This window comes from Orcinus orca, chromosome 6 (genome assembly GCF_937001465.1).
Source record: "Orcinus orca chromosome 6, mOrcOrc1.1, whole genome shotgun sequence".
Classification (NCBI taxonomy): Eukaryota; Metazoa; Chordata; class Mammalia; order Artiodactyla; family Delphinidae; genus Orcinus; species Orcinus orca.
Genome location: NC_064564.1, coordinates 26,287,143 through 26,431,321, shown reverse-complemented (window position 1 = coordinate 26,431,321; position 144,179 = coordinate 26,287,143). Strand labels below are relative to the sequence as shown.

Here is a 144,179-nt window from a genome sequence, read left to right as displayed (position 1 = left end):
GTCTCCCCACTCTGAAGAGCATGGTTTGAAACCCACAAAGGTCAGTGGCGTGTCTGACTAGCTGGAGTGGCAGCTTTCTCACCTTCCTGGTCACTCTGCCTGGTCCTGCCTTCTCCCCTTGAGTCTCGTTCCCTGTGCTGCACGATGGCAGAGGCTGAGGCCGCTAGCTGGTCCTTTACTGTCAGAGGTGGAGCTGGTGCTACTTGCCTCCCGGCTCCTGTGAGAACAAAGTGAGACAATGGGCAGTGACCACTGCAGCCTGTGTGCACAGCAGGCCTTCAACTGGAAATAGTGATGGCGATCATGCCGCACATGCATTCCCCAGGTGCAGGGGGTGCATATTCAGTGGACAGCCTTCTGAAAAGCCTACAAATGCACATAGGCAAGACAGCAGGGGCCACACCCAAGCCTGCTGTGTTCTATTTTTCTTCTTCCTCTTCCTAATGACATAGGATTCCTTAGTCACCTCCTCGAGGAACTCTCCCCTGCCCCTGCCTTTATCCAGTCACACCCTTGGATGTGCTGCCCTATAGCCTGAAGTCCATTATTCTATTTTTGTTTTAAAAGGTAGACCAGTTCTGGGAGGTACATATGACAGTATAGATGGCATTTTACAAATAGAAAATCAGGCCCTGAAAGCTAAAATATTGCATTTGTGTCCTAAGACAGAGCAGGTTGCAGAGGTGGGTGATAGGTCCCCAAGACATGGTACACATGGTCTTATTTCCTGCAAAAACCAACAGGACACTAAGAGAAGTGATACTTTCTGCCTCTGGTAGAAAGCTGAGATGCAATGTACGTGAAAGACCTCCACACTGTGGGTAGTATATGGTTGGACACCACAAAGAAGTGACACGAAGAAATTACTCTCAATTGCAGCAGAATTATTAGACTTTGGTTCCAGGGGGAAAAAAACCCAACCCAGGACATAGGCATTCAAGAGTTTTTGAGAGCTTGCCGAGGGTTTGTTGGGAGAGGTTGTCAGGATGTTCTTTCTAGAACCTCACAGACAAGAGGGCTGCTTGTTAGATAGGGCAGGGGCCAGCAAGAGGAGATGGTGCAAGTGGCCTCTTGTTGCTCTAGTTCCAACCTTGTGTCTGATGCCCTCCTTCATGGCTCTCCCGTTACGTGTAAGAGAAAGCTTCATGTACACCCGCACTCACCTCGACCTGTGCTAAGACGTTGGTTTTATTATGGGTTCTGCTGTTCAGATCTTCTTTCCGAAGCTTTCCTGGTGCTATGCAGCAGCAAACAGAGGTTACGGAGTGGTACTAATAGATTCAAAAGCTTCAGCACACAAAAACCAAGGAGCTGCTTTTCTCTCTTGCTCTCTGAGCTCTGAATTTTATCTGACACTGTTTCAATCATTTGAGCAAAAAAGACAGGGTGAAGAGCATTGCATCCTGAGGGCTATCTAGTGTGAAATTTCCTGACCTGAATCACTTGGCTGCCATGTTTTCAAGGCAAAACAGCAAAGAGCAACTAGGTAGGCAAGAACAGAATTATTTGTGTTCTGTGCCGTCTTTTCTCTGTGTACGTCACAAAGCATTTCTATGATCATTCAAAACCCTTTTTCAAAGAGAGTTTAATTCGAAGCATGTTTCTTTTTGTAAGAGACAGGAAGAATGCTGTTTGACAGTAGTTCTTGAATCCAAGGATCGTGGAGGAACTGGGGGGGCACGCATAATACAGTTCTAACTGTACACAAAAAGTCTGCCATGAAGGCCATGATGGTGATGCATACATTAATCCGTGCTCCAGGGTCTGACAAATTCTGACTCATTTTGTTCAAGTACTTTTTCCATTCATTACTGGATATAAAGTTAACAAAAAAGTAAACGTTAAACCTCACAGAAAGTGTTCTTGAAGAAATGTCACCTTTAATAAAAATGCCATCATTTGAAAGAACGGGTGAGGAGACAGAGGCCCATCAACCTCTGTAATACCCACTGGCATCTAGATTGGAGGCAGCTTTCCCAACTTCCTCAGTTGAAACGTTTCTTTAGGTAAGGGAAATGTCTGAGGCTGGGGCTTCCTTGTACTGTTTACAGAAAAGGTATGGCATGGGACTTCCCTGGCAGTCCAGTGGTTAGGACTCTGCACTTTCACTGCCACGGCCCCCGGTTCAATCCCTGGTCGGGAACTAAGATCCTGCAAGCCACATGGCACGGCCAAAAAAAGAAAGAAAGAAAAGGCATGGCAGTTGTGGATATTTTAACCTAGATCATTGCTTTTCACTTGCAGTTGTAAATGTTTTCGATCAGGGCATTCTGACTTTACTATGCACTTCAACCCTCTGGGTATCTTATCAAAATGCAGAGTATTATTCCCCAGGTCTGGGAAGCAGCCTGAGATTCTGAATTTCTAAGAAGCTCCCAGGACCCGTGGACCATGCTTAACCCATATAATCCTCATAACAGAACTAGGGATTAAATACTATTACTCTCTTCTATTTGTCAGATAAGGAAACCGAGACACAAGGACTTTAAAGAACTTGCCCATGGTTATCTAGGAGCAGGTCCTGAGCTGGATTCAATAGCTAGTCTCCCAGAGGGAGCTGACCCTCTCCTCCCACTTAGCATAGGTGATGAGCCAGAACAAGGTGGTGAGAGGAGGGACTGGTTGGCATTCTGGCCCCTCCCCCAGTGTTAGCAGCATCCCATGGGGAACTGAGCTGTACTCTCACCTGCTCCCCATTTTCTCAGGGAAATTGTCAGCAGGGCAAGGAAGGAGCTGAATTTCCTCCCTCCCCATGCAGAGGGAGAAGGTCCAGAGGGAAGCTGGACTTACACAGCCCCAGTCCTTACGCCATACTTCAACAGAGGACTCCCTGCTAACAGAAGATAAAAGGAGATCCAGAATCTCATAAGACCAAATGTCCAGGGTCAGGACAGTTTTTTTTGTTGTTGTTCAAGTTAATGGAAACAGGTGTTTATTAAGTAACTTTTAATATCAGAAAAATAAAACTCTTAGGGTAATTCTCTTTACAATGAATATATCAGTACTTTGACCATCTTAACTTAAATCCCCTTTATCATAAGATATATGGTTTTAAATTTTACTCCAATTGAATTTATCATCCTTATGACTTCCCTACACATACATAACAAAAGACTGTAGTAAAATTAGCAAATACTAAACTATATTGTAGTTTATAATTCTCATTTTGTGCTTTTTACAAACAGTACATGCACTTAATATATGTTGATTTCATAGCTTATTAGTTGCAGTGTACAATGCAACACAACACAAAGTATATGCTTGGCGAACATTTGTTTCTATCTACAAGATGGAAGCTAAAGATTAGGTTTCAATATTGACATTTAACTGTCCTACAAACAATTAACATTATATCTCATATGCCATCAGGGCAACATTTTTATACCGAAAAAATCAAAATCAAAACTGTTATTTATTAACTTTCAAATGAAATATAACTCTTCAAGTGGAAATAAAAAATCAAATTTGCGTATTTACTATTCAATACATCTAGGATTAGGATTTTTCTTATAATGAGAAAAAAATCTCAACAGCTTTTTTGTGCTGAAAAAACACAATTGAAAATCCCTTGTCACACCAAGAACAAGGAAAACCACAGCTTGAATGAGAGAAGACAGTCAACAGACAGCAGAACTGAGATGAAGCGGATGTTGGGATCATCTGATAAGGATTTTAAAGCAGCCATCATCAAAGTGTTTCAGCAAGTAACTGTGAATTCTCTTGAAAAAAAAAATATTTTGTCAACAAAGAAACAGATGATATAACAAAATCGTATGGAAATTATAGAACTATATTACAAGTGTGAAAATAAACAAAAACCAAAAACCAACCAAGCAACAAACAGCAAACTTACAGGATAGGTTCAGTACAAGAAAGGAGATGACAAAGAAAATGAACTTGACAGAGTCCAGGACTTTACCCAAGCAGAGAGAAAATAGACTGGGGGAGAAAAAAAATAAGACAGAAACTATCTCAGGGACCCATGAAGCATGAAGACAAGACCTAAACACTGGCATTGTCAGAGTCCCAAGAGGGGAGAGAGAGTGAGACTAAAAAAAGTGTTTGAAGAAGTAATGGCTGAAAGTTTCCCAAATTTGGCAAATAGAATAAATCCAAAGATGTTCATGCCAGGATAGTTCATAATTAAACATACATGATGTCATATCCTGGAGTGTGGTGGTTTGGGCTCTGCCATGGAGCATCCAGGAGGGCCATGTGACAAAGAGGAGAATGGCACCCCACATGATCACAGCCTCCCCAGGGATCCTAGTGAGGCCTTCCTGCTTTTTGGATTAGGTCCTGGGCTGCAAAAATGGATGGAGATGGTCCTTGCCCAGGAAGGTCACAGGTTAGCTGGGAAAGTGGACTCATGGACAATCTACCATGGTGAGTATATGATGATTGTTCTGTCCCCAGCTGCTCCCGTGAAACCTGCCTGAATTTTGAGAAAGCCCTCCTATCTTACATATCTATAAAATGGGTATACAAGCTCCTGTGCTCTCAGAGTGTGGGACAGAATTAATATATAGAAGATAGTTGTATAACACAATTTTTTTTTCATGAATTAGAGCCAAGCACTCCCTACTTCTGTGAAGTTCTGCCATTCTGACTGCTGACTTCTAGCTATGATCTGCTTAGTTGGATCCCCTCTCTCCTGGCATTGGGACTCCATGCTGTGAATGCAAGAAATTGTTCAAAAAATGATTCTCCATTTCTCAGCTTGACAGGTGCAGGAAGATGAGATCCCTCACATGTGTTCTGGGTTTCTCAGCATGTCTTTGCAAGTATTCGGTGATTTTGTGAAATTACTTTCTGAAGGTGACTTTCTTTTCCATAAAAGGACTCTAAAATAATGCCTCAACAAACTCAGAACTTTATAGACTATATAAATCATTTCCACCCCTGAATACTTTCCTATACACCAGCTGGCAACTGAAATTCTTTCCAGTGAATTTGAAGCCAATAGAAACTTAGACTTTAGTGTTTTGCTCTTCCTGTGTAAGAGTCACACACTCATCTGTTTATACTCATCCATCCTCCCATTTTACTTGTGAGACAAAGGAAGCAGTGGGACCAGGACGGTAAGTCTGTGGGATCCAGCGAGCCCCAGTGAGAGCTCTCATAGTACACCTGAGAGTTGTCCCCATGACGGGGCAGGAGACCTGGCGGGGTGGGGACTGGAGTGGGGAGAGACCCAATCCCTCAGGCACCTCCAGCTTGCGGGAACAGGCAGAGTGGATCAGGCGGCAGAGACTTAGATGTGTGCTGGGGGCCACACCAGCAGCCTGGATGTGCCACATGGTAAAGGAAGGAAGGGGGGCACTGAACCTATTACAGAAACTCTGTGTGTCAGCTTGGGGAGTTATCCGATCAAGCGAGGTTTCCTGGTTTCTTATTTGATTACTTTGTACCTTTATTCCCCTCAAACCATCTTCCCATCCTCACCTCCTGCCCTCTTAGTCCATGACTTTCCCTTTCCCTCAACTCCTCATCACCAGACCCTCAGTGCTGAATTCTGCACACACCTTCTCTTTTTCCTTTTCTGGGGCAATTAACTTTCCCTCTCTCTTACCAAAGTGCAGGTCCTCAGTGTGCTTCCTGTGTCATGTCTTTTTTTACCTTCTCTCTCATTTCAGATCTTCTTTCTCTATGGGATCATTCCCAATTCCTTAAAAGCACTTTAGTATCTCCCACTGCTAAAAATAACAATATTCCCCAACCGATGGCTTCTCCAGCTGCTCTCCCACAGTCCAAGAGCCCCTTGCATGGGACACTTTCCTTTCCTACAGCACTCACAATTTACCCTATACCGGTGCCACCATGTGGATTTTGGAATCATAAATCAATCATGTTTAAAACCTTTCTATTGTTTCTCCTTGACATTCAGATAAAACTTCTGAGCTCCTAAGACTGACCTTCAAGGCTTGGCATGACCTATTCTGTCTGCTCCCACCCCACATCATTGTCCCCTTCCCTGCATCTGCTACATTCCCGCCCCGACCCTCCTTGATAGCTTGAAGATCCCAGGTCCTTTCTTTCTTAGGAACTTGCATGGATTTGCTATGCAGAAATGTCCTTCCTCGTGTGGTTTATATGGATATTATAGCTATGACATTTTTATAAAAGGGAAGGCCACCCAAACCCATTTATATATATCCCTGCACAGTGTTTACCTAAAACCATGTCAACAGAAAGACATTTGGTCTTTTGCCAGAGACTGAATGGGCGATGGATGAAGTACTTGGAAGTACCATCTTTCCTTGGCTTTGGCTGGGATCCAACTGCTTCCTTGTTACTTACCACTGATGTGCTTCCCAGTTCTTTAACATTCTGGCTGCTGTTAAGATTATGTGTAAATATACTTTGCTTAAGAAAAATAAAATTAGCCAACATTGATCTGACATTGATATTGCTTGTCTGTAATGAGCTCTTCTCAGTTGGTGGCTAATTGTTGTAACAGACAACCCCAAACTGCAGGAGCTTAATGCAATACAAATGTATTTCTCACTCATAGCTCAATCCTGTGTGAGCTGGAGGGGATTCTCTGCTCCATAGGATCATGCAGGACTCCCAGATCCTTCTATATTGGTTCCTGGAGTGTTCTCCGTTCACCTGGTAGGTGGGAGAACAGCTGCGATTACATGTAGATCTTATAGACAGGTCTGGGAAGGGGTGAATGTCACTTCTGCTTACACTCTACTGTACAGAACTTAGTCATGTGGTCTCCTGCGACTCCGAGGGAAGCTGATAAATACTGTACAGGTAAGTGCCAGGAAGAAAGGAGAGCACAGGTACTGGTGAAAATTAGCCATTTTTGCCACATCAGCCTAGTCTCCCAAATCTAGAAAGCATCTATAGTTCAGATGTGTCAGTAAACAGACAAGGAAACAAAGGCAAATATAAACACAAACAAACAGTCCCAAACCAAAACCATATGGAAGAAGAAAACATGGTTTCAAAAGTGATTTTTCAAGCTCATCTATGTTAGCCAGGATGGGTCCTGACCACATAGCCCAGCTATGGACCTGCAGCTGCTTCACTCTGCCATTGGGGCGTGGTGCCCACAGCAATGCACTTAGTCACAAATTGCAGTTGCTGGCCTGCCTTGAGTAATGTCCATCTGCCCCTTGATGGACATGACCGCCACATAATCAGGCCCCCCATGGGGGGACAGGTGCCAAGCCAAAGGGAGCTGATTGGGAAGTCCCAGATTGGACATCTGCTCTTTTGAGAAGTCCTTTTGGTCGGGCCCATGGCCCCGGCAGGCCTCTCCTCCTTGCTTTTCCCAACAATAGAAGAAAGGATGCTTCCAGACACTTCTTCTTTTTTTAATTAAAAAAAAAAATTTAACATCTTTATTGGAGTATAACTGCTTTACAATGGTTTTAGTTTCTGCTTTATAACAAAGTGAATCAGCTATACATATACATATGTCCCCATATCTCCTCCCTCTTGTGTCTCCCTCCCACCCTCCCTATCCCACCCCTCTAGGTGGTCACAAAGCAGGGAGCTGATCTCCCTGTGCTATGCGGCTGCTTCCCACTAGCTATCTATTTTGCATTTGGTAGTGTATATAAGTCCATGCCACTGTCTCACTTCGTCCCAGCTTACCCTTCCCCCTTCCCGCTTCCAGACACTTCTGGCTGCCACAGCCAGGCTGTCTCTCTTTGAGAGCCACAGACACCCCTGAGGCTGAGTTGGGAGCTGAATGCATGCCCTCTGAAAGCTCTGCCGGGACTCTCTGGGTGGAAGCCATGGTTTCCAAGGGGACAAAGTGACCTGTAAAAGATGTGTCCAGATGATGCCCAGATAAGCCTGGGCCATGCTCAGGGGAGGATAGCTCGGAGAGAGTGACAGCTTTGCGTATGAGGCAGGAGGCTGTAAAGGAAAACATGAGGCTGGCTGGCTTCACTCCAGATGAATGGCAGACAGCAGTGGTTAAATGCTGAAATGGGGCTGGCTAGACTGGAATTTCCCACTCCACCTTGATAAGCTGTGTGATGCTGGAAAAGTGGCTGATCTCACTTTGCCTCAGTTTCTTCCCCCATCGAATGGAGATAATTACCCAGATTGTTAGGAGGACTAAGTGAACCATGTGAAATGCTTGGACCGACCTTACCCATGTGGGTGTTAATGGATGTTCATCAGCTGTTTTTACTTACTGGGCAAGACCTCAGGCACAACCTGCCGTGCCCGCACACCTCACTGCTCCCTCTGTGTGGGCTGCTCTCACATGCTCACCTAGACCTACACTGTCCAACATTGCAGTCTCTATCCACATGTGGCCACTTTTATTAAATTTAAATTTGTTAAAGTGAAATTAGCCTGAAAATTGAGTTCCTCCATGCTCAATAGTCACATGCGGCTAGTGGCTACTATGCTGGCCATCACCGATACAGAACATTTCCATCTTTGCAGAAAGCTCTGTTGGAGAGCTCTGATCTAGACAGAAGCAAATGGACAGGGAGGTGTTGCTTACCTGCCTGCCCACCTGAATCAGGTAGGAGCATTTCTAGAACTCATCAGATGCCCTGTGGGGGTGTCTACCACAGGGTCACAGATGGTGAGGAGCCTCCAAACTCCAACAAATCAGAGACAGATGCTTGACTGCCAGGACGGATGCTTGATGTGCCCTTGCCAATGTTTGAGCCAATTTCAGGGAGCACAGTGGGGAACAAGCCAACATGCAATAGTACTGGCCATGGGAAGAAGGGACCAGGCCTGAGATGTGAGGTGGATCCTCAGACCCAGAGCAAGTCTGTCTCAGGGGCTGGTTTGTGTTGCTGGAACTTAGCTTACAAGTGTGGGTTAAAATGTAAAGTCACCACCAAAAAGCAAACAGTTCCCACTCCTCACTTCCCAACGACAAATGAAAAACAGGGCTTAAATTGATCAGAAAGGCAATTTACAGTTCATTTAGTATTGCGGATTTTGCACAATGACTCAAATTCCCAATATCTGAAAATGTTAGCTCCTATTGAAATAGAGAGAAAGGGGAGCATAGCATTTTCTTGAGGAGGAATAGAGGCGTGAGGCCGGCAGGGAGAAAGGACAGCAGTAGTAACAATAATAATATAGCAAAAGCAGATCATAATCACGAAGTGTGTTAAATATTTCAGGCCCGTTTCCAAATAATAGGTGTGTATTTATGCATTCTAAGCTGATGGCAACTCCCTGGGGTAGGTGTGGCTATTATCCTTGTTTTACAGATGGGGAAACTGAAATAGGCAAGTCAGGTGATTTGCTCAAGGTCACACAACCACTGAGAAACAGAACTGGATTCAAATGTAGGTGTGGACTCCAAAGTTTGAAGACTTGTCCACCTGCTCTGTTGCCTGAATTTTAATATTCTGCCCCTCAGAATGTCTGGGAGGTGATCCCAGAGACCTGGGATCACCTACCTCTCACCTTCTCTGAGAGGTATGTTGATAGACGGGTGCTCCCCTGGTTGGTGAGCAGTATTTATAATACTAGTATGTTTTATGTGCTTTCATGTGTCTATCAGAAGTCATAAACTGGTGGCCTGTTGTCTTCTTTTTCTTTTTTTGGCCTAAAGAATTTTTTGGGGAAAAATAGTATTTTCTCACTTCCAGGTTTTCTTGGAAGATGGGAGTCTCTGGCAACCCTATGCACACTTTTTTACGTGGTGGAATTGAGAATCGAGGCTGCATTTAAACAGTGTGCCCTCTTCCTCCCTACCCTCAGCCACTCACACATTTCTCCTGCTCTTTATTTACAGCTTTTTAGAGATAATTGACATACAAATAATCACACATTTTTAAGGATACAGTTTGGTGGGTTTTGATATATGCATACATCTGTAAAACTAATCAAGATAATGAACATATCCATCATCCCCAAACTTTCCTGCACACTTTTGCATCCTTCCCTCCCACCCCGAGGCAACTACTCATCTACTTTCTGTCATTGTAGTTTATTTCACCTTTTCTAGAATTTTACGTAAATAAAACCACATAGTATATACCCTCTTATCTGGCTTCTTTCACTCAGCATCACTATTTTAGGATTTACCCATTTTGTTCCCTTCTATTCCTTTTGGTTGCTAAGCTGTATTCCATTGTATGGACATACCACAGTCTGTTTATCCATTTCTCTGTGGCTGGACATCTGGGTGGCTTCCAGTTTGGGGCTATTTCAAATCAAGCTTCTGTGAACATCTGTGCACAATTCTTTGTGTGGGCACAAGCTTCCAGTTCTCCTGGGTAAATATACAGGAGAGGAATGGCTGAATCATATGGTAGGTATATGTTAATTTTTAAAAAACTGCCAAATTCTTTTCCAAAGTAGATGGATTGCATGTACATGGCAGGCACCTGCTGACATTTGCATTTGCCACCTGTGATTTATCTAATAGTTGGTGTGACAAAGCTGTGAGCACAGACAAGAAGGGTGAATGCCTGGAGAGCCGAAGGGGATTTTTGTTGCTTTTACACAGAATACTATCATTAATATGATAGTATGTGGAGCAGTGTGATGTTCAAAGAACTTTCACATAGATTACTTAATGTGATCTGAAATCATGATTGGATCTAGGTAGAGTTTTGATGTCACATGTAGTGAGCTCCTTCCTTACAACAAGATGGAAGCTGGACATGTAGCAACAACTTTCTGTGAACCCATCAGAGAACTGAGGTCACAGGACAAATGCCATTGTAGAGACAGACAGGTGTCTGCAGGGAGACACAGCAGCTAGACATTGCTTGTCTCAGGTAGAAACCACCAAAGAAGCCGGTAGAAACATTAAAGTAGACGTGTGGATTAATTGTTTAGACTAGCATAAAAGTGTGGGACTCCTGGGGGCTGCAAGCACTGAAGGACTCCTACCATTTGCTCAGCAGAATCTGAAATGACAAGAAATAATGGCAGGACTGCAGCTTCCCAGGCCAAATGAGGGCTTCTAATGTGAGGTTGCTTGCAGTTAGAAGGGTCAGTTGGGTCCTAGCAAACAGCAGCTCCTGAAGCCTGTTCCTTGGAGGAGAAGGTGGCATTTTGTAGAAATTGGGTAATGGTGTCAGCTCTCACTCAGTACAGACCACCGATGTATTTGAAATACATCTGACAGATGGACACACATTCCAGGAGTTGAAGAGTGGGGCAGTCCTTACATTTAACACATATACACTGAATGTGCTCTGCTGAGGGCTCGGGTACAATGGTGATAGATACCTAAATAGGTCATTATCGACTATGGGGAAACCACTCAGGATGGACCTGACTTTTGGATCACATAGGCTTCACAGAGGAAACGATATCTGACTTTGGCCATTTCCAAGAAGAATCAATGAGGGCCAGGTGGAGAAGGGCTCAGAGAGAAAGGGGGGAGGGACCAGGCAAAGTCCCTGGATCAAAGGCAGAGGATCAGAAGGAGATGTGGGTATTATCAAATTCAGGATGCTGAAGCAGTGCATGCCTATAGGGTGTTCTGAGTTTATTCCAATTCCCAATTAAATCACAGCATTCAGGAAGCATGCTGTTGTGATTGCTGGATCCCATGGGTAGGCCCGGGGTAAAGGCTGTGCAAAGACATATAGGATGAGCCCCTGGGGTCAGGTGGGGTCCCTTATTTCCATGGATCTGGAAACTCAGAGCTGTTCCTCCACCCAGATTCCACCCGTAAATGCCACTGTCTCTTGAAAAGATTATCGTGAAAATGTAGAGAGAATATCATCTGCACTCGTGTGCCCACCACCCAGTTTTGCATGAATTCATATTTTGCCAGTTTTGCTTTCAGATGTTTTCCTTTTGAGAAATGAAGTGTGGCCAGCAGAATTGATGCTCCCTTGGTAAACCCCCGATACATGACTCCATCTCTCCTCCATGGGTACGATGTGTCTCTTCCCATGCTTTTATGCCCCACATGTAAGAGAACTGTAGCATGTGGTTTAAACGTTACACAAATGGCACTTAAGTGTATGTATCATTCTTCAACTTGCTCTTTTCACTAAGCACAATGCTTTAGAGATTTTTCCATATTAGCATGTGATTTTTTATTTTGACTGATGCAAATATTCTATTATACAACAATACAAACTTTATCCATCATTTCCTTTATTGAGAGATATTTACGAGGTTTCCAAATTCCCACTATTTTCAATAATGCCTGAGTGACTCTCTTTGAAGTGGGGGGATGGTAAGTAACCCCTCAGAACGCTGGCTCTCACACTTGGCTTCCACTTGAGTCAGATAGAGAGCTTAACAACACCTATGCTCTGCCCCTACCCCAGAGTGCCTGAAGCATTCTGTACGGGGCTTGGTAGAAGGTCATGCAGGACACAGTGGACCCTTGACCTGAGGTCAGGGAACGTGGAGGACTCAGGCAAGACGGCAAAGCACATCTGTGATGCTCCAACATAGCTCCCAGCCCATCTGTGCCTGGATGTGGAGGGCGTCAACATAAAATGAGCACTCCCAAGCTTTGACCAGGCTGTGTGTGTGCATCAGACTCCTGCCTGCTTTAGTTCTCCAATGTCTCTCAACGCTGGCTGCCTACGGCTTTAGAAAGGACCAAGGAAATTTTTCTGTGTTTTCTGCAACCCCAAGGCAAAGGCACATTTGTGCCACTGCAAGCAGTGGGAGTCTTGGACCCTGGTTGACTTTGGATTGAGACTGGTCCCCACGGAGGGCAGAGGGGAGGGAGGGAGAAGGAGAGGGAGTGAAGGTCATCTTTAAATCAAGAATTCCCGATTTGTTTGGCACATGTGGGTGTAAATGCCGTCTCCAACAGAACATTCTTTACTGTCTAAAGTAGGATATGAAGTGAGTATGTATACATTTGCATTAAGTTTTGGATTCTCGAAGGGCCAGGGCTACCAAAGGTTAAGAAAGGCTGCTGTTTTATACATAGTCGTATATGTATGTCAATCCCAATCTCCAGTTCATCCCAGCCCCCTTCCCCCCTTGGTATCCATACGTTTATTCTCTATGTCTGTGTCTCTATTTCTGCTTTGCAAATAAGTTCATCTGTATGATTTTTCTAGATTCCACATATAATCGATATTATGCGATATTTGGTTTTCTCTTTCTGACTTACTTCACTCTTTATGAGAGTCTCTAGGTCTATTGAGAACCTACTGTATAGCACAGGGAACTCTATCAATGCTCTGTGGTGACCTAAATGGGAAGGAAATCAAAAAAAGAGGGGATATATGTATACGTATAACTGATTCACTTTGTTCTACAGCAGAAACTAACACAACATGGTAAAGCAACTATACGCAAATAAAAATTAATTAAAATACAAAAGGCTGCTGTTGAGGTGTCAAAGTATAAAAGTGTGCTCTGAGCTCTGAGCCCCCAGGCCTCTGTGTCTAGACCAGGACTGGATGTAGGCATTGACCAGGACCTCACATATCCAGGATCTGACCTGCCTCACATCTGTTTGAATACTTTGTGGTCATATTTCATTTAAAGTTAATTGACTAAACCACAAATTTAGCTGAAGGTATTCCTTGGATAACATTCTAGATCTGATTTTTTTTTTCTAAAACAGGCAACTCGATTGGAAATTATTAGGCGAAAAATTCTTAAAGAACAAATGTTCAGTGCCAAGCAGCTGAGCTGAAATACAATTTCACTTTCATGACTAATTGTGTTTCCACCACTATCCAGCTGCTGGGAGTTTACAAAAATAGGGTGATGTAATGGCTCTGTCTCCATGGATATCTGAAGGTAAGAGAAATTTGTCATCTCACATTTTCCACTAATTTCTTGCTGAAAATATGAGCAGCCTAAAAATGGGACATTTCTCACTAGTATTTGGATTGGCTGGTTTCACAGTGAGGGGCCTATAGGGTATAAAGGGGCACCAGCTGCACCGTATCAAAGTCCATGGCCGTGCCCACTCCACTGGGTGACAGGTTAAGCCATGTTGTGGGGACAATGACACCAATTCATGATATACAGCAGACCTGACTGGAAGGAGTGTTGGAGAAAATCCAGATCAACTCTTCAGTTTGAAGATGAAGAGAAGGGCTGAGACACCCAGGTTAATCTGAAATCATCAATTCCACCTGGTGGGGCTCCTGGAAACCTGTGCTCCTGAGCTCTTGGGGCTGCTGGAACTCAGAGACATTGGCTTGTTGAGTTCTACCATGGTCCCCGTCCTCTTCCTATAGCTCCCCTGGCTGAGTCAGCTTCACTCCTTCCTGTCCCTGGGCTCAGACCCACAGAGCTGCAGTGATGGAGCAGCTCAGGTCCATGCACCCCTGGCTTTATCCCTGGGATGGGTATGAGCAGCTTACTTAATCTGCAGGAAGTCTCCTTTCCTCTGTGCTAACTACATGCATTCTACAATGTTAATTGCTTCTAGATGTATCTGTCTCCCCATCACAGTTGAACTGTCTCCAAAAAAGGGCTTGTGGGAGTTCTGACCCCCAGCACCTCAGAATGTGACCTTATTTGGAGACAGTTTCTTTACAGAGGTAATTTAGTTAAAATGAGGTCATTGGGGTGGACCCTAGTCCAATATGAAGTCCTTATATAAAGAGGAAATTAGGACACAGAGACACTCACACAGAGGCAACACCATGTGAAAACAGGGAGAATATGACCATCTACAGGCCAAGGATAGAGGACTCAGGAGGAATCAGCTCTGCCCATACTTTGATCTTCCAGCCTCCAGAACTGTGAGAGAATATACCTCTGTTGTTTCACTCCCCAGACTGTGGTACTTTGTTACAGCAACCACAGCAAACTCATACACTCCCTTACTGCAGGGGAATCAGTTTCTGCACCATGTGGACTCTGGGTGAGGTGACTACCAGAGTGAGAAATACTGGGATCTCCTGGAGTAGTGGGCTCAGGGATTCTGTAGCTTCTATCAGGGCTCTCATTGGGCCCTGGGGCCAAGTTGTTGCCAAACAAACACAGGTGGCCCAGGACATCCTCCGTCGTCCCTTCCCCACCCATCCACTGACTGTAGAATGGTCACTGTGTTCCTTAGAAAGTTCCAGGTGTTGTCTGTGTGTGTGTCTGTCCTTAGTGTTTAAAGGGACTTTAGAAACCACCTAGTCTGACTTCTCCTTTAATAAAAGGATTGGAAAACCAATATGGGGCTTTTACCATGAGTATGCCCCAGGTAAGATGTCCTCTACAAAGGCCCCCATTCTTGTGCTCCACTTCTTTGTTTTGGAAGAAGAAAGATCTGGTAGATAACTTACTCATCTTTTATAGCCGGCCATGCATCATCTCACAACACTCCTGTTACATTGCCTTCCTGTGCATCTAGCATCCCCACCAGACGTCCAATGATGACACAGAGATCAATTTTAGTGGTAAGCACAGTGGCAGCTGTGCCAGGGTCCCCAGGCCAACCTGGACAGTAGGGGCATGTTCCCAGACACCCTCCTCCCTCCCTGGATACTCTCTTTCTGCTGGGAGCCCTTGTCCCTGGATTGTTAGTGATCCTAGTAATCCTACCTGGGTCCCTCAAGCCCCTCCCCAGTGGGTCTGACTTGATCCCTGGTCATCCCCAGCTATAAACACAGCGACACATGTGCGCACACGCAAACACACACACACACACACACACACATACACACACACTCACACACACATGTGACTTCTTTCTGACCACAGATCAAACACAACCAGAAAACAATAAAGGGGTGTGTGTGTGTGTGTGTGTGTGTGTGTGTGTGTGTGTGTATGCAGGCATGTATGTGTCTTTTAATAATTGAAATAATTCATACTAAAAGGACTTAATTATTTTAGGACATTTTGCATATAAAGAAGTGAGCTAATTAACCCAAAGGTATATTTATTTGGCAAAAAGTTTAAAAAGTACTCATTTTAAGCTAGATTTCTGACTTTTCAAAACAAAGTTTTGTTTCGTAAAAGTATCATAAGTGAATACGGTGAAACTCCAGAGTGTATGGAAGGAAATGAAACAAAGTGTGCATGTTTCCCTCACACACTTCCCTCCACCCTCAGTTTTAAGCCCTCCACTTGGAGGGGGCCCCTATTAGGCAATCTCCTATGAAAACTTCCAGAAGAATGCTATGACCATGGCTGTGTGTAGATGCCTTTAAAATCTGTACACATGGAATCATTTTATACCATTATTCACACACCCTAGGCCCTTGCTTTTTTTCACTAAATATATCATTCATCTCCATCTATTGCATTCCCACATACAGATTGACCAAAGTGTTCAATAAATATGTTGATAAATGGCTTAATTTTTATCATATAAAAATGTGGAATGTTTTCTGGAATGGATAGCATAACTGTTAACGATTTCTGATTGATGGCTATTTAGGTGTTTCTCTGCTTTGCTTTATTTTTGCTCTTACAGACAGTAATGAAAAGACTATCCTTCTACATCTATCTAGGCATAATTTTTGTGACCATACTTGTAGGAAAAATTCCTAACAGGGAAATTGCTGAGTCAGAGGAGATTTTCTTTTAAAGCTTTAATGGATATTGCCAAATCACCTTCCAAAGAATCACACTAATTTATATTCCCATATTCAGGTTATAAGTCTGTTTAATTCCTTACAGCCTCACCCACATATTGGGTGTTATTCAACTTTTTAATCAAGGCCCATCTGATAGTTAAAACAAGGTACTTTGTGGTTAAGATGTGCTTGTATTAAATCATGTATGAGGTTTACAATCTCTCATTTGTTTATTACCCAGTTTTACACCTTCTTTGCAAAATGCTTCTGCTCAATTTTCTGTATGATGGTTCATCTTTGTCATAGGGATCCATGTAAACCCCTTGGAAAAGAATTAGTCACTTGTCAAATACGACAGATATTTCTTTCCAGATCATCATTTTTTAAAACTTTGTTTCTCTACACAAAATTTAATTTTTTCACATAGTCTAAGTTTTAAAAAATCTTTTCTATATCGGCTTTTGCTTAGGGCTGCTGATTTTAATGATGGGAGAACTTGCCTTTAGGCTCATTGTTTGTCTAATTAATCCTCTTCCAATGCCAGAAAAACTATCTTTCAGTTAATACTTCAATACCCTACTCTTTAATGATTACTGACTACTGATCTAAAGTAAAAAGCTTAAAAAACAAAAAAAAAATATAACTGAGACAAACAATGGCTTCAAATTCTACATTAGAGAAAATGTTCTGATTTCAAAATGCACAGAATGTGTTTAAAAATAATTGTTAGAAATTAAAGAAGACCTAAACAGATGTAAAGACATTCCATGCCAATGGATAGGAAGACTCAATATTGTTAAGATGTCAATACTATCTACAGACTCAATGCAATCCTTCTCAAATTTCCAATGGCCCTTTTTGCAGAAGTGGAAAAGCTGATCCTAAAATTAATATGGAATGGCAAGTGGTCCCTGGATAACCAAAACAATCTTAAAAAGAAAAAACAAAGTTGGAGGACTCACATTTCATGATTTCAAAATTTAGTGCAAAGGTATACAGTAATAAAAATATTGTGGTACTGGTATGAAGAGAGACGTAGAGACCAATGGAATAGAATTGTGAGTTCAGAAATAAACAGACACAACTGTGGTCAATTAATCTTCAAAAAGGGTACCAAGTCCATTCAAGGGGAAAACAGTATTCTCTTCAGAAGATGGTGGGAGGCAGCCACATAGCACAGGGAGATCAGCTCGGTGCTTTGTGACCACCTAGAGGGGTGGGAGGGAGACGCAAGAGGGAGGAGATATGGGGATATATGTATATGTATAGCCGATTCACTTTGTTATAAAGCAGAAACTAACACACCATTGTAAAGCAATTATACTTCAATAAAGATGTTAAAAAAAAAAAAGGATGGTGCTGAGACAACTGCATATACACATGTAAAAGAATGGAGTTGGCTCCCTACCTCACACCATGTACAAAAATTAACTAACAATGGATCAGTGTCCTAAATATGAACAAAAATCATAAAATTCTTAGAAGAAAACATAGGGGTAAATCCTCATGACCTTGGATTTAGCAATAGTTTCTTAGATAGGATGCCAAAAGCATAAGCAGCAAAAGAAAAAATAATAAACTGGACTTCATCAAAATTAAAAACTTTTGTGCATCAAAGAACATTATCAAGAAAGTAAAAAGATAACCCATAGGATAGGAAAATATTTGGAAATCATATACCTAATAAGGGATTACCATCTAGAATTTATAAAGAACTTCTAAAACTCAACAGCAAAAAGACAAACAACCCAATTAAAAAATAATAAAGGATACAAATAGGCATTTTTCCAAAGAAGATATGTGAATAGCAAATAAGTATGTGAAAAAACACTCAACATCATTATACATAGAGGAAATTCAAATCAAATCACAGTGAGAAACTATATCACACCTACTATGCATATTGCTATGAAGGTTCACTGCTGGCGGGATTGTAAAATAATGTAGCTGCTATGAAAACAATTTGGCAGCTCCTCAAAAAGTTAAACATAGAATTACCATATCATGCATAAATGCTACTTTTAAGAGTATACAAAAAGGAATTAAAAGCAGGGACTTAAACAGATACTTGTATACCAATGACCATTGCAACGCTATTTATAATAGCCCCAAATGGAGGAGACAACCCAAGTATCTGTGGTTGGATGAGGGATAAACAAAATGTGCTCTATACATACAATGGAATATGATTCTGTCATAAAAAGAATGAAGTTCTGATATATTTGACAACATGGATGAATCTTGAAGACATAATATTAAGTGAAGTAAGCCAGACAGAAAAGAAAAAATAATATATTATTCTACTTATATGGAATATCCAGAATAAGTAAACTCATAGTGACAGAAGATAGATTATAGGTTACTAGGACTTGGGAAGAGGAGAGAATGGGGAATTATTGCTTAATGGTTACAGACTTACTGTTTGGGGTGATGAAAAAGTTTGGAAATAGATAGTGGTGATGTTTGCACAACATTATGAATGTAATTAATCCTGCTGAATTGTACACTTAAAGTGGTCAAAATGGCAAATTTTATGTTCTCACAATGTGAAAAATAACAATAATTTAATGCAACCCAAACCACTGAATTTTACACTTTAAATGGATATATTGTATGGTATGTAAATTTTATTTCAATAAAGTTGTTTAAAAGATTATTGTTGATCTGGCCTAGCTACCCTCAATCATTTCAGATTTCATAATTTCTCAGAGCTACTTAGTGTAAAATGATCATTCCCCTGGAAATGGTGGAAAAAAGAGATAGCCTTACACTCATGTTCAGAGTTAAAAAGGAATGCATGGTAACCTCTCTAGCATTTTAGAGCTGGCCTTTGCCACCACTCTTTGGGATACAGAGCTAAGTGAAAAGCGTGTCCAGTACCTCAGGTCAACTCTCAGGGCCTCAGTTTCTTCTTCAGAAAAGTTAGAGGCTGGAAAGAAGGTCTGCAGCCCATGATTGTTTGTTGCAGGAGTTAGCAGAGAACCTGGTTGACCCTGGCAATCCATTTCCCTCTATCCATTCATCTTTCATTCCGTCACCCCGAAGGGTGACAGGTACTTGATACCTGAGCCATCAGCAGTGAGTGGGCCCCAGCTCATCTCCCTGCCCCCAGTGTAAATCTCCCAGATTAGGTAGCTCGGGCGTTTTCAGGCCATTTCATCTGTACCAGTTTCCACCAGGGCACCAAGAGGAAGCCGCATGTTTCAAGGGCACACATAGGCACACACTCTCACACTTCACTGTGCAGGGAAATCAAGGCAGGGCCCCTGTTAGAGCAAGACAGTTACCAATTGCTGAGAGGAGTTCAGTTACACATAGATTTGTTTTCTTTAACTTGGCCTTGGTAAGAGTCAATTTTTCTTTCCTGCAGGATAAATTGGATTTACCTTCATAGTTAGCCAGCAAGGCAAGAAAACACTGGAAAAAAGCAGGGGGTAAAGAAAGCAAATTCTGTTTACCTGTGTGAGAGAGGGAAGAGGAATAAAAGATGTCCCACCCAGACCAGTTTATCCACAGAAGGGTAACAGCACTCAGAACTTAGTGTACTTAATGGCAAAGTTCTTTGTTTGTTTGTTTTACATCTTTATTGGAGTATAATTGCTTTACAATGATGTGTTAGTTTCTGCTTTATAACAAAGAGAATCAGTTATACATATATATATGTTCCCATATCTCTTCCCTCTTGCATCTCCCTCCCTCCCACCCTCCCTATCCCACCCCTCTAGATGGTCACAAACCACCTAGCTGATCTGCCTGTGCTATGCGACTGCTTCCCACTAGCTATCTATTTTACGTTTGGTAGTGTATATATGTCCATGCCACTCTCTCACTTTGTCACAGCTTACCCTTCCCCCTCCCCATATCCTAAAGTCCATTCTCTAGTAGGTCTGTGTCTTTATTCCCGTCTTACCCCTGGGTTCTTCATGACGGGTTTTTTTTTTTTCTTAGATTCCATATATATGTGTTAGCATACGGTATTTGTCTTTCCCTTTCTGACTTACTTCACTCTGTATGACAGACTCTAGGTCCATCCACCTCACTACAAATAACTCAATTTCGTTTCTTTTTATGGCTGAGTAGTATTCCATTGTATATATGTGCCACATCTTCCTTATCCATTCATGTGAAGATGGGCACTTAGGTTGTTTCCATCTCCGGACTATTGTAAATAGAGCTGCAATGAACATTTTGGTACATGACCCTTTTTGAATTATGGTTTTCTCAGGATATATGCCCAGTAGTGGGATTGCTGGGTCATATGGTAGTTCTATTTGTACTTTTTTAAGTAATCTCCATACAGTTCTCCATAGTGGCTGTACCAATTCACATTCCCACCAGCAGTGCAAGAGTGTTCCCTTTTCTCCACACCCTCTCCAGCATTTATTGTTTCTAGATTTTTTGATGATGGCCATTCTGACTGGTGTGAGATGATATCTCATTAGTTTTGATTTGCATTTCTCTAGTGATTAATGATGTTGAGCATTCTTTCATGTGTTTGTTGGCAGTCTGTATATCTTCTTTGGAGAAATGTCTATTTAGGTCTTCTGCCCATTTTTGGATTGGGTTGTTTATTTTTTTTGTTATTGAGCTGCATGAGCTGCTTGTAAGCTTTGGAGATTAATCCTTTGTCAGTTGCTTCATTGGCAAATCTTTTCTCCCATTCCAAGGGTTGTCTTATGGTCTTGTTTATGGTTTCCTTTGCTGTGTAAAAGCTTTTAAATTTCATTAGGTCTCATTTGTTTATTTTTGTTTTTATTTCCATTTCTCTAGCAGGTGGGTCAAAAAGGATCTTGCTGTGATTTATGTCATAGAGTGTTCTACCTATGTTTTCCACTAAGAGTTTGATAGTTTCTGGCCTTACATCTAGGTCTTTAATCCATTTTGAGCTTATTTTTGTGTATGGTGTTAGGGAGTGCTCTAAACTCATACTTTCACATGTACCTGGCCAGTTTTCCCAGCACCACTTATTGAAGAGGCTGTCCTTTCTCCACTGTACATTCCTGCCTCCTTTATCAAAGATAACGTGACCATATGTGCATGGGTTTATCTCTGGGCTTTCTATCCTATTCGATTGATCTATTTTTCTGTTTTTGTGCCAGTACCATACTGTCTTGATTACTGTAGCTTTGTAGTATAGGCTGAAGTCAGGGAGCCTGATTCCTCCAGCTCCGTTTTTTGTTCTCAAGATTGCTTTGGGTATTCGGGGTCTTTTTTGTCTCCATACAAATTATGAAATTTTTTGTTCTAGTTCTGTGAAAAATGCCAGTGGTAGTTTGATAGGGATTGCATTGAATCTATAGATTGTTTTGAGTAGTATAGTCATTTTCACAATGTTGATTCTTCCAATCCAAGAACATGGTATATCTCTCCATCTATTTGTATCATCTTTAATTTCTTTCATCAGTATCTTAAAATTTTCTGCATACAGGTCTCCTTAGGTAGGTTTATTCCTAGATATTTTATTCTTTTTGTTGCAACGGTAAATGGGAGAGTTTTCTTAATTTCACTTTCAGATTTTTCATCATTAGTGTATAGGAATGTCAGAGATTTCTTGCATTAATTTTGTATTCTGCTACTTTACCAAATTCATTGATTAGCTCTAGTAGTTTTCTGGTAGCATCTTTAGGATTCTCTATGTATAGTACCATGTCACCTGCAAACAGGGACAGTTTTACTTCTTTTCCGAATTGGATTCACTTTATTTCCTTTTTTTTCTCTGATTGCTGTGTCTAAAACTTCCAAAACTATGTTGAATAAGAGTGGTGAGAGTGGGCAACCTTGTCTTCTTCCTGATCTTAGTGGAAATGATTTCAGTTTTTCACCATTGAGGACAATGTTGGCTGTGAGTTTGTCATACATGGCCTTTATTAGGTTGAGAAAAGTTCCCTCTATGCCTACTTTCTGCAGGGTTTTTATCATAAATGGGTGTTGAATTTTGTTGAAGGCTTTCTCTGCATCTATTGAGATGATCATATGGTTTTTCTCCTTCAATTTGTTAATATGGTGTATCACATTGATTGATTTGCGTATATTGAAGAATCCTTGCATTCCTGAAATAAACCCCACTTGATCATGGTGTATGATCCTTTTAATGTGCTGTTGGATTCTGTTTGCTAGTATTTTGTTGAGGATTTTTGCATCTATGTTCATCAGTGATATTGGCCTGTAGTTTTCTTTCTTTGTGACATCCTTGTCTGGTTTTGGTATCAGTGTGATGGTGGCCTCGTAGAAGGAATTTGGGGGTGTTCCTCCCTCTGTTATATTTTGGAAGAGTTTGAGAAGGAAAGGTGTTAGCTCTTCTCTAAATGTTTAATAGAATTCGCCTGTGAAGCCATCTGGTCCTGTGCTTTCGTTTGTTGGAAGATTTTTAATCGCAGTTTCAATTTCAGTGCTTGTGATTGGTCTGGTCATATTTTCTATTTCTTCCTGATTCAGTCTTGGCAGGTTGTGCATTTCTCAGAATTTGTCCATTTCTTCCAGGTTTTCTACTTTATTGGCATAGAGTTGCTTGTAGTAATCTCTCATGATCTTTCGTATTTCTGCAGTGTCAGTTGTTACTTCTCCTTTTTCATTTCTAATTCTATTGATTTGAGTCTTCTCCTTTTTTTTTCTTGATGAGTCTGGCTAATGGTTTATCAATTTTGTTTATCTTCTCAAAGAACCAGCATTTAGGGCTTCCCTGGTGGCACAGTGGTTGAGAGTCCTCCTGCCGATGCAGGGGATGTGGGTTCGTGCCCCGGTCCGGGAAGTTCCCACATGCCGTGGAGTAGCTGGGCCCATGAGCCATGGCCGCTGAGCCTGAGCATCCGGAACCTGTGCTCCTCAACGGGAGAGGCCACAAGAGTGAGAGGCCCACGTATGGCAAAAAAAAAAAAAAAAAAAAAAAAAGAACCAGCTTTTAGTTTTATTGATCTTTTCTATCGTTTCCTTCATTTCTTTTTCATTTATTTCTGATCTGATCTTTATGATTTCTTTCCTTCTGCTAACTTTGGGGTTTTTTAGTTCTTCTTTCTCTAATTGCTTTAGGTGCAAGGTTAGGTTGTTTATTCGAGATGTTTCCTGTTTCTTAAGGTAGGATTGTATTGCTATAAACTTCCCTCTTAGAACTGCTTTTACTGCTTTGGGTCGTCGTGTCTCCATTGTCATTTGTTTCTAGGTATTTTTTGATTTCCTCTTTGATTTCTTCAGTGATCACTTCGTTATGAAGTAGTGTATTCTTTAGCCTCCTTGTGTTTGTATATTTTATAGATATTTTCCTGTAATTGATATCTAGTCTCATAGCGTTGTGGTCGGAAAAGTTACTTGATACAATTTCAATTTTCTTATATTTACCAAGGCTTGATTTGGGACCCAAGATATGATCTATCCTGGAGAATGTTCCATGAGCACTTGAGAAAAATGTGTATTCTGTTGTTTTTGGATGGTATGTCCTATATATATCAATTAAGTCCTTCTTAAGGACTTAATGTATCATTTAAAGCTTGTGTTTCCTTATTTATTTTTGTTTTGGATGATCTGTCTATTGGTGAAAGTGGGGTATTAAAATCCCCTACTATGAATGTGTTACTGTCAATTTTCCCTTTTATAGCTGTTAGTATTTCCCTTCCATATTGAGGTGCTCCTATGTTGTGTGCATAAATATTTACAATTGTTATATCTTCTTCTTGGATCGATCCCTTGATCATTATGTAGTGTCCTTCTTTGTCCCTTGTAATAGTCTTTATTTTAAAGTTTATTTTGTCTGATATGAGAATTGCTACTCCAGCTTTCTTTTGGTTTCTATTTGCATGGAATATCTTTTTCCATCCACTCACTTTCAGTCTGTATGTGTCCCTAGGTCTGAAGTGGGTCTCTTGAAGACAGCATATATGTGGGTCTTGTTGTTGTATCCATTCAGCCAATCTGTGTCTTTTGGTGTGAGCATTTAGTCCATTTACATTTAAGGTAATTATCGATATGTATGTTCCTATTCCCATTTTCTTAATTGTTTTGGGTTTGTTATTGTAGGTCTTTTCCTTCTCTTGTGTTTCTTGCCTAGAGAAGTTCCTTTAGCATTTGTGTAAAGCTGGTTTGGTGGTCCTGAACTCTCTCAGCTTTTGCTTGTCTGTAAAGGTCTTAATTTCTCCATCAAGTCTGAATGAGATCCTTGCTGGGTAGAGTAATCTTGGTTGTAGGTTTTTCTCCTTCATCACTTTAAATATGTCCTGCCACTCCCTTCTGTCTTGCAGAGTTTCTGCTGAAAGATCAGCTGTTAACCTTATGGGGATTCCCTTTTGTGTTATTTTTCCCTTGCTGCTTTTAATATGTTTTCTTTGCATTTAATTTTTGACAGTTTGTTTAATATGTGTCTTGGCTTGTTTCTCCTTGGATTTATCCTGTATGGGACTCTCTGTGCTTCCTGGACTTGATTAACTATTTCTTTTCCCATATTAGAGAAGTTTTCAACTATAATCTCTTCAAATATTTTCCCATTCCCTTTCTTTTTCTCTTCTTCTTCTGGGAGCCCTATAATTCGAATGTTGGTGCATTTAATGTTGTCCCAGAAGTCTCTGAGACTGTCCTAAGTTCTTTTCATTCTTTTTTCTTTATTCTGCTCTGCAGTAGTTATTTCCACTATTTTATCTTCCAGGTCAGTTATCCGTTCTTCTGCCTCAGTTATTCTGCTATTGATCTCTTCTAGAGTATTTTTAATTTCATTTCTTTTGCTGTTCATTGTTGCTTGTTTCCTCTTTAGTTCTTCTAGGTCCTTGTTAAATGTTTCTTGCATTCTCTTTATTCTATTTCCAAGATTTTGGATCATATTTACTATCATTATTCTGAATTCTTTTTCAGGTAGACTGCCTATTTCCTCTTCATTTGTTAGATCTGGTGGGTTTTTATCTTGCTCCTTCATCTGCTGTGTGTTTTTCTGTCTTCTCGTTTTGCTTACCTTACCGTGTTTGGGGTCTCCTTTTTGCAGGCTGCAGGTTCGTAGTTCCCGTCGTTTTTGGTGTCTGTCCCCAGTGGCTAAAGTTGGTTCAGTGGGTTGTGTAGGCTTCCTGGTGGAGGGGACTAATGCCTGTGCTCCGGCTGATGAGGCTGGATTTTGTCTTTCTGCTGGGCAAGTCCATGTCTGGTGGTGTGTTTTGGGGTGTCTGTGGCCTTATTATGATTTTAGGCAGCCTCTCTGCTAATGGGTGGGGTTGTGTTCCTGTCTTGCTAGTTGTTTGGCATAGGTGTCCAGCACTCTGGCTTGCTGGTTATTGAGTGAAGCTGGGTGTTGGTGTTGAGATGGAGATCTCTGTGAGATTTTTGCCATTTGGTATTACGTGGAGCTGCGAGGTCTCTTGTGGACCATTGTCCTGAAGTTGGCTCTCCCACCTCAGAGGCACAGCATTGACTCCTGGCTGCAGTACCAAGAGCCTTTCATCCACATGGCTCAGAATAAAAGGGAGAAAAAGTAGAAAGAAAGAAAAAGAAAGAAAGAAAGAAAGAAAGAAAGAAAGAAAGAAAGAAAGAAAGAAAGAAAGAGGATAATGTAAAGTAAGGTAAAATAAAATAAAGTTATTAAAATAGAAAAGTAATTATTAAGAAAAAAATTTTTTAATGTAAAAAACTAAAACGAACTTACAGAACCCTAGGACAAATGGTGAAAGCAAAGCTATGCAGACAAAATCTCACACAGAAGCATACACACACAGACTCACAAAAAGAGGAAAAGGGGAAAAAATAATAAATATTGCTCCCAAAGTCCACCTCTTCAATTTGGGATGATTTGTTGCCTATTCATGTATTCCACAGATGCAGGGTACATCAAGTTGATAGTGGAGCTTTAATCCGCTGCTTCTAAGGCTGCTGGGAGAGATTTCCCTTTCTCTTCTTTGTTCACAGAGCTCCCGGGGCTCAGCTTTGGATTTGGCCCTGCCTCTGCGCGTAGGTCGCCTGAGGGCATCCGTTCTTCACTCAGACAGGACGGGGTTAAAGGAGCCGCTGATGTGGGGGCTCTGGCTCACTCAGGCCGAGGGGAGGGAGGGGCATGGAGTTCAGGGCGAGCCTGCGGCGGCAGAGGCCAGTGGGACGTTGCAGAAGCCTCAGGCGCGCCGTCCGTTCTCCCGGGGAAGTTGTCCGTGGATCCCGGGACCCTGGCAGTGGCGGGCAGCAGAAGGTCCCGGGAGGGGAGGTGTGGATAGTGACCTGTGCTCGCACACAGGCTTCTTGGTGGCAGCAGCAGCAGCCTTAACGTCTCATGCCCGTCTCTGGTGTCCGCGCTGTTAGTCATGCCTCACGCCAGTCTCTGGAGCTCCTTTAAGCAGGGCTCTTAATCCCCTCTCCTCGCGCACCAGGAAACAAAGAGGGAAGAAAAAGTCTCTTGCCTCTTCGGCAGGTCCAGACTTTTTCCCGGGCTCCCTCCCGGCTAGCCGTGGCACACTCACCCCCTGCAGGCTGTGGTCATGCCGCCAACCCCAGTCCTCTCCCGGCATCCGACCGAAGCCCGAGCCTTAGCTCTCAGCGCCCCCCCCACCAAAGTTCTTTGTTTATAACTGTGGTTTTGAGATATAATTCACACATCATAAATTCACCTATTTAAAGTGTGCAATTCAATGACTTTTAGTATACTCACAGCTGGGCATCCATCACTGCAATTAATTTTAGGACATTTGCATTAACTCAAAATGAAACCCTGTTCCCCTCAGTCCTCACCTCTCATTTACAACCCCTGCCCGGTCATAGGCAATTATTAATCTACTTCCTGTCTCTATAAATTTGCCAATTTTGGAGATTTCACATAAGTGGAATCACACAATATGTGGTCCTTCGTGTGTGGCTTCTTTCACTTAGCATAATGTTTTCAAGATTTGTCCTTATTCATCAGTACTTCATTTCTTTTTATGCCAAATAATCTGTTGTGTGGATATAACACATTTTATTTATCTATTCATCAGCTAATGGGTATTTGAGTTATTTGCACTTTTCAGCTGTTATGAATAATGCTGCTATAAAAATTAATGTACAAGTTTTTGTGTGGACATATTTTTCATTTCTTTTGTGTATAGACAGAAGAGTGGAATTGCTGGGTCTTGTAGTAACTTTGTGTTTAATCATTTGAGAAATTACCAGACTGTTTTCTAAAGCAGCTGCATCCTTTTATAATTCCCACCAGCAGTGTATGAGTCTACCAGTGTGGCAGACCCTTCAAATTTTAAACAGTTACTATATGACCCAGTAATTCCACTTCTAAATGTATATGCAACAGAAATGAAAACATACATTCACACAAGAGGCTGTGAATGAATATTAATAGAAAATTATTTATTATAGCCAGAAAGCCAGTCCCAAAAGTCACTTATTGTATGATTCCATTTACATGGTTGTCAAGACTAGGCAAATTTATAGAGACAGAAAGTGGATTAGTGGTTGTCAGAGGCTGAGAGGTGGGCACAAGTAGGGAATTAGAGGGAGGGACTCCTAATGGGTACAAGGTTTATTTTGGGGATGATGAAAATGTTCTAAAATTAGAGTGTGGCGATTGTTGTACAACTTTGTAAATATACTAAAACTCTTTGAACCGTATATTTTAAATGGGTAAACTTTATGGTATGTCAATTATGTATCATTAAAACTGTTTAAAAAAGAGAGAGGGATACAGAATTAAGCCTCGTTACTCTATGTCTCCAGTGTTCCTTCTCCCTAGACACGTATTGGGATTTAGTGTCTCTCTCTCTCTGTCTCTCATACACACAAACACACACACACATACATTATGATTGTTTCTTTTCTCTTCATCTATCAAAAGCATCAATAATTTGGAAATTCTGTTCCCAGTAAGGAGATATTATCAAACTCATTGAAATCTCAAGCAGACAGGCAGAGGAAGTTGATCATTAGGACTTTGGTTTCCAGGAGAATAGGGCATGTGGAACTCACATGGGCTTTCTTTCTTCCCATTGTAAATGTATCAAGAGGTGGGTAAAATGTAAGGCTTTAAAAAAAACATGTTTAAGATCCTAGTTCTAGAAGTAGAAAGGAAACTCAGAGCTAGAGTGGAAAACTAGAGCAGATGCTCTAGGACATAGGGTTGGGTATGGGTCCATCTAAGCAAAGACTTCAAGGAGGGAGAGAGCCACATTGTCTAGTAAGGGGAGACACATCCCCCTAAACACAGGGCAATGGAGGGCTGCCATCTCAGTGATGGGAAGTGAAAACCTCTGCCCAGTGGGCCAGGGATATCACTAAAATGCTTGGTTCTGATGAGGCATCTGAGTGGGAAAATAGCACAATGCCAAAGGAAAAGGCTAGGACTAAGTAAGAGTGATAGGCTGAACTCTTAAAGAATATGTCTTCCTTCCAGCACACAGGAAACAAGCGGAAGTCTCCACAGATACCAAAATTTGACATCATTAAGTCTACATTCTCAGATATAGAGTTTATTACAATAAAACTAGAAATGCAATGCAGTAACCAAAGAGAGAAAAATATTTAGAACTGAATAACACTGAAAATGCTACTATGTCAGAGCATATGGGGTGCAACTAAAGTTGTATTTATAAGAGATGCATAGCAAAAATAGAAAGGTGGAAAATTACCAGGCCAAGATTTAACTGAGAAAATCAGAAAAAGAACAACTGAGCAAATCTAGGAAAAGTGGGAGGAAGGAAATATGAAAGATTATTGCTGAAAACCTCACTGAGCCAAACTCTAGCAAGATGGGACTTACAAAGGGGAAAGTCACAAACAAACAATAGTAGAAAGGAAAAGCAAATATAACTACTGACAGAGGTTTTTAAAATACAATCAGTTTTCCAGTCCAAGATGATGTTGGCCTAAAACAATAGAACAGCTAGTTTATTTTATCAGCAAAATGGGTTTATTTGGGAACAGTAAAGAATTGCAATTTAGAATATGCAATCAATGACAAATCCTAGGCAAGTTTAGAGAATGAAGGAGAGGAACGTTCATTTATAGAGGAGAATGGAGAGTTGTGAGTGCTGTTGTAATGAGAGAGTCCATTGGACGAAACTGAGAGTTTGAAGTATAGTGGCTTTTCCTTGTCTGAGTTGTGACAGTGTCTCATTGGCTGGGCTGTTTCCAGGCAAGGAGAAAACCTACCTTCCTTCCTTCTGCTGGGTAGTACAGCAGTAACTTCCTTTCTGTTGGAGATATGAGGTTCATCTCTTAATATTGGGTCTGCAGTTGATATGAAGTAGTAGGGCATGAGAGCTCCTCCTTCTCACCTCCCAACTCCATTTTAAATGAGGTTTCTGATTATTAATTTTCACAATGGCAACATAGGAAACTCCTGAACCCACCTCCTCTGGTATCAAATCTACAGTTACACATGAAACAATTTCCTCTGAAAGAAATCCAGAAACTAGCTGACCAACTCTTACACAATGGGAAAATGAGGGGAAAGAAAACAAAACAAAATTCATTGAAATGGAGCACACTCTCAACTACTGGGAGCCAATGAGAAAAAGAGATTGCTACTTGGACAATCACAAAAGTTTGCCAACCAAGAGGAGGATTGGGATGAATGATAAGATTAATGTTCTACACAAGGTAACTCCATCTAGACTAACCGATGTAGCTATTTTAGCTAATGCACAGAAGCCAATACAGAGAATAGAGAAAAAAGAAGAAACAGAGAAATATGTTTCAAATTAAAAAAACAAGAAAAACTCCAGAAATAAACCTTAATGAAATAGAGATAAATGATTTATCTGATAAAAATTCCAAAATAATGGTCTTAAAGATGCTTACTGAGGTCAGAAGACCAATGCATGAACAAAATAAGAATTTCAACAAAAAAATAGAAAATATAAGAAAGTATCAAACACAAATCACAGAACTGAATAATACAGTAACTGAACTGAAAAATTCAATTAGAGATGTTCAATGGCAGACTAAATCATGCAGAAGAAACAATCAGCAAACTCAAAGACAAGGCGATGGAATTCATCCAATCATGAGAGCAAAAAGAAAAAAAATAATTCAAGAATGAAGATAGCTTAAGGGACTTAAGGGACATCATTTTCTATACCAATGTATTCATTATAGGAATCTCAGAAGAAGAGAGAAAGAGAGAGGCAGAAAGTTTATTTAAAGAAATAGAGGCTGAAAACTTCCTTAACTTTGGGAAAGAAACAGACATCCAGATCTAGGAAGCACATAGTCAATAGTTAAAGACAAGGAGAGACTCTTAAAAGCAGCAAAGAAAAACAACTTATTACATTCAAGGGAACCCCATAAGACAATCAGAAGATTTTTCAGCAGAACTTTACAGGCCAGAAGGGAGTGGCATGACATATTCAAAGTGCTGAAAGAGGAAAAAAAATACTGCTGACCAAGAATACTCTATCCAGAAAAGTTGTTCTTCAGAATTGGAGGAGAGATAAGAATTTTCCAGACAAACAAAAGCAGAAAAAGTTAATCACCACAGGACTGACCTTACAAAGAATGTTAAAGGGATTTAATCTAGCTGTAATAAAAGCATGCTAATTAGTAACAGGAAAACGCAAGAAAGTATAAACCTTACTGATAAAGGTAAATATATAGTTAAATTCAGAATGGTGGTGGGTATAGTAGGACAGTTAAAAGGTGAAATTAATAAAAATAAATATAACTACAATAATTTATTACTGGATATACAAATTAAAAAGATGTAAATAGTAACATCAAAAATGTAAAACATGTTGGGAGAGAATAAAAATTGATGCCTTTAGTATGTGTTTGAACTTAAATTGTTGTCAGCTTAAAATAGACTATTATTAACTATAAGATGTTTTATATAAGCCCTTTGGTAACCACAGGAAAAAACACATAGTAGCTACGCAAAAGATAAAGTTATCTAACATAACCACTACAGAAAATCATTAAATCACAAAGGAAGAGACAAACAGAAGAAAGGAACAAAGGAATTACAAAGCAGCCATAAAACAATGAACAAATGTCAATAATAAGTCCATACTTATCAATAATTACTTTACATGTAATGGACTATATTCTCTAATCAAAAGACCTAGGGTGGTTGAATGAACAAAAAAACCAAGACCCAACTATATGCTGCCTACAAGAGACTCATTTAAGCTTTAAGACTACCCAGGCAGAAATTGAAGGGATGGAAAAGATATTCCATGAAAATGGAAACCTGAGGAAGGCAGGCATAGCTTGCCTGCCTTCTATGTATACTTATATCAGACAAAATAGACTTTAAACCAAGGACTTTAATAAGAGACAGAAAAGGTAATTGCATGATGATAAAGGGGTCAGGTCAATAAAATGATATAACATTTGTAAATATATAGGCATCTACCATAAGAGCACCTCAATATATAAAGCAAATATTAACAGACCTGAAAGGAGAAACAGATAGCAATACAATAATATTAGGAGACTTCAATACACCATTTTCAAGATTAGATAGATCATCCAGACATAAAATCAATAGACATTGGAGTTAAACTACACGTTAGACCAGATGAACTTAACTTTTACAGAACATTCCATCCAATATCAGCAGAATACACATTATTAGCAAGTGCATATTCAACATTCTCCAGAATAGAGTATATGTTAGGCCACAAAACAAGTCTTTATAAATTTAAGAAAATTGAAATCGTATCAGGCGTCCTTTCTGACCACAATGCTATAAAACTAAAATTCAATTCAAGAAGACCATAAAATTTACAAATATGTAGAGATTAAACAACAAGTTATTGAATAACCAATGGATCAAAGAAGAAACCAGAAGATAAATTAAGAAAAAAACAAAACCAAAACTTCATGTGAATAAAAATAGAGATACAACATACCATAACTTAAGTGATGCAGCAAAAGCAGTTATATGAAGGAATTGCATAGGAATAAACACCTACATTAAGAAAAATGAAAGCTCAAATAAACCAGACATACCTCAAGGTATAGAAAAAGAACAAACTAAGCCCAATGTTAGAAGAATGTAGGAAATACCAAAGATTGGAGCAGATACTCATGGTCATGGGTTGGAAGACTTAATATTGATAAGGTGTCCATACCAAACAAAGCAATCTACAGATTGAATACAATCTCTATCAAAATTCTAGTGACATTTTTCACAAAAACATGAAAAATAGTCTTAAAATTTGTAGGAAACACAGAAGATTCAGAATTGCAAAAGCAATCTTGAGAAAGAAGAACAAAGCTGGAGACACCACATTTCCTGATTTCAAGTTATATTACAAAGCTATAGTAATCAAAACAGTATGACAGTGACATAAAAACAGACACATAGATCAATGGAACAAAATAGAGCCCAGAAAATATATCCTTGCTTATATGGTCAATTAATTTTTGACACAGGAGCCAAAGATATATAATGGGAAAAGGACAGTCTCTTTAATAACTCATGCTTGCAAAACTGGACAGCCACAAGCAGAAGAATAAAACTAGACCCCTTATCTTATACCTTACACAAAAATAAACTTGAAATCATAAAACTGAAACCATAAAACTCCGAGGAGAAAACATAGTGGGGTTAGCTTCTTGACATCCAATCTTGGCAATTAGTTTTTTGGACTTGGCACCAAAAACAACAAAAGCAAAATGAATAAGTGAGATACATCAAACTAAAAAGCATCTGACAGGAAAAAAAAATCAACAAAATGAAAAGGCAACCTTTGAAATTGGAGAAAATATTTCCAAACCATCTATTTGATAAGGGGTTAATATGCAAAATGTATAAAAAACTCATAAAACTCAATACCAAAATAAAAATAATCCAATTTAAAAGTGGTCAGAAGTACTGAATAGACATTTTTCCAAAGAAAACTTACAAATGGCCAACTGGTAAAGGAAAAGGTGCTCAACATCACTGATCATCAGAGAAACGTAAATCAAAACCACATTGAGATATTACCTCACATTTGTTAGAAATCATCAAAAAGACAAGAGATAACAAGTGTTGGCAAGGAGGTGGAAAAATGGGATTCCTTTTTCACTGTTGGTTGGGAAGTAAACTGGGGTAGCCACTGTGGAAAACAGTATGCCGGGGGTGGGGTCCTCAAAAAATTAAAGATATAACTACCATAAGATCCAGCAATTCTACTTCTGGATATTTATACAAAGGAAACAAAATCACTATCTCAAAGAGATATCAGCACCTCCATGTTAACTGTAGCATTATTCACAAAAGCCAAGACATGGAAACAACCTAAGTGTCCATCCATGGAAGAATGGATAAAGAAAATGTGGTATGTGTATACAATAGAACATTATTTAGCTATGAGAAAGAAGGAAATCCTGCCATGTGTGAACCTGGAGGGCATTGTGTTTAATAAAATAAACCAGACAGAGAAAGACAAATACTGAAAATTGTATGATCTCACTTATATGTGGAATCTAAAAAGAATGGACTCTTAGAAACAGAGAACAGATTGGTGGTTGCCAGACGCAGGGTGGGGAGGATGGGGGAAATGGGTGAAGGTAGTCAAAAGATACAAACTTCCATCATTATTTATGAAAAGATAAATAAGTTCTGGGGACATAACATACAGTACAATGACTATGGTTAACGATATTGTATTGTATATTTGAAAATTGCTAAGACAGTAGATCTTAAAATTTCTCATCACAAGAAAGAAATTTAAGTATGTGAGATGCTATATGTAAACTAAACTTATTGTGGTAATCACTTTGCAATGTATACATATATCAAATTGTTAGTTTGTACACCTTAAACTAACATAATACTTTATGTCAATTATATCTCAATAAAACTGGAAAAAATTGTACTCATTATTATTAGTATATTTTAAATTTCATAAATAAAAACTTTGTAGAAAAAATAAATAAAATACAATCTATCTTGAAAATGGACAAAATCAAACACATTTCTTGAAAAAAATCAAATTCTCAATATTGATTTACAAATGAACAGATGCCTGAGGACCTAAAAATCTGTGAATAAAAAAATTACTTAAAATTTCTAATTTTACCTAATTATATAAAACAATTGCTGATTCAAAGTTCAGACTCCAAATTGCTTTTATTTGCCTAACTTTTACAAATTGTTCTTTTGTCATTTTCAAAACAAATTGTTTCCACCAAATCTGTACTTCATGAGTACTGCATGGATCTAATCCTCTCATTTAATTTATTTTCTCTTTTACCACATTTCTTATGATAGACAGTAATTATTTTATACTACTAGATTTCATAGAAGATCTTAATAATTATCCATACAGAAGCACACCCTTTCCCTAGCATCCTTACTTGGTACATGTGGTTTGGTAGCACAAGCTACTTACTTCAGCTTATGTTACTTTAGCTTTCTCTCTCATTCTCTCTCTCTCTCTGTCTCTCTCTCTTTCATGTAGAAAATGATGCAACCACATACATTAAAATGACCATATAGGCCACTTTGCCTTGGAGTGTCCCAGTTTATACCTCTTGTCCCTGGTTAATTCAGAGCCCCACTGCCACCCCACACACTATCAAAAGTGACACCCTCTGGTAAACGAGATGGATGCCTGCCAGTTTGGGAATCTTTCTCCCTAATCACGAGGTGAGTGCTGCCTCAGGCAGACCCACAGCTGTCATCTCTGCGTTGGAGCTACGTGCAGGCAGGCGACAGCCTGTACACAGATTGCATCTAGTGGTTTAACAGGAGAATCCACCCATCCTGAAACTGCCTTTGAAACGGTAGTGTGGGATGTGCATTTGCCAACTGCTGGTCAAGGAAATACACTTATAAACTCATCTGGCAGGCTGAAAAATCCCACTGTCCATTTGTTCTAGAGCCTCAGCATTTGAGGTAACATTGCTCTCTGGAGGAATGAGATTCATTCATTTGGTGGAGTGGCATCTGTGCATCTTTCATGGGTGTTGGGTTCTAATCAGGAAGTGGGGCAAAAATAGTCTGCAGCCAAAATTCTTGCTCAGGGTGACTTTTCAGAATGGGGACTGACACCCAATGGTCTTGTGCAGGTGCTTCTCCCTACAGGGATGAGTGGTCCCTCTTCTTTACTAGAGGGTCTCTTGTAATATATGGTCAAAATAGGCATTTTTCGGCCAAGGAATCTCATTCAGAGTTGTGAGATGCTCCCGTTATGAAAAATTAGTTTTGAGGAGTTCTGTTGGTGAGGGGGTTAAAGGAACATGTTTAAACTCCTACATTTTCACTCCCTCTGTGGCTCTCCCACTTACTCATGGGATCTGTGGCTTCAGTGAGGACTTTGTGGGGGGATACAAACATAATACTTAAAAAAAAATTGAAGTATAGTTGATTTACAACATCATGTCACATTCAGGTGTACAGCATTCATTTATACGTATATACCTATATCTATTCTTTTTCAGATTTTTTCCATTATACAATAGGTTATTACAAAATGTTGAGTATAGTTCACTGTGCTATACAGTAGGTCCTTGTTGGTTATCTATTTTATATATAGTAGTGTGTATATGTTAATCCCAAACTCCTAATTTATCCCTCCTCTCCTTCCCCGCCCCCCACATTGAGGACTTTTTTAAAACAACAAGAACCCTATGTATGTGATCCTATAACAGTGTCAGGAAGAGGTACCCAGCGCTTCATGTAAGCCCTGTCAGATTTCCCTGAAGATTTGTCTGCTCTCCTCATTCACAGAGAGCTTTAAGGAAGGATTTAGGTCAAATCGCTGCTTCTTTTTAAAACTCTTTCTGAAAATTTTCCTTACTACAAAAGTAATGTAAAAAAATTGTAATCAGTCCGACAATACAGACAGCTATAAAAAAAAGTGGAATATTTCCCCTACTCTTCTCCAGGAAATGAGATCAATGTCTTTATCTTTATTTGTACAAACATATCATATATAGAATGTATCTTCCTATCCCATTCAGTACTTTATAAATTTTTATTTTTAATTATAGTAAAATACATATAACATAAAAATTTTAAATGTAGAGTTCAGTAGTGTTAAGTACATTCACACTGTTTTACGACCATAACCACCATCCATCTCCAGAACCTTTTCATCTTGTAAAACTGAAACTCTGTCTCCATTAAATACTAACTCACCATTACCGCCCCACAGTCCCTAGAAACCACCATTCTACTTTCTGTCCCTAGGAATTTGACTACTTTAGGGACCTCATATTAGTGGAATCATATAGTATTTGTCTTTTTCTTACTGGCTTATTTCCTTTAGTATAATTTCCTCAAGGTTCATCTATGTTGTAACATTTCTTTTTAAGGCTGAATAGTATTCCATTGCATGCATACACCACATTTTGTTCATCCACCCATCCATTGATGGACACTTGGGTTGTTTCCACCTTGAACAGTATTTCTGGAAGAAAACTTCTACCCAGTCCGTTTAACTCAGGAAATGAAGAACATATTCTCTGTATATTCATGAATTTATTTATCCATATATGCATTCCTTTACTAAGTTCTTAGAGTCTGCCAGGCAATCCCATCAGGTGCTGGTTACACAGGCCGAAATAAATTGGAAATGAGATTGCTTTCATGGAGCACAGGATTGAATGGCTCAGACAGAAAACAAAGGAAATGAATAAAATTGTTAAACAGGTTATGAAAAAAACAAGCCAAGTCAATGATAGAGACCAAGGGAGGGGCCGACTATAAAGGTCAGGATGGCATGTATGAGAAATTGATGGTTAAGCTGAGACCGCTGGGATTCAGAGCCAGACCTGCAAATGAGTGAACTGGGGTAAAAGGAGGCTTATCATTAGAAAGTGCCCCGTAGCAGAAAAGAGTTTGGTGTGAGATGGCACAGTGAGGAGGCAGCTAGGGCAGGTATACGGTGAGCTGGAGGGAAGGTGGCAGGAGATGAGAATGGAGAGAACTGGATGAGCCCAGGTGTGATTTTGGAATTTATGTTCAAACGGAAACCTTTGAAGGTTTTAAGCCAGGATGTGGCATGACCACAATTACATAAAAAATATTGTAAAGTGGCCACTTGCGGGAGAAGAATAGTTTAAAGGGGAACAGGACGGGAAGTAGGAAGGCCATGAAGGTGGCTGCTGCAGTAGTTCAAGCATGAGATAAAGGAAGCTAGACCTGGGGTGGCAGTTGTGGGATTAGGGAAACATGATGACTTTGACATATATTTTGGAGTTAAATCAATGGGGATCACAGGTGGATTAGATGTAGGAGATGAGAGAGAAAAGAATGAAGATAATGCTTTTCTTTTCAGTTTCTTTGATCCTGAAAGCTTGGTCAGTATCCCTGAGTCTAGTGTGCTTGGTAGACCCAGCCTACTCAGTGCATTTGACAATGTGTTTTTTTTTTATGGAACGGAGCCCTCCTCTTGCTGCCGCTTTCAACAGCTGCAGAATGCAGGCCTGCTTCAGCACCTTTAATTTCCCCTAACCTGCTCTCTTGTTTAAGCAGCTGTCACTGGGCTGGTGGGCTCAGTGGCAGCTCTTCTTGACCAGAAAAAATCTGCTTTGATAAGAGCATGTGGACAACAGCCAAGAAGTGTGGGGACCTTGCACTTGTATTTCTTCCCTTTTCTCTAAGCTATATCACAAACTATCTATTATCCACATGAAATATTTTTTCAAATGTTTTAAGTCATAAGATATGAAGAGAGAGAAACAAAGTAAAAACTAGAGAAGTAAAAGAAACGTTCTAGTCCTTGCTACAGCTATATTTCTTTTGGGGGCCCTAATTCCTTATCTTGAAAATAGAAGATTTTATTCAATTTTCCAAGTCCCTTTTAGCCCCACCAATCTTGGACTTCTTACAGTAATTATCTACTTTTGGGGGCAATAAAGTAACATCAGTTTTTCAAAACACGAATAACACCCCTTTACCAGCAAAAATCTGAAACTGAAATTAAATATCTTTGCATGTATGGAACTTAATAATGAGTATAGAAATATCACAGTAGTTATAAGGCATTTCTTTTCTTTTCAAAATTGAAACATAGAAGTTCAACTCCTGGATACAATGGGATAGTTTGGAGTACACCAGTGTTCTTGCTAAGAACCACTGAAAAACCAGATAAAATGTAAGTCTGTTGAATGCATGGGAGAGTCAGGAAGGCACCTCAAGTGAACCATATTCTAGGGCAAAAATCCTGGCCAGAAGACAAATGCAGTTAAGTAAGGCAATTTTCCACTGCTTGTTACCCTGGAGCATCTTCCAACTCTTGGTATGGCATGGGAGAAACCAGCAGAGAGTTTAGAAATCTCACAGACTTGAGACATAAGCATTGGACGTCAGGACTGTGAAGGCAGTCGAGGTTTGAGGAGGCAGCAGTGTGGGAAGGCACAGTGTATGGTGAAGTACAGCGTTTCCTAAACTGTTAAACTGCACGGGAAGAAGACTAAGATAAATAGCAGGAAGCTGCTGAGAAGTAAAACAGAGGGCACATAGCAGGGTTCGTCGATACAACCCAACTCCATCCGATGGTCTTGAGTCAGATACCTATGTGACATCTCCCAGGCAGCATGCTTCATAAATGTAAATTGTTTACACAGGCAGGCAATTGTAATCCACGGACATCTTGCTCAAAGTGGTCCATCCACAGGGATTTTCCTCCATACAAATATTATCTTCCTCCACTTATGATGGGGTTACGTCCTGATAGACCCATTGTAAGTTGAAAATATCATAAGTGGAAGATGCATTTAATACTCCTAACCTACCGAGCAACCAAGCTTAGCCTCATCTACCTTCAATGTGCTCAGAACACATTAGCCTACTATTGGGCAAAATCATCCACCACAAAGCCTATTTAATAACAAAGTGTTGAATAGCTCATGTGATTTATTGAACACTGTACTGAAAGTGAAAAACAGTGGAAGTCTGGGTACAGAATGGTTGCGAGTGGATTCATTGTTTCCGCTTGTGATCGCGTGGCTGACTGGGAGCTGTGCTGGCTGTCACCGCTCAGCATCACTGGAGAGTATTTTCCTGCATATCGCTAGTCCTGGAAAAGATAAAAATTCATAATTCAAAATAAGCTTTCTAATGAATGCATATCACTTGTAAAGCTGAAAAATTGTAGTTGGAGACATTATAAGTCAGGGACTGTCTGGAGAGTGTTTACCTGAAAGTCCAGAGTTTTGCTTTATTATCTTTCCTCTAGGAACACACTTCCACCCACAGTAACTGAAAGAAAAATGCATCACATGTCAACTGTTTTGACTCCTTTCTTGCTGGTGTTTAAGTGAGAAAACTCAAAACCAGACCGCTTGGGTTCTAAACTAGAATTTGGGCTGAATCTATCTGTACTACTTTTGAAAAAAATTGAAGTAATAATAGTATTTTTAAAATAAACTTTTAATTTTAGAATAGTTTTAGATTTACAGAACAATTTTGAGGATAGTACAGAGGGTTCCAGTATGCCCTATACTCAAGTGTCTGCTTTTATTAACATCTCACATTATTATGGTACATTTGTCACAATACTCAAACCAATATTGATATATTATTATTTACCCAAGTCCGTACATTTTTCCAATTCTATTTGTTTATACCAAATGTTCTTTTTCTGTTCCAGGATCCCATCCAAGTTACCACCTTACATTTGGTCAGCATATTTTCTTAGGCTCCTATAGGCTGTGGTAGTTTCTCAGGCTTTCAACTTGTTTTTTTATGACTTAACAGTTTTGAAGAGTAGTGATCAGGTATTTGGGGGAATATCCCTCAATTTCGACTTGTCTGATCATTTTTTCATAATTAGACTTGAATTATGGTTTTGGGGATAGAAAACCACAGAGGAAAAGAGATAGTCTCATCACATCACACCAAGGATACATACTATCAACATGACATGTCATCTCTTTGATGTTAATCTTTTACATTAAAAAAAATTGAAGTATAGTTGATTTACAATGTTGTGCTAGATTCTGGTGTACAGCACAGTGATTCAGTTACACACACACACACATATATATATATATATATATATATATTCTTTTTCATTATAGGTTACTACAAGACATTGAGTATAGTTCCCTGTGTTATACAGTTGTTTATTTTATATATAACAGTTTGTATCTGCTAATCCCAAACTCCTAAATTATCCCTCTACTAGTATATTTTACTATTAGTAAAATAATAATATTTTAATGACTGAATTGTTAAGAGAGTTAAATGAGTTTTGCTATGCTTGGCACACAGTAAGCTCTCAACTGATATTATCCTTATGATTGGCTTATCTGAATTAATAAAGATAACAAATAGAACTGGCATAAACAGGCTTGGCAAAAACACAGCTGACTCATGGTAAGGGCTAAAATGAGGGCTTGTGGGGTGTTGATGTGGAAACGTGGCCAGACTGTGAACGCTCTTAGAATAGTCCTTTATAGATATAAGTTGTATGTGTTCATACATGATCTCCGGTGACATATGTGTTCTCTATTCCCCAGCCAGATGTTTGAAAGGCAGCTGGCATATCCTGGAAATATCATCCTAGGACCATCAGGGCTTTTAGTGTGACTTTGCCTTTACTGCCAACTCATCTGGTGTCATCAGCTGGCAGGAGGTTCTCTCTGTGACTATGGCTCTCCCTGGCACCCATTATACCTCTGCACTGATATTCTTCACACTAAGCAAACCATTTAGCTGCTTAAATCCATGTGTGTGTGTGAGCCCAACAATTTGGATGCATGTCAACATCCCAGATGGTTAGAACACAAGTGTGTGGTCATTTTGGAGCATCAGTGTAGTTTATCTCCAAGACTGGTTTACTGGAAGGCAATCGAGAGCATGTCTATTGTAGCTGTTTCATTTTCTTTCTTTGCATTATACATGTAAAACATGAGTGTTGTAAAGTAAAATCAAATAATAAAGAAGGGCATAAAGAAGAAAGTTAAAATTACCTTTAATTCTACCAGCGGATATGCTTTTTGAAAATGATCCATTTTGGCTTTTAAATTGTATTTGGAACTATAGTGTTTTATTTTTGTTTTTCCAAATCATGGCAGATGATCAATGAAATATTAGCCCCAAATCCAATAGAGATTTTAATAGTTAAATTTATGTATCCTATTTGCAACACACTTCATCTGAGGCCAATCAAATATTGCAAGGTGCTTTTGGTAACATTAAATGGCAGGTTATAAGAAATTTGTTCCAAGGTATGCTTGCTCATATTTTCTGAGAGGAATTCTAGCACCTGTAGCAATGTTGATACAACAGAATTTTATTTTTTGTCCCAGTCAGAGTTGAAAGGTAGATAAGCTGTGTGACTACAACTCACATTGTCTAACGGGTTTGGCACAGCAGTGGTTATAAGACAGTAGTAAGCATCTATTTTCTTTTTCTGTAGTCTCATCAGGTTATCTATTCCTTTTCTGTATGTTCCAAATACTAACCAGAGGATAGTCTTCAAGGGAAAACTTGGAACCATGACCACTTTTAAAAAAAATAGAAGAGAAGAAGGTATAATTCTGGGCATTCCTTTAGTGTTTCATCTTTTAACATGAACCTTGCTGCCTTTTACAAGGGATATTTGCTCTTTGACCAAACTGTGGCTTTTTGCAAATCTTAAGCTGAATTACAGAAACACTGGTTAAGAGGTCAGTTGATGCTGCACTGTTTCTTTCCCCAGATACTCGGTCCCCTTACAAAGCATAAATTCTGAATAAATTGTAATGCTGGAAGCTCACAGACCTGAGATTGGGAGTAAAATCGAGAGAGGTCATTTAAGTCACTTACTTTACCTCCTGGAACGTTTAAGTTCTGGGCTTTTATAGCAGTCTAAAATAAACCAGAAAACTTTTGGATTCCATTTCCTGCCTTGCATCCACCATTTCATGGCTGGCTGTCCTTCCCTTCGCTGTGGGAGATATTTCTCTTCCTATTCCAAACAGGTTCCAGCAGTTGAGTGCTGTATCCCATCTCTTTTTGCAGACGTTGCTGTGTCAGTACCTCCTCTGCTTCATAGAAAGAGGACCCACCATAGTGACAAACAGACACGAGGGAAGAAATCCCCCTGTGAGTACAAGCCTCTCCATGGAGAACAACTGAGCTCCCTTTTTCCCTTTATAAACCTTCTTCAAAAGAAGCCAACCTCCTTCACTTTCTTCTTTCATTTTTATCATTTATTTCGAGCTCTGATACAAGGCTTCCCTCCCCACCATTTCACTAAAACTAGAAGTTTAGATTCAAGAAGCTGTCCAAAGGCCTATTTTATTTTCTGCTTAATCTACACACACACACGGACACACACACAATCTTACACATTTGCATTACTTGACTTCCTAAGTTAATTGCTGATGCTGATGATTCTAGAATAAGAAACTCCAAACTATATTTTTATTTTGAGCCCTAGCACAATATCCACTTTGTTGGTGGATCTGAGCATCTTCATTTAAATGAGTCTAAAATTTAAGTTATCTCCTCTCTTCCAAGCCCACTAGATCTGTTCCTTCTGGAACCCATGTTGGCGAGTGGTGTCACATTTCACCTGATATCTAAGGATCATCCTGGATGCTACCTGCTCCTAGTTTCCCCCTTCCATCAATCATCCAACCCTCAAGTTCTACCTCGTAAATCACTACCTTAGTTCATGCCTCCACCCATGTTTAGAAACCATTTACAATAACTGTGAAATACAACACACAAGAAAATAGCATAAAACTCAAATATACAGTATATTTTTAAAAAGCCATGTAACTGGTATTTAGGTCAAGGAAAAGAACATTCTAGAATTCCAGAAGCCCCTGAATTGTCTCTTTGGGATAACATCCACGTCCTCCTTCCTACTTCCTTGTGGGGTAACCACTAAGCTCACGTTAGGGGAAACACTCTTTGCTTTTCTCCCCAGTTTTATCACCAATACCTACATCTCTAAGCTGTGGAGTGTGACTTGCCTGTGGGTGAGCTGTGTGTACCCTTCTATTCTGTGATTTTTATTTTATTTTACTTTTTCATTTACCAATATGAGTTTGAGGTTCATCCATGTTGTTGGTCATGTTCAGTGCTGTGCGGTGTTCCATGACATACATATGGAGCACTTTTCCCCGTTGTTCACTTGGTGGACACTTGGAGGGTCCTAGTTTTGAGCTGATCATAGTGACCTCCCTGCAGACACACTCAGTGCCCCTCCCTTGGTGTGCATGCCCAAGGGTCCCAGGGTATCTTCCTTGGGGTGGGGTGGATACTGGTCCCAATTAAGCAGCTCATCATTACCTGGAGTGGAAGTATGACATGAATTTGGAAGTGATTTTGCAAGAGCTGATCAATTTCTCTCTTTTTCCAAATGACTTCCTTCCTTTTGCCTTTCATACCAAGGAATTTTCAAGAAGCATATCTGCTGCTGCCCCTCTTCTACTTAGCATTTTTCCATGGCTCCTCTTGGTCTTAGAAAACTTCTAAATTCTCTAACGATGACATTGTGGTCAGACCTCTGCCCACCTCTCCAGACTCAAGTTCTGCCACTTGCACACCTCGACTCTATCGATCATCCACACAGAAGTGCTTGCAGCTACTGAAACACAGCAGTTCTCATCAAGATCTGGCACTTTACATGTAGCTTTTCATGTAAGTCAAATCCTTTAGGAGATCATTTCCTCATCCCCAGCCTAAGTTCAGTTCACGTCCCCAGCATTCTGAAATCACTCTGGTTGTACATTTATCATGACAGCTATCAGGCTATGTTAGAATTGTCTATTTACATTTTATTTATTCATATCCTGCCTTCTTATGCAAAGGGGTTGTATAGATAAAATACAATAGAAATAGAGCTGTAAGTAGATAAAAATCAGAATAAAGAAAAGTGTAGCTAGATTATATGATAAAGAGGGGAACCCTGGAAATTAGATATGCAGGCTATGGGATTTCATGTGGTCATTAAAATTGGGCCCCAGGTAGACACTGAGAATCAGAGACCACAAAGAAGTTGGGTTTATTCTCCAGCAAACAGTAAGGGTAGGGGCTGTATATTTCACCTCTGCATCCCCAGGGCCTGGGACCTCCTTGGTACAGGTGAATGTTGGAGTAGATACTCAAGATATTAGTCACCTTTAGGAATTGCCACCTCACTCATGCACTTTAGAATGAAAATGGTACATATGTTAGACTCACTGAATCATTTGGAGGGATCAGTGTTATCTGCAAGCTGTAGTCACTGACTCAGCTGTCTACAGGGACAATCTGTCAACAGAAATTAGTAAGACTGATCAGGGATAGGAGGTATGAGGCACTGGCAGGCCTCTGGTGACAAGGAGAGTCCATGCCTTCTGTGAATGGGAAGCACAGAGTTGTCAAATTATACAGCTTTCCAAGAGAAAAAAGATGTTGGGATATTTTAAATATGAGATTCTTCTGGCTCTTAAAAGTTGGCAACTAATTTTGTAACTCATGTATGTTAAAAATACTATAGAGGGCTTCCCTGGTGGCGCAGTGGTTGAGAGTCCGCCTGCTGATGCAGGGGACACGGGTTTGTGCTCCGGTCTGGGAAGACCCCGCATGCCGCTGAGCAGCTGGGCCCGTCAGCCATGGCCGCTGAGCCTGCTCGTCCAGAGCCTGTGTTCCACACGGGAGAGGCCACAACAGTGAGAGGCCCACGTACTGCAAAAAAAAAAAAAAATAATAATAATAATAAATACTATAGAGAGTCTTACTGAATGGGCTAAACCAATCTCAACAATTTGCATCCTGGAGTTGACTGGAAGTGAAAACAATAATGGAGGGTCTTTCAAATGAAATAAACATAAAGAAAAATAAAAGTTGGACAAAATAACTTAAAAATTTTTTTTCTATTTTTATTTATTTATTTACTTTTTGGCCACACTGTGTGGCTTGTGGTATCTTAGTTCCTCAACTAGGGATTGAACCCGTGGCCCCTGCAGTGGAAGTGCAGAGTCCTAACCACTAGACTGCCAGGGAATTCCCAAAGTAACTTTTTAAATTTAACTCTTCACATTTTCCAGTTTCTCTGAATTTTTTAAAACATACTTAGCAGAAGAACACTCAGGGTTTAGGAAATTGTGGCATAATAAGAAATACATATTTGGTTGTTACCGCTGCTTCCTGGCACATGGTTCCTAAAACCCTTGGACTCTCCAGAGTGATGAGTGTCTTATTTGTTAATGAGGAGACTGGTGGCTGGGGGCCTCAAGATAGCTTTAAAAATGAGGGCTCTTCTCCAGAAAGATCAAGCCTTGATTAGTGGGTTGGAACTTTCAGTCCCAATCCCTGACCTCCCTCCAGAGAAAGTAAAGAAGGTGGAGATTGAGTTAATCATCAATGGCCAATGACTTAACAAATCATGCCTATGTAATGAAACCTCCATTAAACCCCCTATATGATGGGGTTTGGGGAGCTCCTGTGTTGGTGAAAGTGTGGAAGTGCTGGGAGGGTGGTACACCCAGAGAGGGTATAGGAGCTCTGCCTCCCTTCCCCCATACCTTGTCACACACATCTCTTCACCCAGCTGTTCCTGAGTTGTACGCTTTCTAATAGACTATTTTCCTGAGTTCTGTGAGCCACTCTAGCCAATCACCAAACCTGAAGGGAGAGCAGTTTTGGGAATGCCTGACATTGCAGTCAAGTTGGACAGAAGTATGCGTACATGGGGGTATCCAATACTTGTGACAGGCATCTGAAGTGAGGACAGTCCTGTAGGACTGAGTGGGCTCTTACACCTGTGGGATCTAGGCTAAGTCTGGGTAGTTAGTATCAGAATTCAATTGAATTTTACCACACCCAGTGGGGGACTGGAGACTAAAAACTGATTGTTGGTGTGAAAAAAACCTCACACATTTGGTGTCAGATGTGGTGTGAGCAAAAACAGTCTGATGAAGTATTGGAAGCTATCTATTAATAACTCTTCTCAGTGACCCAGAAGGATCAGCAGCTAGAAGATAATTCATTTTGAGACCAACATGGGGTCATAATAAGTTCACTTGTGACCACTGCACGAGAGGCTGCCATCCACATAGGCTGAACATCAGTGATAAGGATTTTACATTCACTTCCTGGAAACTGAACCCCCTTCTTTCAAACCACCCACTACGTCCTGTTCACGTTATATGGACCAGCAGAACTTAGCTTCCTGTATATTGGCCCTTTAAACTTGACTTGGGAATTTTTACCTTTAACCAGTAAGAGAATTTCTGATTTCTCTTGGGAAAACTCACTAAGATGGAGAACATCAATATTCCTTTTTATTATGCAGGCCAAGATGCTAAATTCTTTTTAATCAACACTTTCCCATTTCCTAATTTCTCCATAGTGGTCTTATGCCTGAGAGTAATGTAAAGGTTTCGCAGAACGCTTATTGATTATTGAGTAAACCAGACAATTGTCATCCGGTAGGCTTATTTAAATTTTGTATTTTGGTTCAATTGTTATAACATGATTCTTAAATGTCCAAATTCTAGGAAAATGAAGCTTGAGGAAAAGGAGAATATGTTTTACACAACAGCTCATTTAAATGTAGAGCAAAATAAGTTCAGAGGGTAAAATGGGAAGTGAAACATTTCTTTAGAATGTAAAGGGAAATGCCAGGTCAAGAGACAGCACTAACAAGGCAAGGATTATTTTTGCACACACCATCTGAAGTCTTCACACCACCACTGGGTCTTGCGGTGGGAACTTCACCTCCCCACCCCTGCCCTGCCCTTACCCCTCCCTCCTCAGTGTGATGAGTTGTAATGAGAGACCTTATGATCGAGCTCAGCTTTCAAATGGATTGATCCTCTCTTTTGCCCATCATGCTTTATCCCTGTTTGCTTTTATCACTGATAGCTGTCCAAAGATTCAATGTCTAAGGATCCTTTACCTCCCCATCCCTAACACCCTTGCAAGAGCCAATGTGACCCTATGGTACATCCTCCTCTCCCATCACACCGTGTGCTGGACCCTGTGCCCTCAAGCTCTCCTTTGACCTTTGCTCTCATCTTTGGACATCTGCTCGTCTTCCAGGTACACCATCCTCACTACAGACATCTCAAGATGATGCTGGTTTTTTCCTCATGTACTGCCTCCCTTAAGACCAGGAAGTAGAGTTGATTCCTCTTCCTTCTTATTGCTTCTCCCAAACTTTCCTTTCCCTCCTTCCTAACCAAAACTCCTTGATTCTTAAGGATGTACTCCATCTGTCTCTGCCATCCTCTAATATTGCTTACTGCCACTATCTCCCTAGTCATTGAAGACATGAGACCCAGCCACAGCTTTGTACCTTACTGTATTCCAGTGACCATTCACAGTGGGGTCACCAACCTTATGGGTGACTAAGGTGGTCATATATCTCAGTTTCTCTGGAACAGCCTCAATTTAGATCTACTGTTCTTGAATAATTAATATTGACACCTCTCAAGAGTTTCCTCAAAAGTGTTTTGTTTGGACAATAGATAGATCATCTTCTGGATGGCCCATACATCACCATATATCACCCTTCTGTTACTTTTTCACCTTCATCTACTTTCTCCTCTCCCTCACTTCAGCCAGTCAATCCTCCATCATATCCTGAAAGGTATGCTAACCATTATATAAAATCTTAACTCTGAGCATCCCAAAACATGAACAATGACTCCTATTTTTTTAGTTGCAAAACAGTTGACCTCCACCAAGACCATCCATTCAATGATCTCTTCACCTCCCTCCATGAGTTCTTATTACAATCAACTCTCTTGATATCCTGTCCCTCATTACAGTTACCTGCCAAAACCCTAATCTGCTTCAACTTAAATATCATTCTTCTTCCCATCTGTGTCCAAGCAGACCTTGATGTAAAAACTGTTATTCAACTGGACTTACTGGTTTCATTTTAAATCATGGCTACAGACCCCAAATAGACATTAATCCTATGAATCAATCTTATTTAGTTTCTTTCATCAGCAGTTTACCAGTGTGCAGGCAACTGGCTTGAAAACAGATCAATAGAATTTACCCCATCTGAACAACAGAAAAAAAAAATAGATTGAGAAAAAAAGAACAGAGCCTCAATGACCTGTAGGACTACATAACAAAGATCCAACATTCATATTATTGGAGTCTAAGAAGGAGAGGAGAGCATGAAAGTGAAAGGATACTCTAAGAAATAGTGGCTTAAAACACCCAACATTTGGCAAAAGACACAAACCTATAGATTCATGAAGCTGAACAAATCCCAAATAGGATAAGCACAAAGAAGCCCATGCCAAGACACATCATAATTAAACTTCTAAAATCTAAACACACACACACACACAGAAAAATGACACATTCCCTATAGGGTAACAGTGATTCAAATGACAGTGGGTTTCTCATCAGAAACCATGGAGGCCAGAAGGATGAGCCACAATATTTTTCAAGGGTTGAGAGAAAAGAACTGTCAACTGTGAAGTCTAAATCCAACAAAACTATCCTTTAGGAATGAAGAGAAAAATAAAGACCTTTTCCTAATCATAAAAGAGACCTGAAAGAATTTGTCTCTAGAGGACACACCCTGAAAATTTCTTCAAACAGAAAGGAGACGCTGAAAGAAAGAATCTTGGAGCATCAGGATGGTGGAAGGAAAAGTGGAAAGAGCAGAAATATGGGCACACAAACTAGACTGTACTTTTGATCATGAGTTTTTCCCCTTCTTTTCTATATAATTCAACATTCATTTGTGATGAATCTTGCCAAACTAAGAGTAGAAGGGAACTTCCTTAACTTGATAAAGTGTGTCTATCAGAAATCTCTAGGAAATATACTTAAGGGTGAAATACCAACAACAGTCCCTTTAAAATCATAAATAAGACAAGAATGTCCATTATCATTGCTTTTATTTGTTATGGTCCTGGAGGTTCTATTCAGTTCATTAAGACAGGAAGAATAGATCAGAATATAGGATTGGAAAGAAAAAAATATAAAACTCTCATTTTTCATGGATGATGTGATTACAAATGAACTGAAGAGAGTCTATCTGGAGACATATTTTTATAACTTTTATAAGAGGGTTCAGCAAGGATGCTAGATACAAATGAATACCCAGAAATCATCTACCTTTAATATTCAGCTACAAATGATTATAAAATATACTTAAAAATGTCATTTAGTGTGGCAATGAAAAATAAATCTAGCAAAAATATGCAAGAACTTTATGGAGACAACCAGAAAATTCTATTAAACAACGTTAAATAAATGGAGACAGGTCTCATGTTCATGATCTCATGAGTTTTTAAAATTGTATTTGATGAGTGAAGCAAACATTATAACACCATATGATACTCATGACAAAGATAAAAACAGAGAACGTAAAAGGATCTAAATGGAGTGAGGCTTCCACATTTCACTTGAAGTGGTAAAATAGAAGGTCTAATGTTACCCATTCAAAAAAACTCCTTTCTCAATACCACATTCCTTTCATTGTTTCTCCAATTCTCCTTGTCATTTCATAGCCCCACTTCATAAGAGACTTTCTCTCATCAACTCACTGCAATTTTCTTTCCCCTCACACAGCTCCACCAAAATTGGTCTTTTCAAGGTCACTTGCAATTCTGGCAAGAGTTGACAACAACTGATACTTTCCCAAAGTGTCTCCTGTAATCAAAGACATTTTCCTGTCAGCTGTCTCTGATGTCAGGATTATTCAGAATATTTATTTTCTGAGTCATCCTCCCTCATTGCTTTTGGTGCCTTGACGATAGAGCTATAATAGTTTTACACATTAAAGCACAAACGCTACTAGTATCTCATAGCCCAGCTGGCATTTTTATCATCTGTAACTATTTGTTAAAACAGTTGAAATCCTTGCAATTAAAGCTGCTCACGTCTACGGAAGCCTTAGCTTTGATACATCACTGGAACACCACAGTGATGTACGGAATGAGAACATTGCCCTTTAAATTCCAAAGGCAAAGAACAAATCTCCAAATTCTCACTGTTTGTGGAGTGAATTCTTACAAGAGTTAAGCTTTTTCCTACTTTCCCTCTTAAATATTTTGATGTTATGCAAAATAATGGCAGTCGTAGACATGGGGCAAAAATTAGTCTTTTTATTTATTCTTATGTTGACAGCACTTTGAACTGAGTTCTGAGTATTTTGCGTTCAGTTTCAATTTGTAAAGATGAACATCTGAGTGCAGAACGACCTCCAGTTGAACGAGGGCTATCTTTAGCTCAGGAATCCTGTTTGTACCAAGCACTCATTTTTTAAAAGCTGAAAAATAAAAGGAGGTAGAGGTGAAGAGATATGTGTATGAAGTGTGTGTGTGTGTGTGTGTGTGTGTGTGTGTGTGTGTGTGTGATGGTGGGGGAGAGGGAGAGATTGAGACAGGGAAAGGGAGAATGCTAAACAGGCAAATGAGAGTGAAAAGACATAATCTTTGGAATCCATTAGCTTGAGTTCCAATCTTCACTCTGTAAGCTTGGGCAAGTCATGCAGCTTCCCTGAGGCTTATCTGTGAAATGGGAGGATAACACTGAGTTGTAGGATTATGGGGATGTGATAGTTACTAACGCTGACCAACAAGCCTCGCTGTCCTCAACTCCATATCCAAGAATAGAACAGCCCTTTCTTCTGGCTTCATTAGGTCTAGGTGGGCCATGAGTTAGAAGCTGAGTGAAACACATCACCTCCATGCTGAATATTTGATTTTCAATTCAAGGCCTCACAGAGCTCTTTGACCTTCCATGTGGTACTGGACAGCTTTTAAGTTGGTAGCTGCCCCAGGGGCCTGGCCTCTGAGCATCAGAGATGAGCAGAGAGCCTTGCTGCTCTGAGCTATCTATGTCAATAGGCTGAAACTAAACCTTGAATGTTCCAAGCACTGAGATTTTCAGTTGTGCATTGTCATGGCATAGCCTAATCTCTGCTGTGTCAGATGCATAAGACAGTCAAAGAGGTCAGGGGGCTTTTAGGGGAGGAGGCCACAAATGTTAATGTTGCTTTTGCTGTGAAATTGATCTCCTATCTTTTAGAGAACACTGCAAACTCTCTCCTTACACTACCATCTGCCCTCAGGTACCCTCCTCTCTTGAAGTCTCTGGTAGGTCCAAGCTTGTGTGAGGACAGAGAACAAAATTGACTTTCCCATAGGAGCCTAGAGTCAACACAAGTAATTTGGTTATTGGATGGAGACAAGTTAAATTAAGCCCTTGTGGTAAGCCTGTGACCATGCAAATTCAGGTAAAATATGATTGTGGATGGGCCCCTCCTCTTCCCTATGTCTGTTCTCATTTCACTAACCTTGCAATAAAGTAGCCCCAGATTCTGTGCCATTAAAGTCATGGGAACCCCCACTGAAGTTATGGGACCCTCTTCAGTGGCTGGCTTAATGGGTGGGTTTGGACCACTCCTTATCACCAAATCCACGGAGAAGATGATGTATAGGCTGAGCAGATGGATGGCTGTCTTGCCTGGGTGAGGTGAGCCCTTCTCATCTTGCTATACAAATCATCAATGCCAGCTCTGCCAGTCCTAGGGAGCTTACAGTCGTGATAGAGAACAACAAGCAGACGGGAACCATGCTGTCCACGGCTGGCATGCACATTCATCAGCCTGCAAGGACTGAAGAACCTGCCCACAGCTGGCTGCTAAGAGAGCAGCCGAACGCCATTGCGAACACCAGTCATGCTCCTTCTATCACCTGCCACGTTTCACACCTGCTACATTAATCTTCCGATAACATTGCTTTGATCATGTTACGTCTTGGCTCCAAAATATTCCATGGCTCTCCACCCTCTGCAGAACATAGGCAAACTCCCTCTCTGAGTTTGCTCAGGCTCTGTAACCACAGACTGTGTGGCTTAAATAACAGAGGTTTACTGTTATGGAAGCTGGAAGTCCAAGATCAAGTTGTCAGCAGCTTTGGTTTTTCTGAGGCTGTGAGGGAAAATCCTTTCCAGGCCTCTCTCCCAGCTCCTGGTGGTTTGCTGGTGAATTTTGTTGTTCTTTGGTTTTAGCAGCATCACCCCGATCTCTGCTTTCAGTATCTCATAGACTTCTCTTTCTGTGTGTGTCTGTCTCTGTGCCTAAATTTACCTTTTGTATAAGGACATCAGTAATGTTGAATTAGGGCCCATCCTAATGGCCTCATCTTAAATTGATTACATTGGCAAAGACCCTAATTTCAAGTAAGGTCATGTTCTGACGTATTGGGGATTAGGACTTCAATGTATATTTTGGCGGGGGGGCAGGGTTCAGCTCATAACACTCTCCTAGTCGAGCAATCAAGGCACCTTTTCCATCCTTTCTTTACCATCTTGTACTCCAAACTTTGAGTTCCTTTCTGACCTTGCCTATTCTGAACAGACTGCTCAAATACTATCTTGCCTGGGAGACTCTGTCTTCCTTCTCATGTCTACCCATCCTTTAAGACGTAACTAAATTGCTTTTATGGAGGTTTTCCTGGATTCCCCCAACCCTTGGTAATATATGTGAGCTTACTGAACTTGCTTTTTGCATGTACTACAGTTCAGGGAACTATCCACAGACTTTCTTGCAATTCTTCTATCTGGCAGGGCTCTACCACACCTTACCTGGGCAAGAAAAACCTTTGCTCTGGGTCCTCCCCATGGGATGACAGGTCCACTGAGCCAAGAGTACAAGACTGCCCAGAGGCTGCATCACCTTCTAGAGTATTCTTCGTGCCCACAACAGACCTCAGCCTGCTCCCAGGTCCTACCCTACATCATCCTCCTGAGAGTGAACCTCACCACCAGGGTCTCTAGCCCAGACCTAAAGGTGGTCAAGGGATGCTGGAGAGGGTGGACAGAGTATGGGTGTGAGTCTGTGTAGATGTGTATGGGAGGCCCTAAGGGTGGGGGAGAGAGCCAGCCAAGGGGAAAGGAGGGCCATAATCGTGCTCTAGGGCTAGAAGCTGGGTCTTCTCACGTCAATGTCTCCAAGGAAAAAGAGAAGTCTAGATTCCAGTCTGGCCTTCCAAGTCATTATGGAGGTATATTTGTCAAGGTGGAAGAATAGAGCATATTCTATTCAACAGTTTGTAAGCTTAATTGATAACTTTAAAATATTTAAACTATTATACATGGGCCTCCATTTGTACTTTTGTTCAGGGGGTCCAGCAAAATTTAGGGATGGGGGTGCTCCAGGTAACCCTTTCCACCCTGTGTCTGACTGTGAATTTCAACCTGTTCTTTTTACAATGAGGGCAAACTGAAGTTTGTCCTTCCTGACCCTTCAGCATTTTTTTTAGATGTTCCTGTTTAGTCTTGGTATAATCATGCTTCTGCTTTCCTGTTTTGTGCTGATGATAATAAAGTGTTTCCATCAGAGTAGAGAGTTATCCCAACAAAAAGACTTAGAAGGAGACAGTGGGACAAGGATCATAGATCCCAAAACACACTTTCATAGTCAAAATATCTCCTGACAAGGGAAGAGGAAGTGTGGGTTCAGGCGAAGGGCTTAGTGGGATGAGAGCTGATGGTGTCTCTCCATGGCGAGGCTTCAGTCTCCCCACATACGCCTGCTTGTGTTTGGCATGGGAATAGATGCCCATGCTTTCTCACAGATGGCTTTCACTGAAAGATCTGATGGTGATGGGGCATGCGTAGGAAGTGCCTCTCATGGCCCCAATGACAAGGAAGCTATTGTCACTCTTCTGTGAGTAGAGAGAGGATTGCCCAATGGGCAGGAATATCACTACCCTCAATCTATTTGGAAATTTTCAAAAGTAGATGAGATGCCTGAAAATTAATGCAAAAGGTGTATATTAACAAAAGTCATTTGGTCAGATATAAACACATCTTGGTTCTTCCTTTCTGCACTTGGGAGGAGATTGTGACTTTTCCTTTCTCCTGCCCTAATGCTGCCCTCTCACCTGGGAGGGCAGCCAAGTCTTCCTGCTGGTTCACACCACCTTCTGGTTTCCATAGGCATCCTGCCTGAAGGTCCTCCCACGTCCTCCCTTCCCCCTCAGGGGCATAATAAATTAGTTCCTATTTCCCCTTGTACTACATCTGTGACAGCTAAATTAACTTCACTTCCAAAAATTCATTTGGGCAAAAGCATCCTCTGTCACCCTTTTCTTCTCTCTTGTTTTCGCTTCAAAATCTCATCCAAGGGGCTTCCCTGGTGGCGCAGTGGTTGAGAATCCGCCTGCCGATGCAGGGGACACGGGTTCGTGCCCCAGTCCGGGAGGATCCCACATGCCACGGAGCGGCTGGTCCTGTGAGCCATGGCCGCTGGGCCTGTGCGTCTGGAGCCTGTGCTCCGCAACAGGAGAGGCCACAACAGTGAGAGGCCTGCGTGCCGCAAAAAAAAAAAAAAAAAAAAAAAAAAAAAAAACTCATCCAAATGCTTCATCAAAACCTTTCTTCTTTTTCTCTTTCTATTCTATTCTATTTGTGGATCAAAATTTTACTCCTATTATGGTTTAAGTAGAAGAGCAGCACACCCTTTTGAAGAATGTTAGGAATGAAAAATAGCTTCTTTTATGTATTTGGTACAAAATATGTCTTGATCTTGTCCTCTGTGGCTGGCTCTGTGCTAGTTAAATGCAACTTATTTTACTGAGAAGCACATAGAGTCCTGGGGATATTTTAGAAGAGTTGTTTGTCAGTTCCACCAGTCAACTGCTAAGTAAATATTATGATTATTTTTTATAATACCACCGTAATGAAGGGGTTTTGAAATAACAATACAAGAAAGGTAATGAAGAACTATCAGTCTCTAAGTCAGGAGTTTTGAATCTGAGGAAAATAGACTTTCAGGTATCTAAGAAATTGTAAGCAAAAATTTGAGGGTAGGTATACATATTAATCATTAATTTTACTTTATGTGGCAGATTACAATTTACCCAGTCAATACTCACCTCTCTTTTCTTCCTTAGCCACAGAACCCTTTTTTTCCTGGGAATAACAATAAGTCCAGCTATAAAATACAAATTGCTCAGCCTCCACTGTAAGTTGGTGTGGCTGTGCCTGAATTCTAGACACTGAGATTTAAGCAGGAGATGATGGGTGGGGCTTCCAGGAAAGCACCTTAAAGGAAGGAAGAGTGACTGGCATACTCCTTCTGGCCCTTTCACCTTTATCCTTCTTCCTGCTTGGAATGCAGACATGATGGCTACACTCCAGCCGTCATATTGGACCAGGAGGTAGCCTTGAAGTTGGAAGCCACTTACCAAGGATGGTGAATTGGAACTTTAGAAGGAGCCTGGGACTGCTTCTTTAAACTTGCTTCTGCAGGATAAAAATAATCCCTATCTTCTTTAAGCTGCTGACATATGACTTCTGTTTTATGGAGTTCAATCTAATACTAGCTGTTATGCTCCACTGTACTCAAGTGCAGGAAATATCACATTATTTTTCTAAATCAATGAGAAATGAATTTCAAGTGCCACTAAGCTGATTGGTAAGAAATTCAGCAGGGAAATATCATGCATATCTCTGGGCTTCCTGTTATGCCCAGGAAATGTGGTGAAAGCTTCTGATATTTGGCTCATCAGGATGGTTGCTACCATGCCCAGAGAATGGAAGGTAAAGTGGAAAAACAAAAAGGTTTAAAATGGAAGAGTTTTGATCTTGATGTGGGAGAAAGAAGGAAATCAGAACCTGCCAGATGGATGTATAGACAATGCCTTAATATATTTGACAGCAATAGCATGACTTATGAGAAAAATGGTCTCAATGAAAAGACAACTTATGCTACTGATTGTTTGTCTTTTAAGTAAGTAAAGTTTATTATAGATCTCACTATATCACAGTTATATAAAAAAAGGTAGACATAGCTCGTAAACAGATATCTGACCTCTTGCAATCTGAAGTCAGGGATGAAAAGGAGTTTGACGGGAGTAATACATGTATGACAGTCCTTATACAAATCAAGCACTGGCTTCTCACATGAAATTGAGTAACAAGTTTTACTCCCCACATATTTTGAACTACCGCTGAGTCTAGGCATGGGGTGTACCAGTCCCAATTTCTAATCATTCTAACACAATCAACGATCGATGCTCAGATTACTCTCCCTCGGTTTTCCTATCTGTAAAATGGCCATGGAGACATTCACCTCCACCCCTATAGAGGCCTGATCAGCAACAGTGATTTAATGCACGTTGGGTGTGGTAGAGCAAGAGAACCACAGAGACAGGCTCTGTTGTCGCCGCTGTTACAGTCATGAGGATTGTCTGGGGCCCGGGTATGTGTGACTCACAGAGGTCACATTCTGACAGGCTAGCTCCCTGGCACTTTTTGCCTGGCACTTGCACCTGCCCAGGGAACAGGTTATGGAGTTCAGGCTTGTTTGGGTTTGCAGCACATAATGATAGTTTCACGGCAGCTTGTGTTTTTGAATTGGGAGTTGGGTTTTAGGCATTCACATGTGATTAATTTGTCATTGTGACTCATTCCCCTGCCTGGAGAGCTGAGAACTCAAGTCTGAAATACAAATACAAAGATGTCCAACGGCTTTATTTTCTCTAAGTGCTACCTACGGTCACACTGAAAGAAAGCCCAAGTGGGGTCATTCTGAGTCAACCACTTCATCCTTTTATTTCTTTTCAGGGTACTGTATTTCTTCACAAAAAAGGAAATTAGTCAACTGAATAGGCTCGCTAACACAGTACACTGGAAGATTGCAAGGGAAGTCATGGATGAGTCAGGAAATTATCTGAAACTCATGCTTTTGGATGAGGGAGAAATACATTCAAAGAGCACACACTCGATCTCTACTAACTGAGTCTGAGTTGTCAGACTTAGTCGACGGCTGGGTCCCCAGGTCCTGAGATGATGTGAGAAGAGGCAGGATGGGCTGCAAAGGGCCAGGAGCTGCCAGGAATGTCCCCCCCTCCTCTTCCCACACAGTCTTTCCTCGTGGTGTCTGCTGTCTGCTGACTACAGGAGTGTGTTCAAAGGCAGAGTCCCTGGAGCATGCTGAGCTGTAGAGCATTATAGCATGAAAGGATGGAAAGTAGTAGAAAGAACTGGCTTTTCTGCGCTCAGGTCTACTGTGATCTATAAACCACTCGGTTGATCCAGAGCCTGATTCTTCCCATCCCACCTACACAATGTGATGTCTTCCTTTCCTGGGACCACAGGGCACACATTTCCCTCCATGAAAAGGGCTGTGCTGGAATCAGCCGGGCCGGGAGGCAGCCAGGCCAGCCGACCAGGCTGTTGCAAGGTATGAGTTAAGAGGTGAGTGGACCTGGGTGACTTATGAGTAGGCACATCGTACATGTTTACGATGTCAGGTAGAAGGAGGAATGCAGAAAGGATAAAAAGGAGCATTGAGAGAGAGCGGAAGCTGTCGGTGCCCTGCTCACAGCCCCTATCTCAGGCTTGACTTTCTCTGGATGCTGGGGAGCTGAGCCCCTGCAAGAAGAGGGCTGGAAGTGCCCTGGAATTAGCAATGGCCCCCCCATATCCTGGGAACTGGCTTTAACCAATGAGTGACAGGATCCGGTGGACAATTGCTTGGGTTGGAATGACTCAGAGGCAGGTGTTTTAGAGGGTTCTCCAGAGGGTTCCCCAGGTAACCTACTCAATAATGAACAGTCCAACCAGGCATGTACTGATAAAGCCTTAATACCTGGCTTTCCAGAAAAGCACAAGTATCTGCATTCGTAACCTTTGCTGGTTTCCACGATGCAAATGCTCCCACCCTGGCTGAATTGGAGGCGGCAGCTGTGTCTGCGTCACCCTAGGGGATTGGCAGCCTCGGGAGCTGGCTGATAGGAAAACGTGCTAAAATAGGGAGCCAGGCGTGTTAGCAGTGCCTTTGTTTTGATACAGTTTATGTAATTGCATGTTGATATCACAATTTTTAATAATAGCTGACCTTAACAACTGGCTTGCAAAACCCTGAAAATTTAACAAGCCTGCTCCCTGTTTTCTTCCCATCCCCTAGTCTGTCTTCAATCCCCTGCCCCTCCAGGGGCCGCTTCCTCAATTAATGATTCACATTCACGCCCTGCCCCATGGGGAAGAAAAAATCCCCCTGCAGAAAAGGAGCCCTTGTGGCTGCTTCATCCACACTTAGACCAAGCTGACCTCAGAGTTGGGCCTCGACCCCCAACTCCTGCTGTCTTCCAACTGGGATTTTCAATAGTCCCTTGTGTGCCTCTTCTTATCTCCTGAGACAAAGCAGGTGGGACCCATCCCTCCTCTCTGGTTCTGGTTCTGTTTCTTAGAAATATGGGGAACCTCCATCATCCTGATGGGCTGGGTACCACTCTGTGGCCCTCCTTCCCCCACTTCTAGTCACAAGTGCTACCACGAGGACCTGCATCTGGGAGATATCAGAGGGTGAGTGTGTATGAGTGTGTAAGTGTGTGAGCATGTGTGAGCATAAGAGTGTGTGCACAAGTGTATATGTGTCAGTGTGTATGTGTGTGTGTGTATCTGTGAGGGTAGGTTGTGTGTGATCGTATAGGAGTCTGTATGTGTGTATACATGTATTTGTGCAACCATCTGTGTAAACGTGTGTGAGGGCATATGTATGTATGAGGGTGTGTGTATGTAAACATGTGTGCTTGTGTGACTATCGGTGTATATGTGTGTGAGTTCATGTGTATAACTGTGTATTGTGTGCGTGTATCAGAGTGAGTGTGACTGCAGGTGTATGTGTGTGTGTGAATGTGTGTGAGTGAGTGCTTACGTGTGTGTGTGGTATCAGCACCTCTAGCAACAGCATCCTGTTGCTGTTTTTCTTGGGGGTGCCACCCTCACACCATACGCGGTTCCTGCAGAGCTGCCAGTCAAGGTGGCCTGACCCCACATGGGCAGAGAAGGGAGCTGGGGTTGGGCCCTGGGGCTGGGAAGGCTGCCCAGTGCCTCTGTCCATGACCACAGTGGCTGACTTGGGGAAACAGGAGGCATGAACAGGGCTCCTACCCTGACTGATATGGAGTCTCAGATGGAGGGCTGTAAGACACAGAATATCCTTGTGGAATTTTCTGCTCAGGAGAGAGAAGATTGCAGCTATAGTTAGGAGCTGCTTAGCAGTGGTTCATCTGGTAAAGAGAACAGTGACACTGTGCTAGGCAGAGTGGGGGGAGCAGTAGTTCTGCAGAAAGGCGGAGGGGCATTAGGATGTGTCAGCTGCTTCCCAAGGCCTTCAGGGCTTTCCCAGCTACTTGCCCAACCTGGGCTCATACAGCTACTTGCCCTGTGAGAGATGGTTGTGATCAGCATCTGAGAGGGCTCAGGGGCAGCGACTTGTGCCCCTGGATGGGTGCTAACCTCTCTCCCTGGGAGGGGACACAGCAGGGATGAGATGGGACTGAGGAGACACCAGATATTGAGTGCCTCCCCAATGCTCCCGTGCCATTCTGCCTTGGGACGTTGGATGCATTCCACACTCTGTCCATGCTCAGAATTCCCAGGGACCTCAGGACCCCTGACTCCAAGGGAGCTGGAAGCTAGTTTCATGGCTGCCTGCAATGAGGGGCAGGCTCCCCCCGATACGCCTGGTCCATCGACCAGGCTTTGGAAGACCAGGTGCCATGAGCAAGGATCCTCTGTACCTGCCCTCTGGTAGGCTGCAGGGAGGCATGCAGCTTTGAAGGGAAGTAGTGGCAGAGGCCAGAGGGGAGCCTTCCATCCCATACCTGAGCCGCCTGTGCCACCTGTACAGTCATGGCTCAGAGCTAGCCCATGTGGTCCTCAGGCCCTTCCTGAGATGCATGCTTCCTAATGTCATTTTACAAATGCCTTTCCTGTTTGACTCAGTGAGGGTGAAAAGGGTCGTTTGCAAATACAGGCTCAATTAAATAACTGTATTGAAGAGGGGCCCCTGTTGTCCCATTCTAGAACACACCCCTGGCTGTGGCCTGCAGGCAAAGGGCAGGTTAGGTCTCGGTCACTCAGCTGTGACTGGAGGAGGAGCAAAAGCCTGGGCTGTTGCTAAGAGACAGAACCTGCAAGGACACTGATTCAACAAGATTCCTTCGCCGAGTCTGTGTATTGGACCGATCCAAGAACCAGGGTGACAATGGAGAAGGATGGATACTTAGAACAAAGAATTCCATGGAATCTGAGACGCACATGATGCCTTATCATATTATCAAAAGCAATGTATTCTGAGCACTTTCTGTGTGCCAGACACATGATACTACATCGCTGAACTATTACAGCCCCTTAAAAGTTAATAAAAAAGCCATTAGTATTCCCGGGGTCTAGATGAGGCCCCTAACTTAGGTAACCTCAGGCACACAAAGGTGAAAAAGTAACAAGCTAGTCAGTGGGAGAGGTAAGAATTAATTGAGTGTGGTCCCAATCCAGAGTCACCTCTGGGGGAGGGGCATTGGAATCTGCATTTTAACCACCACCCCAGAGGGTTGGTTGTGTACCTCAGTTGGAGAACCACATCTTTATTTAGAGAGCGACATCACTATATTGTGAAACCTACCTTCATTGTTACATATGTTGTCTGCATCTGATTTCTAAGGGATGCACACTTTGGGATCCTGCCCAGTGCCGCCTGACTCAGCAGTGGCATCCCCGAGCCCCCCACCTGTAGCACCTTTGGGGTGCTCTCTGGCCCTCTTCAGCCTTCCCTGGGGTCTGTTTTCTGAATGTTTGTCTCACACATGCTGCTTGGTTGTGAGAAAACCTTGATGAAATCAGCATGCCCTTGAACATGTTTCCAGTTGTCCAGATCAATTATAGAGAACCTGGGGTGAGTTGTGAGAGCCACTCTGTTTGTACCCAGCACACAGAATGCTCTGCAGAAAACTGTCAACTATTGATCACACCATTTGTTTTGTTCCCAGAGTGAAAGGAACGGAACATACAGGAGGACAGACCTGTAGGGCCAGCTATGTCATTTCAGACAAAAACAAGCTGTTTCTGACATTTTCAGATACTAGATGATTGTGAGTTCCGGGGACTATTTTGCCCTCTTTCTGTTTGTCAAAACAAAAACTTTCATTCTCTTGAACTGAAAGAGATTGAAAAGATTGAAAACATGTCTTCAAGCCTGCCTTCCCTGTGTAAGGGACTAGCTGATGGGGGAGAAAACACTTTTTTTTTTTTTTTTTTTGTGGTACGCAGGCCTCTCACTGTTGTGGCCTCTCCAGCTACGGAACACAGGCTCCGGACACGCAGACTCAGCGGCCATGGCTCACGGGCCCAACCGCTCCGCGGCATGTGGGATCTTCCCGGACCGGGGCACGAACCCGCGTCCCCTGCATCGGCAGGCAGATTCTCAACCACTGCGCCACCAGGCAAGCCTGAAAACACATTTTAAATGTGTATTTTATCCCCGCTCTACAGATGGTCAGGCGTCTGACACCAGGTCTCAGTATCACTGGGCTGTATCCCCTTCTCTTTGGCTGAAGTCTCATCACTTTAGTGAACACAAGATGCCTCTGTAATCTCACGTTTTTCTTCTCTATTTGTGTTGTTTTCAATTTTTTGTTCTGTTTCATTTCCAGTTTCCTCTCCCAGCTCCCTCTGGCCACTGCTTCAGACTGGCATCTTTGGCTACCCCTGGGGTCACCATGAGGAGGGCAGGGCCAGCTGGAGTCCTGTGGGTCTGGGGTGGCCCTGGGTATTGGGTGGCCTCAGCCTTCCCCTGCTGATCTTGCCTTTCCTGTCATCGTGTGTTATCACATTTACAAGGGTCTCTCTTGGGGTCTCCTCACTTTATCCTCAAAATAAGGATTTTATGTTGCCTCTATTCTAAGGAGAATCTGTGAAATCAAGTAAGTGACTTGCTTATGTTCACACAGTTAGTTAGTAGCCAAGTTTAGCCTCTACCCTAGATCATGCTGGCTCGAATCTTGCTTTTATGTTGTTACAATTCTCCTTCCCCTCAAACCCTTTGATTTACTCTGTCTCTTCCCCCTTCCCACGCAAACTGAGGTCCCTGCCAAGGGCTGGGAATGGGAGTTACACACTGATAACTAGAAGCACTTTGGATGTGACCTTGGGCTCTTCAAAGGAACACTGAGTGATTTTGCTCAGGGAGAGGGGAGGGGGTAAGCCATCTCTCCATTCTCTTTCATTGGAGCTGGCTGGAATCTGCTCCTGTTTACTTCCCTGTAGATGCAACCTCCTTGGCAGATCAACTTCAGGCTTGGGGTTTCATTTCTGCTCCAGGCCTGTCCCCTTGCTGCCCATGCTTGTGGTCAGGATGAATTTGCAGTAAATTGCCCCAGCACAGAAATGGAAGGGAGGGCTGCCAGGGAGACGCAGCAGGAGGTGTGCGAAGGCTGGGGCACAGGGCACCATCAGAAGAGGCTCTGGACCTGGGGACTTGGAGATGTGGGTGGAGCACATGTGAGAAGCTGGAAGAGGTGGGATATAGCTTTCTGGACATGGCTGAGCCCTGTAATGATGGGGTAGGCAAGACCGCCTTCCAAAGTCAAGCAGTAGGTACTGTGCACTCCCTTGGAAACAGGCTTAGAGAATGACAAGGAACACTGGCATTCTCAGAGAGGACACAGCACTTTCTCTGCCTTTGTGCTTGTTTGGTGTTGTTCCAAACAACAGTTCTCAATTCTCCGACACCAACTGTGTGTCCAATGATTCAATTCAATTCTGACACTAATTAGAGTTAACACAGGCTCTACAGTCTGAGGGCTCAGAGCCATAAGACTGTGCTCACTTCAGATGCTGGACATAAGTCCCAGGAATCACTCACACTTCTAATCTGCCAGCTATAAATTTGGAGGCTCCCAAAACACTACTCAGGTTCAATAATTCACAGGGACTACTCTCAAAATTCAGGAAAGTGCTTTTCTTACTATTACTTGTTCATTGTAAGGAAAAACTTAGGAACAGCCCCATGGAAGAGATGCATAGGGCAGGTGTGGGTGGGTGGTGGCGTGGATCCTCCATGCCCTGTCCAGGCACACCCCCCTCCCAGCACATCAATGTGTTCTCTAACCCTGAGCTTGCTGAACCCTTTAGTTTAGGGGCTTTTATGGAGGTTTTATCACATGGACAAGATTGATTAAATCATCAGGCATTGTCACATAACTCAATATCGAGCCCCTCTCTTAATTTTATTTCTTATTATACCACAGCACTATATCCAGAAGAGATCAGAAGCCTGATAAGCAGGAGACAGTTTCCTGATTTTAACCCCAGCACAAGGTAGAACCCCTTTGTTACCAGTGTGACTGAGGGGGCTGCATGGCTGGTGGCTGGGCAGGCCCACCCTTATTTCCGGGGGAGACTGATGTTGCAAAGGGCAGGGAGTGCCCGAGAGGACTTTGAGGCCCTGCTGCCTGCCTGAGAGACCCTGAGGATGAGCAGCTGGCTCTCTCAGAGGGGTCCTCAGCCCCCCACCAGCCCTTGCTTAGGTCTGGTCACATCTTGGCCTCCACTAGTCCTGCCTCAGGCTCTAGGCCTGCCTGTACCTTCTCCTCTCTGGAGTGGTGGGTGAGGCACTAACATGGGAAGCCACTCAAGGTCTCACATCGGGAAGGCTACCTTGGAAGATGCTTGGTGTCCAGTTCTTAATATTTGGGGGCTTGGGAAGACAAACTGGGACTCTGTGTGTGTGTGTGTGTGTGTGAGAGAGAGAGAGAGAGAGAGAGAGAGAGAGATGGGTTCTTAGTTTGTAGCATTTACCAGTTCCCTCCACCATGCCAGAGTTCCAGCTACCAGCATAATGTCACCAAACACAGAGTTGGAACAAAGTATGAAAGAGTCACCATTATAAAGTCTTTCCACCAGACAGATGCCACAGACACACATGACCTGAAGATCACAGATGATACAGCATGGTGAAATAGAGGGGATGAGCTACCAGTAATTATTACCTTGGATTTTAATATCATTTATTTAATGATCAGTGTATACATTTAAATTTTTAATAATAGCCATGCCTAGCAGCTGGTCCCCAAATTCATGAACATTTGGCAATCAGCTCCAACAAATGGACACAAGCCAGCCCAAGCTGCCACAGGGTCTCCCTGGCCGGCCATGCTGTGTAGTATGGTGAGCTCCCCTCCACCCTGACACTGGCCTCTGTCCTAAGGAAAATGAGAGGCTTTTTGGAGATGAAGACTATTTCACTGGGGTCCCCTTAGGTGAAATTTGCAAAAGAGTGTTGGGGGGCATACATGAGGATCCTAGTGGCTTTGGGTATGGCTTAGTATTTACTGGAGGAATTGGTCTCTGGGGCTTATACTTGAGGTCTCACGTGCAGTTTCATTTTTTAAAACTGTGGTATTAACATCTAATACTTGTTTATTGTTTGTCCCATTAATGGCATTAAAAGGTGCAGTGCACTGACATGATGGTGAGAGGGGAAACCTTAATTATTTTCTAAACATGTTCAGACATCTGTGTGTGTACTCGCACACAGACACATACATGTATATGAATACCTATATCTCATGTGGAAGCTGGCAACCAAATTTCATGGTGTAGAAATGTACCTGGGTAATAATACTAAAAAGAAAAATAGAGAAGTGATGACCATAAAACTCAGCCTCATGAGTCCTGTAGAAGGGAAGGGGATGTGATTTGGGGGGTGGGCCCATGGATTATCTGGGAAGGGTCTATCACAAGTCATAGGTGGTGGTTATAGCGTGTTTGTCTTACTATACTTCATTAGGGAGATTGGTTCAAGACGTCAGGGTAGAAGGACATGTGCTCACTCCCTCTTGCGAGAGCAACGGAATCACAACTAACTGCTGAACAATCATCAACAGGAAGACATTGGAACTCACCAAAAAAGATACCCCACATCCAAAGACAAAGGAGAAGCCACTGTCTTTGGGTGGGAGACTCACAAACTGGAGAACACATACCATAGAAGTCCACCAACTGGAGTGAAGGTTATGAGCCCCATGTCAGGCTTCCCAACCTGGGGGTCTAGCAATGGGAAGAGGAATTCCTGGAGAATCAGACTCTGGAGGCTAGTGGGATTTGATTGCAGGACTCCGACAGGACTGTGGGAAACAGAGATTCCCATCTTGGAGGGTGCGCGTAAAGTAGTGTGTGCATCAGGACCCAGGGGAAGAAGCAGTGACCCCATAGGAGACTGAAACAGACCTACATGCTAATGTTGGAGGGTCTCCTGCAGAGGCGGGGTGTGGCTGTGGCTCAACATGAGGACAAGGACACTGGCAGCAGAAGTTCTGGGAAGTACCCCTTGGCATGAGTCCTCCCAGAGTCTGCCATTAGTCCCACCAAAGAGCTGGGTAGGCTCCAGTGTTGGGTCACCTCAGGCCAAACAACCAACAGGGAGGGAACCCAGCCCCACCCATCAGCAGACAAGCAGACTAAAGTTTTACTGAGCTCTGCCCAACAGAACAACACCCAGCTCTACCCACCACCAGTCACTCCCATCAGGAAACTTGCACAAGCCTCTTAGATAGCCTCATCCACCAGAGGGCAGAGAACAGAAGCAAGAAGAACTACAATCTTGCAGCCTGTGGAACAAAAACCACATTCACAGAAAGACAGACAAGATGAAAAGGCAGACAACTATGTACCAGATGAAGGAACAAGATAAAACCCCAGAAAAACAAGTAAATGAAGTAGAGATAGGAAACCTTCCAGAAAAAGAATTCAGAATAATGATAGGGAAGGTGATCCAGGACCTCGGAAAAAGAATGGAGGCAAAAATCAAGAAGATGCAAGAAGTGTTTAACAAAGACCTAAAAGAATTATAGAACAAACACCTAGAAGAATTAAAGAACAAACAAACAGAGGTGAACAATACAAAAACTGAAATGAAAATTACACTAGAAGGAATCAATAGCAGAATAACTGAGGCAGAAGAACAGAAAAGTGACCTGGAAGACAGAATGGTGGAATTCACTGCCACAGAACAGAATAAAGAAAAAAGAATGAAAAGAAACAAAGACCTAAGAGACCTCTGGGACAACATTAAACACAACAACATTCTCATTACAGAGGTCTCAGAAGGAGAAGAGAGAGAGAAAGGCCCTGAGAAAATATTTGAAGAGATTATGGTTGCAAACTTTCCTAACAAGGGAAAGGAAATAACCACCCAAGTCCAGGAAGTGCAGAGAGTCCCAGGCAGGATAAACCCAAGGAGAAACACACCAAGACACATAGTAATCAAACTGACAAAAATTAAAGACAAAGAAAAATTATTGAAAGCAACAAGGGAAAAACAATAAATAACATACAAGGGAACTCGCATAAGGTTAACAGCTGATTTCTCAGCAGAAACTCTACAACCCAAAAGGGAGTGGCATGATGTATTTAAAATGATGAAAGGCAAGAAACTACAACCAAGATTACTCTACTGGGCAAGGATTTCATTCTGATTTGACAGAGAAATCAAAACTTTACAGACAAGCAAAAGCTAAGAGAATTCAGCACCACCAAACCAGCTCTACAAAAAATGCTAAAGGAACTTCTCTAAGTGGGAAACACAGAGAAGAAAAGGACCTACAAAAACAAACGCATAACAATTAAGAAAATCGCTTGGTAATAAGAACATACATATAGATAATTACCTTAAATGTGAATGGATTAAATGCTCCAACCAAAAGACACAGGCTTGCTGAATGGATACAAAAACAAGACCCATATATACACAGTCTACAAGATACCCACTTCAGACTTAGGGACACATACAGACTGAAAGTGAAGGAATGGAAAAAGATATTCCATGCAAATGGAAATCAAAAGAAATCTGGAGCAGCAATCCTCATATCCAATAAAATAAACTTTAAAATAAAGAATGTTACAAGACACAAGGAAAGACACTACATAATGATCAAGGGACCAATCCAATAAGAATATATAACAATAATAAATATATATGCACCCAACATAGAAGCACCTCAATAAATAAGGCAACTGCTAACAGCTATAAAAGAGGAAATCAACAGTAACACAACAATAGTGGGAGACTTTAACAACTCACTTACACCAATGGACAGATTATCCAAAATGAAAATAAATAAGGAAACACAAGCTTTAAATGACACAATAGACTAGATAGATTTAATTTTATATATATATATATAACATTCCATCCAAAAACAGCAGATTACACTTTCTTCTCAAGTATACATGGAGCTTTCTTCAGGATAGATCACATCTTGGGTCACAAATCAACCCTCAGTAAATTTAAGAAAATTGAAATCATATCAAGCATCTTTTCTGACCACAATGCTATGAGATTAGAAATCAATTACAGGGAAAAAAACATAAAAAACACAAACACATGGAGGCTAAACAATACGTTACTAAATAACCAAGAGATCACTGAAGAAATCAATGAGGAAATCAACAAATACCTAGAGACAAATTACAACAAAAACACGATGGTCCAAAACCTATGGGATGCAGCAAAAGAAGTTCTAAGAGGGAATTTTATATCAATAAAAGCCTACATCAAGAAACAAGAAAAATCTCAACCAAACATTCTAACCTTACACCTAAAGGAACCAGAGAAATAAGAACAAACAAAACCCAAAGTTAGGAGAAGGAAAGAAATCATAAAGATCAGAGGAGAAATAAATGGAATAGAAACAAAGAAAACAATAGCAAAGATCAATAAAACTAAAAGCTGGTGCTTTGAGAAGATCAAAATTGATAAACTGTTAGCCAGACTCATCAAGAAAAAGAGGGACAGGACTCAAATCAATAAAATTATAAACGAAAAAGGAGAAATTACAACAGACACCATAGAAATACAAAGCATCCTAAGAGACTATTACAAACAACTCTATGCCAGTAAAATGGACAACCTGGAAGAAATGGACAAATTCTTAGAAAGATATAACCTTCCAAGACTGAACCAGGAAGAAATGGAGAATATGAACAGTCTAATCACAAGTAATGCAATTGAAACTGTGATTAAAAATCTTCCAACAGATCAGCTAGGTGGTTTGTGACCACCTAGAGGGGTGGGATAGGGAGGGTGGGAGGGAGGGAGATGCAAGAGGGAAGAGATATGAGAACATATGTGTATGTATAACTGATTCACTTTGTTATAAAGCAGAAACTAACACACCACTGTAAAGCAATTATACCCCAATAAAGATGTTTAGAGAATCCTAAAGATGCCACCAGAAAACTACTAGAGCTAATCAATGAATTTGGTAAAGTTGCAGGATACAAAATTAATGCACAGAAATCTCTTGCATTCGTATATGCAAGAGATTAGTATATATACTAATGATGAAAAATCTGAAAGAGAAATTAAGGAAACACTCCCATTTACCATTGCAAGAAAAGGAATAAAATACCTAGGAATAAACCTACCTAGGGAGACAAAAGACCTGTATGCAGAAAACTATAAGACATTGTTAAAAGAAATTAAAGATCATAACACAGATGGAGAGATATACTATGTTCTTGGATTAGAAGAATCAATATTGCGAAAATGACTATATTACCCAAAGCAATCTACAGATTCAATGCAATACTTATCAAATTACCAATGGCATTTTTTACAGAAGTAGAACATTTTTTTTTTAATTTGTATGGAGACAGAAAAGACCCTGAATAGCCAAAGCAGTCTTGAGAGAGAAAAACGGAACTGGAGGAATCAGACTCCCTGACTTCAGACTATACTACAAAGCTACAGTAATCAACACAATATGGTACTGGCACAAAGACAGAAATATAGATCAATGGAACAGGATAGGAAGCACAGAGATAAACCCATGCACCTGTGATCAACTAATCCATGACAAAGCAGGCAAGGATATACAATGGAGAAAAGAGAGTCTCTTCAATAAGTGGTGTTGGGAAGACTGGACAGCAACATGTAAAAGAATGAAATTAGAACACTCCCTAACACCATACACACAAAAAAAACTCAAAATGCATTAGAGACCTAAATGTAAGACTGGACACTATAAAACTCTTAGAGGAAAACATAGGAAGAACAATCTTTGACATAAGTCACAACAAGATCTTTTCTGATCCACCTCCTAGAGTAATAGAAATAAAAACAATAATAAACAAATGGGACTTAATGAAACTTAAAAGCTTTTGCACAACAAAGGAAACTACAAACAAGACAAAAAGACAACCCCAGAATGAGAGAAAATATTTACAAATGAATCAACAGACAAAGGATTAATCTGCAAAATATATAAACAGCTCATGCAGCTCAATATTAAAAAAACAAAGAATCCAATCCAAAAATGGGCAGAAGACCTAAATAGACATTTCTCCAAAGAAGACATACAGATGGCCAAGAAGCACATGAAAAGCTGCTCAACATCACTAATTATTAGAGAAATGCAATTCAAAACTGCAATGAGGTATCACCTCACATCAGTTAGAATGGACTTCATCAGAAAATCTACAAACAACAAATGCTGGAGAAGATGTGGAGAAAAGGGAACCGTCTTGCACTGTTGGTGGGAATGCAAATTGATACAGCCACTATGGAGAACAGTATGGAGGTTCCTTAAAATACTAAAAATAGAATTACCATATGACCCAGCAATCCCACTACTGGGCATATACCCAGAGAAAACCATAATTCAAAAAGACACATGCACCCCAATGTTCATTGCAGCACTACTTACAATAGCCAGGTCATGGAAGCAACCTAAATGCCCATCGACTGACGAATGGATAAAGAAGATGTGGTACATATATATACAATGGAATATTACTCAGCCATAAAAAGGAATGAAATTGGGCCTTTTGTAGAGATGTGGATGGATCTAGAGACTGCCATGCAGAGTGAAGTAAGTCAGAAAGAGAAAAATAAATATTGTATATTAACGCATATTTGTGGAACCTAGAAAAATGGTACAGATGAATCGGTTTGCAGGGGAGAAATTGAGACACAGATGTAGAGAACAAATGTATGGACACCAAGGGGGAAAAGCGGCTGGGTGAGAGGGATGAATTGGGAGATTGGGATTGACGTATATACACTAATATGTATAAAATAGATAAGTAATAAGAACCTGCTGTATAAAAAAAAATAAAATTCTAAAATTCAAAACAAAAAAACCCAGGTGATTAAAAAAATAAAAATACTTTATTAGCCTTCATGTTTGCTTTATACAGCTTTCTGTACTTGTGGTATAGATAACAATAGTTAAATTGCTAATTGTACATACATTCATACATATAAATATATGGTTATATTTATGTGTCTATTATGTATACTTATATATGTGTATATAGGTATGTATGTATATATGTATGTATGTATGTATGTATATACACAGACATACACGCACACTCATTATATAAGTACACTGTCTCTATTTAATCTGAGTTGGCAGAAGGTTTTGCTGCAGGGACCTGCTGTGGTAACCAGTTTGTCCAGGGGCTTTGGAGCCTTGCCAGGCTGTGCCTAGGTGGCTTCTTTGAATGAGGGGCCCTGGGATGCCTGATGGGGTGCTACCTAATAGAACTGGTCCCAGTGCTCCCCTTTCAAAAGGCACCCTGCCGCTGCTGGGGCAGAGCCAGAGCGGGCATCTCAGAAGCAGAATCAGCTTAGAGTTGCCCTGTGCCTCCCTCCCTGCAGAATTACCAAGCATGGGTCTGGCTGGGTTTCTGACCTAGCAAATCTGAGAATAGACTGCCCTGCCTGAAAGCAGACCTTCTTCTAGAATGTGCACGGGAGCAGGCTGGGGGTGGGAGCAGCAGCTCCCCGTGGGCTGCCTGTGTTTCTGGTCCTACCCAGGGGAAGGGCCCGAGGAAGAGTGCACCGGAGACACACTGGCGTCTGTAGCTGCTTTCCAGTAAAGGGCTCTGGGCTCAAGGAAACCTCCGGCTCCTTCCTGTAAGGCAAGCAGTAGTTCTCAGGAGCAAGCTTTCGCTTTCTAGGCCTGGCTGGGACAGCTGTGTTTGGGGGCTGGGAAAACATTCCTGCTGTCCTGCCCAGAAACCAAAAATGATTGAGAAGGGGCTATGAGCCACTGGAAAATCAAATAAGAATCAGATCAAGGAATTCTGTTAGATCTCCAAGGGAAGAACATTGGCAACACCAACTTGGGTGGGCAATGTGCCCTCAGGAGGTCCTGCCTGGTGCATGGTCCATCGGTGACATCCCAGTACTGGTCACTCAGCAGAAAGGTGGTGGCAGAGGTGTGCCGGCCGACTGGACAGCGTCAGGGATTATGGATCTATTTTAAGCCACGTGTAAACTTAAATAAGGCAGTTTCCCTTTTCCTGACTGTTCCTGTAAAAGGGATTGTATCTGTATTGCCAGCTTTTCAGGGTTCCTGTAAAGAGTAAGATAGTGTTGTTTCGACATTTTTTGAAGGTGAGGTGAATAACATGTTGGTGTTCTAATAGGCCACAATATTTACAAGTAACTTTCTTTGAATTATTTTTTTGGCTGGTTTATTTCATCTGCAATTCTACAGGTGAGTAATTTTCTGTTTCACCATCGATTTGGCCAGATCTTTTGTTTAGCTTGGTTTGGTTTTTAAAAGCAAGAGAAGGGAACTGTTTTTTATGGAGTTCCTCCTATAGATACATGGTGACCCAGAGGTTATGCCTACATTAATTTTCTTTAATCACTCAACATGAGAACTTCTGTAAAAATAATGAAGGGTAAATGGTGGTTCTTAATTTATCTCTTTGCAGAAAAAAGTAATTTCTTACTTGATTTGTGGTTAAAGGATGTATTAGAAGAATTAAACTGTGTTAGAATTTATAAGTCATCTCTAAGCATTTTATCTGGCTTTTGGAACTTTAAGTATTTGGCACGGAAGAAAAATCCAGATGGCAAATTCTTACGTGTGGATTCAAAGGATTGTCACAGAGTATGAACTGCATTCGCCTCAACTTTGTGTCCTCATAATTACTATTTTTGTCTTTCAACCCCAGTGGGTTGAAATTCATTTTCCCACATTACACCTTTAGTCAATATTTGAAGGCTTATTTATGTAAATATCAGGGACTGTTAGGACTCCCTGCAACCAAAAGCCTGACCCCCAAATGCATCATGATAAACAGTCACTGGCCAAAATAACAAACCGGCTTCTTGGAACATGCTTGCTCAGAACCGGCAAGAAAAACGCCAGAAATATTAGCTTGACCTCTGCCTCCTCATACGCACAGCCTGACCTTCGAAGATCAAACATTGCAACAAATACACCCTTCATCTCATAATCCTCCTGCTTGTCACAGTTCCCTGTTATCACCAGAGGCCCTGGGCCAACCACGGGTTATGTCAGAAGAGGGTTGGGTGCAATCCCCAGGTTATTCTACCCCTGCGATGCTGGTGCAGAACACCTTTTCCCCTGGACATTCTGACAGTGTGATCTTCTGAGTTTTGCTTGAGTTTGACTTTACCAAAGTAAACTCAAATAGAGGCTTAAAAACATGATAAAATATCTTATTTTCCTATATGGAACTAAAGATACACAGGGAAGAAGGAACAATTTAATTATTATAAAAAGTCAGAACCCTTTTAGTGTTAATATTAATGAAATAATAGTAACAATAATGATGATAGGCCCGTGTAAGAACGACGAGGCTGCCCTGTCACTTGCTCCAGGTGACACGTTTCTGACAATGTAGAAGCCAAAGGAATGGGCCCTGTCTGGAGGGTCCCAGGCAGCAGAGTGAAGCCCTGCCATGTGGATATCAGGGTGTCATTAGGTGTTTTGCATTAGCTGTGAACCTGGGGGGCCGCAGTCAGGATCGTTTTCTGCAGGGTCATGCCTAGTGGTTCCTTCTGACCCCAGGGCCACTTTGCAGGGTTTTCTGTGTCTGCATTCAAGTAACAGATGAGACACTGATAATACACGCTTGTATCCTTCACAGAGATTCATGGTCTGTCTTTGCAAAACTGCCCTGTGTTTGTTTGGAACATGCACAGAAGTGGTTCCAAGATTCTGTTATAAAAGAAATTCTTTAGTAAAACTTTTTATTAGGAAATTAATCTAACCAAAATTCCAACAAAGGTGGAAAGGATAAAAATAATTACTCTGTATCCCAAGACAAGCTGAACATCTGGTTTATTACCATTGGTTTGGATCCAATACCAACCTCCTCGCCTCCCCTACCCTGTCCCCCAGAACCCCTCGCTTTGCATGCTTCTCTCTGGGAGGGAATACAAAGGCCAAGTGCCTAAATACTTAGCTATTTCATTCCAGGGCACATTCCTTTCCTTGTGATCACTGATGCCAAAGGAAAGTGGGAAGGGTGGACTCTCAGCCTCTGATGGGGATGTGGTCCAGAGATTGAATTAGTTACCATTCTGCACTTACAATGAACATCGTTACCATAGAAACCCAGCAGAAAGACAACCAAGAGTCTGGCTGACCCAGGCAAATGAATGTTTTTCCTTACTGCTTGCAGTGACCCTGTTAAATTTTTCCCGTTTCTCTCTGTTGGGGTGGCAGGAGCTGTAACAAAATTCATTTATCACCCTATCTTCACATGTCAGACTGACAAGACCCCCTGTGTTTGTTGATACAAGCCGGCTACATAACAGCATCTCACAGCTGCCATCCCATAACACCTGCTTACTTTCAACAGGTGCTCTGTTTTAAGACCCAAACCCCAGAACCTGGATTTACAGGGGGGCCAGCTGCTTAATTTTTGTTTGGCTGTTTTTCATCTATGGAACGGTGGCCCTCTGGGGAGATTGGTACATTTGAAATCTTATCCTCACCTAAAGAACACTACCAGAATTTTCCTTTTGCTGTGGGCCTCAAGTGCCACAGAAAAGGATAAGAAAAGGATTTGGGCCACTTGCCTCAGCTTTGAGACCAAAATGCTAAGCCAACCAGGCCAGCGTGTGAGCTGCTGGCATTTCAGGAATGTACACACTAAGAATACAAGTGTTGAATGCATTTGACTAGTGAATGTATGTTTACCCCAGTTGGCAGAGTTTGGGTAACAATGAAAGTGGCATGTATAACTGATTCACTTTGTTATAAAGCAGAAACTAACACACCATTGTAAAGCAATTATACTCCAATAAAGATGTTAAAAAAAAAAAGTGGCAAACAGAACCTTGCTTTTTCTACTCAACTTTGCATAACAGAGTGTGTTAGCTTAAAAATGTCAATGGTGAACATTGCCACACACATCTATTCCCAAGAAAAATACTGTGGGCAGTTTCTATTCTGGAGAAACTTCTGTTGAAGAAAAATTTCATTTGGGTGCTACTCATCCTGCTATTTAAGTCAAGAAGGAAGTTTTAATAGCAAAAAAGCAGCATTTTGTAATATTTCTACCTACTCAAAGCTCAGATTCTCCCACAAAGCCTCGTATGTTGTTTGTGACCCAGGCTTTCTTGTTCCTGGGGCTTTTGACAAGGGGCTATTTATGCCAGTTGGATGATGCAGAAATATATGTTTTCTTTTTTCAAATGTAAAAATGCCACAAATTCATGGGAAAACAGGAAAGTAACTAAGAATATGCATAATTGATATATGTATTATCCCAACCTAAAATTATGATTCTACAGATTTCGGTGTGTTAACTCCTCTCAGGGGAGAGACTTAGGGATCATGACAAACCTCCTGGCTGAGTTGTGGTGACAGCCAGGGTCAGAAAAAGAGAGATAATCAACAAGAACCTACTGTACAGCACAGGGAACTCTATTCAGTACTCTGTAATAACCTATATGGGAAAAGAATCTGAAAAAGAATAGATAAATACATGTATATGCATAACTGAATCACTTTGCTGTACATGTGAAACTAACACAACATTGTAAATCAACTATATTCCAGTATAAAATAAAAATTTTAAAAATGTATAATAGAGTGGATATCATAACAAAAAACAAAATGAGAAAAGAGAAGACGGCTTGGCTGGGTGTTTCACAAGCAGCAGGGGTGAGGCCCTTGGTGAGGTCTCTTGGTGAAACCAAGTGCTTGAAGAATCTGTTTTTATCAGAGTAAACTAGAAACAAATCAAACCTTCATGCTTGCCTGGGAAGAGTATCTGTTTCTCAGGGAACTGAGGAGAAAACCCATGTCTCTGGACTGGGGTCACAGAAGGGTCCCTTCCCCCTGGAGGCCACCCTTCCCCTTGGAGCTCAAAAGCTTCCAGGATTCCACAAGAAAAAAGTGGTTGCCCTCAGCATCCTCCCATATTTTGTGAGATGGAGACGGGAAAGGCAGCAGGATCCATGAGATGGACAGTGACAACTCTATCCACCCCATGGGCAGCTGGAAGGCTTGGCTGGAGCACCCTGTGGATGCAAGGCCACTGATGACCAGTGGCCTGGTGGGGGTCATAGACTGGGAGGGGCCTTGGGGCCCGGTTTTCAGAGAGCAAGCTCCGCTGAACTTCTTGTTGGCCCTCCTTACAGGGGGTGGGTGTGGAACCTGAACTCCCATGGTGAGTTCACCAGCTTCATGGCTTAGACTCCTGCTCTACAGTTGCAGCCTGGCTCCACTTCAGGCCTGCAGATGACTCTGGTCATCTCCTTTTGGTGCCTATCTACATGGCCAAGGCTGAACACTGGGTCTCGTTGCCAGACCAACACGCACCTCCTCTGTCTTCTGCCATCTGCTTCTTGTTGATGGCAGCTGCATCCTTCTGGAGGCTTTCCCTCTCACCACCCCCATCCCCAGCCAATAAACGATAACTCCTTTCATCTCTACCTCCAGAATATAACAAGGGCCCTGCCTTTCCTAGATTCCTGCCTCCTGTCTTTACTCAAATATTGCCTCTCAATGGGACCTACTCTACCTTATTTAAAACCACCTCTCCATCTTGATTCCTCTGACTATGCTTTCTTTTCACTTTTCTCCATAGCACCACCAACTTATCCCATAGGTGTCATCTGTCCTATCCAGAGGCATCCCGTTTCTCTACCTCTTGAATCTGGTTTAGGTCTGTGAGTTCTTTGACCAATAAAGTATGGGAGAAGTGATGCTATGCAACGTTCAGGCTAAGCCTTGAAGAGAACTGGCAGCTTTGGCTTCCTTCCTCATGGAAAACTTGCTGAGAGATGATCCCCACTGGAACTCAGCCTCCTTTCCCTGGGAAGCTCCAGTCTCATGCAAAGGCCCCCTATATGCCTCTACTCGACAGCCCCAGCTGAGCTCCTGACTTCCAGCTTACATCCACCTGCAGCCATGAGAGTGGGCCACCTTGGACATCCGGTTCCAGGAGTTCCCAGACACTCATGGTACCAGTGTTGGTGTGTGGAGCAGAAGAAGTGCCCAACTGAGCCTAGCTGACCCAATAAATCATGAGTGGTTGCTTTTTTAAGCCACCCAGTTTGAGGGTGTTTTTTGCATAGCAATAGATAACTAATATGGATACTATGTAATTTATGTACATATTATGCTTATTATTTATCATCTGTTCCCCTTGACTCTCCTTATAGTTGGAATGCAATCTCCACAGGGCTGAGATCTTTGTTTTTCTCACTGATGTATCATAAGCACCCACAACAATATCTGGAGCTTAATATGTTTATGGAACAAATGGATAAACTGTGGGTTTGAGCTAATTTTTGTTGTTATTGTTATTTTAAGGGAGGATTCCTAGAGTCATAATTTACTCATTTTTTTAAAAATGTAGGATTGAGTATTAAATTTTTTTCAGAATTTATCATATCAATATATCATTTTACTTATTGATGTGGGGCATTATATTAATACATTTCTTAATCTTGTGTTTCTGTTATATATATATATATATATATATATATATATATATATATATATATATATATATATATATATATATATATATCTGACTTAATCTCCAGGGATTAGTCTTATAATGAGCTACATAATTTGATCTTCTTTTTCTTTTGGTAGGAATCTTATATGTATGCTTTTTATTTAAAGGGGTCTGTCTATATTTATCCTCCCATTTTAAAAAGATAGTTTGTTTTTTGGGTTTTATATGCTTCATAAAATGAAGTGATATGATTTCCCTTATAGCATTGGTATAATAATAATAATATAAACAATACAAAAGGGAACAGCAAACCTGAGCAGCTTACCCAGAGTCATGCTGCCAGCGTTTGGCAGAGCTGCAACTTTGATATTTCTTTGAATGAGTTGTTCTGGAAATAAGCCTTTCCTTATAGATGATTTTTAAGAAATGTTAAAAATATGCCAGCTGCTATAAAATCAATAAAGCCATTTTATTCAAAGAACTGTGCAGATACAACACAAATCAGAATAGAGGAGAAAAATTTTCTTTGACAGTGGTTCACCTTGCCTTTTTGACTTCAGACTGAAGAGCAGTGGAGCTTCCTCTGAGATCCTGGAGTGTTTCTGCATCTGGAAACTCTCTCCTGCAATGAGGCTGAGATGGATGTTTGATCGTTACACCTACTGTCAGTACTTTAGAGCCAGACTGCCTGGGAATTAATTTTGTAGTTGACCAGTTGCATTACCTTGGGGAAATTCATCTCCAAGGATTTGCTTTCTCATCTATAAAATGTCAGTGGTTATAATGCCTGCCTCTAGGACTAATGAGATCGTTCACTGGGCAGGCTTAGCCTAGACACTGGCCCTTTGTAAGTATTTAGTAGCTATTGTTAATTTCAAATCTGATATCATCTGATCATGGTTCCATTTTCCTACAGCTTTGCAGAAAGGTGAACAGTGGTGTTAAATGTTAGCAGGTTTTGTGTCCTGGGGTTTTTGATAATCAGATGATCATTTAAATTCTCTAACTAGAAAATAAAAGTGAATGTAAACACAAACTTCCAAATCATTTCAGAAGATTCAAAGTCTACACTAAGATCATATAGCTGAGTAAATTCCTGGTTTCTTTACCAGTGGAGTGGTTCTCGGGTTTTAGAATGATGGGTCTGGGCACTGGAATTCCATTTCCCACGGAACCTGAGTTTGTAATAGGTGTCCTGGTGCTTCTGAAGTTTTAAATACTGCCTTCATTCCTCCTCTACCCCCACATCCTGCCCTTGTTTTGCTTCAGCTGTGTTTATGTTGTTTATTTGTATCTTATTCACACTGGAAATGCTGTGTTTGTAAGCCATCTGCAGTCCCTCACTGGGGGCAGGGAAGGCCCATACAGGCTGCTCACATGTCCTGAGCACCCACTGGCGGCCAGGGGTTTGCAGTTGTTCTGACTAGTGTGAGGCTTTGATGTTTGACGGGGGGCTTTGGTGGATCCAGTAGCTGTTTCTCTACCTCCTGCTGCTAATGACATCACCCTGGAGCTAACAGAGCAGCCTCCCCTTTGTCTCTCCTGTTCCATGGGGATTTATGCTCTGACCCTTCAGAGACCGGGCCCTGCTGACCCTCCCACACTGGTTTCTGGGTTTCTGGTCCTACCATTTTTCCCTGGACAAGCACTCCCAGGCCAGGTAACATGATTCCTGTGGTCGGCAATCACCACCTCGGTCAGGATGGAGAACTCCCCGGATCACGATGCTTTCTGGCTGTGGAGAACCCCTAGGAGCCAATCTTCCCTCCATAAAGATCCTTTCCTTTCAGATTCCAGAAGCATCCTTTGGATACTTACAGTGAGGACCCATTTTCCTGCACCCTAAAACCACATTTTGCTCTACAGTGTCTGCTTTATCCTCTCACTGTTCCACTATCCATTCATCAATCTGTCTTATTTGTTGTTAAATTTCAGAGTAAGTTGCAGGCATAAGTTAGTTTGTTTTCAATCATGGTATTTGATTAACTTTAAAAGTTTCAAAAATAATTTTTGAAAGACCAGAGGGGAAACGAGGGGAGGGATAAATTGGGAGATGGGGATTGACTTATACACACTACTATATATAAAATAGATAACTAATAAGGACTTACTGTATAGCACAGGGAATTCTACTCAACACTCTGTAATGGCCTATATGGGAGAAAAATCTAAAAAAGAGTGAATATATGTATATGTATAACTGATTCACTTTGTTGTACAGCTGAAACTAACACAACATTGTAAATCAACTATACTCCAATAAAAGTTTAAAAAATAAAGACGTGAAATTTTATAATTATTAAAGGGGGGACAAATTAAACTGAAGAATACAAACTAAAAAACATGCTTTCTGCTCTGAAGGCTGAGGTAGGCAGTCCTTCCAGAAGGAAGATGATTAAAGAAACACCCTTGGTGACCACTATTAATAACCTACGTCTACAGGTTCCCAGGAGGATGGAGAGTTGTGAGCTGCAGGCTGGGAGTCTGGGGTGGAGTCGGCAGAGTGGGATAGGGGGATAAAGATCAGGTGGATGAAGGGCAATCCAGGAAGTGGCTCCAAGGACAAAAATGCATATTGGAAGCCAGGCCGGTGGTCCCGTTGAGGCTTCACTCTAGAGGGGGTGGGAAAAATGCAAGCCTGGAATGAGGAAACATGAGGGAGAAAGCCTGATAAAATACAGCAAGAGGGCCCAAAGCTTAAGGAAGGATTGGACAAATCCCAGATCCTCTGGAGTAGCCATCTGGCCATCTGGGCTCCCAGCACTGTCACAGACAAGCTCCTACTGAGATATAAAGGCCCAGCATGTGGCGACTTTCAATCTTCAGCCTTTTCCCTCCTGTGAGGTGGCTGGTGGCTGCAGGGGCACAGAGGTAGGGGCCAGTAAGCTGAAATGTAAGATCCTAAGACAATTCTAGAGAAAGTGCCCCATTCACTGAAAGTTTTCAAGTCTGCTCTTCTGGCTAATGTGCCTCTGATTGTGTTCCATATCCAGGATTTGGCTGCTTGGCTGGTGGCATTTCATTGGCTGGTGCAGGAAAACAAGAAGGTCATCTGCCATGAGCTGTCTTCATCATAAGCTCCCTCTGTTTGGCTGCACCCACTTCTCTCCTAGGCCCCATTCATAAGTCTTCACCTTCATAAAGTGGCTCTGAGTTGTTTTTACTCACACTTCTGACACCACAATGTGTAGGTTTTTTTCCTCACTCACACCAAGCAAATCCAATTCTCTATGGACACAACTAGGTGTCCAACAATTCAATTCAATTATGACACTAACTACCTGGAATTAGTGCAGTTCCCACAGGTTAACCGCTCAGCCCAATAAGGCTGCTCCCCATCAGATGCCAATTGCAAGTCCCAAGTTATCACCTGTACTGACCAACGGCTATAAATTGAGGGTTCCTATGACCCCCTTCTCCAGTTTAATAATTTGCTAGAACAGCTCCCGGAACTCAGGAAAGTGTTTTACTTACTATTATTAATTTATTATAAAGAATACAATTCAGGAACGGCCAGATGGAAGAGATTGTAGGGCAGGGCATGGGGAAGGAGCACAGGGCACCCATGCCTTCTCAGCACCTCAATGTGTTAACTAACTTGGAAGCTCCCTGAATCCAATTGTTTAGGGGGTTTTATGGAAATTTCATTATTTAGGCAGCACTGATTAAATCTTCAACCGTTGGTGATTGATCTCAATCTACCCTCCCTGGAGCAGAGTCAGGGGTTGGAGTTAAAAGTTCTAACCCTCTGATTATGCCTTGGTCTTTCTGGAAAATAGCCCCCATCCTGAAGCTATCCAGGGGCCCCAGTTATGTCATCACTCTTATCACCCTGGAGATTCCAAGTGTTTTAGGAGCTGTGTTCCAGGAACCAGGATAACAACCACCTGTATATATATTTTTTATTGTATCACAGTGGCCTTCTATGAAAATACTGAGTTTCTTAAGGTCTGACATACAAATTCCCATTGTTAAGTTGGCAGGACAGTAGAGATGAGCCCCTATTTCTGCTACTATGACTTTCTAAGTGACCTTTGTAGCTACATGAGAGTCTTTCAGGGTCTACTGATGTGGTGGCCATTGGTTTGCAGTAGGCTAAAGGATAACTGAGCCTTGCTGATTTATAGATACCCATGAGCTTACTAAGCAACTGACCTGGACATTTTAGGGTAATTGCATTTCATTGTTGTCTCTGTCTGGAATGTTCTTTCCCTTCTTCACTCCTTGGGATAGATTGGATTATTGCACACAGATATCCAGACCTCCTTCCACCTTTGGTGTGGAGTTCACATTCTTATCTCAGGGACTTTAGGATTTGCCATGCATGTGCTGGGACCGGTGAAATGTGGGCAGCAGTGACACTCTGCCAGCTCTGATGCCTGAAGAGGCACTGCAGGTTTCTGTATGCTCTTTTGGGTACTGTACTCTTTTTTCACAGTGAGAGGTGCTTCACTGAGCATGAGAAACAGAACAGACCTGGACTGAAGCCATAGCCTTGAACCAAAGCCAGCAAACCATTGTCTACTTACCTGTGAGTGAGAAAAATAAATGCCTATTGTCATAGGTCACTGAGTTTGGGATGATTATCTGCAATGAAATTTTGGAAATAGCTGAATGAAGTCTCCTCTTCCTTAACAAACCTTTAAATTCTGAGGGGAAGGTCTCTCTCTCTGCTGTGGGCCACCTATTAAAGCACCTGTCACATTGAATTGATTTACAGTTAATGTTTACATCTATCTAAAGGTGTGAGTCCAGAGAGGAGAGATCCTACCATTTACGTTTTCATTCATTCATTCACTCACCACAGAGAATTTGTCACAGGATAGATCTTTTTTTCTTTTTTTTTTTTAACATCTTTATTGGGGTATAATTGCTTTACAATGGTGTGTTAGTTTCTGCTTTATAACAAAGTGAATCAGTTATACATATACATATGTTCCCATATCTCTTCCCTCTTGCGTCTCCCTCCCTCCCACCCTCCCTATCCCACCCCTCCAGGCGGTCACAAAGCACCGAGCCAATATCCCTGTGCCATGCGGCTGCTTCCCACTAGCTATCTACCTTACGTTTGTTAGTGTATATATGTCCATGCCTCTCTCTCGCCCTGTCACAGCTCACCCTTCCCCCTCCCCATATCCTCAAGTCCGTTCTCCAGTAGGTCTGTATCTTTATTCCTGTCTTACCCCTAGGTTCTTCATGACATTTTTTTCTTAAATTCCATATATATGTGTTAGCATACGGTATTTGTCTTTATCTTTCTGACTTACTTCACTCTGTATGACAGACTCTAGGTCTATCCACCTCATTACAAATAGCTCAATTTTGTTTCTTTTTATGGCTGAGTAATATTCCATTGTATATATGTGCCACATCTTCTTTACAGGATAGATCTTTGATAAATGACTGTGTACGGCATGATTGCAGTATTAATTAATGACCTTCCATACTTTTACTTTTCTTTTTACTTTGTTTTGGGGTTTTAAGATTGAATATCTTTTTGGAATCTTTACCAGAGGTGAACAGGAAAAGCAAGAGGAAGTGAGCTTGAATGATTAAGTCAGAAGACAACGATGGGGAGAAGATTGAATATAGTCATGAGATTTTTGTGTCTTCTAATTTCGTGTTACTACAGAACATTCCAAATTGGCCTACATAATTCCTTGCGCCTAATTTTATCTAAATCAACCTTTGTTTCCTAAATGAATGATGCTTCCACAATACAAAAAAATGCTTTAAGTATGGCCATTATGAAAATACTGTGAAAATTTATTCTCGTTGTCTTGGGTGTGTAAAGCCAATATAGCTTCTTTTTTTAATAGCAGATCTAATGGTCCTCATAGGCTCGCATCTCAATAGGTAAAGGGGAGATAGGTTTCAATCATCTTAGCCTAGGTTCCCAAAAGGAAAACTCAGAAAAAGAATGTGAGTGCAAGTAGTTTATATGAGAGGGGGAATCCCAAGAAGCTGAGAAGGGCAGGCAGCTGGTGAGATGTGTATTATAAGCATTTTGACCATCACGGGGACTGGAGCTTAGCCCCACTGGGGAGATTAGCGTGCCTGTATAAGATGTGTGCTAAGAACTACCCCAATCTGAAGGAGGAGCTGGAGTATTAACATGCTGATTCCTGACAGTCCCTGATGAGGGCTGCTCCTGTAGGTTTTCTGGCACTTCCCACTTGATCCTATGTGTTCATGGTGGGCTCCTGCTGGAGAGGATGTCCGTAGGGTGTGGATACAGCCTGAGGGGATATGAGCAGGGTGCTGCCCAAGTCTCCTGCACTCAGACAGTACAATGCAAGTTTAAAACATCACTGCCACTTGAGATTTAAATTGCATCATTTTGATGATAGTAGAGTCTCTTTTAAAAACTGTTTCACCTTCCAGATTTCCTCTTTTTTGTTCCTCTCTCCAGTCTGACAGTGGGGAATAGGTTTTTGAGGCCTCCTAGTGATAGGAGAGACAGAGCATTAGATCTGATGTCCTTGAAAACCATCTGGTTTCTCTTTTATGTGACTTGTCAGTGAACTCTGGTTTCATCTGTCTTCCTGGGGTGTTGTGTCCACATCTCCCATTGGAGTCCTTGGCTCCAGCCTTTTTTGTTGGTCCCCAGGACTTGGCATCACTGAACATGTCTGGCTGATCTCTAGGGTCTATGGCTCATAACCTCCTGAGGCCAGCTGTATCTCTTCTCCAGAGCACATGGGAATATCTGGGTCCCTTAGGGGACACATATGTGGAGGCGGGGATACTACTTTGGGCTCATTCATCTCACTACATTTAGGTTATTTCATTTCTGCACCAGTGCACAGATGAGTGAGCAGGGCCTGGTCTTCCAACTGGGGAATGTGTCTTTGATTTGACTTTCCCTTTCATCCACCTACCGTGCCCCCCTCAGATCCCTGAGCACCTCGGGAGAAATGATGGGACGCATCTGTCTCTCTGCCCACTTCCCTTTTCTCTCTCTCTCTCTTTCTGTCTCATTTCTCTCCATGAAGACCTGAAAAAATAGATTTTACTTTATATCAATTCCTTCTTTCTCCAGCCCTGGCTAATGCTAAACTTGAATGTCACATTGCCCAGGTCTGGCTCTTAATGGAAACTTAAAAAAAAAAAAAAAAAAAAAAGAAAATCCTTGGCTTTCAGAATGAATGTCTTGCTGTGGATTTGAAAATTCTTTTCTGGTTGTTAGAGTCCAATATTGAATCATTCTCCCTTTTCATATTAATTCCCTGAAGCAAATAAATGTCTATGGCAGAGTAAAGAGAGATCAGTACAAAGAGACGCAAAAAAGAAAAGAACATTAATATATTTCAACAATATTGTTCCCTATTTCATTATAGTCTTTTTTTTTTTCAAAGTGCAAGACCATAGTCAAAAAAAAAATTCAATCAATCCTGCCTATTCTCTCTTCCATTTCCTCCATCTATCACTTGAACTTTCTGTAAATTCAATTTTGAAACCGGGTATAGCAGTCACAATGCTAGCCTCTTTAAGGAGAAAACCAATTCAAACTGATTTAAACAAGAGGGTTTCCAGCTCCAGCAATGTTGCTGGGGCAGCTCAACAGAATTGCAGGGCTCAGGTTTTCTCTGTCTCTGACATCCTTAGCTTTGCCCTCAGCAGCTTTCTTCATGGGGACGATGCAGGTCATGTCATTCTAGGCACAATACCCAGACACAGCAATTTCCAGAGGAAGATAGGGACCATTTCTTGCTGTACCATCCTCTAAAGAGTGAGGAATCTGGAGTGGACACTGGGGTATGCCATCCAAACACTTCCTTTTGGGATGAAGACTTTACTCTCCAGTCTCCAGGAGTACTGGCTGATGGTGTCTCACTGCTGAGTCCCTCCCCAGGAATTGCACTTGTCTGAAGGAGGCTTCCTTGCACAAGGGCATATCCCTTTCCTGGGATATGAACCCTAAAACATCTCATAACCAGTGCCTAGTCCTCCTATCCTCCCAGCCACCAGACAAATAATGAAGGGTCAAGTCACAATGTCATGTGGCTTGGGAAGTACTGGGCTGCAAAGGACGAGAGAGATCGTGAGCTGCAGGACCTGGGGGAATCTCATCAACATGTAACGTCAGGACACAAAGAGTATATAGTGGGTAGATCCTGAGGGTGTTGGCTCAGGAAGGGGGAACACAATGTTGGGTAAGAAGAGTTTATTGTTATATAAATAATCTTCCTGATCCAGGATCTAACTCCCTGTCAGAGGGCTCTGGGATATGATGCTAAACTTCTGTCAGAGTTCTCTTGGAAGATTGAAAAAGTGCCCACACTAAGAGATGTGAAAATGCCAGCCCTGCCTTGGCAGGAAGTAGAAGAAGAGACCAAGAGGCTGAGAGAAGTCATATACTGGAGTGGATATAAGTAAGGCTGGGAATGCCACCTGCCGAATGTGATCCATGGAAGAGTCTGGAAAGAACTTCCTTTTCAAAAGCAGTAAGAAATGCCCTGTGAAAAGGGCATCATTGAAGAGCTCAGAGATGACATTTTAAAGACTGCTGTTTTTTGGGGGTTTTTGTCAGCTGGGGCTCAGGAGAGCAGATGCTGTTACAGAACCGAGCTCTCTGATAGTAATGGAAATGACAGGATTCAGAAATAACAGAAGCCAGGTGGAGGTGCTGAATTGCCAAAGTCAAGGTGGGTGCAATTATCATAATGAACAATGAGGTTGGAATGGCAGCCAGGGGGCTGGGCCAGCAGAGAGCTATGGGGTTGGGAAAATATTGCTTGTGGACCAAATCCAGCTCACTGACTGTTTTTGTAAATAACAGTAGAACACAGCCACTCCCCATCATTTACATATTGCCTATGTCTGTTTTGTGCTATGACAGCAGAGGTGAATAGTTGCAACAGAGATCACATGTCCTGAAAAGCCAAAAATATGTACACTCTAGACATTTACAGAAAAAGTTTGCTGACCCCTGTGCTAGTCCTTCCCCAAAGTGATTTGTGATAATTTATTCAGTTAACTCTCCTCTGGGGAAAAGAGAAGACCTTGCCATTTTAAAGACTTTTGGACCCAGTACCTGAGTTGAATAACCAAAATCTGAAGCATCTTCATGACCTTCCTATCAGAGTAGGAATATCTGATAAATAAATGAACTCCTGCCCCAAGTCAGTCTCACAGTGGGTCCACTGGGTTGGCAAATCCATTTGGTAGGCATTTCACAAACCCCTGAATGTATAATTTTGAAATGGATGGTCGGCAGAATTATCATATTAGGTCCTTGGCCTGTGGTATAAGACCTATCATGTTGGGGAAGGCCAAGTAGAATCACCCCTTATTTTGATAAAGATAGTAATTTAAATAATATTGCATCCTGGGGAGAATGACAGATGCCACCCTGAAGGATCTAGAGGGTGCAAAAGTGGTGATCACCATCACATCCTCATTAATTCACCAATCTGTGCCCTGCAAACATCGGATGACTCCTAGAGGATGCCAGGGGAACATCCCCAGCTCTACCAAATAATAGCCTTAGTTGAAACTCCTGTGCCAGATTTAGTATCTTTTCTAGAGCAGATTAAAATAGACTCAGGTACAGAGTACGCAGCCATTGTTCTGATGAATGCATTCTTTTCCGTTCCTATTACGAAGTAAGATCAGAAGCGATTTTCATTCAAGTGGGGTGAACAATAGGACACATAAACAATGTTGCCCTGTGGCTGCGTTAGCTTTCCCTCCCTCAGTCATAATACAGTCTAGAGCAGCAGTCCCCAACCTTTTTGGCACCAGGGACCGGTTTTGTGGAAGACAATTTTCCCACAGATGAGGTGGGGGTATGGTTCAGGTGGTAATGTGAGCAATGGGGAGCAGCAGATGAAATTTTGCTTGCTCATCCATTGCTCACCTCCTGCTGTGCGGCCCGGGGTTGGGGGGGTTGGGGACCCCTGGGCTAGAGGGACTAAGATCAACAAAACATTCTGTGACCTTGCACTGATCTACTATATTAGTACCATCCTGTTAACTAGCCTGAATGAGCAAGAAGTGACAAATATGCTGGAAACCTTGGCGAGACACATGTGCCGCAGAAGAGGAAATAAACCTGGTGAGGATTCAGAGGCTCACCACAGAGTGAGATATTTAGGATTCTGAAAGACTGGGATATGCCAAGAGATCTCTTTAAAGTAGGCAAATCATTGATTCTTGAACTTTACAGCACTAAGAAGGAAGCACAATGTCTGGTAGTCCTCAAGGGATTCTGGTGGAAGCGTATGCCATATATGGGAATGATTTCTAACCCACACACTGAGTGACACAAAAGGCTGCCAGTTTTGAGTGAGTTCCAAAGCAGGAAAGAGCTCTGCAGCAGGTCCAAGATGAGGCACAAATGGCCTGGAGCTTGTGCCACACAACTCTCCATGTAGGTGTATTTGTGGTGGGAAAAGACATCTTGTGGCGAGAAAGGAATAAACCTCCTAGGGTCCTGGAGCAAGATCATGCCATTTACTGCAGAGAATGATATGCCATTGAAAAACCAGCTCCTAAGATGCTGCATGGCTCTGGTAGATGTCGAGTGTCTTATCATGTGGTCAGCACTGCCTACCAAGTACTTGGTTCTGTCCGATTCACCACATCAGTGGTTGGGTGGGCCAAACAGCATTCCACCATGAGATGAAGGTGGAGTTTCTGGAAATGGACACAGCCTTGAATGGAGAGCTAAGTAAGCAGCATGAAGATGCATTGCAGGTCCCCATGATACTCCCAACTGCTGTACTCACACCTCTCCCTCAGCTCCTGCCTACCACAAGTGGGAGATTCAGCTGATGGAGGAAGAAGATTTGATTCATGAATAGAAACCAATAGATTGGTTTGTGGATTCAAGCCCAGAATGGACTGCTACTACTCTACAACCTCATCAGAGGTAGCCCAGGGATATAGTAGTGATTGGCAATTCTCCCAGGGGTCAGAATTTTGAGTAGTTTCCTTGGAAGTTTACCTTGTGAAGAGAAAGAAGTAGCTTATAAGAATATATATGGAATCATGAGCCATTTTGTATGACTTGGCTTTTGATGAGGAGCATCAAAAGAATGCTTCAAAGACTGGGCACGAGGAGGTCTGGAGGGTAGACAAGTGTACAGATCTGTGGGTGTGGTCATAAAGTGTGGAAAAACTCAGTCGTGCGCTGACACCCAGCAAAGAGCACTTGTCACATAAAGGGCATAAATGACAAGTTAGACAGAGGATTGGCCAGTTGGCATCAGCCAGTCTCTGATATGGACCACCCTGGTATTGGCATACTGGGTGCATAGGGAGAGTAGCAGTGGTGGTGGGAATGAGCTCCTGCATGAGCCTCATGGAATTGTCTTCCACTAACCAAGGCTGACCTAGCTTCTGTCACTGCCAAAACACCAACCTGATACTTGAAAACACTGCAGCCCTCAATAGGCTAAACAGGAATTTAGTGGTGAGTTGATTACATTGGATCCCTTCCACCCAAAAAGGGAAGGAATTTTTCTTGACTAAAATTGATTTAAATTCTAGTTAAGGGTTTGACCTTTCTGTTTGTAAAGCCTCAGCCTCTGATGACTTACAGATAATATTGCCCTACATCTTTTAAGACAAAGGGATCCACTTTGCAGTAAAAGGGGTATGGTGGCAGTGGGCATATGGACATGGGATCCTCTGATCTTAATGCTTACCATATCAACCAGAAGCCTATGGCCTGATGGGATCATTAAAAAAAATTTGAGAAGGCCCAGCAGTAGTGCTAACTTGGAAACATACTCTGTAGGGATAGGTACCATCTTCTAGGATGCATGATCATTTTATGGTATTGGGTCCCCAATATGGTGCTTGGGAATACAAGTCTGGGAACCAGTGGGTGGAAATAGGTATGTACCTGCTTACCATCACTCCCACTTGGGGAATAGTTTGTGTTTCTCTGCTCAGCACTTATAGGTTCTGTGAATCTAGGGATCTTATTCCCAGAGGGGATGCTTTCACTAGAGATCATAGCAAGGATCCTAGTAAACTTAAGCTTTGCTTATTGTCCAGTCACTTTGACTTCTTCGTGCCAAGAGACTAGGAGGCAAGATGAAGAGTTGGCATCCTGGCAGGGTCATTGACCCTGATTGTCTGAGAGGCAGGGATGCTTCACATGGTGAGAACAAGATGTGTACACCCAGGTGGTCCAGTTGGTAATTGCCTGACTTCGATGGTAAATAGACAGACACTGTTGCAACCATAGTCTGAGAAGGGATTGGTTATCAGAAGCTTGGACCCTCAAGGAGGAGGGTCTGGGTCAGCACATGAGGTGTGACCCCTGGACCAGCAGAGGTGATGGCCCAGAGTAAGCAGAAGCTAGGATGGATAGTGGGGGACGGAGATGATACATACTGATTATGGCCTGGAGACAAGCTGCAGTGGCTGGGGCTGTGGTCCCTTCCACCAATTTTCTTTGGTGTTTCCCTGTGAATAAGACAAAGCAAAATACTGGAGGAGCTGCTCCTCATGGAGTGAACTCACGACACAAAGCTGGCGACTCTGAGTTGTGCAGGGATACACTGTAATAGACGGCAGTGTGGTGCCCAGACAACCCCTTCAGGACTCAGGTGCTCCTTCCCCTGGCTGCTGGCGGTCCCGTTGCTGATGGCTAAAAGCTGCATTCTTCTAGGAAATGTGTCTCATAGCAGGTGGTGACCGTGTGGGACCAGATGCAGGAGGAGAATGCCTCAGTCCTTGACTTCCTTTTGGGATGATTTCTGAGGGGTCATCTCAGTCCCACAATGACCACTGAGTTGGCAGAGGTCTTCATGCAGACCATTCCCTGAGTGAACTTTTCTTTCATCCCAGTCCTGCATCCTTCACTTTCTTATAGTTGTTGCTCCCAAGAATATTCCTCAATAAATCACATGCATGCAAAACTCCATCTCTGGGTTCTTTTCCAGGGAACTCCACAGAAGCCATAAATCCTACCCACAAATATCCCTAAGGGAACATCTCTCCAATCCGACCAGATAGAATTGGGTCATACGTCCATTCCTCAACCAGTAACCAACAAGAAGACTGGGTATCCATGATTAAACCAGTCATTTGGGGCTGGAATGGGTGTAGAGGGTCAACAAAATGACAACTCTCCATGGGATATTGGGGAGTCAGTGACTAGTACAGGAACCTCCCCAGAATTGCCTCCAGAGCTGTGTCATCAGAGAGCTGGGGTAGATGGCTGCCCTTCTGGATTGTTTGTGGCTCTGTGCAGGGGAATGTGCTGCATGCCATCTTGGCACCTGCCTCCCAGAGGGTCAGACCAGCTGCTGGAATGGTTAGTGTCTAATACAAGGCTTGCTCTGGACAGGACCTGTTTCATCCACATCAAAATATATGTGGGGGAATATGCACATTTCTAAGTGCTACTGTCACCCTCTAACAAAGTAAACCTCAAGTGTTAAGTTCTTTCCTTTTTAAAGGAGTTAAATTACATTTTTTTTTAACGGTATGTGGGCCTGTCACTGTTGTGGCCTCTCCCATTGCAGAGCACAGGCTCCAGACGTGCAGGCTCAGCGGCCATGGCTCACGGGCCCAGCTGCTCCGCGGCATGTGGGATCTTCCCAGAGCGGGGCACGAACCCGTGTCCCCTGCATCGGCAGGCGAACTCTCAACCACCGCACCACCAGGGAAGCCCAAATTACATTTTTAAAGAATCACAGATGAACTCAGAACTCAGGGTTCCTTCTCAGTGAGAACTTGACTCTTGTATTAGGATTCCAAGGGTACAAAGCTAGAATTCCCACGTATGTACTCTGGGACTGTAGTTTAGAAGACGTCATAGGAGTTTTAGAAAATAAAAGGAGAGAATCTGTGGCCAAATACATTTGCTAATGCTGGGTAATGAAGATAATTTGGTTTCATTTCCAAGGGGTTTCTTATGGCGCTTTCCCCAAGTCTCGCAATCAGTCCTGGGAGACACTGCTGCTGCTGACCCTAGGGCACCTCTCACAGTGACAGCTGTGTTCTTTCTTATTTTGCAAGTGCTGCTGCATCAGCAACTTTGCACCCCGCCTGGTGTGGGCTGTTCAGGTTATTCTCACTGCAGTGCACAGCATGGCTGTTTTTCACGTCCCATGTGACTCAGAGAATCCCAATGTTACATAAACATGCCCGAGTGCATCCTGCCTCACAAGTTGGCAGCTCTAGCAATTTGTTTCTCTTTCCTTGCCAAAATCAGAATTAAAAGATTTTTTGTTAAATTATATGCCTACTGGAGCTCTCTGCACAGGAAAGGAGAAATGTGACTGCGTCACACCAGGCGGCAGGACCGGCTGTCTCTTTGGTGTTAGTCACCTCTGAGAAGTGAGCTCTCCCCTCTCACCAGTACACGCTGCCCCAGACCTTTGCCAGAGCCTCTATTTTAGGCATGTTTCTTGTTTGTTCCTTGGCAACATATTCAGTCAGGTTATTCACAGTTATCTGGTGAGTGCTTAAGAAAATCAACAGCAGGCTTCTCTTAAAAATTCTCAAAGAATTGCAATAATGTGTCTATTCAAGGCATAGACCTAAATCAGCAGAAATTAACTGTGGACATTAGTCAACTAAATGTAATAAAAACTGAGCTGTATGATGTACAATTGTCTGGAGGTGTTGATTCTTTTCATTACCTCCTGATATTTTCTGTTTCATTTTGCATTTTTGTGAATTTTTGCAGGTTTCAGCAGCTTAGGTGGGCATCAGATGTGCTACCCAGCAGTGGGATTTTAGGACGACCATGGGGAAGGACAACAAAGCAGGCTGTCATGGTGGGCGTGTGGGATCAAAACAAGGCCCAGAGTAATCTGGAGACAAAAATACTTTGGAAGAAGAAAAAAGTTGCTCCTTGAGGGCCTAATCAGGTTGTGGAAATAGCCTCTAAGAACATACAAAGCTACCTGATCGGAATAAACATCTCATGACCTGAGAACACACTGTGTGGTAGAATATACTGTGAGTCCTTCCTGGATCTCCTCCAAGGACATTATTTCCAGAAACGTCTAAGTGGTCCTGTTACTCTTCTGTCAAGGATTCTGACTTGAAGGTGAAGCACTTGGTATCACGTGCTCCCAGCTGTGCTTCCTGCTGGCACTAGAGCCAATCTAAACCTGCCTGCAGGGCCCACGTCAGGAGGGAAATTGAGTGAGTTGCTCCCTTCCTCATGCTTAGGGAACTCACGGTGGCTGACATGCAGGGAGTTCCACATTTGAGGTTTCTGTGTGCTAAGGCTGAGGAGAGCTATACTTACAAAACAAACAATCACAACAAAACACAAAGTACAGAATGTTTCTGGGCATTCACTCCCAGAAAAACACAATCTTGCTGGAAATAAACAAGAAGCAAGAGTGAAATGTTTTCAAGAAGACAGACATAAGAACCTGAAGATACATTTATAGAAAGAGCCAGTGCAGATCTCATTCAGCTCTGTCTTGTCTGGGAGATTTCTAGTTACACTGAATGAGTGGGGGACATGAGGCTTGGATGACAAGGTACTGAGTGTCACAAGGGCTCAGTGCTGGGATGTGTGGGCAGACAGTCCTCCAGATGCCCCCTCTCCCAAGGGCACCTACAGGTAGAACGAGACCTGAGTGTCATATCCACAAACATGCTCTGTGATCTGGATCTCCAAAGGGGCCCCATGAGTTCCTCTAAAGATTTTTCCCCACATATTTTTCCCTAATATTTTTTTACAAGTTTAAAAGATGGTTCTGGAATCAAAATCCAGTTGATAGCCTTCACAGAATCCCATTGTATCCAAGATTTTACTGAACAAGACAGATTTTCTTTAACAATGCATGCTTAGTTGGTCTTCAGTCCCAGGGATAAGCCATGAATGACACATCACCATATAGACAAAGATGCCCATCATCAGAAAACCTTGGATTAGTGCTCCTGGACTGTGCCTACATGTATGGAATGAATGTTTGTGTGTCCCCACTGATATGATGAAGCCAACTCCCATTGCAACTGAATCTGGAGATGGAATCCTTATAGAAGTAATTAAGATTAAATGAGGTAATTGTGAGTGGGGGGGCGGCTCCTGATCCAACAGGATTTATGTCCATATAAGAAGAGCTCCTGGAGAGCTCACTCCATGCAAACAAAAATGTGGCCATGGGAACTCACAGTGAAGTGACAGTTGCCTACAAGCCAAAGGAAGAGGCCTCAGAATGGAACCTACCTTCCAGCCTCCAGAAAAAACAAATAAATTTCTGTTGTTTTAGCCACCCAGTCTATGGTATTTTGTTATGGGAGTCCAATACATAAACAAGCATACTTCTCCATGTGGTGCCTGGATTACTAATGATAATTACAATAACTCTAATAATAGTTTCCCCATTTAGTGATCACTTGCTGTGTGCCTGGCATTGTTGATCACCTTTGATTCATGTTTATTCATTTTTCCTCTTGTTGTGGGTACCAGTCCTTTCATGTTCTTGGTGAGGCCTGGGCCAAAATCGGTAGGGGATCTTTCATGTCATCATGAGGACAGTACACTGTGTTCAGACAAGCTGATATGGTATCGCCTGTTGAGGCCCATGACAGAGACCTAGGCTGCTGCCTTTCCCTTTGGATTCATATAACTTTGACAGATTATATTTCTATTTCATTCTAGTATTGGGGGCTTGTGAAAATCCTTTGGGTAAAAGCTGACCACATGAATCTCCTGGGTTCACATGTCTGACCTCTCCATGTTTGGAACAAGGCTGTTCCAGTGATAAGTTGTGTAACGTGGCCACTTACTTAATCCATGGGAGTTAAGGGAACAGAGGGAAATAAATTCCCATCTGGAGATCTCTCTCCCAGTGATATTGATTTTTTCCTTAACCACTTTACTCATTTGAGCCTAGAAGATTCTAGAAGATTCTGCCTTGAGTGGGTGATGCCTTGCCTCACTCACTACCTTCTTCTATCCTGATGGGGAGTTGAGTGAATGGTAGCTGGGCATGGTGCTGCCATATGGGCCACAGGACCAGGGCCCAGACAGAAATAGGGTGGCAGGAGCTGGGCTCAGAGTGAGGAAAGGAGAGGTGGAGCATCAGGACACTGCCCCTTCGCCTCTTAAAGCAAGATTAAGATTTGGAAAATACCCTTCATTGTGCGTTTCAAACAGCCCTCATACAGCCCTCCATTCCTCCTCCCTGCTTCAAATCCACATTTCCCCCTTCTCATGGCCCTCCTGTTGCAGTTCATTTCAACAATTACACCCTCTGGCTAAATAAGAGGAGGAAGATGAAGCCTCTATTTTGGCCCCAAAAGGATTTTATTGATCAAAGTTGCCAAGTCAACCTTCTTGACTGCCAAGATGAAGTGTCAAATAAGAAAAGTCGGCTCACACATTCTCACTCTGGCACCTTAAATTCGAGACCTGGGTTTTAGCAGAAACAAGAGAGCAGAGTCCACTGCTGTGGGAACCATATTTCCCACTTCATGGTCACAGGTAACATATTTTGCAATGTCATGCAGCTGACCCATTAGGACTACTCATTCCGGGGCAGCATTGCTACACAAAAGATAAACCCACAGCACATTAGGCGGTTGTTCTCCTGGACGAACACCAGCACTGCCAAAATTTTTCACAGATGTGGCCTGATCTTCAAAGTGGCGTTAATTTGCTTAATCTTTGAGCACAAGCCACTAATTTTCCCTTTCTTTTCTGAACATAGTCTCAGTGAGGGTGTGATTATCTGGAAGACACCTGTGCAGGTCAGCATCACTTCATTTAAGAAACCAAGTTCAATAGTCAAAACTACCAACCATAAGTTGTTCTAAGATAATACTAAAGAGATCTGTGTTCCATTCTAGAATTTGGGACTAATCTGTTAAATTGGACCAGCAACTGAACTGGTAGATTTTCCTTGTAGATTTCCTTGTCTTGATTTGTACCTAGATGAGAATTGGAGAATTAGACAGGTTTCAAACATTGTGTCTAGAACATGTGCAAAAAGAATGGCTCCAAAACCTGTTATTAACAATGGAAATTTGTCAACTATAGCTTCAGGTACCAAATTCATCTTTTATCTATCCATATGCTATCTGCCATTTCTCCTTTTATCCCTATACCTCCTCCCCATTCCTCTTTTCCTCTCTTCCTCCCTCCCCCTTCCTTCCTTCCCTCCTTCTTTTATTCAGTCAATATGTCTTATGTGCCAGTATTATGCTATGCTCAAAAAAAGATGAAAGCTCATACTTCTGTCCCCATGGAGCTCAAGGTCTTATCAGGGAACCTCCATTTAATATGTGAATGATGATAAAGGCTGAGATGGAAATTTGCACTGGGAGCACCGGGAGAAGGACTTGTGAGTGTCCCTTAGGCTTCCTCTGGAGGGACAGCTGGGTTAAGTCTCCAAGCCAAGAGGAGTCTGATGGGTGAAGGGCCAGGAGGGGTCAGGATGTCCCAAGCCCATGGAAGGGCTTGTACAAACACATGGACCAGGGCATGGTGTGTTTGGGAAGCACTGTTGTTTCTCACAATGGAGCTGGTGGTCCAGTTGGCTGCAGAGGAAAGGAGAGCTGCAGACACAAGCAGAAGTCAAGCCTTGAAGGCCTGGTTTCTTCCACTAAGAAGTCTGGACTCTGAGACATTGGAGCCATGGAAGGACTTGAAGAGGAGAAGGGCATGGCCAGTGCTGTGTTTAGAGACATGTTCAAAGAAACTGAAAGTGTGCAGGGAACCTGTGGTGAGGCTAGTAGCTGCTGTGGCAGCAGATGCAGGTGTCAGTACCCAGAAAGCTCTGGTGGGGGCATTTCAGACATAGACTCTGCTGTCCTTTCTGACCAAAAAGGCCAAGAGTAGAGAAGGAATCTGTAATCCTTTGGGTGTCTATTGAGATTTCTTTCTAAGGAGTTGACAGCTCGTATAGAATGGTCTTAAAAGCCTTGACACAGCCCTCTTTCCATCAGATATCCTTGTCATTAGACTCCCAAGGTGCCTGGAGTTCCAACATTAGTATCTTATATCTGTGTGCGCTTAAAAACATCTCTTAGGGCGATCAAAGAGTGTCGGCTCACGCTGATGAGGGGATCTGAACCCTCTGGGAGGGGGTGATGGGGCTGCTATCCTTGGGTGGGCACCGACTATGGGGGGCCACCTTGCATGTGGCCTGGGTCTCACACCCCAGCATGCCACAGGGTGGGTATCTGTGCCCAGGCGGAAAGCAAAGATGGGAGAGACCTAGAGACACAATCTGATCTAGACCTGCGGGTGAACCCAAGCCCAGAAGACAGTCCGAAGTCTGAAAAGAAGAAGGTGGGTGCTAACATCAGTCAGAAAAACAGAATCTAGGTGTCAGTGGTTGACACCTGATATACTGTCCAAAATGCTGGCCTTGCCCTTTTGATTAACTGAAAGATGAGCAGAGTTGCCTGGGATGGAAGGGTCTGCCTGGGCTGCCCAGGACTGTTACGGCAGCATCCACACTTCAAGCTGTGAGTGAGCGGGAAGCAGAATAGAAGCCTGACGCGAATCCTGCCACAGTAACAACGGGTCTGCGGGCTGAGAGGCAGTTAGGCAGCACATTCATTCATAGTCATCATGCAGTGTTATGTTGACGAAAACAAACCAGAACAAAACAAATGAGCAAAAAACTACAAGGACTGTAATTTGTTTACTAAGGGCATTTTTAATCATCTCCTAGTTTTCTTGGTACAGACATAGCTCCCTTTTTTTTCTTTATGTTTTTGGGACTCTTTAACCTCAGAAGATGATGGTGTGAAAGTGCCAAGCATAAAGCCAGGTGCAAAGTAGATACTGAATTAAATAATTCAGTAAAAATTAGCTGAATCAGAAAAATGATTTGAGTGTATCTCATTTGTCAGGCACTTTCCTTATTTCCAAATCTCAAGTTCATCCTATATTATCTTGAGTTAATAGGTGAGGAAACAGAGGCCCAGAAAGTGTAAATAACTTGTCCAAACTGCCCAGCTGCTCAGCAGGGTTTGAACCCAGGGCTGATTCAGAAATGTATGCTTTTTAAAGGGAAAGGTGGGTGGGAAAACTATGGTCTACAGTCTGTTAACGTTTCTTTTACAGAGAACCTGCATCTTTCCCTCAAGGAACTATCTAGATCAACCTAGAATATTCTGCTTTTCTTCCCTGTAAGCTTCCAGTGGTCTAGGAAAGTGAGGGGAGGGGAGGGGTGGGGCAGGTGAGAGTCAATTTCACTCTTCTAGTTATAAATGTCCAGAGGTAGATTCCACTGCTTTCCTTGGCCATCCTGTTTTTGCAAATTCTCCCTCACTGGGTCCTTGAAACACATCCCATGAATTTCATAATCACTTAACTTTGTGATAGCACCCCGTCATAATTTTCTCCTCACTAAATGATACCCCATGATTCAGTGTCTGCTAAGAGGACAAATCAGTTCTATGTGAATTTGGCAGACTTGAAAAGGAAGCATCCGACCCTGCAAGGGGACTACTCTCAGGCACACATCCTGATTTGGGGTTTCCCTGGTCCCATATTTATGAACAGAAGTCAGAAGAAGGCATTTGGGGATCCAAAATGTAAGAGCAGTTTGTAAATGAAACAAGTGATTTTGAGATCCCACATCTTCCATATCCTGCAATTCACAACTGTGTTTTACTTCTGCCTGTATGCCAAAGGCTCCTAGAGTCAATACTAGGGGGCCTGAATGCTCGAGGTCTTTATCAAGTACTGTGAGCTCAGAAATGTGACTCCAGTGCAAGTGGAAGAAAGACTTGAGTGCTAGTGAGTTTTTAAAGTTTTCTTATTAGAATTAAACAAATGCAGTGGAACAAAGATATATATATATATATTTATAAAATATACAAATATATATAAAATATTTATATATATAGATATATCTATCTATCTTTCTATAATATCTTTAAAGAAAGAGTTTTGGGAAGCAGCTAGTGAGGAAACCCAGCACATGCCTCTCACAGGGTACCTGATGCTGCTGGTGCCCACCCTGGGCCCACAAGTGCCCCTGAAGACCTTTGCTCAGCCACCAGGGCTGGGCTGGCCCCAGTGGTAGCCTCTCCCATGGGGACCATGAGCTCACAGAATGGTAACTGCTGGAAAGCCGTGCACGAGGGGCAGGGAGAACAGGGTGTGTGAATTTTCAAATGATAAACACCCAAGGAATTCATCCTCAGCTCTTTTGCTTGGGGCTTCTGTGCCTTTGAGGCCAATTACATGGAACTGAGCCTGTATTTGGCCTTGTGAGCACACAATGATCTCACCACTAAAGGCCCCTCATGGTTTTGTACACACAGAGGTTCTGAACTAAGTGCAGAGATCATGGGAACTCTTGGTGGGTTAGCTGAGCCGTTGTTGTGTCTAGACACATCTCCCTGACGGACAAACCAGGCTTTAAACACTGCCACCCAGATTGGCTCTGGGCTGCAGCCATGGCCTGAGGGAGTGGGCTCCTGGTCTGATTATTCTCTAAGCTGGGGGTCTTCTCAGTTTATTAGATGAATTGCTACACTTGCAGGTAATTGTTTTAATTCTCCATTATTTTTTCTGTGTTTAATTTTTAAAAATTATTTACTTCAAAATTGTGGTAGTAAATTATATATAAAATTTACCATTTTAACCATTTTTTAAGTGTACAGTTCAATGGCCTTAAGTACATTCACATTGTTGTGCAACCATCACCACCATCCATCTACAGAATTTTTTCATCTTGCAAAGCTGAAACTCTGGACCCAGTAAACACTAACTCCTCATCCCCCCTCCCCCAGCCCCTGGCAACCACCCTTCTGCTTTCTGTCTCTATGAATCTGACTACATTAGGGACCTCATATAAATGGACTTATAAGGTATTTGTCCTCTTGTGACTGACTTATTTCACTTAGCATAATGTCCTCAAGGTTATTCTATGTTGTAGCATGTGCCAGAATTTCCCCTTTTTCTAATACTGAATAATATTCTATTAGGTGGATGGACCACATTGTGTTTATCTATCCAGCTATAGACGGACATTCGAGGTACTTCTACCTTTGGTTATTATGAATAAGGCTGCTGTGAACACAGGTGTAAAAGTAGCTCTTTGTGTTCCTGTTTAATTCTACATTACCTATGCTCTGTGCTGAAACAAGAAAACTTTTAATTTAGCTACGCCCTTTTTCCCTCTCCATAAAATAAAGTGACTTCTTCCAACCCTGTGTAATAGCATTTTAGTAATACTTCTGAGAACCAAGTATATAATTTTCTTTTTTCAATAACTGAATAATAAGACAAATTTGTTGGGAGGATTAAAATGCCAAAGGCATATTTTGGTGAAGTACCAAGGATGGTTGAAACCATTGAAAAATTCATTTAACCTACTAAATTCTCAAATCTAACCAAGTCAAAGGACTTTTTAAACATAAGCCCCATAAATTGTAATTGGACCACACAGTTCAAGTGCATGGTTCCAACCTTCTGAGCCCTGCAAGGGGTGGCACATATGTTAGCTTGTGTGTAACCAACGGTAGGGCAAGATACCCACACAAGGGTGCAGTCCCCTGGCCACATTGACCTGGGGAAGACTCATCAGCCATTGTTGACCAGCACAGTAGAGAGAAAATAAGGAAAAGCAGGTACTACTAGGCTAACAAACCAAGCACATTGCTTCTCATCCAGGCTTTGCACTGACTCCAAAGGCATAATTAAGATGGATCTTGGCATGGGCCAGTCACTGAGTTGCTCAGGAAGCCTGTGACTAGGCAGATCAGCGGGCCTCTGAAGACCAGGATTGGGGTCATTGAGAGTTCATGGCCAGCAAGTCACAGTGGCAAAAGGCGAAACTGAATAGCAGGTGAGGTCTATGAGTGCAGGAGACCAATGTTATCTTGCGTTTTGTGCCATTCCATGCAGTGTGCTGGGCAGGGTCATGGGGTCCCTGAGCCCCTGGTAGTCTGCTAGGAGACATCTGCAAGAGATGCAAGGGCCCAAGAGAGGTCAGAGCTCTCCACCAGCCTTGTCAACTTCTTACACGTTAGCTTCCAGTATCATCCAAGGTAGTGATGACTACAGGTCAGCCAGAAGACTCTTCGTTCCCCTAAAATGCCCATCTGCTTTGTGATACTTGAAATTGTCTAACTTTCCAGTTTAAGATGTGGCTTTGTGAGAGATAAACCTGATTTCAGTTGAGACTGAGTAAATGATTAATATTAGGCAGTGTTTATTCGGCAAAGGGGGGAGAAAGCCCAGCTGTTCTGTGTGACAGGAGGTTAAAATGTAAGAAGTTTCTTAGATGAGAAAAAAGAGCCAAGAAATGGCAGATATGGGTTTCACTGGGGACAAACACTGTGTTTTTCTAACTTATATCAAGGGTAAAACCTGTAGTCAGATGTGCTGAGGGAGTGCTAACCATTGACAGCTCATGCATAGACCAGGCTGTCCACTAGCCCTGTAGCCACAGTGGGTGCACTGTGGAAACTCAAACACTGAGTACCCTTATTGCAACTACATCTCATTCAAGGTCTGGCTAGCCATTCCCATTAGTAGTATCAATTTATCCCAAATCTATGTACCATACTGTGGGGCTGAGCTCCAAAGTCAACTGGTGGATCGGTTGATTATGTACATTTCATGGTCCTATTTTAAATGTGTTCCTTATAGGAATGACAAGTGGTGAAATTAGATTCATGAGTTTAATAGTCGTAATAATTGTAGTGACACCAAAATCATAGAAAGGAGAATGTGATCACAGAATTCTTAAAAATTGATCTAGCACAAAACTTTTCTATAAATACCCTAAGAAAATGATGGAGATTAAGATAAACAGGGATATTACATGGGTGTCATGTACCCCCTGATATGATGAGGTGAGGAGAACACCTCACCCCTGTGATATTCTTTCCTCAAACCCATAAACATAGTCTAGTCATGAGAAAAACATCAGACAAACCCCACCTGAAGGCCATTCTACAAAATATATGACCAGTACCTTCTCAAAGTTGTCAAGGTTGTGAGAGATAAAGAATGGGTAAGAAACAAACACAGATGTAAGGAGACATGATGACTAAATGTGATGTGGTGCTCTGTCTTGGAACTTGGAACAGAAAAGGACATTAATAGGAATACTGAACAGAGACTAAACACAGTCTGGGCAGTAGTTAATGGTAATGCATAAATCTTAGTTTTGACAAACAAAATAGAGTGTTTCTCTTTGAAACTTTTCTGTGAATCTAAAATTATTCATCCAAAAAATTACTTTGAAAGCAGAGACATGGAAATTCTTAGAAGGAATCAATAATAAATGCAGAGCTCAAAAACACTGTAACAGAAATGAAGAATATCTTTGATGGATCTATTAAGAGACTGGACACAGCTGAGGAAAAAAAATGTCTGCACTTGAAAATATGTCAATAGAAACTTCCAAAACCAAAAAAGTAAAGAGAAAAAAATGACTGAAAATTACTGAACAAGAACTTTGGGATAACTACAAAAGTTGGAACATACATGTAATGGGAACACTCGAAGTAGAAGAAAGGGAAAAGAATAGAAGAATTATTTGAAGCAATGACTGAGAATTTCCCAATATTAATGTCAGTCACTAAACCACAGATACAGGAAGCTCAGAAAACACCAATCAGGATAAATGCCAAAAAAAAACCACACTATACCTTGGTGTATTATTTTCAGACTACAGGAAAAATATCCTGAAAGAAGCCAGAGGGGGAAAAGCGCTACACTTATTGAGGAGCAAATATAAGAATAACATCTTACTTCTCAGAAACCATGCATGCAAGAAAAGAGTGGCATAAAATATGTAAAGTGTTGGGAGAAAAAAATCATCTAGAATTCTGTACCCGGTGAAATTATTCTTCAAAAGTTAAGGAAAAATAAAGACTTTCTTAAACAAACAAAAATTGAGGGAATTTGTTACCAGTAGACCTGCCTTGCAAGAAATGTTTAAAGAAGTTCTTTAGAGAAAAGGAAAATATTTAGATCAGAAACTCAGACCTACATAAAGAAGGGAAGAACATCAAAGAAGGAATATGTAAAGGTTAAATAAAAACTTTTATTTTTCTTATTCTTCATGGATAAAAGTTTGTTAACAAACAGATGACAGTTTGTTCAAGATGATTATAGCAATAATTTATTTGATTATGTATATTATAAACATATATATATGCTTATGTATGCTTATATATAAGTGAAATGGCTGACAGCAATGATACTAAGTACAAGAGAAGAAATTAAGATTATTTTGTGGTTATAAGATACTCACATTACCCATGAAGTGGAGTGAAACTGGACTTGGATTAGTTGTAAAAATATACTGCAAACTCTAGAGCAACCACTAAAAGAAGTTAAAAAAAAGTATAACTGATATGCTAAGAAAGGAGAGAAAATGGAATATATAAGATACTCAATTAAAACCATAAAAGGAAGAAAAAGAGTGGAAGACAAAAATAGGATCAAAGAACAGGGGCAACAAATAGAGAATAGTAATAAATATGGTAAATATTAATCCAACTATATCCATAATAACACTGAATTTCAATAATCAAAATGCTCCATTAAAAGAGAGATTGTCAGAGTGGATAAAAATACATGGTCTAACTATACCTTGTCTATAAGTTCACTTTAAAGATAAAGACACATACGGATTAAAAGTAAAGGAATGGAGGAAGAGATATCACGCTAACACTGATCAAAAGAAAGTGTGAGTGGCTGTATTAATTTCAGACAGAGTAGACTGCAGAGCAAGGAAAGTTGTCAGAGATAAAGAGGGGCATTACATAATGGGATTAATACAGCAAGCAGATATCAGTTACATCATCCCATAGCAGCAGAATACACATTTGTCTCAAGCTTACATGGAACATTCACCAAGAAAGACCACAGTCTGGGCCATAAAACATGCCTTAACAAATTTAAATGAATAGAAATCATACAATTTATGTTCTCAGACCACAATGGCATTAAACTAGAAATTAATAACAGAAAAATAGCTGGAAAATCTAATAATATGTTGAGACTAAACAGCATACTTCTAAATAACACATGGATCAAACAAACTCAAGAGGAATTTTAAAATATTTTGACAAAATGAAAATAAAAATACAACTTATCAAAACTTATGGGAAGTAGCAAAAGCAGTGCCTATGGGGAAATTTATAGCATTGAAGGCATATATTAGAAAAGAAGTTCTAAAATTAACAACCTAAGCTTCCACTTTAGGAAACAAGAAAAAGAGCAAATTAAATTCAAAGTAAGCAGAATAAAAGAAATAACAAAAATGGGAGGAGAAATCAATGAAATTGAAAATAGGAAATCAGTAGAGAAAATCAACAAAATCAAAGGGTGGCTCTTTGAAAATATCCATAAAATTAATAAGGCTAACTAAGAAAAAAGACAGAGGATATAAATTACGATTATCAAAAATCATTAAGATGCCATGGGTTTTAAAAGGATAATAAAAGAATACTATGAGTAACTCTATGCCCACAAATTGGATAGCCTTGATAAAATGGACAAATTCCTTGAAGGATACAATTTCACAAAACTTACATATGAAGAAATAGACAATTTAAAGAGTCCTATATCTATTAAAGAAATTGAATCTACAGTTAATAACCTTCCTAAACAGAAAGAACCAGGTCCAGATGAGTTTACGTGTGAGTTCTACTAAATATTTAAGGAATAAATTATACCAATTCTCTATCATCTCTTTCAGAAGATAGAAGGAGAAGTAATATGTCCTAATTCATTCTTTGGGACTAGCATTACTCCAATACCAAAACCAGACATTACAACAAAACCACAGACCATTATCTCTCATGAACATAGATGCAAAAATTTTCTACAAATATTAGCAAATTGTATCCAATATAAGGAGATGTATAAGGTATATACACCATGACCAACTGAAATTTATCCCATGTGTGCAAATCTGTTTCAACAGCTGAAAATCAATTAATGTAATCCATTGCATCAACAGGCTAAAGAAGAAAAATCACATAACCATATCAGTAGATGAAGAAAAAGCAGATGACAAAATCCAACACCCATTCATACTAAAAACTCTCAGCAAAATAGCAATAAAGGGGAAACTTCCTTGTCATCTACAGAAAACCTACACCTAACATCATGCTTAATGGTGAGAACCTTCAATCCTTCCTGCTAAGATCAGGAAAAAGGCAAGGATGAACCCTCTCACCACTCATTGTCAATATTGTACTGGAAGTCCTAGGTAATACAAGACAAGGAAAGGAAAACCTAGAGGCTTAAAACAACTGCTCAATATTCCGTAATAACCTAAATGGGAAAAGAACTTGAAAAAAGAATAGATACATGTATATGTATAACCAAATCACTTTGCTATACACCTGAAACTAACACAACATTGTTAATCAACTATACTCCAATATAAAATAATTTTTTAAAAAAACATATTTATCTCAGTTTCCATAGGTCAGGAATGCAGGTTGGATCATCTGTTCAGAGTCTCCCAAGGCTGCTCTCAAGTTGTCACCTGGTCTGTGTTCCTTCTGGAACTCAGGGTCCCCTTTCATGCTCATGTGGCTGTTGGAAGAATCCAGATCCTTGTGGTTGTAGGACGGAGGTCTCTGTTCTCTTGCTGGCTGTCAGCTGGGGGTCTTTTCAGCTCCTACAGGATGTCCTCAGGCCCTTTCCATGTGGTCCCTTCTATAGGTTCTCTTATACTCAGAATCTCTCTTCTTTCAGGATGGGCCCAGCCTTTTTCAGGCTCACCTGTTTAAGTCAGGTCCACCTGAATAATTTCCCTTTTGACTAACTGAAAGTCAACTGACCGGAAATCTAATCATGAGAATGTTGCCCCATGATATTAAGAGGCTCTGCCCTCACTTACAAGGAGGGAATTATTCAGGAAGTGCATATGAATGAGTGGGAATCTTGAGGGTCATTTTAGAATTCTGCCTGCCACAGTGTATGTTTCCCATAACAATACAAGACAGGAGACTTACCACAGCTAAATGAAGGAGGCTAGTAATAGTCTGGTAATCTAAAGATCCTCCCCTGGAATCAGCCAGCTTTAGCAAGTTTTACTGAACTACCAGAGCAAGTTACTCATCTTCCTTGGTTTCCATTTCTGTATGATGAAAATATTGAGGACGTGGACTTCATGGGGTTGTAGAGAAGACTTACTGAGCTCATTCACACAAAGCATTTGGTTCAGTGCTTAGCACATACGTGTTAAGTCAACATGACTAAGCTTCTCTCACGACTGTTATTTCCAAAGTTACTGCAGGGCCATGGTAGCATGGGTAAGAAGGTTGTCGTATGCATGCAATCCCACTACACTGTCGTCAAAACTGAGTATTGGAAAGGAGCCAAGGACCTTATGGAGCTACGGATAGAAAATCTGCAAGACTTGAGGGGAGGAGGAACCCCTTGGATATGGCCAAATCCTCAACTAAACTTACGTGTCCAGGGCTGGGTGGAGCATTAGTCATGGAACAAGGAAGCTGATGTGGCAGAGCCAATACATCCATGTGAGGCTGCTAGTGTCCCCACTGCCTGCTTAGCACTTTTAAAAAGGACACCTAAGTGCCCCTCCTGAGATCTTAAGTACCGAAAACTTGGCCAAAGATATCCTGTGCTCTAGTCCTGCTTCTAATACCAATCCCACTTGTGGCCAGATATGAGTTCCTTAAGCTGCTTTCTTTCTGGGAAACAAGTTACATAAACCTAACTCCCTGTATGGCCCCATGCCAGTTGAGTTACTTAAAAACTTTGCTTTAAGTCAATCAAAACAGTGTCTGCCTGGGAGGGCATTCATTAGTGAATGCTGGCACAGCACCTTCTGATGTTAATTATTGTTATTGGGAGGCATTCGTTAAGGATGTTGAGAATCGTCTTGAAAGGGGCAGTGTTTATTAAAATGCAAATTGTCCTAGGCACCCTCTCCCCCTCAAGCTTTGGAAATCAAAGAGAATTATGGAGTGTGTACTTATTCTAAGACGACTTTTCCCATCCACCTAGTCCTGTGGCTTGCAGTGGAAGTCTTGGAGTGCTAAATGCCTTTTGGCAGTGGAAACTGTTTCATTTTGATCTATCTTTTGAGAAAGAAGTATTAGCAAGTATGGCACTCAGAGCAATTATGGCCCAAATAGGGAATCTCTGACTCACGTTGGAGAGTCCAGAACTGGCCCACAAATCTGCCACCAGTAACATGTGGTTACTAAGCACTTGAAATATGGTCGGTGCCAATAGAGATGTGCTGTATGAGTAAAATACATACCAAGTTTTGAAGACTTAGTATAGCAAAAATAATGAAAAGTAATTAATTAATGGGTTTCTTTTGGTCCTGATTACATGTTGAAATGATACTATTCTGGCTATATTGGCTAAAACGACTTTTATCATAAAAATTAATTCCACATGTTTCTTTTTACATTTTAAATGTGGCTTCTAGAAAATGTACAATTACAGTTGTGTCTCTTGTACCCTGTCTGGCGATCAGGGCAGTTCTAGACAGAATGAGGGCCCTGGTCCAAACCTTTCCTTCCTGTTCAGAATAACCTCCTTTCTGGGCACTCTGCCTCCCCTGTAGCTGCCTGCGCCCCTTCCAGCCCTGGACGAGAGGGTTCTGGTTGGCATGGTGTTGGCATTGCCTGCTCAAAGCCCTTGCATAAACTCCATCGTCAGGACCCACATCTGCTTGCCTTTTGCACCTTCCCACCTCCCAGCCACCTTTATGCCCTAGTTCTGAAACACGCCAGGCCCATGGTTTCCTGAGCAACCCTGTGTGCTCCCAGCATTACTGCTCCTGGGACCCCTTTTGTCTTCCCAAGACCATGTCCCCTCTCACATCCCCTGTGCAGTTCTCCTGACACCCCTGCCCTCCCTGCATTCCTGTTGTCCTTGTGTTTATTACAGCACATTGACATTGTGTTGAAATTTTTCAATGTCTTTCTTCTCATTATACTGCACACTCCTCAGCGGAAGGACACCACATCTTTTTATCTCTGTCTCCACGGCATGTAGTAAATATTTGTTAAATGCCCACAGAATGAAAGAACCACAGGGTAAATTGTGCTAGGTTACTAACACTGCATGTCTATACGACGTACTGCGGTAACAGCTGAGGTGCTGTAGGCTTTGTTTTTATTTTTATGTTTAATCATTATTTTCTTTTAATAACAAGGAAAACCTCTGGAGGGAGTAAACCCAGTGGCAATCCTCTGAAGTGAGGAGTCCAAGTGCATTCTCTCCCCTTTCAGGGCATCTGGCTTCCCCTTGGGTCACCACCTGCTTCAGCCAGGGGTGATATTTTTGGTGTTATGGTGGGTTGAACGCTGAGAATTTCCACCAAGTGCCAACTAGCCTTGCTGGGATGGTGATCTTGCAAATAGAAAGCTCAGAGGGTGACTGGCTGTTTGCCTGTTTCACAGGAGATAGGAATCTCCTTTCTGCCATGCCGGTCAATGTGTGTGTTGTTTAGTTGCAAGTCTGTTTGGGGTGGCTGAGGCCATGTTGCTTCATACAACTGGCCTTGCCCTCCCCAGGCCTCCCCCTCCTCAGGCTTCCCCCATGTGAGGATGTGTCTGGCTCCTGGAAGCAGCTTTTGTCCATTTGCCCTTCCTCTGCTGAACAACTGAGCAGGGCTCCTAGAGCAGGTCACTGCTGATTCAGAGTGTTATGTTTTGGGGATGTCCTGCTTCAAGAAAACTCAATAGACAGAAAGCTAACTAAGTAACCTAAATGATTAGGACTGATTCTCTCCCTGAGAATGGAGCTTCCTGGAGACTTACTCCAAGTCCCTGTAAGGAGTCAGCCAGTATTATTAAAAATAATCTTTCCTTTTAATGTGATTGACTGTAAGCTTTTCAGGAATACACCTTTTCATAGATGAAGACCTAGCTTTTCTTTGGTCAGAAGAGCAAAGAAAGTCTTGCCTGTCCAAAACATAAAAATCCAAACCTAACTCATACAAAGAAATCCACTATCTCATTTACCCACAAAACTACAAGGAGGAGCCATTGAAACCTGCAGAGTAAGAAAGGGATTGCATCAGCCAAGGGAAATCATCGTGAGTGAGCAATGGGGCCTTGCACTGTGGGTTGTGTTCTGGCTTTGGCCAGCCCAGCTGCTTTCCCATGATGCTGGCCTGCTGGGCCTCACTGTAACATCACTGCTGGGTTGCCCAAAATCATTATGCAATTCTCCATCATGTAAGCTCTCCCCCAGGACCAATGGAAGGTTGCTTTTTGCTCAGTTAGACCAGATTTGAAACTAATCAAGATATGCGTTATTTTCCTCTGAGGGATACAGGTTGTTGTCAGTCTAGGCAATGGGCCATTTGGCAGTGGGTTCTAAGTTGCCCATCCATCCAGCCCTCCATAGCACTAAGTAGAGCTGCCAACATTCTCCCTGCAGCTCCCCTGGCAAACGGCATGAGAACTCCAGCTGGCCCAGCAGTCAGCGGCCCAGATCTCCACCTGGACTTCTTCAGGTGAGGCACTGATGCTGGGAGGATACAGCCTCTGAATGTATGGATGTGGACAACGGTCCTTAGTTCTGTGGCCTGCTCCAGGAAGGCATGGCGTTAGAGCAAAGGTTACACAGTAAGCCCTGGGCCTTCTACCACACCTGCCACTCCCTTTCTGAGTCTATATGACTCAGGTCTTCCAGGGTTTTGTTGTCTTTGTTTACTTTTGTCTTATTAAAATTCAAATACTGACTTTGTATTGACTGAACTAGACTATGCACAGTCAGAGACTCAGAGCATAGCAGGGCTGGGCTAAGAGAGGTGAACGGATCCTGGATCCTTTTTGGCCCTCAGGTTTCTAAGTCACATGATCCTGCAGCCTCAGTTTAATCATGTGTAAAATGAGCACATGGTCCCACATAATTTGTAAGGCCCAGCCTCTTGGACAGTGTATAAAGCTCATGAACTAATAAAACTGCTGAGATGAATCAATTTTCAACACATAGAAATACGATTCACACTCCTGGGTTAAAAGAGTAGATGAAGGTGAAAGAGAAAACCCTCCCTTCTTCATATTTCCTTAGTCAACAGCTACTATCTTATATCTTTTGCTGGATCTTCATAAAAGGAAATATTATATCCTTGGAAAAGCACACATATCTGCTTTGTTGTCCTTCCTCATGGTCATCCTAAAATCCCACTGCTGGGTGGTACCTCTGATGCCCACCTAAGCTTTTGAAATCTGCAAAAATTCACAAAAGTTCAAAAAGGAACAAAAAACATCAGGAGGTAATCAAAAGAATCAAAACCTCCAGGAAACTGTACATCATACAACTCAGTTTTTATTGCATTCAGTTGTAATAATGTCCACAGTTAATTTCTCCTGAGTTAGGTCTATGCATTAAACAAACACATTTCGCAGATCTTTAAGAATTTTTAAAAGGAAGACATTTTTCAGACCTGTGCCTTTGTGACATCAAAATACCCCACTAGAAAGTGTATAGTTCAGACAGGCGACCTGCTGCTTTATCTTGGTAAATCCAAACAGCATGACTGATTTTTTTTTCCTCCCGTAAACTCACTAAACTGATTGTTGTCAACATGTCAAGTGCTCCAAGTGAAGGTGGTTACTCAGAGCTAAATGCAGGCTTTGTTTTGTTTTAATTTCAGGACTAGCAAGGTGGGACATTAACATGTCTGTATTTACCACCAAGACTGGATGTTTTTAGTGGGAGTTAAATATATCATGTTTAAAATGTAATTATTAATATTACCATGACTAATAACATCACAACTAAAAATATTCACAACACATAATATTTTCCCATGCCTTATCTCACTGGATCTCCCTGAAAACTCAATGGGGGGGCAATGTTTTTGTTTATTGAAGAGGTCCTGATTCTCAGAGAAGTGAAGTGGTTTTCTCAAGGTCACAGGTGGCATGGTCACTCAGCTTTCAGGCTCACAACTCAGATGTTCAGACTTTTAAGTCCCTGCTCACTCTGGAATGCTGTATGCCTTTGAAATGCACATCTGTAACAGTTTTAAGGAGCAAATCAAACAAGTAGGTTGAAATAAAGAAAACAGTTGTCTAAATATTTGAAACTAAAATTTTTATAATATTAGCTATTAAAACATTTTTATTTAAAACTATCATGTGAATAAAGATGGTTACTGTTGTTCTGTAATCTGTATTAGCCCTCATTTTCATTTTGTGGATTACTGACGGTCAGCTATGGCCATTTATTCATTTGAGCAAATTTTGTGTTTTAAACAAATTCCTTCTATGAGAAGTATTTGACATGCCCTTAATTAATCATAAGGAATAAGGTTTATTGGGTTCATCTTCAAGAACTGTACATAACAAAGAGTAGGTTTCATGTCTTTTCAGAAGAATCCTTATCAGTTGCTTTAAAATTCAACTAACCATGCCCCCAACCAATTTTAATCGAGGTTGACTTTAATTAAAAAGTTTAACTTTGCTTCTGCAATACAAAATGGCACCTGTTAGTAAGGTTAGTAAGTTAATCCCATATATCTGGTTGATATAGAGCAACAGTCAGTTTCCAAGTACAATTGCATTTCTCTCATTAGAGTGCTATAAGCCTATAAGGAAAGTGTTGTCCCTATGCCTTGGAATCTGATTATCATTGGAGAACTCTCACCCATGTTGTCCAGGTCAGTGTTTCCAGTTGGGCTTTAGTGAAGATTTGAAGGTCAGGGTGAGAAGCTCTTATCAGCCAAGGCCCTTTTTTCCAATAGCTAGAACTCAAAAATGAAGCAGAACAGGCAAGGCATGGGGTTATAGCAGACTCAGTGGACTGGCAACATTTGTGGACAGCCAATCACTTGTGAAGCTTCCAATAATTCTGTCCCAGGATGTTTACTTGTGCTACCTGCAGGAGAGACAGTCGAGGGAGTGGGGAGCTTCCCACTGAAGATCTATAGTCCTAGCATTTTGCAGAACTAGGTCAACTTCATCAATAATGAAGGGTATTTTTGCATAGGGCACAAAAAACTGCATTAAAAGAGATCTAGATTTTTATAATTTTTTTGAGTCCTATCTTCTTTTCTTGGTAATAATGGCTCAAGTTTGTCTATTTTGTTTATTTTTTCAAAAAAAGCAGCTCTTATTTTCATTGATCCTTTCTATTGTCTTTTTAGTTTCTATTTCATTTATTTCCACTCTCATCTTTGTTATTTCCTTCCTTCTATGAACTTTGGGCTTAATTTCTTTTTTCTTTTTCTAGTTCCTTAAGATGTAAAGGGAACCCTGGTGCACTACTGGTAGGAATGTAAACTGTTGCAGCCACTATGGAAAACAGTATGGAGTTTCACCAAAAGATTAAATTAGAATTATCACATAATCCAGCAATCCCCACTTCTAGGTTTTTACCCAAAGGAAACAAAAACACTAACTCAAAATGATATATGCTTTTCTCAGGGTATATGCCCAGTAGTGGGATTGCTGGGTCATATGGTAATTCTATTTTTAGTTTTTTAAGGAACCTCCATACTGTTTTCCATAGTGGTTGTATCAGTTTACATTCCCATCAACAGTGCAGGAGGGTTCCCTTCTCACCACACCCTTTCCAGCATTTATTGTTTAAAAAAAAAATGATTTATGCACCACCATGTTCAGTGTAACATTATTCACAATAGTCAAGACATGGAAACAACCTAAGTGTCCCTTAACGAATGAAGAAAATGTTACACATATACACACATGCACAGGCACACACACACACACAAACATATATAATGTAATATTATTCAGATACAGAAAGAAAGAAATCCTGTTATTTGCAACAACATGGATGGAACTTGATGGAATTATACTAAGTGAAATAAGCCAGACAAAGAAAGATAAATATTGTATGATTTTATATGTGGAATCTAAAAAAATGTCACGTTTATAGAAACAGAGTGAAAAATGTTTGCCAGGGGCTGGGTGCTGGAGGGAATAGGGAGAGGTTAGTAAAAGCATACATTTGTTAAAAGTAAAAGTGTAAAAGGTATACTTTCAGTTATAAAATGAATAAGGTCTGAGGATCCAATGTATAACATGGTGACTCTAGTTGAGAACACTGCTGTAAAATTGAAATTTGCTGAGAGAGTAGAACTTAAATGTTCTCACCAAAAGAAAAAAATATTATATAAATATGTAAGGTGATGGGTGTGTTAATTAACTAGATAGGATGAATCCTTTAGTAATGTAGATAGATATCAAATCATCAGGATGTACACTTTAAATATCTTACAACCTTATTTGTCAATTATATCTCAATAAATCTGAAAAAATGAAGTATTCATGTACATTTTAGGTATAAGAAATAAATAAAATTACCAAAAAAAAATCTGAAGAAAACTCTAAATCAAAAAGGTACATGCACCCCAATGTTCATTGCAGCACTATTTACAATAGCCAAGACACGGAAGCAACCTAAATGTTGCTTCAGATGAATGTTGTTGAACAGATGAATGGATAAAGCTGTGATATGTGAGATATATATATATATATATATATATATCTCACACACACACACACATATATATATAATGGAATATTACTCAGTTGTAAAAAAGAATGAAATAATGCCATTTGCAGCAAGATGAATGGATCTAGAGATTATCATATTAAGAGAAGTAAGTCAGACAAAGCCTAATATCATATGATATCACCTTTATGTGGAATCTAAAATATGATACAAATGAACTTATTTACAAAACAGAAATAGACTCACAGACATAGAAAACAAGCTTATGGTTACCAAAGGGAAAAGGGGTGGGGGAGGGATAAATTAGGAGTTTGGGATTAACATATATATACACTACTATATATAAGATAGCTAAAAAACAAGGACCTACTGTATAGAACAGGGAAGTACACTCAATATCTTGTAATAGCCTATAATGGAAAAGAATCTGAAAAAGAATATATATATAAACTGAATCACTTTGCTGTACACCTGAAACTAACACAACATTGTATTACCTATAATTCAATAAAACATTTTTAATAAAGAACAGGAAGAAAGCTGAAGATATATCCTTAAAAAACAAAATGAAGAGAGAGAGATCTATTAGAGTCAACAGATTAGCAGGTCTCAGAGGATGACTTGGAAGCCAGTGCTTGACTTGGACAGGTAAGGAAAGTCGACCAGAAATGATTGCTACTAGAGAAAATACACACATATACACACACACACAGGCACTCAGACACACATTCACACACACATACACTCATGCACAGAGATATACAAATTCCCACACAGGAACACATACATACATGCACAAACATACACATGTGTGCATACACACATACATATGTATGCACAGACAGACTCACATGCAACACACAGAGATGCATATACACACCTAATTAGCTTATCTTATTCAAGTCTTGGAACCAATAAAATAATTTTTGCACCTTGTTTTTAAGCTCTTAAGTAGAAGTTGATCTAAAATGCTCAAGTAAGACTGGTGTTTTGGTCTCCTAAATTGTGTGGAATTTTCAGATGCAGATAAGTTAGTCTCTAAGTACCGGGTTGAGGACTGGTGCAGCATTGTATAATTTTTCTTTTGAAGAGCTACAAACACTTCTGTTGATCACATCTCATGTTGCTTTACCCAGGAGAAAACAGACATTATTATTCCTGCTTTTCTAGAGGGAAACTAGGACATACTGTGTAAGTCAATCAGCCCTGAGCTGCAATGCTGGGGCTGGGGAGCTGGTCCTGTTCTAACTGACGGCAAACTGGACATTGGTGGTTTTGTTTACTACTACGGGTAAAGATTATAGTTGTGTGAGCTGATATACCTCCTGGGTGTAAGCAGATAAGTTTCTGAATATGGAAATAATATAGAAGCAGGTCTTTTATCAGACCATTTTGTAAATAGTGACAGTGGATCCACGGGTTCTGCCTCCACACCTTCTCTTGCCCGCCCACAGGGAAATGGGTGAACACATCCCTAAGGGACTTGCCTGGAACCTGAGCTCTGGCCTATTGTAAGTAACATGAGAGCAGTGTGGTCCTCAGGCCCGCTTAAAGAAGCAGGCTCTGTTTGCACTGCTGATCCATCCTCAGGGCATTAAAACTTCAGAGCCACTTTGCCTGCACTGAAGCAACAGGAAGTTGAGAGCTACCCACTCTGTTCTGTCACCTTTGCAAGAGGCGAGTTCTGTATTGATATGTTTGCCACTGTGATCCAGAAATCCCTTACTCCCTGAGGATGATGACTGATTCCAATGTACAGAATAGAGAGGAGTCTCAATTCACGTGTTCCTTGTCTGCTGCCAGCATCAAATGGCACAGACCGCTCATGTATTCCTCAGGCCACTAAGCAGATGTTTCATCCTCTCCCTGAAGAAGCCTGGCCCCAGCTGGGTCCCCCAGTCTTTCCCTTCACCCGAGTTTTCTATATGTAAGGGATGACCCTGTGAGGTTCTTGGCTCTGGCTCTTTCTTTCTGTCTCTTCTCAGAACTCCCACCTGCATTAAGGTAGATGGAATTTTCACAGCCAATTTGCTGTTTCGTTAAAGTCCTTTGTGCACATATGAGAATAATGGTGGAGTTGACATCTGAGATGCAAGAAAGCATCACTGATGTGCTCAAACATCAGGGTACTCAAAAGATTTTGCTAATGTCAGAGCATTTGTCAGAGCATTTGTCCCACACTAAGCTGATGGGGTTCAATTCCAGAGGTGAGATGACTGAGAATCAGTCTGAGCAGAGCCAGGAGCACATGTGGAGGGATGTGAGGGCTGATCAAAGAGTGCACAGTGCCGGTGAGGCGGTTCCAGGTCTCCTGCCCCAGAGATAGCAACCCATGGACTTTAATTGTGGGCTTTATGAATGGGAACAATGGCTAGGTCTTCCTCTATATTCTCCCCTCTCCCTCCCTTGGTTTCAGGAGACAGCAGAAGCAGGACATTGCCATGCAGAGAGAAGTCAGGCTGGCCATGGGGCCATGTGCTCTCCCTGTGACACCCTGATGGTCACATAGCATCTCTGTGCTCCACATCTGTAAAGGTTGGGAAGGGAGCGTGATGCCTCTCTCAGCTAAAGAGAGAGCAAACCATTCACAAATTCTATCTCTCCTTTAGCTTTTTTTTAGTTATGGCTGATATATGCAAATGAAAACTGAGGATGTTCCCCTCTATGGAATGCTTCTACCCCGGTATGTATATATATATACATATACATATACATATATATATATAATCTGACCCTGTGGGGTATTAATAATAGGAATATACAAAGTGTGACTAAATTTCATAAGATCAGTTTTGTGGAGCCAGTAAAATTGAAGACTTGATATCATAGTGGGGATTGGTAGAACAGAAGATTTTATGCCAGCTTCTGGATGAAGAGAGGTGAAGTTGGCTTCTTTAAGTAGCAGAATAAAAATCAGTGATAGATAGATAGATAGAGCTACATACAAATACACAAACACACATACATGTATGTACACACATACTTTCTATTTTTACTTTCATATGAAGCTAAAGATAGCTGTCAGTGAGATTTTTGGAAAGACTACTTAAAAGTTTATGAGGGCTGTTGGGTGCCTGCTGAGCTCACTTCTCAGTGGGTGTGCACTATAGTAGAGACAGTCTGACAGGTGTGTGAGATTCCAGGTGCTAGCACAGCACAGCCTTCAGCAGATAATTGGTAGAATCAGAGGCCATGTGCAGCTCACATGTTTCCCCTCAATGACATTTATTATTTCTCAATTAAAACACCTGCCTTAACTCACCCTTCTTGCAGGCCTAGTGCTTGAAAGGAGCCTGATACATTCAGTTTGGGGAACCCACCTATGCACCAAACCGAGGGACTGGTTTTTAGAAACACCTCCGGAAATGAGGCTTAGTACTGAACATCTTCCAGTGATTCTGCCAGCAGTAAAGTCAATCCAAAACACAGGGCCAATATTGCCCTATCTATCTGTCTCTTCCAGAGCAGGCAGGGGCTTCATCTTCCATGTCCTCAAAACTAGCATTTTCCAAGATTGCCAGATTGATTCTTGAAATAGAAAATTATTCTGAAGGAACTATAGTATAATTTAAAAATTAAACAATGATCTTCCGGAATATGGTGTGCAATTCCCACAAGCCCTGGATATTTGTAACAGTCTCCTAGCCACTATCCTGCCTGCCCTCCCTGCATTGCCCAGTCACTCTGAAACCCACCCTTGGCCCACCATGTTCAAGAGAAGAGACATCTGGGACATTGTTAAAGAAAATACTATTCCTGGAAGTGTGGTCAAGATAGCAGAATAGGAAGACCCTGAGCTCACCTCCTCCCACGGGCACATCAAAATTACAAGTATTTACAGAGCAACTATCAATGAGAACAGCCTGAACACTAGCAGAAAAGAGTTTCCACAGCTAAAGATATAAAGAAGAAATCACAATGAGATGGGTAGGAGGGGTGGAGATGTAGTATGATCAAAATTCACATACTCAGGTAGGTGACAGGAGAATAATCACAACTGCAGATGTCCTCTCCAAGGAGTGAAGGGTCTGAGCCTCACATCAGACACCCAAGCCCAGAGGTCCTGCATCAAGAAGAAGAGCCCCCAGAACATCTGCCTTTGAAGGCAAGCAGGGCTTGCATATGGGAGAACTGGAAGGCTGCAGGTAACAGACTCTGCTTTGAAAAATGCATGCAATATCTCACACACTTTGAGACCCAGCATATGGGCAGTAATTTGAGACCACCTGCTCATCTCGGGGAACATCTTGAAGAGGCAGGAGGCAACTGGGACTCCCCCTGGGAGCATAGACTCTGGTGGCATCCATTTTTGGGAGCTCATTCTACCATGTAGATATTGGTTCTAGTGAGCACCACTTTGGAGTCCTCTCTCTAGTTTATTAGTGCTAAGGGCTTACCTATCCACCAGCAGGCCAGTAGCAGACCCTGGCCCCCTGGACCCCACAGCCTGCCGACCTGGGACCCAGACCCTCCCACCAGTAGGTTAGCACCAGTCTTGGCTCCCCTAGACCCCACAGCCAGCCTTCCTGACCCAACCCTGCCCACCAGCAAACTGGCACCAGTCCTGGGAACCCACCAGGCCATGAAACCAGCTGCTCTGGGACCCGGCCCCTCTCATCAATGGGCCAGCAGCTATCACATGAGGCAGGACCTGGTAGCCAAGCAGGTCAGGACAGCCCTGCCTACCAGGCACCCACAGTAGTCAGCCCCACCACAACAGAAAGGCCCACAAAGGGAGCAACCCTAGAGCATATAGCTATGGTGAACAGAGGGGAGTGTGCTGCTAGGCCCCATAGGATGTCTCCTACAGGAGACCACTTCTCTGAGATCAGGAAATGATGTAACTGACATGTAACTGACACAATGATGTGTGTAACTGACACACTTAATACATAAAAATAAACACAAGGATTTGGCCAAAAGAAGGAACAATACAAAATCTCAGAAAAAGAACTAAAATGGAGATAATCCATCTACCTGATAAAGAGTTCAAGATAATTGTCATAAAGATGCTTAATGAACTCAGTGGAAGAAAAATTGAACATGGCAAGAATTTTAACAGAGTTAGAAAATGTAAAGAAGAACCAAACAGAGCTGAATACAATAACTGAAATAAAAATACACTAGAAGGGACAACAGCAAATTCAATGATACAGAGAAATGGATCTATGAAGTAGAAGACAGAGTAGTGGAAATAGCTAAGCTGAACAGGAAAAAAAAAGAATTAAAAAAAGAAGATAGTTTAAGAAATCTCTAAGACAACAACAAGCGTACTAACATTGACATTATAGTGGTTCCAAGAGGAGAAGAGAGAAAGGGGCAGGAAATATATTTGAAAAAATAATAACTGAAAACTTCCCTAATCTGGGAAAGGAAATGGACATCCAGGTCCAGGAAACACAGAGAATCCTACACAAGATGAAGTCAAAGAGATCCACCAAGACACATTATAATTAAAATTGCAAAAATTAAATAAAGAGAAAAATTTAAAAAACAGTGAGAGAAAAGCAACTAGTTATATACAAAGGAACTCCCATAAGACTACCAGCTGACTCTTCAGCAGAAAATTTGCAGGCCATAGGGAGAGGTAAGATGTATTCCAAATGATGGAAGTTAAAAACTTATGACTAAAAATAGTTTACCCAGCAAGACCAACAATTATATTTGAAGGAGAGATAGTTTTACAGACAAGCAAAAGCAAAGAGTTCAGCAACTGTAAACCAATGTTACAAGAAATATTAAAGGAACTTCTCTGAGCAGAAAAAAACACAACTAGAAATATAAAAACTATTAAAGGAAAATCTCATTGGTAAAGACAAACATACAGCAAATGTAGTAGTCAGACACTTATAAAGCTAGTAGGAAGTTTTTAAAGACAAAAGTAGTAAAATCTTCTACCCCCACAACAAGCAGTTAAGGGATACACAAAACAAAAAGATCAAAATATGATGTCAAAAACATTAAATGTAGGAGGAGAAGTAAAAAAATGCAAGGTTGTTAGAATGTATTCAAACTTAAAAGATCATTAACTTAATGTAATCATTAGATAGATAGATAGATAAATAGATAGATAGATATAAATAGTTACATAGGAACCTTATGGTCACCACAATCCAAAAACCTATAATAGATACACACAAAATGAATCCAAACATAACACTAAAGATAGTCATCAAATCATAAGGGAAGAGAGTAAAAGAAGAAGAAAGGAACAAAAAAAGAACTATAAAAACAACTAGAAAACAAAATAGCAGTAAGTACTTACCTATCAATAACTACTTGTGATGTAAATGGACTAAATGCTTCAATCAAAAGACAGAATGACTGAATGTATATTAGAAAACAAGACCCATATATAGGCTGCCTATAACAGATTCACTTTATTTATTTATTTATACCATTTTTAAATTGAAGTATAGTTGATTTACAATATTGTGTTAATTTCTGCTGTACAGCAAAGTGATTCAGTTATACATATACATACATTCTTTTTTATGTATTTTCTTTTCCATTACGGTTTATCATAGGATACAGAATATAGTCCTCTGTACTATACAGTAGGACCTTGTTGTTTATCCTTTCCATATATAATAGCTTACATCTGCTAACTCCAACCTCCCACTCCATTCTTCCCCGACCCCTCCCCATTGGCAACCACAAGTCTGCTCTCTATGTCTGTGCAGACCCAGTTTGGTTACAAAGACACAAACGGACCGAAAGTGAAGGGATGTACAAAAGGTATTCAATGTGAATGCAAATGAAAAGAAAGCTGGGTAGCAATACTTATATGAGGCAAAGTAAGCTTTAAAACAAAGATAGTAACAAGAGACAAGGAAGGACATTACATAACGATCAAGGAGTCAATCCAACAAGAAGGTATAACAATTGTAATATCTTATTATAATTTATAACTGTAACATGTAAATATATATACACACTCAATATAGGAGCACTTGAATACTTAAAGCAAATATTAACAAATATAAAGGGGGAAATTGACAATAACACAAAAATAGTACGGGACATTAACACCCCATTACTTCAATGGATTGATCATCCAGACAGAAAATTAATAAGGAAAAATTGACCTTAAATAAGACATTAGACTAAATGGAATATATGTAGAGGGTTGGCCAAAAAGTGCCTTCAGTTTTTAAGTAAAAATAAAAAACACAGTTTTCATTTTCACCAAGAACTTTATTGAACAACGTATTCACCCTTTTGTTCCACTACCTCCTGCCATTTTTCAGGCAACTTCGTAATTCCATCTTCTCAAAACTTTTAATCTTTTTGAGCAAAGAATTGTTCCAGGTGTCTTTTACAGTCTTGCAAGAAATTGAAATTTTTTCCATTAAGAGAATTTTTTAAAGACCGAAATAAATAGAAATCCGAAGTTGCAATGTCTGGTGAATACGGCAGATGAATCAGAACTTCCCAGCCAAGCTGTAACAGTTTTTACCTGGTGATCAAAGAAACATGTTGGTCTTGCGTTATCCTGATGGAAGATTTTGCATTTTCTGATGACTAATTCTGGATGCTTTTCGTCAAGTGCTGCTTTCAGTTGGTCTAATTGGGAGCAGTACTTGTTGGATTTAATCGTTTGGTTTTCCAAAAGGAGTTCATAATAGAGGACTCTCTTCCAATCCCACCATATACACAAGGTCACCTTCTTTGGATGAAGACTGGCCTTTGGTGTGGTTGACAGTGGTTCATTTTGCTTGCCCCACAAGCTCTTCTGTTCCACATTATTGTACAGTATTCACTTTTTATCACCCATCACAATTTGTTTTAAAAACATAATATTTTCATTACATTTCAGTAGAGAATCACATGCAGAAATATGGTCAATAACTTTTTTTCACTTATGTGAACCCAAACATCAAAGTGATGAACATAACCAAGCTTATGCAAATGATTTTCAACACTTGATTTGGATATTTTGAGTATGTTGGCTATCTCTATCTCCCGTGTGGTATAACATTGATTGTTCTCAATTTATGTCTTGGTTTGATCGCTATCAAATTCAACTGGTCTACCCAACCGTGGAGTGAGAAGTCTCCAGCACAAAACTTTGCAAACCACTTTTGACACATTCGATCAGTCACAGCACCTTCTCCATACACTGCACAAATATTTTTTTGCATTTCAGTTGTGTTTTTACCTTTCTTGAAATAATAAAGCATAATATGCCAAAAATGTTGTTTTTCTTCTTCCATCTTCAATATTAAAATGGCTACACAAAAATTCACCAATGTTGATGTCATTTTTTTAAATGCACGCTGATATGACAGCTGTCACATACAATCTAACAAAATTGTTTTGAATGAAATTAAAGACAACTAAGTGCTATTAGAGCCATCTTATGATGAACAAACCTTTTGGCCAACCCTATATATATATATATATATATATGGAGAGAGAGAGAGAGAGAGAGAGAACTTTCCATCCAAAAGCAGCAGAATGCATATTCCTTTCCAGTGCACATGGAACATTCTCCAGGATTGATCACATGCTAGACCATGCTAGACCATGAAACAAGTCTCAATAAATGTAAGAAATTGAAATCATATCAAGCATCTTTTCCAACCACAATGGTATAAGACTAGAAATCAGTTACAAGGAAAGAAAAACTGCAAAAAACCACAAACATGTGGAGACTAAACAATACGCTACTAAACAACCAATGTGTCACTAAAGAAATCAAAGAGAAAATAAAAAAATATTGGGAGACAAATGAAAATGGAATACAAGGATTCAAAAATCTATGGGATGCAGAAAAGCAGTTCTAAGAGGGAAGTTTATAGTGATACAAGCTTATCTCGGGAAACAAGAAAAAACTGAAATAAAAACCTAATTTTACATCTAAGGGAAACAGAAAAAGAAGAATAAATAAAACCCAAATTAGTAGAAGGAAAGAAATAATGGAGATTAGAGTGAAAAATAAATGAAATAGAGACTAAAGAAACAACAGAAACAATCAATGAAACTAAGAGCTAATTCTTTGAAAAGATAAAACTGATAAACCTTTAGCCAAGCTCATCAAGAAAAAAAGAGAGGAGGCCCAAATCAATAAAATCAGAAATTAAAAGAGAGAAATTAGCAACCAACACCAGAGAAATACAAAGATTCATAAGAGATTAATACAATTACATACCAATAAAATAGAAAACCTAGAAGAAATGGATAAATTCCTAGAAATCTACAATATTCCAAGGCAGAATCAGAAGAAATAGAAAATATGAACAGATGGATTGCCAGTAATGAAACTGAATCAGTACTAGAAAAAAACCTCAACAAACAAAAGTCTAGGACCAGATTTGTCTCAGGTGAATTCTACCAAATATTTAAAGAGTTTACACCTATTCTTCTCAAACTATTCCAAAAAATTGAAGAGAAGGGAGAGCTTATGAACTCATCCCACTAAACTATATTCACCATGATACCAAAACCAGATGAAAGCACCACAAAAAAGAAGAAAATTATAGGCCAATATCCCTAATAAACATAGATGCAAAAATTCTTAACAAAATGTCAGCCAACAAAATTCAACAATACATTAAAAGATCATATGCCATGATCAAGTAGAATTTATCCTAGGGATATAAGGATGGTTCAATATCTACAAATCAATCATATAAGGATGATTCAATATCTGCAAAACTTGATACACCATGCTAACAAATTGAAAAATAATAATCATATGATCATTCCAATAGAGGCAGAAAAAGCATTTGTCAAAATTCAACATTCATTTATGACAAAAATTCTCAACCAAGTGAATATAGAGGGAACATACCCTAACATAATAAAGGCCATATGTGACAAACCTATGTCATACAAACAGTCAATGTCATACTTGATGATGAAAAGTTGAAAGCAATTCCTCTAAGATCAGGAACAAGACAAGGATGGCCTACTCTTGTCACTTTTATTCTACATAGTATTGGAATTCCTAGCCACAGTAATCAGACAAGAAAAAGACATAAAAGGAATCTAAATTGGAAAAGAAGTAAGACTATCATTATTTGCAGATGACATGATACTACATATAGAAAGTTCTAAAGATGCCACCAAAAAAACTATGAGAACTGATAAATGAATTCAGAAAAGTTTCAGGATACATAATTAATATATAGAAATCTGTTGTGTTTCTATACACTAACAATAAACTATCAGAAAGAGAAATTAAGAAAACAATATTGTTTACAATGGCACCAAAAAGAAAAAAAATACCTAGGAATAAACCTAACCAACGAGGTAAAAGGCTTGAACTCAGAAAATTATAAGACATTGTTGAAAGAGATTGAAGATGACACATGGAAAAAGAAAAATTTACCATACTCATGGAGTGGAAGGATTAATATTGTTAAAATGAGCATACTACCAAACACAAGCTACAGATTCAATGCAATTCCTATCAAAATACCCATGGCATTTTTTTCACAGAAGTATGACAAATAATTCTAAAATTTGTACAGAAATAAAAGACTTCAAATAGCCAAAACAATCTTAAGAAAGAAGAACAAAGCTGTAAGTGTCACACACCTGGATTTCAAATTATACTCAAAGCTGCAATAATCAAAACAGTGTGGTACTGGCATAAAAAACAGGCACATAGATCAATGGAACAGAATAGAGAGTCCAGAAATAAACCCACACTTACATGGTCAATTAATCTACAACAATGGGGGCAAGAATATGTAATGGAGACAAGGACAGCTACATGCAAAAGAATCAAACAAGGCTACTTTCTCACACTATACAAAAATAAACTAAAAATCAATTAAAGACTTAAATGTAACTCCTGACATAAATCTCCTAGAAGAAAATATAAGGAGTATGCTATTTGATATTGATCTTAGCAATATATTTCTTTGAATCTGTCTCACCAGGCATGAGAAATTAAAGCAAAAATAAATAGGACTACTTCAAAGTAAAACACTTTTGCCCGGTAGAGGAAACTATCAACAGAATGTAAATGCAGCCTACTGAATGGGAGAAGCTATTTGTAAATGACATATTCAATAAGAGTTTAAAATTCAAAATATATAAATAACTCATACAACTCAAAATAAAAAAAAATAATAATTTGATCTAAAAATGGGCAGAGGAGCTAAACAGACATTTTTCCAGAGAAGACATATAGATGACCAACAGACACATGAAAAGATGCTCAACATTGCTAATCATCAGGGAAATGCAAATGAAAACCACAATGTGAAACCACCTCACACCTGTCAGAAAGGCTATCATCAACAAATAACAAGTGTTGTCAAGGATGAGGAGAAGAGGGAATGTTTTTGTACTCTTGGTGGGAAAGTAAATTCATGCAGACACTATGGAAAACAGTGTGGAGTTTCCTCAAAAAATTAAGAGTAGAACTACCATATGATCCAGTAATTTCACTTCTGGGTTTTTACCTGAAGAAAATGAAAGCACTAATTTGAAAAGGTATATGCATATCAATGTTCAGAGCAGAATTATTTACAATAGCCAAGATATGGAAGCAACCTAGGTGTCCATCAACAGATGAATGGATAAAGAATATGTGAGATGTGTATACACACACACACAGACGTAATGGACTATTAGTCAGCCATAAAAAAAGAATCTTGCCTTTGCAACAAAATTGATGGATCAAATTGGTATTATGCTAAGTGAAGTATGTCAGCCAGAGAAAGACAAATACTGCATGATCTCACTTATATGTGGAATCTAATACAAAATAAACAAAACAACAGAAAGAGACTCATAGATACAGAGAACAAACAGATGGTCACCATGAGGGAGAGGTTTGGGGGTTTGGTCACAGTAGGTATCAGTCTCTAGTTAATACACAGTGTAAGGAATATGGTCAACAATATGTAATAACTTTTTATGGGGACAGATGGTTACTAGATTTATCGTGGTGACCACCTCATAACCTATGCAAATGTCAAATCATGTTGTAGTACACATGAGATTCACATAATACTGTATGTCAACTATATTTCATTAAAAACATAAAATCTGGGCTTCCCTGGTGGCGCAGTGGTTGAGAGTCCGCCTGCCGATGCAGGGGACATGGGATCGTGCCCCGGTCCGGGAAGATCCCACATGCCGTGGAGCGGCTGGGCCCGTGAGCCATGGCCGCTGAGCCTGTGCGTCTGGAGCCTGTGCTCCGCAACGGGAGAGGTCACAACAGTGAGAGGCCCGCATACCACACACACACACACACACACACAAAAAGCATAAAATCTTATTCCTGACACTTGTTAAAGAAATGTAAGATCCATTTTATTCAAGGCAGGGGCTATTGCAATGGGGTTTCCTAGTGTGGGAGAGACATCAGGTTCCACTCTGAATACAGTATGGGCAAGGGGGGATTTATGGTCAGAGAGGAGGATGGGGGTCAGTGGATAAAAAAATCACTACGAAAATCATTGGGGATGAGGGTGGATCCTGGCTAAACCATCCTAAACAGGATTCCTACTTAAGGCAGGCCAAGGTGATTGGACATCACCAAGGGGTTGTGGGGGAGGTGGTGGAGGATGAGGAACGTGATCAGATATTGAGTGTGATCAGATATGGAGGATGGGGAGGAGGGATGGCTAAACAGACTCCTCAGAATGCTTGCCAAAATTCGACAATGCAGAGTCTCCAAGTGGAGGCTTCACTTAAAAGAAATTTTTTTTAAAAAAATTATTTTTTAAAAAATTTTTAAAATTAAATTTTTAAAATTAAATTTAAAAATTTTTTTAAAAATAATATTTTTACTCAGAAAATCCTGAGTAAAATTTGGCCAAAGAGAGAGTCTGTCACCTCCCTACTGTGCACCCAGCCCCACACTCTGCCTCGACTCTTGGAATCTTCATTTTATATCCGTAAGGGAAAGTGTAGCCCTGTGCAGCAGACTGTCATGAAGACTCCTCCGATTTCAGGCTGCCCTGAGAACAGAGGGCTCATACCTTCTAAAAGAGGGCAAACTTTCTGGGGAAACCTGCCAAGGAGGCATTAGAACCTGTCTGTGTCCTGGGATGGAGACGGAAGGGAAGGCCAGTGTGGTGAGGAGGGTGAGGGAAAGTCTCTTTGAAGAAGCGGCAGAGTGCTTTGCCTTTGCAGGGGCTGTTTTCCTCAGCACCTGCCAAATCAGCATGATTTGAGAGAATCCCTGGAAAACTGGGTGTGTGCACTCCCGAGCTGTTGTCTAACCCTGGCTTGGTGAAATCTGAGAGTCAGGAACTGGCTAAGAATGTTCTGAGGGCAGAAGGGTAGAAGCTGAGTAGCGTGGCTCCTGAGAGCAGACGGAAATCAAGGCCGTGAGCCCACGAGACATATCTTGGGAGACGGTGCCCAACAGGTAAGGATGGCCCCATGTAGTCCTTGACTCTACTAGTGTCCTAGGGACATAGGGCCATCTTCTGAGAACCCACGGGAACTCCCAAATATAAAGATTCAGATCAAACAAACAGAAATAGAGGGGAGAAAGGAGGGTGCCAGGGTTGGGGGAGGTGGAATGGATAGTTGTTGTTTAATGGATACATAGTTTCAGTTTGGGAAGATGAAAAAGTTCTGCAGATGAGTGGTGGTGATGCTTGCACAGCCATGTGACTATACTTTATGTCACCTAAGTGGCACCAATGTCCAGCTAAAACACCACCAGTGAGATAAGAATAAGGTAAGGCATTGCCCCTCCAACCTGTCCACCCCGGGAGACCGAAGCCACACAGGGAATGTGCCAGAAGGAAACAGTCAGGCCTTGCTCCCTCCCTAGGGTGGCTTCTGAGGGTCAGTCCTGGAACCATGGTGGTTAGGAAACCCTGCCTCAAGAAAGACGGGACATCCATTCTAATGTAACATGTATAATGATTCATATCGCAGCACAAAACCAGAAGTTAACCTAAAGCAAAATGTTTGGATAAAATGGCAACACACATTACATGGAATGTTATTTGGCTATTAAACATTTTAAATTAGATCCACATCTATTGAATTGTAGGGATGTCTATGCTGTGAAGTAAGGAAAGAAGATGCACAGATTATCTATCTATCATCTACCTTACGATTCCTTTATGATAAAACTCATCAAAGACAGACATTTGCCATTGACGTACATGTGTTTACACATTTGTATATGAGGTACAGGGCATGCTGAAAAAAGTGTGTAACACCTGTTCCATGATGGTGTTAAAAGGATGAGGCAGAGAGAGACAAGAAATAAAGAGACTGAAACAAAATGGAGAAACATAAGCATGAGCAATGTTAACTAAAACTGCTGATTATAGTAAGTCTATTTAGTATCTTTCTTTACAGATATAAAAATGAATATGCATAGGAAAAGGGAAAAGAGATTCAGTGAAAGGATAGGATTGTGAACTTCTGGGACTTCAATTTTTTAATAAAGTTTATTTTGAAAAAAATTTAGATTTAACAGAAAAGTTACAAAAATATTAGAATTTTCATATACCCTTCACTGACTTCCCCTCATCATTAATATCTTTCATTATCAATGGTACAGTTGTCAAAATGAAGAAACTGACATTGGTACATTACTATTAACTAGACTGTGGATTTTATTTGGATTTCACCAGTTTTTCTATTAATATCCTCTTTCAGTTCCAGGATCCAACTCAGGGTACCACACTGCATTTGTTGTCATGTTATGATGGCTTTTTAAAACTTAACTGGGTTGTGATGTCATAGCTGCTTCTCTATTATCTTTAGGGCTTCAGCATTTACTTCAATATAGGTTTGCTATAAAGTAAAAAGTATTTTAATGATTTGATCATGCTTGGTCAGGTTTCTTTTCAAGGTCATTCTTCATGTGCCTCATCTTCCCTTTCTAACTGGGTCAGTCTTTCTACATACCTTCTTTGTGCTTCAGCCACTTGGAACAAGTTGTACTGTGCCAATGCCACATTCTTGTTTTCTGCCTTATATTGCTTCTAAATTTGTCTGTCAAGGTCCTGGACCAAGTCTTCCCAGATCTGCCCTGAGTCAGTCTGTATATTTTCTGTAGGACTCAGCCCCACCCCGTAGGCCCACCAGCCCCACAGTACATGTGGGGTTCTCCTTCTGGCCTGGGAGTACATGACACAGGGTGTTGTCATGTTTATTTCTGCACCATGGTGCCCAGCTCAGTGCCTTGGACTATAGGTGGTTGGTAGACAGAAAGAAGGAAGACAGGGAGGAAGAGAAAAGTTGAATTAAGTCCATCTTCCACATGGCCTCTGCCTTGTTGCTATTATTCCTCAGTCAGCAATGAGGGTTGAAGGGGGACTTTGTGTCCTGGGAATGGTAGATGGAGCAGACATATTTTATTTCTGGTCAAGATGTCTGTGAAAATAACCCATATTCATAATAGCATCATTTACATTAGCCAAAAGATGGAAATAACCTAAATACCCATTAATGGTGAATACATAAAATATGGTATATACAAATAACACATGCCGTAACATGGATGAACCTTGAGGATAATATGCTAAGTGAGCTAAGCCAGCCACAAAAGGACTGTATGATTCCATTTATATGAGGGACCCAGAATAGTCAAATTCATGAAGTAGAATGGTGGGTGCCAGGGGCTGGGGGAAGGAGTTAGTGTTTAATGGGGAGAGAGTTTCAGTTTTGGAAGATGAAAAAGTTCTGGAGATGGATGGTGGTTGATGGTTCCACAATGATGTGAATGCAGTTAATGTCACCAAACTGAAGACTTGAAAATGGTTAAAATGGTAAATTTTATGTCATGCATATTTTACCACAAATTTTTAAAAAATGACTGTAAAAATAATCTTTGGACCCTGGTTTACAAGGTGACTAAGCACTCTCTTGTCCTCCTTTATGACTGAAAACAGAAAATTAATCATTTAAAGTCTGTTAAGTACGGACCCCAGGTGACAGGAGACACAAAAAGATCCCCGGTGACTGGTGAGCTTCCATTTGTGCTGTGACAACAAGGAGGAAGTGACAGAAATGACAACTAATAATGGGATAAAAAACTCATGAAAAAGATAAATTGGAACACCTAAGTCTGGGGAAGATGATGAAAGAAAAACCATGCCTTGTCCCCAGAGACAATGGCCTCCCTCTGCCATGTGCCTGAAGGCAGAGGACACTTTCAATCATCCCCCAAAGCTTTGGAGAAAGGCAATGGGGTGATTCACCCAGAAACTCTACAGTGTCCTGTGGGTACAAGCAGGTAAACACGTCGGCACCGGAATAACACACCTAGTTCTAATTCACTGATGGTTGGCAGTATTGTAAGAGGTGCCACTCAGTATTTCTTTTTCAAAGCCTAGCCCCATTAAAAAAAATTTATAAAGTAGAAAAGTAGATTAAGGAAGCATTGGGTTGCCTCATGGGCTTTGAATGAAAGGTAAACAGTAAGTGTTTTGTAACCAAGGTGCAATGTCAGACACTCACTCATGATTGGTGTGTAGGCATTAGAATTGCATGTCAATTTCTCATGAGTTATTTATTAATGCTAATGAGAGTATCTCAATGGGAATGAAGGATTAACTCGAGGAAGATTTTAGGATGGTTTAAAACCTAAAACAGGACACGGCCCTGAGCCGAGCTGTCGGTGCTGCAGTTTTGCACCAGGAAGCCTGGTCTGAGGTGTTGGCGGTTTGCGAGGCACCTGCACGCGGTGCCCTGGGAGCTGGTGGACTAGACTCAGCACAGAGGAAACAAGGTGAGGGCTCAGCAGGAAAATGAGGATGAGAGCTCATCGGACAGTGGATCTGCTGGACTTGATTCTGGACGTCCAGCCCCGAGAACTGTGAGAAGGGACTCTCTGAACTTCTTGGACTTCGGTAACTGTTTCCTTTCCCATGTTAGCTGTGTGGATGAAAGGCTCTTGGTGTTGCAGCCAGGAGCCAGTGCTGTGCCTCTGAGGTGGCAGAGTCAACTTCAGGACAATGGTCCACAAGAGAACTCCCAGCTCCACATAATATCAAACGGCGAAAATCTCCCAGAGATCTCCATCTCAACACCAGCACCCAGCTTCACTCAACGACCAGCAAGCTACAGTGCTGAACATCCTATGCCAAACAACTAGAAAGACAGGAACACAACCCCACCCATTAGCAGAGAGACTGCCTAAAATCATAATAAGTCAACAGACACCCAAAACACACCACCAGACGTGGACCTGCCCACCAGAAAGACAAGATCCAGCCTCATTCACCAGAACACAGGCACTAGTCCCCTCCACCAGGAAGCCTACACAACCCACTGAAAAAACCTTAGCCACTGGGGACAGACATCAAAAACAGCAGGAACTACGAACCTGCAGCCTGCAAAAAGGAGACCCCAAACACAGTATGACAAGCAAAATGAGAAGACAGAAAAACACACAGCAGATGAAGGAGCAAGATAAAAACCCACCAGACCTAACAAATGAAGAGGAAATATGCAGTCTAACTGAAAATAATTCAGAAAAATGATAGTAAAGATGATCCAAAATCTTGGAAATAGAATAGACAAAATGCAAGAAACATTTAACAAGGACTTAGAAGAACTAAAGGTGAAACAAATAATGATGAACAACACAATAAATGAAATTAAAAATACTCTAGATGGGATCAATAGCAGAATAACTGAGGCAGAAGAACGGATAGGTGACCTGGAAGATAAAATAGTGGAAATAACTACTTCAGAGCAGAATAAAGAAAAAAGAATGAGAAGAACTTAGGACAGTCTCAGAGACCTCTGGGACAACATTAATTGCACCAACATTCGAATTATAGGGGTTCCAGAAGAAGACAAAAAGAAAGGGACTGAGAAAATATTTGAAGATATTATAGCTGAAAACTTCCCTAATACGGGAAAGGAAATAGTTAATCAAGTCCAGGAAGCACAGAGTCCCATACAGGGTAAATCCAAGGAGAAATATGCCAAGACACATATTAATCAAACTGTCAAAAATTAAATACAAAGAAAACATATTAAAAGCAGCAAGGGAAAAACAACAAATAACACACAAGGGAATCCCCATAAGGTTAACAGCTGACCTTTCAGCAGAAACTCTGCAAGACAGAAGGGACTGGCAGGACATATTTAAATTGATGAAGGAGAAAAACCTGCAACCAAGATTACTATACCTAGCAAAGATCTCATTCAGATTCGATGGAAGAATTAAAACCTTTACAGACAAGCAAAAGCTGAGAGAGTTCAGCACCATCAAACCAGCTTTACAACGACTGCAAAAGGAACTTCTCTAGGCAAGAAATGCAAGAGAAGGAAAAGATCTACAATAACAAACCCAAAACAATTAAGAAAATGGGAATAGGAACATACATATTGATAATTACCTTAAATGTAAATGGACTAAATGCTCCCACCAAAAGACACAGATTGGATTAATGGATACAAAAACAAGACCCATATATTTGCTGTCTACAAGAGATCCACTACAGACCTAGAGACACATACAGACTGAAAGTAAGGGGATGGAAAAAGATATTTCATGCAAATGGTAAACAAAAGAAAGCTGGAGTAGCAATTCTCATATCAGACAAAATAGACTTTAAAATAAAGACTATTAGAAGAGACAAAGAAGGACACTACATAATGATCAAGGGATCGATCCAAGAAGAAGGTATAACAATTGTAAACATTTATGCACCCAACATAGAAGCACCTCAATATATAAGGCAAATACTAACAGACATAAAAGGGGAAATCGACAGTAACACATTCATAGTAGGGGACTTTAACACACCACTTTCAGCAATGGACAGATCATCCAAAATGAAAATAAATAAGGAAACATAAGCTTTAAATGATACATTAAACAAGATGGACTTAATTGATATTTATAGGACATTCCATCCAAAAAAAAACCAGAATACACATTTTTCTCAAGTGCTCATGCAACATTCTCCAGGATAGATCATATCTTGGGTCACAAATCAAGCCTTGGTAAATTTAAGAAAATTGAAATTGTATCAAGTAACTTTTCCGACCACAACATTATGAGACTAGATATCAATTACAGGAAAAGATCTGAAAAAATACACACATGGAGGCTAAACAATACACTACTTAATAATGAAGTGATCACTGAAGAAATCAAAGAGGAAATTAAAAAATACCTAGAAACAAATGACAATGGAGACACAATGACCCAAAATCTATGGGATGCAGCAAAAGCAGTTCTAAGAGGGAAGTTTGTAGCAATACAATCCTACCTTAAGAAACAGGAAACATCTCGAATAAACAACCTAACCTTGCACCTAAAGCAATTAAAGAAAGAAGAACAAAAAAACCCCAAAGTTAGCAGAAGGAAAGAAATCATAAAAATCAGATCAGAAATAAATGAAAAAGAAATGAAGGAAACGATAGCAAAGATCAATAAAACTAAAAACTGGTTCTTTGAGAAGATAAACAAAATTGATAAACCATTAGCCAGACTCATCAAAAAAAAAAAAAGGGAGAAGACTCAAATCAATAGAATTAGAAGTGAAAAAGGACAAGTAACAACTGACACTGCAGAAATACATAACATCATGAGAGATTACTGCAAGCAACTCTATGCCAATAAAATGGAAAACCTGGAAGAAATGGACAAATTCTTAGAAATGCACAATCTGCCAAGACTGAATCAGGAAGAAATAGAAAATATGACCAGACCAATCACAAGCACTGAAATTGAAACTGTCATTAAAAATCTTTCAACAAACAAAAGCCCAGGACCAGATGGCTTCACAGGTGAATTCTATCAAACATTTAGAGAAGAACTAACACCTATCCTTCTCAAACTCTTCCAAAATATAGCAGAGGGAGGAACACTCCCAAACTCATTTTACAAGGCCACCGTCACCCTGATACCAAAACCAGACAAAGATGTCACAAAGAAAGAAAACTACAGGCCAATATCACTGATGAACATAGATGCAAAAATCCTCAACAAAATACTAGCAAACAGAATCCAATAGCACATTTAAAGGATCATACACCATGATCAAGTGGGGTTTATCCAGGAATGCAAGGATTCTTCAATATATGCAAATCAATCAATGTGATACACCATATTAACAAATTAAAGAGAAAAACCATATGATCATCTCAATAGATGCAGAGAAAGCTTTCGAAAAAATTCAACACCCATTTATGATAAAAACCCTGCAGAAAGTAGGCATAGAGGAAACTTTCCTCAACATAATAAAAGCCATATATGACAAACCCACAGCCAACACCGCCCTCGATGGTGAAAAGCTGACACCATTTCCACTAAGATCAGGAACAAGACAAGGTTGCCCACTCTCACCACCATTATTCATCATAGTTTTGGAAGTTTTAGCCACAACAATCAGAGAAGAAAAAGAAATAAAAGGAATACAAATTGTAAAAGAAGAAGTAAAGCTGTCACTGTTTGCAGATGACATGATACTATACATAGAGAATCCTAAAGATGCTACCAGAAAACTACTAGAGCTCATCAATGAATCTGGTAAAGTAGCGGGATACAAAATTAATGCCCAGAAATCTCTGGCACTCCTATAGAGTAATGATGAAAAATCTGAAAGTGAAATTAGGGAAATACTCCCATTTACCATTGCAACAAAAAGAATAAAATATCTAGGAATAAACCTACCTAAGGAGACAAAAGACCTGTATGCAGAAAATTATAAGACATTGATGAAAGAAATTAAAGATGATACAAATAGATGGAGAGATATACCATGTTCTTGGATTGGAAGAATCAACATTGTAAAAATGACTCTACTACCCAAAGCAATCTACAGATTCAATGCAATCCGTATCAAACTACTACTGGCATTTTTCACAGAACTAGAACAAAAAATTTCGCAATTTGTATGGAAACACAAAAGACCCGGAAGAGCCAAAGCAATCTTGAGAATGAGAAACGGAGCTGGAGGAATCAGGCTCCCTGACTTCAGACTATACTACAAAGCTACAGTAATCAAGACAGTATGGTACTGGTACAGAAACAGAACGATAGATCAATGGAACAGGATAGAATGCCCAGAGATAAATCCATGCACATATGGTCACCTTATCTTTGATAATGGAGGCAGGAATGTACAGTGGAGAAAGGACAGCTTCTTCAATAAGTGGTGCTGGGAAAACTGGACAGGTACTTGTAAAAGTATGAGATTAGATCCCTCCCTAACACCATACACAAAAATAAGCTCAAAATGGATTAAAGACCTAAATGTAAGGCCATAAACTCTCAAACCCATAGAGGAAAACATAGGCAGAACACTCTATGAAATAAATCACAGCAAGATACTTTTTGACCCACCTACTAGAGAAATGGAAATAAAAACAAAAATAAACAAATGGGACCTAATGAAACTTCAAAGCTTTTGCACAGCAAAGGAAACCATAAACAAGACCAAAAGACAACCCTCAGAATGGCAGAAAATATTTGCAAATGAAGCAACTGACAAAGGATTAATCTCCAAAATTTATAAGCAGCTCATGCAGCTCAATAACAAAAAACCCAAAAAACCCAATCCAAAAATGGGCAGAAGACCTAAATAGACATTTCTCCAAGAAGATATACGGACTGACAAGAAACACATGAAAGAATGCTCAACATCGTTAATCATTAGATAAATGCAAATCAAAACTACAATGTGATATCATCTTACACCAGTCAGAATGGCCATCATCAAAAAATCTAAAAACAATAAATGCTGGAGAGGGTATGGAGAAAAGGGAAGCCTCTTGCACTGTTGGTGGGAATGTAAATTGATACAGCCACTGTGGAGAACAGTATGGAGGTTCCTTAAAAATCTACAAATAGGCCCACATATGACCCAGCAATCCCACTACTGGGCATATACCCTGAGCAAACCATAATTCAAAAAGAGTCATGTACCAAAATGTTCATTGCAGCTCTATTTACAATAGCCCGGAGATGGAAACAACCTAAGTGTCCATCATTGGAGGAATGGATAAAGAAGATGTGGCACATATATACAATGGATTATTACTCAGCCATAAAAAGAAACGAAATTGAGCTATTCATGATGAGGTGGATAGACCTAGAGTCTGTCATACAGAGTGAAGTAAGTCAGAAAGATAAAGACAAATACCATATGCTAACACATATATATGGAATTTAAGGAAAAAAATGTCATGAAGAACCTAGGGGTAAGACAGGAATAAAGACACAGGCCTACTAGAGCATGGACTGGAGGATATGGGGAGGGGGAAGGGTAAGCTGTGACAAAGCGAGAGAGAGGCATGGACATATATACACTACCAAATGTAAGGTAGATAGCTAGTGGGAAGCAGCTGCATAGCACAGGGAGATCAGCTCAGTGCTTTGTGACCGCCTGGAGGGGTGAGATGGGGAGGGTGGAAGGGAGGGAGATGCAAGAGGGAAGAGATATGGGAACATATGTATAACGGATTCACTTTGTTATAAAGCAGAAACTAACACAACATTGTAAAGCAATTATACACCAATAAAGATGTAAAAAAAAAAAAAAACCTAACACAGTGGTTTTAGTTGTCTGTTGCTGCCTAACAAACCTCAGTGGCTTTAAAATGGCATATCTTTATTATCTTACAATTTCTGGTGGTCAGGAATCCAGGTGTGTCTTCCGTGAGTGGTTCTGGTTCAGGGTCGCAGAAGCTGCAATCTGGGTGTTGGAGAATCTGCAGTTCTCTCAAAACTGGCGTGAAACGGGAGTCTCTTCTTCCAAGCTCACTCCCATAGTTCTGGGCAGGATTCTGGTCTTTGCACATGTTGGATTGAAGGCCTCTGTTCTTCGCTGGCTGGAGCTATCAGTTCTTGGCTAAGGGGCCTCTCGTGAGGCAGATCACATCAGGGCAGCTGGCTTCCTGCAGAGTGAGTTAGCAAAATGCAAGAGAGGGTGAATGCAGGGACAGGAGGCAAGATCTTTTGTTCCCTAAACATGGAAGTGACATCCCACCGCTTTGTAGAAGCAAGTCACTAAGTCCAGCCCTCACTCAAGGAGGGGGTTGACACAGGGCTTTGGATGCCAGCAGGCCCTGGGGTCCCTTTTAGAAACTGCCTATCAGCATCAAGATGAAGAATGACGTTAGCCGACATCCTTGGAAACAAATGTTCACAGTCAGTTTTAGCAGCTGGCACATGCCTTAGAACTTGGCTTCCCTCTTTTCTGACAAGGAACTGCCCCATGAATATGTCATTTAATGGGTGGAGGGGAGGTAGTGGGTAGAAGCAGATCTAGGTTCCCATCAGCATGTTCCTTCTGAGGGAGCACTGACCTGACCAGGACAAAGTCCTCTCTTCTGACAGCAGGGAAAAATGCAGGACTTTGTCTCCATCAGAAGCTGTTATCTCTGGTTTCCAAGGGTGGCCCAGGATTGCTTCAGGGGAAAAGATTCAAGGAGTGGGCATGGAGGGGGGTGAGTTGAGAAGAGACCCTTCTCCAGGGTCAGTTCCTGGACAGAGGCAGCCACTTTCTTGTGGTCAGTAACTGGGTAGCATGGCCAGCAGAACCTGGCTTGCCTGTTCCGGCTTTTTAATTAAGAGGTGGCAGCTGTTGAATGCTCCTGCAAGCCAGGCACAGACAGTGCTTTCCCTCACTCACCCCTCATAAGACCTCTATGGAGGGGGTGCTGTTTTACCTCGTTTTAAATCTGGGAAAATTGAGGCTACAGGATTGAGCCATCTGCTGGAGGACCTGGGACCAGTAGGTGGCAAAACCCAGATTTCATGGCTTGTCTGGATCCAAAGTCTTCACTTCTCTGTTTAAAAAATTCCAATGCACATCCAAGAGAGGTAACCGCATTGGCTGTTTCTGAAACTGAATGTCACTTAATATGAGTCAGCGGTGAATGTAGGTTAATGTGCAGCCTCCCAGCTTCTCTGAGGGCTGTGAGAGGTGTCAGGCTGGAGTGGCCTTCCTGGAATCCCAGGGGTTTCCACAGAAAGGCATCCTTCTGGGAAGACTCTTATGCCCCATTTTTATCCTTAGTTGGTCCCAACAGTGCTCTAAGGGCTGTGGAAGCACCCCTTCACATGCTCTGGTAGGTACATCCTTCAACACACCACCACACTGGACAAATGTGAAACACACAAAGCAAGTGCATTTGTGACCTGGATACAGTGTTACAAGAAAGGGTTGCTGGAGATTTAAGGGACACCTATGGCTTACATTTATGCAATAGAAAGTATTCTTTTGTAGCTATCAATTCCCAGTGGTGAAGCATGGCCAAGCAGGGGCAGACTATTCCTTATCGTAACTGGGACATTGCTCAAACTCTGCCTACAGGATATAATCACAATTGATTTTATTTTCATCTTCTGTGGTACCTATGAAACTTACATGATGGGAATAATCTTTCCCCACCTCTGGATGAAAATCCAGCTGGCCCCCTGACCTCTGTGTTCGCTCTCACCTAATGGAGGGTCCTAGAGTGGGTGGAGTCATGCACACTGTCTCGGGGTCTCATCCACACCTAAGGTGTCCAATCCCAGACTGGAATCAATCTTCACCTCCACCTCCATCTGCCCACCTGGCACTGTGGGCTGATTGCTTGAAGAAGGAACCATATATTCCCCCTTCCCATCCTTTTATTTTTCTCTTTTCTCCATCCAACTTTGCAGTTTTGGATCCTCCAGTGTGAGCCTGGGGAAGGAAAGAAAGGGAAGAAAACACAGTCTGTTGTGTGCATTTATTTTCTATCTGCTGAGGGAGCCTCTGGGACAGGTATGGTTGGGATTTTCTCTGAGGCACTTTCTGTGGTTCTCCCAGCAATGTTCCACTGTTGGGCTCTGCAGCTGTGGTTTTCAGGGTAGGGTGGTGCCTCTTCTCGGAGGGCAGCTGCTGTCCCTCAGGCCTTGGTTTTGCCAGGTGTCCACTGTACTTGCTAACTCTTGCCTTCAGGGAAGTGGACCCCTGACAGGTGATCCTTCTAGGGAGACTTAAGGCATCTCCAGACAAGCTGTCTCTCCCCCAAACATCACATCAATTCCACCTGAAGAACTCAGATCCTTTGACCTTTCTCAGCATGGAAGTGTGGTTACCTGCTCTGGTGGGTAGCCTCCAGGGTGGCCCGAAATGGTCTTGCCTCCTGGAACTCACACCCCTGTGAAAACCCTTCCATTTGAGTGCTGGCTGGACCTAATGATTCACTTCTAACCCATAGATTATAACCAAAGTGATAGGATGCCACTTCTTAGATTGGGCTATAGAAAGACAGTGACTTCAATCTTTTTTCACTCATATTTCACTGGAGATTCATCCAGGTTGTTACTGTATCAATAATCTCTTCCTGGGACTTCTCTGGTGGCCCAGGGGTTAAGAATCCACTTGCCAATGCAGGGGACATGGGTTCGAGCCCTGGTCCGGGAAGATCCCACATGCCGCGGAGCAACTAAGCCCGTTCGCCACAACTACTGAGCCTGTGCTCTAGAGCCCGCGAGCCACAACTACTGAAGCCCACGCGCCTAGAGCCCGTGCTCCGCAACAAGAGAAGCCACTGCAATGAGAAGCCTGTGCACCACAACGAAGACCCAACACAGCCAAACATAAATAAAATAATAATAATAATAATAATCTCTTCCTCTTTGTTGCTGAGTTGTGTTCCATGGTATGGAAGGACCACAGTTTATTTAATCATTCACCCACTGAAGGACATCAGAGTTTTTTCCAGTTTTTGACTATTAGAGGTAAAACTGCATGAACATTCATGTACAAGTATTTCTGTGAACTTAAGTCTTCATTTCTTTGGGATAAATGCCCAGAAGTATAATTTCTGGGTCATAAGGTAGTCACATAATTTTTTTAAGAAACTGTGCTCTGTTCCATTTTATATTCTCACGAGTAATGTATGAGTAATCCAGTTTCTCTGCATCCTTACCTACATTTGGTGCTGTCACCATTTTTTTTTAAATTTTAGTCATTCTGACAGTTGTGTAGTGATATCTTATTGTGATTTTAATGTACATTTCCCCAAAAGCTAATGTTGAACATCTTTTCATATGCTTATTTGCCACCTGTATACCTTCTTTGGTGAAATGTCTCATTTCTTTTGCCCATTTTCTAAGGATTTTTTTTAACTGTTCAGTGTTGATAATTCTTTATATGTTCTAGTTATTAGCCCTTTGTCAGGTACATGGTTTGCAAATATTTTCTCCCAGACTATAGTTTGTCTTCTTACCCTCTTGCAAAACTTTTGCAGAACAAAAGTTTTAAATTTTGATGAAATCCAAGTTAACAATTTTTCCTTTTCTGCAACATGTTTTGGTGTAAAGTCTAAGAAATTTTTGCCTAGCCTTAGATCCTGAAGTTATTTTTTTCCTTTTTCTTTTTACTAATATTTTTAAAGCTTTATGTTCATAAACCATTTTGAGTTGTTTTATATAAGGAATAAGAATTCAGTGAAGGTTCATGTTTTGTGTTAAGGATGTCCAAAAGCTCCAGAACAATTTATTGAAAAAGCTATCTTTCCTCCATTGAATTCCTTTTACACATTTGTCAAAAATCAGTTGTATGTATTTCCCCAGGTCTATTTCTGGGTTCTCTCTCTGTTCCATTGATCTATCTATCCCCCCACCAATACCACACAGTCTGTAACTATAGCTACATAACAGTTCATTCTGCTTGCTTTGGGTTTATTTTATTCTTCTTTTTCTAGGTTCTTGAGATGGGAGCTTAGATTATTACTATGATACTTTTTATCTTTTCTAATGTATATATTTAATGCTATAACTTTTCCTCTCACTGTTGTTTTAGTTGTTGTCCATAAAATTTGATATGTTGTATTTTCATTTTCATTCAATTCAGTACATTTTTATTTTCCTTGAGACTTTTTGTTGACCCATAGATTATTTAAAAGTATGTTTTTAGTCTGTGTTTGGAGATTTACTTCTTATTGTTCTGTTATTTATTTCTAGCTTGACTTCATTTTTGTCAGAGAACATATTCTGCATGATTTAAATTCTTTTAAATTTTCTTTTATGGCCCAGGATATTAGCTATCTTGGTATATATCTTGTGGGCACTTGAAAAGTATATGTTTTCTACTGTTGTTGGGTAGAGGAGTCTATAAATATGGATTAGACCTCTTGGTTAATGGTGTTATTGAGTTTTTACTTCTATGTTCTTGCTGATTTGTTTTGTCTAGTTCTATTGATTGTTGAGAGAGGGATGTTTGAATTTGTATCTGTAATTGTGGAATTCATTCAATTCTGTCAGTTTTTGCTTCACATATTTTTCACCTCTGTTGTTGATTGTATAGAAAGTTAAGACTGCTATATTGATAATTTGATCATTATGTGTTTGGAAATTTCCCTTGCTCTGAAGTCTGCTTTATCTGATATTAATATAGCCACTACTGCTTTCATTAATGTTTGCATGATAAAAATTTTTCTATTCTTTTATTTTCAACATGTCTAGATCAGCTATTTGAAGTGTGGCTGCATATAGTTAAATAATCTTTTTAAATTTACTTTATTAATTTCCATCTTTTGATTGATGTGTTTAAATCATTTATATTTATTGTAATTATTGGTATGTTAGGGCTTAAATCTTCCATTTTATTAGTTTTTCTGTTTGTTCTCTCAGTTGTTCCTTTCTCTGTTTTTTTTCCTGTTTTTCTGTGGGTTACTCAAACATTTTTTAGGATTTTATTTTGAATTAGCAATTGTGTTTTGAGTGTGTCTCTTAATATAGCTTTTTTAAAAATAATTGCTCTAGATATTATATTATACATACATTTCTTATCAGTCTACTGGTGTTGTCATTTTACCAGTTCAAGTGAAGTGTAGAAACCTTATACCCTCTCCCCCTCATATAACATGAATGTCTTAAATATTTCCTTTAAATATATTTAGAACCATATCAGACTGGTATAAAATTTGCTTAAATTGTCAAACATTTAGAAAACTCAAGAGAGGGACAATCTATTATATTTACCTATATTTTTGCTTATCCTGTTCTTCCTTCTTTCCTGATGTGCCAAAGATTCATTTCTTGTTTGTTTCCTTTTTGTTTATAGAACTTCTTTTAGCCATTCTTTTAGGGTAATTCGGATTGCAACAAATTATCTTAGTTTCTTTTATCTGAAATTGTCTTTATTTTTTCTTTATTCATATATATAGGAATCATTTACAGGATTAGTTTATATGAGGGGTTCATATACAGGATACAGGATTCTGGGTTGACAGTTTTTTTCTTTAAGCATTTGCAAAGTGTTGTGCCACTTCTTTTTGGTCTCTAATGGTTTCTGATGAGAATCCATTGTCATGAGAATTATTTTTCACCTATAGGTAAGGTGTCATTTCTCTTTCACTGCTTTCAATACATGTTCTTTATTTTCATTTTTCAGACGTTTGATTATTATGTGTCTTGGTGTGGATTTCCTTGAGTTTTTACTGTTAGGATTCTCTCAGATTCTCAAACCTGTAGGTTTATAGATGGTATTTTTTTCTAAATACAGGAAATTTTCAGCAATTATTTCTTTGAGTACTCTTATAGTTTCACTCTCTTTTTCCTCTCCTTCCAGGATTCCAATGGTACAAATATTAGATATTTTGTTATAGTCCCACATGTCCCTGAGTCTCTTTTCATTTTTTAAGTCATTTTTTCTTTCTATTGCTTGGATTGGGCTTTTTTCCAGTTCACTGATTCTTTCCTCTGTACCCTCCATTCTGCTGTTGTCTTTCCATTTATTTTTTATTATTGTTATTGTATTTCCCAGTTTTACAATTTCCATTTGGGTCTTCTTTGCATCTTCTATTTCTTTTCTTAGACTTTCAAATGTTTCATAAGTTTGAAGCATGTTCATAATTGTTTATTGAAACATTTTTATGTTGATACATTTAAAGTCTTTGTCAGAGAATTCTAACATATTTGACAACTTGGTGTTAGGATCTATTAATTATCTTTTTTCATTTAGTTTGAAATCTAAAATCTAAAAATGAATTATTTTTTATTGAAACCTGGAAATTCAGGGACTATGGTATGAGAATTTGGATGTTATTTGTTTTCCGTTTCAGTTGGCTTTCGTGACAGTGTGGAAGAATGGGATGCAGGGCCTTTTAGGATGCCTCTTTACTGCCTGGAGGACACAGAAGTCAACACTTCCCACTTGGCTGCTGCTGGCATGAGTGAGTGTTAGGCCACAGGTTTAAGTGTGATTTTGCTAAGAGGAGAGAATTTCATCTGAAAGCTTCTGTCTTACTATTCTGGGTCCCCTTGTCCTTTGGCTAGAAAAAGAATAAATTTGTTGAGGTATTTTTGTCTGCATATTATTCAGCTTCAAATTGGAGTTGTATGAGGCAAAAAGAAAACCCAGAAACTACTACCATGTTGATTCCCTCATCCCAAGGTCCTTAGCTGGCCTGCCTTCTTCTCTCCACCTTTCAGAATCTTCTTAGGTTGTTGTTTATATAATGTCTAGGGTTTTCAGTTGTACCTGGTGGGAGGAACAGGGAAACATACAGCTACTCCATCTTCTTGGAAGCAGAAGTTAAAAAAGCTTACTTTGAAACCAAGAAAAAAAAAAACACAGCACTGGGACTATATTTTCTCAAAGGAGGAGTTTCAACAGATGTCACAAGGCTTCCCTGGTGGCGCAGTGGTTGAGAGTCCTCCTGCCGATGCAGGGGACGTGGGTTCGTGCCCCGGTCCGGGAGGCTCCCACATGCCGCGGAGCAGCTGGGTCCGTGAGCCATGGCCACTGAGCCTGCGCGTCCGGAGCCTGTGCTCCGCAACGGGAGAGGCCACAACAGTGAGAGGCCCATATACTGAAAAAAAAAAAAAAAAAAAAAAAATGTCACAAAGCAGAAGAAACTGGGAGATGGCACAATTCTCCAACATACCAATACCAAAACCCAATACACAAACACATTTCCATTAGGGTATTTGTTTCTGTGGCTGGCTATCTCAATAGGAGAAATGAGAAGGAATGAGTGAAACTGGGTCCTGGGCAATCTATTTATTAAAGTATGATTAGTAAAGCCAACAGAGCAAATTAAGTTGTGTTGGAGAAGAGATTACAATCGTTAAGAGAGCTTGATCTGCTCAAGGTAATGTCCTCACATGACAGTGAATTTTACCAGCTTCTATTTCTCCTCCAGCCCCTTAAGGGGAATTTTATTATTTATTTCATCTGGAAAATATGTTCTGAGAGTTCATATTTATATACTTTTATTTAATCAATCATACATTGGTTATGTAACAAAGGATAAAACAACTGTTTTACTAGTCAAATAAAAACAGTGATAATCTAAGACAAAATAAAATCTTAAAAATACACTTTTATGAACTCAACTTGGTGTCATGCTAGCTTTTGACACAAGTAGGAGAAAGTCTATATTAGTCAGCTAGGGCTGCCATAACAAAATATCATTGACCGGGGGGCTTAAGCAAAATAAATATATTTTCTCACAGTTCTAGAGGTTCAAAGTCTGAGATCAAGAAACCTCTCTCTTTGGCTTGCAGATGACCACCTCCTCCCTGTGTTCTCATTTGGTCTTCCCTCCATGAATGTCTGTGTTCTAATCTTCTCTTCTTTAAGGATACCAGTCAGGTTGGATTAGGGCCCACTCTAATGAATTCATTTTAGTTTAATTACCTCAGTAAAGATCTATTTCCAAATACTGTCATATTCTGAGGTAGTGGAGATTAGGACTTCAACATATGAATCTTGGGGGGACACAATTAGTGCATAAGTGGGTCAACCCACTTGAGGCCACCATTGCATCCCATATTACTTTCTTGCTCACCATGGGCTCCACCAGCCTGTCTGTCTCTGGCATTCCCACTGTGCCTGTATATTTCCTCATCAAAATGTTTGGTCCCTTCACCCTTTCCAAGTTCTGATTTTTGCCAGATGAGAGATGGCTTAGATCATTAAAAAAAATTTATACATTGTTACCACTGTAGACAGGAGCTTTCTAAAGATGCTAATGTGTCCATTTGGCTCCTTTCCCTGACGTGGTCTGTGGCCCCATCTCACCTTGCAGGGCCCACCTGGCCTGCCCTCCCTGCATCTTCTCTCTTCCTCTCCTGCCAGACATTGCTGTGCACTTTGTCCTGCTGCAGCTGGGAGAGAGAAGGATGTATTGTTGCCTGCATACCATCTCCTGCCTGCTGACTCTGCATTTGGCTCAGTGGTATCATGGAGTCAAACATTTTTCCACCTCACACAATATTTACCTTTCCTTATCAGAGTTAACTGCATCAACTTCTGCTGCCAGGTCCATGCCACGTCTGGGTCCTGGGGAAAGGTGAGCAAGCAACTTTTCTGCATGCACCTCATTCTTGGTCATTTCTGGGGTGGTCTTCCTCCTAATAAGTTTAGAAGTTTGCTTCCTTCACTACACTGTGAACTGCATGAGGGCCATGTCTATGTTCTTATCTGTCTTTTTATCCCTAGCTGCTTGGCTAAAGTGCTGGCATAGAATATGTCTCAATAAACACTTGCGTCTTCAGTGAAGCCTGGAAATTCAACTCCTAGAAAAATACAGCAGGACAAGCCATGGTAAATTGGTCTGTTGCCTTCCCTTTCTCCACACCTAGGTGAACAATAGGCAGTATTCCCTAAGGAAGAAGGTCCACTTTGGATGTGAATCAGAGAAACAAAAGGGCCCCATGGGTCTGAGTGGTATTTGTACAGGAGTGTTGGGAGGTTTGAGACCCCACACACCTCTCGGTCATGGGGAAGGCACCAAGAGCAGGGTTTAATCTCTGCTTGCAACCTCACGGACTGACTATTGGTGATCCAGAGTTCAGTCTCCTTGCCCCTTTCCTTCACACCTTTGTGATTCTTGTACTTTTTTGATCAAAGGATATGTTTCCACACATCCAACATCTCTGCAACATTCCCATTTTCTTTAACTTGAAAGACATTTATCATCTCCTGTGCTTCTCTGCAAGACCCAGCTTCCCTCTGTCCCATTCCACCCATCAGATTTCTGCTCAAGGATGCAAATTCCTCTCTGGTGAGCAGAGTGAATTAGGAGTGTCTCAGCCCCAACTCTACCTCTCCCATCCTCACTCAAGGCTTGTGACTGGCAGGAGCCCCACTGTTTCTACTCATTGTCTGAGGGTGAAGACCACAGGCCAGGACTGTGCTAAGGGTCCTTACGGGTCACTGCACTTAATCTTCAAATGACC

The 144,179-nt window shown here is 41.0% G+C and overlaps 1 long non-coding RNA gene across 1 annotated transcript; it reads right to left on the bottom strand.

The window, feature by feature from the left end:
- Positions 1-39,146: 39,146 nt before the first annotated feature.
- LOC117201649 (uncharacterized) lies at positions 39,147-134,804 on the bottom strand. The gene is made up of 3 exons (XR_004483718.1): positions 134,632-134,804; positions 39,434-39,495; positions 39,147-39,313 (listed from the first exon to the last, which is right to left on the bottom strand). It is a non-coding gene; the product is annotated as an uncharacterized LOC117201649 (long non-coding RNA).
- Positions 134,805-144,179: the final 9,375 nt, after the last annotated feature.